At 39.2% G+C, this 124031-nt stretch overlaps 3 protein-coding genes and 1 long non-coding RNA gene across 29 annotated transcripts; 3 read left to right on the plus strand and 1 right to left on the minus strand.

Annotated features, from left to right (window-relative positions):
* The first annotated feature begins 24025 nt into the window (after window positions 1-24025).
* LOC112449747 lies at window positions 24026-40520 on the plus strand. The gene is made up of 3 exons (XR_003038268.2): window positions 24026-24413; window positions 39139-39221; window positions 40475-40520. It is a non-coding gene; the product is annotated as an uncharacterized LOC112449747 (long non-coding RNA).
* A 175-nt stretch (window positions 40521-40695) lies between these two features.
* map1aa (microtubule-associated protein 1Aa) lies at window positions 40696-54138 on the plus strand. Its single transcript, XM_017438458.3, has 3 exons — window positions 40696-47521; window positions 48962-49188; window positions 51026-54138. Exons 1-3 carry the CDS (start codon window positions 40852-40854, stop codon window positions 51179-51181), a joined length of 7053 nt encoding a protein of 2350 aa, XP_017293947.1. The 5' UTR covers window positions 40696-40851; the 3' UTR covers window positions 51182-54138.
* Window positions 54139-54969: 831 nt separating this feature from the next.
* Window positions 54970-99072, minus strand: ppip5k1a (diphosphoinositol pentakisphosphate kinase 1a). 25 transcript variants are annotated; one of them, XM_017438459.3, is made up of 34 exons: window positions 98997-99072; window positions 96194-96264; window positions 95178-95250; window positions 94564-95078; window positions 92421-92616; window positions 91144-91234; window positions 90947-91032; window positions 88464-88618; window positions 87078-87179; window positions 86719-86880; window positions 86146-86267; window positions 85958-86059; window positions 85776-85862; window positions 85611-85686; window positions 85371-85480; window positions 84633-84718; window positions 84418-84543; window positions 83481-83602; window positions 81205-81387; window positions 79137-79278; window positions 78656-78879; window positions 78194-78321; window positions 77566-77680; window positions 77360-77467; window positions 76895-77023; window positions 76663-76803; window positions 76301-76394; window positions 73863-73988; window positions 67642-67704; window positions 63536-63595; window positions 62717-62899; window positions 58801-58938; window positions 58591-58704; window positions 54970-56856 (listed from the first exon to the last, which is right to left on the minus strand). In XM_017438459.3, exons 4-34 carry the CDS (start codon window positions 94705-94707, stop codon window positions 56222-56224), a joined length of 4350 nt encoding a protein of 1449 aa, XP_017293948.1. In that variant the 5' UTR covers window positions 94708-95078; window positions 95178-95250; window positions 96194-96264; window positions 98997-99072; the 3' UTR covers window positions 54970-56221. The 25 variants fall into 25 exon arrangements, 22 of the variants coding, with proteins under 22 accessions (XP_017293948.1, XP_017293949.1, XP_024857811.1 ...); XM_017438460.3 differs by lacking the exon at window positions 95178-95250; XM_025002043.2 differs by lacking the exon at window positions 73863-73988.
* Window positions 99073-105707: 6635 nt separating this feature from the next.
* LOC108249216 (aggrecan core protein) lies at window positions 105708-116199 on the plus strand. 2 transcript variants are annotated; one of them, XM_037980016.1, is made up of 9 exons: window positions 105708-105883; window positions 107555-107629; window positions 108188-108277; window positions 108435-108526; window positions 109413-109704; window positions 111771-111945; window positions 112541-112668; window positions 112742-113035; window positions 115106-116199. In XM_037980016.1, exons 3-9 carry the CDS (start codon window positions 108190-108192, stop codon window positions 115108-115110), a joined length of 1074 nt encoding a protein of 357 aa, XP_037835944.1. In that variant the 5' UTR covers window positions 105708-105883; window positions 107555-107629; window positions 108188-108189; the 3' UTR covers window positions 115111-116199. The 2 variants fall into 2 exon arrangements, with proteins under 2 accessions (XP_037835944.1, XP_017293945.2); XM_017438456.3 differs by lacking the exon at window positions 107555-107629.
* The last annotated feature ends 7832 nt before the right edge of the window (window positions 116200-124031 follow it).

Consider the following 124031-nt stretch of genomic DNA (forward strand, 5'->3'; position numbering starts at 1 on the left):
TAAACATTTGTTTCATTTTCTTATAAAATAAAATGAACACATCACTTTCAAGCATTCATTTCAACATATTTCAAAGACTTCTTATTTTAAAACAAAAAATTTTCTCTTTGTAAAACAGAAAAGAAGAAAGTATAAGAAGGAGCGTGAGCACCATCTCTGATAAGATGCATGAAATCCAAGGAGAGGGTTTATTAGACACAGATACGAGGATCTTCAGGGCCATTAAATAAATCATCATCAAACAAATCATTTTCCAGGGCAGTACAATATTTTAAGTGGACAGCTGCAGAAAGATCAGTTACAGTCACAAGGTAAACAGAGGCCTAGTTTCACACTGCATAATTAATATTGAACAATTAAACAACCTAATCCCTTTGAATAGCCAAAATCTTTTTTTTTTTAATGTTTAGTTTTTGACAAAAGAACCTGCAGAGGAATCCATTATTATATGCAAACAAACATATCACGGTGCTCACCAATAACTTTATTGTCGTCATGTAAGACTCTGTGTTCAGCCGCCTGAATAAGAAGCAGTTAATGAAGTTTCCACCATGAGTGTCCCGTCTCAGATCCAGTGTTAGCAAAAGCACGAGGACCTGTCTAGCTGAATATTTCCACTATTTTACGATGATATAAAAGCTGTATCAGGCCAGAGTGTATATAGCTGTAAGGACATGACCAGGCAGGAGGCACTTTCAGACATTAAGTTCCTCGAATTAAACCAGTTTGTTGGATATTTATTTGTGACTTACTGAATTTCTTTACATAAATGCAGAGACCAGGGGTCCGCAGCCTGTGGCTCTTTGGTCCCTCACTACAGAGGGACCAAAGAAGACGTAAAATGTTGGTGACAGAATTACATTAACCATACAAGGAGGAAAAACTGATTGGTTAGATTACCTTAGTAGTTCTTTAGCCTATTGGCAACATTATTAATCCAACTTCCAGCAGCACAGTGTTGTCTGTCTCTGAAATCCACCAGAAAATTAAACATTTTCAACACATTCGAGGCAAAATGCTGAGCAAAAAAACAAAAAGCAAGATGCAGCTTTGCACACATTTCACAATTAATTTTTTTTTTTCTTTATCGTGAGTCATGTTAAATAAGACTTTACAAAATTACAGCATGGTCCCTTTGACAACATCCAGTATTAGAAGTAAAAGTCTACTTTTTATAGAAAATGAATAAAAGTTTTTTAAAAAAAGATCATTTATTACAATAAGTTCAGTAAGCCACAAATAGATGTAAGTATTCACAGCTATGGCCATGATACACAAAACTGTGAATCCTGTGTCTACTCATCATCCTTAAGATGTTTCTACAACTGGACTGGAGGCCACATGTGGCATATTCGGTAGATTGCACAAGATTTGGAAAGGCACATACATGTCTATAGTCCCATTGTTGACAGTGCATGTCAGAGGACAGACCGAGCCATGAAGTTCAAGGAATTGTCTTTAGACCTCAGAGACAGGATTGTATAGTGGCACAGACAAATGTCTGCAGCATTGAAGGTCCCAATGAGCACGGTGACCTACATCCTCCATAAATGGAAGAGGTTTGGAACCACCAGGACTTACCCTAGAGCTGTCCGTTTGAGATTGAGGGACTGAATGTACTGCTCAATTGTGTCTCTAAGCAAATGTTGAATCGGCTGTTATTTTGTCCTCCTCACATGCACTGAAGGATGTCAATGATGGATGGAGACATTATGGCCCCTATTGATTAGGTTCTCATATGCAGACAGCATGTTCGAGTGGGAATCAATAAAGGTCAAAGGTGAAAGTAATCATCACCATCTGGGGTAACCAGTGAAATCTGGACCCGAATGTTAATTCTGTTTAAATGGACTTGTAGCTGAAATGCCCCATTCCTGAGTGTAACTGATCTCTGAATCCCTGCCTTCTTAGTACTAAGAGAACATTCATCATTAAAGGCCTAGCACTTCTAGAAGAAATGCAGTTCATCTGCTACCTTTCATGCCAGAGTTTTAAATGTTTTAAACAGAGTTTTATGCTGAGAAATGCCAGAATTATAGTCAATTTAATTAGAGCTTGAAAAAAAACATTATGCGCCATCTCACATGATAAGGCAATATCTCATGTGGTCTGTAGTGGCCATCTTGAATCAGGTTGATTCCGTTGCGGATGTATATTAAATGATTACTTTCTGGGAGTTTCGCAAAAATCTGTCCAGCTGTTCATGAAATATTTTGCTTACAGACAAACAAATGCACACATACACATAGACACAAGCAAAAACATTGCCACTGTTTGCCTTTTGGAAGTGTTTGTTATAACAACTTGTCACATTTTCTGAAACTCATTGTTAAACAAAGATTAGTGAGAAATACAGAAAGTGATTTTTATCTAGTTGCTTCAAAGTTGCTATGAGAGATTCAGAAGCCCGAGTTTCTACAATTAACTCCAGGACTGGGAGTTTCCTTGTAGTGGTTCAGTTCTGTGTGCATGTGATTTTGTCAAATACTAAAGCCATCAGCTTAACATCATTAACACACAGAATCTTTAACTTAAGAAGAACCACTTCTCTCACTACCACAGGTGATTTGCATACTTTGGTGAAATGTCCCTTTTTCTTGCAATTACTGCATTTTACTTTAGCAGCAGAAAAGTTTTTATTATTTGCCAAGTGTTACTCTGTTCCACATCTGAAGTTGTGACACTGCTCTTTATGACTAATCTCTATCAATTTTTTTAAGATGTCACCCAAAGAAGCAGCATGTTTGAGGTGTGACTCCAATTTACTAAAATATTGTCAACTAACCTATTAAAAGCTTCCAAAGCCAAGACATCATCATCTGGGCTTTCTCAAACTATTTAAAGGCAGAGTATTCTTAGTTTATGTAAACCTGTGACATTAAAGACAGTATTTAAAAAGGCTCTCTTTTATTATTTGGACATTTGGCAAAAATAAATAGTTCTGGGAATCCTAACTGCCCTGAAATAGGAAAGATTTAGTTTGATTTAATGTTAGACAGTGAAAAAAGGGCTATGTTTTATACAGTGTATGTAAACATCTGAATATTTTGTGGCTCTGAAAGCCAGAGTTATCTGAAGAAAAACAGGTGATGTGGAACAATCTATAATAATCTAACGTGACAGGATCCAGCACAAACCGTATCTTGTTTCCTCAGTGTTTAAAATAAATGCTACATCACAACATTTTAAAATTGTCCTTATGAAGTTCTTTACAAAAACTTTAACTGTTTGAGTTTTTACAGTGAATATTCTGTTTATTAAAACATGATTATTGCACTCAGACAAAAATAAGTTACTTATGAAACAAGCAATTAATTCATACATCTGTATGATAGAATTGCTGAACTTATTTAGATGAATGGGAGCATTGTAGGGCAGCTAGACTCCCTTTCTTTGTCTTTCTGTTTATTTTTCCTTTATTTCTGAGCTGAATGGATATCAGTGTGCCTACTGAGCCAGAGAAACACTGTAACGGCCACTGATTTTCGGCAACCGTCTTGTGAGGAGCTACATGTGTCACTCTGTACTGTTTACACAAGGAAGCCACTCATAGTTAATGACCTATTTATGCTCTATAAACGCATAGTTTACCTGAATAAACATTTATCATGCATAATGTAAAACAGAAAACAAGAGTATTCTTTAATGAGTCTCCCAACAAGTCCGGTCAGCATTATCAGGGGCAAAATGCTGACTCAATACACTGCTGTTACTGTGATAAAATGGCCAGGTGTTGTAATCATTCTTACCAGAATGGTACATAAATAAGTGATGAAGTTCTTTACATGTCTGCTTAGTCCAACCAGAGCTCTGCTACCAGAGTCTGTAGTAAATTTCACCTGGACTATTATTATTATTATTATAGACTATAATAATGCAATATAGCAAAATACATATATATTTTTACAGTAAAATAACAATTACTATTTTATTACAATTTCTTACAATGATTTTCAATTGTTGATTTTTTTTTACTGTTTTGCAAGTTAAACAGTGCATCTAAAATGCTTTCCTATCTTAAAATCTAGCCAAAAAAAGTTAACCAATAATCAGTTTTTGATAACATGTACCAAGTACAATAGACATTTAACATGAACGTTAATTAACTTGAGAACTGAAGTGCCCTCAGTCTCAGACTCTTTTGTTTAACGCCAACATTTAAACATTTTATTTTGATTTAAAAGTTAAACAACAACTTGTCCTCCCTCAGTCTTTCCTGTGCAATCAAAGGCTGCCACAGTAAAATGGGCGCTGCTCAGATGAATGTCTGTCACTTCTCCATCAGTCCTTTCCCATTGCTTATAGCTGTCTTGTTTCTTGTCTTGGTGTGGAAACTAAAACTGATTAAGAAACAGGTTAATTTACAGCCTTTTAGGACCTTAGGTGACTGTGATCAGTAATGACTTCAGGTAAAATATAGTAGACATCTAGTCTAAATGCTGCAAACTTTTGTTTAGTGTCTCGTGATCTACTGAATTACACAACCGTATCTGCCACATTTGCATTTTGTAATATAAAACAAGTGTTATAGACACTAATAACAGCTCTGAGTGTGTTTATTGTGCCTACCTGTCAATTCAACACAAGTCCCACTCGATTGTAGACTAAAAAAGTGCTGAAACTGGGTAAACTGATAGTTCTACATAATTACTCATGTTTCTGAAAAGTGTAAATTTACCTAAGGGTTGCAATGGTGGGTAATGTATCCCTTTAGCACAAATATCTTTTGATTTATGAACTATTTTCTGACAGGCAAAAACTGAAGGAGTCCCATTATGGAGAGAAAATAGTCTCAAAATATCTGTGCGTGTGTAAAAGTATTTGTGTGTGTGTAAAAATATTTGTGCGTGTGTAAAAATATTTGTGTGTGTGTAAAAATATTTGTGCGTGTGTAAAAGGATTTGTGCGTGTGTAAAAATATTTGTGCGTGTGTAAAAATATTTGTGTGTGTGTAAAAATGTATTTGTAACTCGTGTAAGCATCTTTGTGTGTAAGTTTGGATAGTTATATCTGTGAAACATGACTGTAAGCCTTAAAAAGAAAATAAACCTTTTCCTACGCCTCCAATTGTTGAAAAAGTACACACAAGTCGCCAGATACACACACACAAAACTGCAGTCACGTACAGATCCAGTTACGAGTGCACAACTATTTTTGAGACTCATTTAACACTTCCGGGGAGCTCCCAGATTTGTGCGTAGATGTTGCGTTTAGGTGCTAGTAGAAAGCTGGGTCATCTTTCTACTAGCTTACATTATTTTTATATGAGTATGTGGATGTGTTTTGCAACATATTCTCAGGTTAAATTATTTGTTAAATAAATATCAGCAAATATCTGTGTGTAAGAGTTTCTCGATTTGGGATTCAGAGAACATGATTTGTGCACTCGTTGTGTAACATCTCTGTTGTTGTAATTGCTATTTTGCATTTGTACAAGAGAGAAAAAAAAATATACAAATCCTAAAATATTTTTCTCTGTGACAGATTTAATGCTGTCTTTGTGACATTCAAGGCTCCAAAGCTTTGAACGTCAGGCTTCATAGATTTCAGCCCACAGACCAAAAACGTGTTTTAGGGTAATTTATCACTCTAAATTGTCACTGTGTGAGTGAGAGTGTGAATGGTTGTCTTTCTCATTTGTCTCTTTTTGTTTCTGTGATGGACTTGCTACCTGTCTGTAGTGTAAACCACCTCTCTCTTAATGACCTCTGGAGATCAACACCAGGTCCCCACAACTCTGAGCATGGAAAAGCTGATAAAGAAAATGAATGACTGGTTAACCGTTCAGCCATTTGTTGCAGGCAAAGGCAGAGCAATCATGTTTTTTGCCTGTGTGTTTGTGAGTCTCTGTGTTAGTAAAATATCTCCTCAATCACTGAACAGATTTGAATGAAATTATCAGAAAGCAATCATTGACATCATTGTACATTTTCAGCTGACTGACTTTTCTGAGTTAAAGCAATTTAAGATTGCCACCAAAGCAAATCAGCATTAGCCAATACAAAAATAATTTTTAAAGCCAATTTTACACATACTGAGCTAAAATTTGGTGTTGAGAGTCATAACACATACTCTGAGTGTGACACCTTTTGATATTGCATGAGACCGTGCATAATAACATATTTTTTAAGATTTAACCAAAACTTTCATTTCACATCATAAGATAATTTTAGTCTTAAACTCTGGCATGAAAGGCATGGGTGATATGTATTCCTTCAAGGAATGCTAGGCCTTTAGGTTTTAAAATAAATAGCCTATATTTTGAGTTTCATTGTGTTGCCAAGATGCCACTCTTCCTGCCATATTTTTCATGAATAATTTAACGTTTACAGCTAATTATTACTCTCTGATTAAGAAAGCTGTTATCACCAACAGTGCTGCCGTTTTCTTCACCATGAATTCATTTCATTCCTGCTGTCTGAAAATGTCTCGTCTTCTCTTGTGTCTGTGTCCGCTCCCCCTTTTCATCCCTTATCTCCCTTCTGTTCCTGCTGCATCATTGTCTCGTCTGATTGGGTGATTTTTATCCAAGCTCAGAAAGAGACAAGCTCAGTGCCTTTCATTTCTGCAGGAGATTTATCATCATTAGTGCTCTGTCACGGGAGGAAAAGGTTTCATCTGTTGGTGTAGAGCCTTAATCCGGCCTTTTCTGGTACCCAGCTTATTATTGCCTGATGCTGAAAGGAGGGCAGTAATGTTTGTGCCTGTGTCTGCGTGCGTGTTTGCTTGTCTGTCTGCAAAATAGCTTACAAACCACTGGATGGATTTTAATGAAACTCCCAGAAAGTAATTATTGGATGTACACTTACATCTGAATAATTTTAGGAGTCACCCTGATTCAAGATGGTCGCCACAACTAACCAACAAACACAAAAAATGACTCTAACTCAGTCAATAGTTAATTAGCTCAGTTTTAGTGTGGTAGTAGATAAGAGTTATCTGTAATTGTACAAAATTTTAGGTATCAAAATGAGCTGCAAAACTCAGAAAGGAGAATCACGCATCCAAGCAGTTCATACAGCAAGGCTATGAACTTTCCAGCTGTATAAAAAAAAAATCAACTTAACTCCTGACTGTAAAGAAATTCAAAAGGCAGCTTTGCCTGAGGCATCGTCTTCAATCAGGACAGAGCCGAGTTGTAAACGCCTCTCACTGGAGTCAGATCCTGCATAAAGAGGAGACTTCTGGCAGGTTTTTAACAGCAGGGAGATAAACTGTGTGTGTGGCTGAGGGAACAATAAAAAATAGAATTTTGGCATTTGAATAAATATAATATAAAATAATATTTGCTGCAGTAGTGAGTTAGAGTAAGTAAAGCAAAGAGCTAATTGATGTTCTTTTTTTCTGAGACAGGACATAAGGATGTTCAACAAAAAAAAAGCTCAATAGACCACACTGAGATGCTGTGTTGTTACTGCAAAAAATGTGAAGGGTTTAAAGAAAACAAACAAGCAAAGCAACTGGATTTCTATTCTGTAGTAGAAAAAATCTTGGTTCCTGTTCAGGCAACTTTCTCAAATCAAACTAGAGACTGGCATTCTGGGCTTTAACTTGCAGGAGAGACTCCGTTTAATCAGCTAGATTCACACACAGATTATTCCCACTCCCCTCGAAATGGAGATTTGTTAGGGTTGTTGTATGCCTGGCTCACAGAGAGGTAGTGTGAATTAGGCAGAAAATGTTGCCCAATCATTTTCCCTCTAATTCACACCTTTAAAGATGACTCTAACTCTGCTGCGAGTCATCCCCAACTTAAACCTTAAGCACTAACAAAACCAGAGATAACAGTTTTAAAAACATTGCCATTAACTATTCAAGTCAGATCTGTTTTGTCTGCTAGCAAATTATATTATGAACCACTGGATGGATTTCAATGAAACCTTCAGAAAGCAATCATAAGGTATGGGTCTACAAGTGTTTACATTTAGAGTCAACCCAATTTAATATAACCTCCACAGCCAACTGCATTAAACTGAGCATTAAGTCATTAACAAGCTTTGATTAAAACAGCTACAACTCTTTTTAAAACTCTGGCATGAAATGTGGGGGCAATATGCATTATGTCATGGAATGCTAGGCTTTTAATTTAAATTCTGTTTTTCTTCAAAAATGTTATGTTAGGTGATGTGAGGAGCATACTGACTGGATCAAACCTCCTGAAACACAGTAGCTGGTTAGCTGCTGAAGGATGAAACACTGTGCTGCTCACTGGCCCACAAAAGGTTACACTGGAAAACCGATCAGGTGCTGGCAGGAAAACTGTCACTCTGAAAAAGGGTGTGCCTTTAAAACTGAAGGTCAGTCATTTTGAGCCGAGCTCCTGTGGCTCTTCTTCACTGAATGCTCAGGGGGTGCGGGGGGAATAGGGTCAGAAACTCCCGTCTTGTTGTGTCTGTGTTTAGCAGACTGGTTTATACTGGCAACTGCAGCTCCACTTAGTCTGTGCCTTGAATACTAACACACAGCTGGTTGGGGTGGAGGGGGGAGCACCGTCATCATGGCCGACAGTTTTCAGACACAAAGAGCACAAAGGAAAATCTGTCTGATCACAGAGGAAAGATGACTGAGAAGCATCACATGGCTCCGACTTACAGCTACACTGTGGTTCACTGGTTTATCTTTACTTAGTGAAAAGCTAACAAGGTTCAGTCATTTAGTGCTGACTTCTTAATCTTCTTTAATCTAACAGCTAATCCTTTTGATCTCATCATTGTATCTAATTTTGGTCTCAAACTTAAAAAGTGAATAAAACTGTCAAAGATCTGAAAAAGGAAAACAATATTAACAAACAATGATCATACTGGAATTTTGATGTAGTTAATTTATAAAACCAGAAATTAAAATAAATCTGGATCAAACATGATTTACATACAGAATTTATAAACAGATAGGATATAACATTTTGATTTTATTTATTAGTCACCACCTTTACAAATGAAAACCTTCACATGTGGAAATATCATTATGCTTTAAGGCATGAGAACATATTAAAGGCTGAGCTTTATGTGAAGGAATGCATATTTACAGTTGAGGTGGTTCAGGCATCTGGTAAGAATGCCCTCTAGACGCCTCCTTAGGAAGGTGTTCCAGACATAAGGCATGATGGAGAGACTATGTCTCTTGGCTGGCCTGGGAACACCTTGGAATTTTCCTGGAAGTGGTGGCTTGTGGAAAGAGAGATCTGGACCTCCCTGCTCAAGTTGCTGCTGCCGATGGATGGATGGATGGATGGATGGATGGATGGATGGATAGATGGATGGATGGATGGATGGATGGATGGATGGATGGATGGATGGATGGATGGATGGATGGATGGATGGATGGATGGATGGATGGATGGATGGATGGATGGATGGATGGATGGATGGATGATTGAGTTATAGCCATTTTTGTGTTGTTTGGGTTATTTAGTTATGGCAGCCTTCTTGACTTGGGTTGACTCCAAAAGTTAATTAGTTGTAGATGTACATCTATACTGGGGTTATTGAGATATTTTGCTAACACACAGACAGAATTGACTCAGACAATTTATGCCAAAGTTTTAAGCAAAAATGTTTCATATTGTGTAGAGCTTGAAGTATGTGTTGTGAATGACTATCAGCTATTAACAGCTGAAATCTCAAATATTTGAAATGTTTCGATTGTACTTTTTCTATGTAACATAGTTTGTTGTTTTTTGTCAGATTGACTGAAATGTTATTTTCAAATAAACTCAATATGGTTTATTTCCATAGCGCTAGATTACAACTCAGGGTACATAAAAACATGTATAAAAGCTTTATTTTGATATGTAAATAGTCTTATCTCTAAGCAATTTGTTGGTTTATGTGTTTGTTATCAGATTCACAGAAGTGTCAAAGATTTGCAACCCAGTAACAGACAGACTCAGGAGACAGAGTAAAAGGTAAGCGACTTTTTTACAGTGATGACAGGGTATGGGGTCCGGATCTGCAAAGGAGGAGTAGTGGTGAGTTTAATGTTTACCAGCGGAGAAGATTGCAGATGAGGTGTAGACAAAACGTGACTCTTACAGACAGGTGGAGAGGAGGTAGCTCTGAGGTGTGGTCCTGGATTCCAATGTCAAGGGTTGACAAGTGAATGAAGTTTGGGTAAGTGGCAGGCAGGCTTTGGCACAGTTCAGAATAGGTAAGTGACTCTCAGGTAGGTTCATAGGCAGGCGTCTCCAGACAGATCTTGGTAAGCAGCTTAAGGAGTCAGGAACTCTGGACAGGCACAAGTACACAGACAGGTTAAACAGATTCAGGTAGGTTAGATTCTCAGGTGGCCGAGATTGATTACCACAGGTAAGCGATGCTTCAGCGTCGATCTGATCCTCCACACTGCCTTAGGAACTCAAGAGTGTATGATCCTGGTCCGCTGCAGCTGTGGGTGATTAGTCTGCCAACCAATCAGTAAACAGTAGGGAGGAAAAACAGGAAGCCAAATGGCAGATTGCCACATTTGTGTTGGGGCCAAAAATTGCATTTCTGGTTGACTTGCCAGTATTGTAGGTTATTTACTTTTGCAATTAAACTAAAGAATTTACAGCAGCAGAGAGGTAATTTTACAATCATAATTATGGTATCCCATAGCTTGGACAATCTGGATTTCTCCACTTCACAAAAGCCTCATAATTCATATATATATCCAATTTTCTCTATGGCAAAAACAGGACACAGAATTTAGATGTTTGTGTTTTGAAATTATTTGTCTGTATTAGTTACACCTTCCCTTGCTAATTCAGATATTCTTCAGAGTTCAGTATGTTTCAGCTTACTCAGTTTTTTTCCTGTGTTCTCCTTCTTTACTCTTGGTTTTGTGAGGATCTGGGTTTTGGTTCCGCCCTTTGGGCGGCGCCACTAATCATTGTTCCACAGGTGTTCCTCATACCACTGATGAGACCAGCCAGGATTTAAGCAGCAGGCGGTGATCAGACCTTTGCTGGAGCATCAAACCTACTGGGTTAGATTCTCCACCTCAGCATCTAACCTGAACTCTTGCTCCTAGTATTAACTATGTTCTTTGTTGCTGCCTATGTCCTAGGTTTTCTTGCCACGCCACAACTACGGATACCAAGGATCACTTACCTGGAACCACACGGCTACTTATCTTGCTGGACCTAACTCGTCACTCCTGGAACTCCTGGAAATTGCTCCTCCTCTCATCAGCGCTGCATTCACTTCCTGGATCTGTAAGCAAACAAAGAGACATTATAACCACCTTCTTGCTACCGTGTGGATCAAGACTTGTACCCGAGACTCACCTAGCTCTCCTTCTCTTGCAGACCGCTCCGGATACCGCCCACTGTATATAGTCTCACCCTGTAAATAAATTCACTTACCTTTACTTCCGTGTTTGGTCTTGGTTTCGCTCTTCTGGACAAAACCTCCTGAGTTATGACTGGTTTGTACTCTGGGTCACAGTCATTGTCAGATTCACCTGTTTCCTTCACTGTTTGTTCATTGTTTCTTTTTGGTTACCAGCCCCTTGTTTCGTTCCTGATCTCCACCAAACTTCTATTCAACGTCCAGACTTCTTTTGTTATTAAACAGCCAACTCAGCTTCTGTGTCAACATTATGGTGTCCTATCACTCAACACATTATGACAATACAACTCAACAGGAAAACCAAATCTGTTGGAGGGGGGGAAGCTAACGGTGCATACCCTTAAAGTAATAATTTGTTGACGCACCTCTTTGGTTTAATTACTGCTTTTGTTCTTGAGAATTGGTATGTAGCATTTTAGCAAGGGTGAATACTGTTGTTATGAATTGTAATTTATGAAGAGAAACTTTTAACTGAATTGGTCATCTTTCTTCAGTTGAAGCTGTAGATACACTTACTACTGTAGGTCTTATGACCTACAGTACCTCCTTGTTATGACTGACTGGGTCAGCAACACTGATACCAAGATGCTCAACATCTTAAATTTGTCAGTTTTATATGTACCTTTTTATATATCTTTTCTTTAATCAATTCCTTCACTTCAGAGGATTGCTGCAACAACTCTCTCATGCAAAACTGAGGTTGTGTAATGATAGCCTACTTAGTATTTTCTTGATCATAACTATTCCACACAACCCTCTTCAAGAAAAATGTAAACTTTCACTTTGGGAGGAAAAAAGCAGCGTGAACTAAATAGTGATGGAGGCAGATGCATCAGGAGTGACAGTAATACGATGCAGCAGAGTCAGCAAGTGTTGTTCCTGTGTGCCACAACACATTACAGCTTTATTAACTGCTGTTACAACTCATGTTTTTTCCTCATCGGTGATCTTTATGAGTGTTTCTGTCTCTTGGGGGTTTGGGTTGTGATGCTGAAGCAACAAAGGATTGTTATGAGGTTTTTTTTGCACATGGTTGGCACACTGTGGTCTCTTTTCTTTATCGATTTGTGTTGAAGAAAAGCTCAAACCATCAGCAAATCATTGGAATGTGCTGCAAAAAGCAAAACCTGCAGGTCACGCCAACGAGCAGGAAACTGATTGATGCCATTCTGAAGATAACTCCAGGGATGGTGTACAATTTGTAGTTTTGCTCAATAGCTAATGATTTTTGTCAGCTTTTGCTGAAAGGCAAGAGACAGATAATGTGTTGCTTGTGTGTGTTTGTCTGCCCATGACCCACTTGTTGGATTTTATTAAAACTCTCAGAAAGTTGTCTACTCTGATGCTAGATTCAGTCTTGATTCAAAAAAGTAAATCATGCAATCAGGAGTCTCATTTTGAGATATCCTTTCTGTAGAGCAAATCCGTTCTGGCACATGTAGGCAGCCATCTTCTCTATATGATATGCCATAACAGGACAAAATAATATTGATAATAAAAAAAGGTGTGTTCATGTTATGTGGGTGTATATGTGCTAGCAAGCCACCTGGAGATGCACAGTGCTGTGAACAGTAGAAGGCCCACCATCTACAGCACCCAAGAGCAGAGAGGACAGGTGGATCCAGACCCAGAAGGCGGCAGCAGCAGCCTGAGGTAAACAGACACCTGGCACCACCTCAAGGCAGCTGCTTTTTCGTGCAAATTGTTAATTTCAAGGTTTAACCAGAATGGCTATAACTTCATTATTTTTTTTATCATAGATTGATCTTAGTTTAAAACTCTGACAAGAAAGGCAGTAAGTGATATGCATTCCTTCAAGGAATAGTAGACTTCTAATTTGCAATATGTTTTTTATGGCAGTGTTAATTGTGATGATGACAGCTTAAGTAACAGAATCCCCGATTTGATAAAAATATAAGGGGTTGCTACAGATTGATTCAAATCTTTCTGTCTTGTGTTTTAGTGTTTGCATTATTTAGATAATCTCAGATTATTCAAATACTGATTAATCAAATATTGGGCTGTCAAGTGGCATTCTTCAGGGTTCTATTCTAGGTCCTGCTCTGTTCTTTATGTATATGGTCCCTTTTGGACAAACAAATAATGAATTTAATAAAATCACACACCATATTTACGCTGATGATATCCAACTGTACTTTGTTTCAGTTTTAATTGACTGTTTATCAGGTATAAATAAACAGTTAAAAGAGAAATATTTGAAGTTAAACTCATAAAAGATAAATTGGTTGTTGTCTTTGACAGCAGAATTTCACATTTTAGGCAACAAATTTACCATTTATGCTTATCTGTCCAGTCAGATCTAGTAAAATTAGGTATTTCCTAAATGTTTTAAGACAGAGCAAGTGAACTTCTGTTCTGTATTAAAAGTTGTTTCACTACCCATCCTGGGAGCTTTTTCAATTCAAAACTGAAGAACATTCTTACTATTTTTGCTGCACTGCTCTTCCTGACATCAGTGGTTTGAGTTAAATTAAGCAAAGTGCTAATTGATTTTTTATTTGTTAGTTTTTTTTAAGGCATGAGAGAAGGATGTTTAATAGGCAGGAAAAAGCTCAATAAACTGCAATGAGATGCTATGCTTTTACTGGAGAAATCCAAAGGGTATTTACACAGGAGAATGACTGGATATCATTTCTTGTGATCTCTGGTGAAAGGGGAGGGAGAGGAGGGAGATTATTCTGAATGTCAATTTAGCTCCATAAATGGAGTATCGTGTGCAGTTTAAAGCTTGGAACTCCACACTCTCCAGTTTTGAATTGAGAAAGCTCCCCGGATAGGCACCAAAATATCTTCTACTACAGAATAGAGGTCCAGTTGCTTTGTTTTTAAACTTTTATGATTTGTGGCGGCTGTGGATCAGTGGTTAGAGCAGTCGTTCTCCAATCAGATAGTTGGAGGTTCAATTTATCCAGTATACCGCATGCCTAAGTGTCCCTCGGCTTGAGACAAAACCCATCATTGCCTCCAATTTGTGACCCATCGGTGTATTAATGGGATCTAAAGCACTGAACAGACTCTATAGAGTGATTTATTCAGATTAGCTTTGTAGAGATTTAGTAGAGTGCTGTGTGGATGGGTAAATGAGGGCAAAGATTGTGTTGTAAAGTGTTTTGAGTAGCCTGCTGTATAAGTACAGTCCATTTGCTCTGGCTGAGAACCTACATCATACATACATTACCTTTAGATTCCAAACAATTGGTCCTAAACAGGTTTTTTATTTTCAGTTGAGGAATATGAAAAATTTTGGAAAATCTGAATCAGAAATTATCTATCCATTTATCTCTCTTTGTTAAGGGAATAATGTAATGACCATTAACTTGTCTTAATGAAAAATGTATTGGTCGTCTCCACATAGTTCAAAATGTAGCAGCAAAACTCCCAACTGGAGCAAACAGAAGAAAACACACGTCCTCTTTTAAGGTTTTGTAATAATAACCACTTAATTTCAGGATTCATTTTAAGGTCTTGGTGTTAACTTTAGAGCTTTTGGTTGCTCAGTTTTTATGTTTAACTTGGATTGTCAAATCATCTAAACAGGTTAGTAGTTTTTCACAACAGATTTAAAATCTTGAGAAGTTTTTAAAAAGAAACTAAAACAAATTTTTATTATTAATTTGTTGTTTTTACTCAGAGAGGACTTTTAATACCTAATCTTATATCTTTTAAACAGCCTTTTAGATTTTTTTTAAAAAATGTTATGTTTCTTACAGTATTTTATCAAGAAGTGCTTTGAGATTTTGATCTGAGAAAAGTGCAATATATTCATCTGTCCGTCCGTCCGTCCATCTGATTGTCTGTCCATCCATCAATTTTTCTTACGCACTTTTCTGTGCAGGGTCACAGGGGAGCTGGTGTCTATCTTCATCAGTCCCTGTGCGAGAGGTGGGAGACAGGTCACAAATCCATCAGAAGGCAGGTGCAATATAATCTTTAAAAAGCATGTTTAAAAGGCATCAATTGCAGATGCAGCTTGTGAGATTGTGTGAGGATTTTTTTTATTTTGTTTTAATTGATCCCTGTGATGGACTTGTACCTGTCCAGGGTGTCCCCCACCTCTCACACATTGGCTGCTGGAGGTAGGTACCACCTTCCTGTTACCCAAAAAGGAGAAGCGGGTAAAGAAAATGAATGGATGGATGTTTTAATGGATTTGTCCCCCATGTCTCTGCAGACAGGGATTTATGTCAAGATGTAAACCTCCTGTTTTAGAATTTTTATCTGGACTTGACAACATAAACCCACATAAATTATGACTTTTCTGTAAAATGTTGCAGTGACTTTGATGGTGGTCTCACTTTCAGGTTTGGTGAATGTTTATTGACTGTAATGTGAACTTTACATGAAAGTAGAGTATTAAGAGAAGCTTGTAGTCACTGGGCTACCAGTAAAGTGGGTAACTGAAACCAGTACAGCAGTCAGTCAATAACATCAGATTAATAGTGTTCAGTTTATATTGTGGAAAAGGGACTCTGATTACTGCTTTGTTCTGTTTTATTACATCCAGATTTACAAGGATAACTAATCAAAACTACAAATGTAAATCTGTCATCTTATAGAGCAGTAAACTGTTTTTATTTGCATTACTGATTAATGAGATGTTTTTAATTCTACCAGTTATGTGCTTCATTTGACAGAAAAAAAACTTAAAAAAGCACAATAAATGAAAACCATATAAATAATGCTATTAGAGACATGCTGCAATTATTCTAATCACCAAAACCAGATTTAAGTAGGAGAAATTAGCACCTCTGAATCTGGCAACTGTTTATTTTTTTCTGTCAAAAATGACATAAATTCTTAGTCTAACTAATATTATATTTAATTAAATCCTGAAAGGACATGCAGGATTTCTGCTGGTTTTGACTTAAATCTTCATGGCATCAGTGAAGCTGAGAAATGACACATTTAGCTTTTAGACAGCAGCTTGTAAGGAAACAACAACGAGCTTTTCACGTTCGGACATTTATAGATCTCATTGGTAACCAGAGAGTGCAGAGAGTGTTGCCTAGCAACACTGTTTTAAATAAGGTCCATCTGACAGGGAGTGGGAGAGTAGCCAGAAATGTGCAATTTTACATCAAAACTGTATGTGGCAAGTAGCAAAATAAAAAAAATTAAGACTTGCCTTTTGTTTTTCAGTATCTGTAAAATTCCAAAATGTAGGAGTAATTTGCTGTGGCTTGTTGGCATCGTTCACACAGAGAGGACACTGTGTCAAATATTTTTGTGAGCCTGGTTTTAGTATAGTGAGCTTGATGTAGAATCTGACATTAAATCAAACTGAGCCTAGCACAGATTTAGGATCTGTTTACCCTCTTTAGAACCTCCCCCCAAACTTCATCTGAAATCAGTAGTCCCAAATCTGTCTCCCATACAGTTTTCAACACAGCTGAAGAGTTTGAAATTTCTTCTTGTTCTGTTTAATGATGACTGTCAAGCAACATTTAAGAATATTACCACCAACAACTGGAATGGAGTGTGGATCAGGATGGGGTGGAGCAGTTCTCTATCTGTTCCTCACTTCCTGATGTTACATCCTCTTCCAGCTGATGTTCATCTCTCATCAGTGTTTCATCTATTTGAGAGCTGAGCTGAAATCCACTCTTTGCTGGATTGTACTGGACTGGATCATTGTCAGTGAAATTCTAGTTAGCTCTTCTGCACCTTTGCGGCACGTTGTTGCAAATTCTTGTGCTTATTTTTGCTCATGCCTCTTTGTGTGCAGCCTTTCCTCTGTGGACTGGAGATCAGTCTGTGCTGGCACGTCTTGACATCCTTGTGGACCTTGATTCCTGTGGGACATTTGTGAACATGCACTGCTAACAAGACAAATATACTTACCCTCAAACCTACCTGCCTGTCCCGCTCCCTGTCACTCCCTTGCCGGCGCTCCTTGGACTTCTGGATCTTCCTGCTTCCTCCTGGAAACCTGAAGCAAAAACAAAGACAAGTAAGATTAAAACTAAACAGAATACCACAACAAGGATACTCATTTCTGTTGCTCCTTTTTAATCAAAATGAAAGTGTCATTGGAATTTTAATATAGCCCTAATTAAATCTGTTTTTATTTATTTATTTATTTTTCATATGTACGTGCATGTCCTCTGACATCCATCAAGGAGTACTACAGCACCATCCACACCCCTACTTCTCCTTGTTCTCATTGTGTTCTTTGAAGACTAACAGATCATGCAACATCTTTGTTTAGAACTGATGTACAGGACAGCAGGTGGTATGCAGTCCTTCAAGAAACACTATTTTCATTAATGTGTTTTCATTTGTGCAGAGCAGATACCTTTAAAAGACAACATTTGAACTTTTTGTTTTATGACACTTTTACACCAATTATATGCAAGTAAACTAAAATACTGAATGTATCAGAACTTAAACAAATGATGCTAATAAGGGGGTACTTAATGTTAAGTTATTGAAAATGTATTCATTAGGAAAATAAAAAAAAACTTAAATCTTTCAGATTGAGCCACAGACTGGCCCTGGAGGAAAAGATTCAACTACAGACTATTTTACTCGTATTGAATTTTTGTGGTGTATTTATTTCTTATGCTGAACTTGACGCTTCTTGGAAACCTGCTGTAGCCAGGTATTTACATGTTTTTATTTTTATTTTATTTGCATGTTAAAATACCTGTCCTTGCAGCTCAGGCTCTGTAAGTTAAGCTAAAATCTGCTGTTGCACTTTAAAGAAGTTGCATCATTTAGAGCACAAACAACACAATAACAGTGGGAATACTTCTCGGAAACGCATTATTCTACAGCTCCTGATAAAACCATGCAAGTTTGTCAGCTGCTGTGCTCATATGTGAGGGACTTAACAGGGATGATGTGAGGAGGAGGGAGGATGATGATGCCTGGAACAGCTGAGGTATTAAGGGAAGTGTAGTCTGGAGAAAAAGGGCGTGGCAGGCTGGGCCTCTGAGTCAACAGCTGTCTGACATTTAGAGGAGACAGTCATCTGAGATGATGATGCATCTGTACTGCACCAAGAGAGTGTCTCTGGTGCTCCTCAGATTTATCAGCAGGCTATTTGCTGAGAAGCTCAAGACATAAAAACAACTGCATGGTCATAAAAAGTCAGTGGAGAGAGACCATCAGAGGTCTGGAAATACATGAACAAATGAAGATGTTGCTCTTTTGGAACAGCTGAAGTTTTCATTTTTGTTATTTTTAAATAAATAAGAGTCAGTTTGGTCTTAGGGCACCAATAAAATAGGAAAACTGGTCAATAATTTCAAACTTAGCTCCTTTTCAGTTTTGTGTTATCTCTAATTTGCAAGAAGTTGGTTTGACAGGTTTTAGTTTTACTCAACTTTATTTTACAAAAGAGCTGCTTTTCATTTAAAAATTAATAAATGTTTTAATTTCAAACCTCCGATCCATTTGTATTTAAACATCTTTTCCAACTTGTTGGTGCTCTATTTGAGTGAATTTAAGTGGTGCCATTCAAGTTGCGAAGACTTTGAGTTCATTAGATGATGATTAAATTAAAATAAAAGTGGCAGCATTATTATGACAGCATAGTGTTATTTTGAAAATGAGAAATTATGCTAGACATTAGATTTTTATTGTATTTGCAGACATTTATTTGCAACAGAAACTTTAGTGACAAACTAAATCAGAGTTCATTGTTTCCAAACTGCTACCCTGATACAGTTAGAGGTCAAAGGGTCACATGATGAACAGTTAATTAGGAAAATGAGCACAATATGTTTCTGTCACAGGTTTTTGAAAAATTAATCATCACATCAGGTCCATTAGCTGCTGCTTGTTTTGGAGTCAGGTCACAGGGGCAGCAGCTTCATAAGAGAAACCCATAAAAGAGACTCTTTTCACAGTCACCTCTTTCAGTTCTTCCAGGAGGATTCTGAGGTGTTCCTAGGCCAGCCAAGAGACATAGTTTCTCCAACATGTGGTGGGTCTTCCCTGGGGACTCCTCCCAGTTGGACATCCCCAGAACACCTCCCTAAGGAGGCATCCAGGGATCATCCTTACCAGATACCCGAACCGCCTCAACCGGCTCCTCTTGATGTGGAGGAGCAGTGACTCTACTCCAAGGCTCTCCTATATAACCAAACTTCTCAGCCTATCTCTCAGGGAGAGCCCAGCTACCCTGCAGAATATAACTAATTTCGACCACCTGTATCTGAGACCTTGTTCTTTCAGTCACTATCCAAAGTTCATGACAGTAGGTAAGGCTAGGAATGTAGATCAACCAGTAAACAGAGAGTTTTGCCTTTCAGCTAAGGATTTGTTTTCACCACAACAGACAAATACAGAAAACACAATTCTGTAGAAGCAGCACCAATCCTTCTTTTGATCTCACACACCATTCTCTCTCACTCTTGAACAAACCCCCAAGATACTTAAACTCCTCCACTTGAGGCAGCACCTCATTCACAACCCAGTGAAGGCAATTCATCCTTTTTTGACTCCTGCGGTCAAATTATTATTATTTTTGTTTCATATGTTGTGCTTAAAAATGAAGTGGGGATAAAGAAGGAAAAGCCCTGAAAATATTTTCTAGTGAATGAGAATCTTTCTGCGTATTATGTTTCTTAGTATGCTCCCAGCTAAATCTTTGGCCTTTATCAAACACTTTTAATTGACATTTGTGACAAAATCCTTTGGCTTCCTCTTATCTGAGGTCAAGTCACATGGCAATGGTCAGGCGGGAAACCCAGACATCCCTCTCCCCAAAGACATTCTCCAACTCCTCCTGGGGGGTCCTAAGGTGTCCCAAGCCCAAAGAGGGTACATAATCCTTTCAGTGAGTTCTGGATCTGCCCTGAGGTCTCCTTCCAGTGGGACATGCCCAAAAAATCTCCAAAGGGAGGTGCCCAGGAGGTATCTTTATCAGATGACCAAATCACCTCTGCTGACTTGATACTGAGAAGCAGTGGCTCTACTCAGATCTCCCCTCTGGATGAAACAACTTCTCACTCTATCTCTGAGGCTGAGCCAACCCACCCTACAGTCACCCAGTCATACTGTAGGTGAGGACTGGAACATAGATGGACCAGTAAATAAAGAGATGCTCCTTCTTCACCACAGCAGACCAAAACAATGTCCTTGGATTAAGCCCTGATCTCCTGCTCCATCCAACCACCACATCAAGACTCCAAGATAGTTGAACTCCTCTATTTGAGGCATAAAAACCTCAGCCCTGAGAGAGCATCTCACCTTTTGACACAACACTTTGATGTAAGTGGTTTAGTGTTAGTACTGACTATCAAAGTGTTTCTCCACTACATGTCACATTCAAACACTAATTGACAGCTTCGGTGCTACGTAAGGTCCAGAGTCTGGCCCAGAAACACTTTGACATGGGATTGTTGAAGCTAGAATTAAACCAACAACTCCTCAGTTGAGAGACAGCTAGCCACCATCTCCCATCATCATTTAGTTAAAATCGTAACATCCTGAGAAACTTTTTTTCAATTATTTTTTTCTAGCACTCATCCTAGTTCTGGTTCTGCCATCCACAGCTGAATTTACTAACCTGCCTCTGGTAGAGAAAGCATTAAAATCCTGATTAAAAATTGGAAGATTTTCACTGCTTTGATCAAATATTGGGGCTGTCAGATATCTTTTATGAACCTTCCGTTTCAAGATGACTGGATTGAGATAATACACGGATTGTTTCTGAGCTTTTAGATGCATTTTAAATCTGTGTTTACTGCACGCTGGATCCATTAGTCTAATCCATATCATAATGAAACACACTCTACTGCTCTGTGTTTATTGACTTCAGCAAGTTCTTGATGCAGGTAATGAAATAAAAGCAGGAGCTGAAGAACTGTTTCAATGTTTAGACAGATATTTATTTCTTTTTTGTTTCTTGTAGTTTGGAAAACAAAATCCCACAACCTCCAAACTCCCTAACATCCCCCTTAAACACTCACACTGAGTGGTTATTTATGATACAATGATTTGTTATAATGATTGCTGCCTTTTCCTCTGCTCTTTAGAAATGTTGAAAGTCAGATGATGTTCTGATTTTCATTGGGAGGGACCAAAATGTTCAGGATCAGAAATGAGTCCATTGGAAAGACAACCCAGGTTTAGAGATCAAGTTGGAGAGATGATTTGGACAGGAAGGGTTGTGGATATGTAGGACAATGGATGTTAATTATGGGGCTGCCAGGAATGAGGAAAAGAGGAAGACTACAGAGAAGGTTCATCATGGATGGACTGAAGGAAGGTGTGCAGAGGGTTGGTGTTACAGAGGAGGATGCTAGGATATGAAGGCAGAAGATCCACTGAGCTGACCTCTAAAGAGAGCACCTGAAAGAAGGAGATTCAGTTTTTAAGTTTTAAAACAACACTTATGTCCCATCAATGACTGTTAACAGTCAGGTTAGCGTTTTCCACAACAACAGAAAACACATTTATTATTTTCATCAGTCATTCTGACAACAGATAGGCATTATCATAGTTTCTTGTTGTAGATTTATAGGAACGTGATAACGATCCAGTTTATTTCTTGATGAAAACTTGCTTCATTTCAGATTCTAAATATAGTTTTTAAGAAGTTGAAGCCTTTTTTTTCTTGACAGCATCTTTAAAGATGTTTGACAGTAAAATATTTTTCAACTCCATTTCTGTATCAAAGACATTTATTCTCAGTGTGAAGTGCCAACATTATTTCAGGAACACAAATCTTTAGACATTTGTTTTGTCTAGACATTAAAGTTGCTGACACAGTTGGGATTCAATCTCTGAAGTTCAGTTTGACAGTCCTGTGTGAAGCTTTAACCCCTTTTTATAATTATTTTCTGCTTATTGATGCTTAATACAGTGTTCTTCTGTTAATTTTGATGACTGTTGGCTCAAAAAAGGAGTAAAGAAAGATATTGAGTTTTGTTTTCATGATGGTGAACATGTATTTTTCTTGTGACACTGTGACATTGTGTTGATTAGTCAAATGTTTTGGCTCAGGGTTTGTTGAGGGGTCAAAATCTATTTTAGTTGATCTCAGTCGCACCCAGCAGCTGCTGTTTGAGCCTCAGCTGTTACAAAAGTTCCTCTTCCAGAAAAATCCAGATGATTGCTTTTAAATGATAACATCTAGCTAAATTAGAGGCTGTCAGCTTTATCTAAAAAATATAGGTCAAGGACAGTCCAGTTTGTTCACAGACAATTTGTACTATGTTTTTATGTATGGATGTGTGACCACCCAACTTCGGCAAACAAGGTGGTTAATGTTTTTAGTAATTCAGCTAATGAGCCATAAAATCCTATTTAGTTTAACAGAACAACTGAGACAATCTGTAAACATTCATACAGATGGGGAAAAATTTGTTTGTACCCTTTCATTAAAGGTCACTGAAATAACTTAAATCTGACAAAAGCAACTAAAAAAACTCCTATGAAAACCAGACATTGCGTTTGAATTTTGGTTGGAACTTTTTGCCAACAAGTCCCATCAGCTCTGTGTTCACAGACCCAAAGATGAAACAAAGAACAGAACCCTGTACGTACAGTGAAACATGGAGGAGGCTTGGTTCTGTTCTGGGGCTGCTTCAATGCATCTGACACAGGTCTTGAATCTGTTCAGGGTCCAACAAAACCTCAAGACTATCAAGGCTTTCTGGAGTAAAATGTGCTGCCCAGAATCAAAAAGCTTGGGCTCAGCTGCAGGTCTTGGGTCCTCCAACAGGATAATGACCCAAAACACCAGGAATGGCTCAGAACCAGACAATGGACTTTTCTGAAGTGGCCTTCTGAGCCCTGATCTAAATCCTGTTGAACATCTGTGGAAGGAGCTGAAACATCTGGAGAAGGAACCCTGCAGACCTGAGACAGCTGGAGCAATTTGATCATGGGAAATGGGCCAAAAATACTCATGAACAGGTGCAGACGTCTCAGAGAGTGTTCTGAAATTACATGATAGCAATGATCGACTCAGAAGGTTGTGGAGCAAAATATTATGTTAAAGGTACCATCCTTTTGCCAAGGCTGGTTTTATTAGTTTATTTTATTTTAGTGACCTTTAAGGGTGTTTCTTTCTTTAAGAAAATGGTACCAACAAATTTGTCTGCATCTGTACCTGTTGATGAAAACTCTGCTACTTTCACACCAAATTTAGTTCAGCTATTTATGTGTTTTCTAAGTTCAGTTAGCTGTGGTGGCCATCTTGAATTAGGGTGACTCCAAAAGTTAATTAGCTGTAGATGTACAGCCAGTGATTACTTTCAGAGAGTTTTGTTGAAATCTATCCAGTGGTTTAAGAGATATTTTGCTAAGAGACAGGGCTGAATCCTACAATTATTGCCACATTTTTAGGCAAAGATGCCATGCAATTTGTAGTTCTCTGAATACCATACACATTTTGTTTGCATAATGTTTCAGGTCATTTATATAGAGTTAATTACCATGACAGCTCTGTGGAGAATAACTGTTCTTTAGTCTGTAAAGAATCAAATAAAAGCATAAAACTTTGCTTCGATACAGATTTCATACTTCAAATCCAAACCATATAATCAAATTATCTCTAAAGACCGTCTTTGGTTCAGTCAGAACATTTACTAGTTGACAGGAACCAGTCATAAACTTTAGCAGATGCTTTTCTACTTCACTTGAACGCACCTCGGCCACTTGGTGAACAACAACTGCAGTTTCCGACGGGGTCCTAAAGGCAGCGCAGTCCAACAGCTCGTTGTAGGTGTCGGAGAGCAGCAGAGCGGCTCAGCCTTCATCCTCAGCAGCATCACCATCACCATCAGCATCATCAGGACCCCTCCCTGCTCATCCACCCCGCTGTAGGACGGGAAGAAACCGCCCCCCACCCCACCCAGCATCCACCAGGCAGGACGTCAAAAATCTGCTTTATTTTCTGCACGGAGGCTTCAGGAGCACCGCGGGGGTCCACCACACAAGGACAGGAGGACAGGCGGACAGGCGGACAGGAGGACAGGCGGACAGGCGGACAGGAGGACAGGCGGACAGGGACTGGGAGCAGACCCCGCAGATTTTCCTGGAGGAAGGCGCCCGGATCAGGACTCAGATCGGTCCTGACAGGAGCCAGGAGCTGCCGCTGAGGGGAAAGTGAGTCAAACCGGGCTGAATCCTTGCTGTTTACATAACACTCATCCACGCAGATGGTCCGTTTTATTCGCATGAAGGGGCAAGCATTTTATTCAGCTGACCCGAAAATGTCCCTTATTTTGTGCAAATTTTATTTTAAAATATTCCATATTTCTCATCTATATTTTATAGCTTCTTTCAAACCTATTTATTTGGGTTTTTTTTTTTAATATGCAGAAAACTGATATTTCCGTGCATTTTAGATCTTAAAAAAGACATTTGTGAATGAAAATGATCAGAAATGTGTAAAAATGAAGGAACATTAATCTGACATGACCTCTCATGCCTGCATTTGATGGTTGGAGGTTTCAGATGAATCCAGACCTCCAGGATGATGAAGCAGTTTGTTTGGCTGCAGGCCTGCAGCCTTTCTGGCTCTTCACCGTGTGTTCACCTTCAGTTCAGTAAAATGCAGTGATCTGATTATTTTTAACCCAGTGAAAAATACAGACAAACAAAGAGAAAACAGAGGTTATCTCCTGACCTGAAGGCTGCAGCATTTCATTTGTTGGTGTGGAAACTGTACAGGGATTAGATTTAACTCTCTTACAAAACCCCCTGAGGTTACGCAACTGACTGGTGAAAAATAATAAATAAAAGGTCTAAAAATAAAAAGCACAGAGACAACCTGACAGCTGTTTTAATCCAGAAACACAAAGAGAGAAGTTGTTTTTCTGTGCTGGAAACATCGATTTGTTACTATAATGGTTGGTTTAAATGTAAAGCAAGAAGTGTTAGGAAAGCTTAACAATGACATGGGCTTTAGTTTGCTTAAATGACATAAATCCAGTCAGTTAAGGGTTTTAACAGCAATTTTTATACATATTTTATTTGTCCTGGTATTTTAATCTTAAAAGATCAAAAACTTCAGATGACAAAATTAACCAATTCATCAACTTTGGTGGCATCATAATAAATCATAAACAGTTAAAGCAAAAACACCAAAAACATTGTTCCTTTTTCAGTTTTTCTTATGTTATTTTTCCATTTCTTTATTTATCATGCACATTTAAAACAACTAAAGTTAAACATTGTGTTGTACTCATAATAAATCACATAATAATAAACTAACAAAACAATAAAGTCAAGTACAAACAGAAAGGGAAAACAAATGACCTGGCTTTTCTTGAAGGATTGCATATCGACTGCCACCTTTTATGACAGAATTTTAAACCAAGATGGCCGCCAGATCTTGCGAGACATGTTAATTCTCAGAATATGGGTTGAGAATGACAGTCAGCTACTACCACATGAATTTTAGCTCATACCTTATCTGTTTTTTTGGATAAGTTATACCCATATTTGTGTTGGCAGATAGATTAGCTGTGGCAGCCATTTTGAACTGGATCAACTCCAAATGTCAGTTGTAGATGCACGTCTAATGACAACTTTCTAAATCCTTCATTAAAACCCATCCAAGGGTTCATGAGATCATTTGCTAAAAGTCAGGCAGACTTTAACAGCTAATGTCAAAGTTTTAGACAAATGTTGCTTAATGTATAGTACTCTGAGTTTGTGCTGTACTATAGTACTCTATAGTATAGTACTCTGAGTATGTGCTGAGGATAACTCTCAGCTACTGCCACGCCAAATTTTAGCTATAGTGGGAAATCTGACTGAGTTACAGTTATTTTTGTGTTTGCTCATGTTGATTAGCTGTGTTGGCCATCTTGAATGGATGTAAATGCAAAATTTACTCAGTTGTAGATCTGCATCCAATGAATCGTTTCATTCAAATCGGTCCAATGTTTCATGAGATATTTTGCTGAACAGGTTTGATGCCAACATTTAAAACCAGTTTCAGTCAAATATATTGTGCAATATAAAGTAATTGGAGTATGTGTTAAGAATAATTTTAGCTCAATATCTGTAAGATTGACAGCATTAGAGCCATTTTTGTGTTTCCTATGGTCAGAAGGCTGTGGTGGCCACCTTGAATTGGTTTTGAAAAATAAATTATCAGATGTTCACCAATGAGGGTTCTTTGAAAATTTAATTAAAATCCAATTAGTGGTTCATTAGAATTTTTGTTAACAAACATGGTTGACCAACAAGTACTTACTGAGAGTTTCAGTAAAATTTGTTCAGTGTTTTGCTAACGATACAGACAAACAAACACGTACACACACGAGCAAAAAACATTATTGCTCTGAATTTGCCCTTGGCGACAAGCAATTAAAAAAAATGTCATACCAGAATAATTAGAGGTTTCATTCCAGAAACGTATTCAAAGTTCTGGTATTTTTCTATGGACATAACATTTTCTTAATTTTTAAAACATTTGTATTTATTTTTGCCTGATACCAAAAGGTGAAAGAGGACAGTAGTGCTTTTTATCATCTGTGTGTGGTCAGTCTGTTACTAAATAACCTCATGAACTACTGGATGGATTTGAACGAAACTCTCAGAAAGTGATCACTTGCTGTACATCTACAGGTGATTAACTTTTAGAGTCAACCCAATTCAAGGTGTTTACCACAGCCAACTGACATTTGAAAACACAAAAATGACTTTAGCCCAGTGAAATTTACCACTATAGCTAAAGGTTGGTGTGGTGGTTGCTGAGAGTTGTCTTTGACACATAACATGAGCACTAACAGATCTCACAATATCATGTGAAATTGGACGTGTCATTTACAAGGTTTGACTAAAATCGTTAACTCTTACATTTCTCAACATAAGATGCTCTTAGATTAAGATCCTGAGATGAAAGGTGGTGGGCTATAATAACTTCTTTCAATTTATTTTTAATTCAGTAAAACTGTATCAAACAGTAAAATATTGCAGGAAACAAATCAAAGACAAATAAAAACAAAACAAGCTATGATTTGACATTTGGACCTGAATAATTTCTTTAATTTTTTCATCCTGACTACGAATATCACACGTTCTGTCTTCTGATAGATTAAAATAAACTCAGTAAGTGTCATGTTTTATTCTCAGAACAAGAAATTAACTTGTTGTTGTGATAAACACTAAATGCTTCATGCAAAAGTGTCAACCACATGACCCTGTTAGTCCACTGGAGATTTTGTGCGCTGCGTTTCGAGCTGGAAGCATTTTTCAGATGCCCTTGAGTTGGTGTCGTCTTTCATGCGGACTGTAGCAGCTCAGGTCATTGCTGACTCTGTAACAAAAACATCTCAGATTCTGACTGTTCATAACATCATCAGTTCACCTACTGAGATCACGTCTTATTCTTCCTGTTGTTAGAGTCTCTTACAGGCAAACACAACGCTATAACTAACACGCACACAAACACACACACACACTCCTCGATGCTCTGTGAACTACCTTAATGCCTCAGGCTGGGTGAGGCCCAGTGCTGAGCTCAGCAGGGTGGGGATAGACTGGACACCAGCTGAAGGATTTGTCTCTGTACTGGTTTGATAGTCTGGTGTTATATTCAGTTCACCAGTCTGGTTTGCAGAATCTGTTCAAAGTAAAACCCTAGCATTCCTTGAAGGAATTCATATTGCCCGCTGCCTCTCATGTCAAAATGCTAGACTAAGTTATAGCTATTTTGGTCAAACCTTGTAAATTACACAGTCTCACGTGATATTACAAGATGCGTTAGTGCTCGGAGTATGTGTTGAGGTTGACTCTCAGCTACCACCGCACCAAATTTGAGCTATAGTGGTGTAGAGGTCCATCTATTTGTCATGTGCTGCTTGTTCTTGAGTCGGGTCGTGGGGGCGGCAGCTTGAGCAGGGAGGCCCAGACATCTCTCTCCACAGCCACCTCTTCCAGCTCTTCAGAGACGATTCCAAGGCTTCCTAAGCCAGCCGAGAGACATTGTCTCTCCAGTGTGTCCTGGCTCTTCCCTCTCAGTTAGACATGCATCCAGGGGGCAACAGACCAGATGCCTGAACCACCTCAGCTGGCTCCTATTTTGGTTAATAATGTTATGCACAGTCTCAATGACCCTCAGCTACTACCACACTAAATTTTAGGTCAACACAGTATTTAACCCTCTCAAGGCAGGCGTTGCAGATTTGCAACAGCGAATTGCATATACCTAATTACTCCACATTCATATTTTATGAGCCTTATTTTACTCAGATAATAATTTCCCCAAATATCTGATTTTTCCTGTTACTAAAACTTAATTTGAGCCTGAGAGGGTTAAAAGTAATTAATGAGGGATGTGCTACCTTAGTTGAGAAACAGTTGGTTAACTAATGTCAGGCAGGTTTTGTGTGTTTTGGGCACAGGCACATAAAAGACAAACCCAACTTTATCCCATGGTATGACACATTAGATCACATCCATCTGAAAATAGTCCTCACCAAACCAAATTTCAATATTTTAATGTAGCTTGTGAGGATTTACAGTGACTAGATAGATGTTTTTATTGTCTGAGTGTCACAAATAAACCAAAAAGTGATGATAAACTTCAGGTTTAATGACAAGAAATAAATGAACCACTACTTTCAATGGGCTGTATTTAACACATGATGTAATAGATGTTGATGGTTTGAGGAAAGGAGCTGGGCTCTTTTTAGGGAAGTGATGTAGCTGACAAGCACCAAAGTCAGTTTGTCAGCTATATTATCTGCTTTGCTGTGTCTGTAAGTGAGATGATTCTCTGTTGGTGGTGTAAATTGGTTTCTGTTGCTGCTAACGAGATTTGTTTCTATGCTGCCTGAGGCAAGATTCCTCTTCAGCCTGTGACAGGACGAAGATAAACACACTGATCTCAGAATTACCTTTGTCATCTTTTCACCTCACAGAGGCGAGGGATGGGAATAAATATATTTACTGACAGTTTTGGCATCTTGCTGTCAGACTGGATGTAATTTCAAACCATCTCATACACTGTAATTCATTTCATTTGGCATTTTTTGTGCTTATGTCCTACTTTTCTAAACTGCCCAATTTGCCAAACCTATTGATAGGTTTAGAAATTGCCTAAACCATTTAAATATAGTCTAGCTACATCAAGGCACACATTTCTTGTATGGGCCGTATATGTTTGAGGTTGTACAGTAAGGGATGTTAATAAGAGCAATGGCTGCAGAAACCACCCAGATAACAGCTTTTATAGACTGCTGCAGAGCCACAGGCTCATTTCAGCTCTTTGATCATTTCCCTCAGGCTCACCTGCAGATTGCATCAGTGTTAATCCATCTGACAGTGAAAGCAGCAGGTACAAATCACCTGCAGTTACATCCCTCTGAGGAAACACACTGGAGTGTTTTCTTCATAACGCTCCAGCTCTGCAGCTTTGAGTCATGATTCACTTTAACATTTACAGCTGTGTGTTTCTGCAATGCTTCAATTTCTGTGTCCTGAACAGGCTGATCAGTGGGGAGATAGTGAGAAAGTAGGGATTTCTACCAATACCTCGTCTGACTAACAATGAACCATCTCGGATGCTGAAGTTAGTTGGTATAAAATGAATATTTACAAAAAATGTATATAAATTTCAACAAATAATACATTCAAAACTGGCCTCGATTTACTTGAGTTATTAAAAGCAAAGAAGATGAATGATGGCTCTGATGTACAGATCTCCTCTATTCAAGGCAGCAACACACTGAGCTGTTAGTAATATCAAGAGTATTGTGAATAATCAATGTGTCTCATTCATACTTTAAAAAAAAATAGTCATAAAAAGAGTTTATGGCTTATTCGTTGCCTAGACTGCTTTGTTTGTTTGTGTGTGTTTTACAAGGAGGCTGTAATTCTCATCAGAACTCTCTGCAGCATTTTAGATAGTCTTAACAACTTTTAAACAATTTTTTAACATCTTGCTGGTTAAATAAAACAAATGAAGTAGTACAAAACAACAAATGTAAAAACTTGAGTTTTTGGAGACACTCTGGGATTGGGTGTTTTTAAGACTGTATGTGCAAAGAAAATAACACAGAATAGATTCCTTTTATCTAAGTGAAAGTAAAGTCAAAAGTCGTGAAGAAATTTAGAAAATATTGTTGAATTTGTGAGTTCTTGTGATTCTGATATCCTGATTTGACACGAGGGGTGAACACTGGGGGAGTGATCTTGTGGGAAACGTGTAAATCCATCTGATAGTTTTAGAAATAATTTATTGTATGTTACACTTTGAGTAACCTTGGCCCATGTAGATCTATTTGCAAGAGGTTTTCTGACAGAACAAATCCAGATTATTAAAACTGGTATTAAAAAAGCAAGTCTCCACAGTGGTGAATATTGGAGTCCCACAAGAATGCTGTCTCAGTCCCTTGTTGTTTAGTCTGTATCTAGCCAGGATCTACCACAAGGGCAACATGAACAGAGGCTCAGGGGTCCGGCACATGAAGGGGCCCTTCATAATGAGTGAAAAAATATATGACTTATGCTGAAAGTCACTGTTTAATCTGAGTTAAATAAAAAGCTTTTAAATATGTGCCACAGTGAATTTTATTGGCCAGTGAAGTGTTGAACTGTGATCAAACAAAACTGACTATCTTGATTGGCTGATGATCAAGATAGCTGAGCACAAACATTAGGTAAATGGTTTGCACTGATTAAGATTTTAGATTAATCCTCATTAATCCTGCCTTGGTCTGTATACATTATGATTGGGTAGCTAAAGATAGTATCTCACTGGGCTGTGACTGGTTGGGGCTGTGGATTATTTAAAATAAAATTTTTATGCCTGTTTTTAGAAATGCTAATTTTATGACAAGTGGGAGTGTAATGACGCTTACTGGTAAGCAGGAAAAGCAGCCACCAATACGAGGCAACTAGCAACTTTCTGGGGCGAGTTTCATAACTCAAAACATACAGATGCACAGGCGCTGTTACTCTTCTTACATAAACCAAAAAGTGTGGTTCTAAATGAAGAAAAGAGTAATTAAAAGGCTTAGTGCTGTCTCAGTTGGTACAAATAAACTGTTTAAATAATGTAATTACAGTTTCCACACTTCAAAAAACAAAACACATTAACTACACTGTCAAGGTTAAGATACATAAACCAACATTAATTGGTAACAAACAATCATCTACATAGGCACTATTCAGAAGAATAATGCAGGTAAATTGTTTAATAACAGCTGGGAAACCTATAAAACTACTTTAGGTTGTTTCAATCTGAGAAAATCAATTAAACATATAGTGGCAGATTTCACCGGTGTCTACAAGCTGACCTCTCAGTCAAAGGCCTAGCATTCCTTGAAGAAATGCATATCACCCATTCTCTTTTATTTATTGATTAATTTAACCTTTATTTAACCAGGAAGTCACACTGAGATCAGAAATCTTTTTTACAAGGGAGACCTCGCCACAGTAGCAGTCATCAAAGTTTAAGAACCAGAGTCTTAAGATCATCCTTTGATGAGAAATGATGGAGTGGTAGCCGTTTTGGGTTTTTAAATTTTACCTCAATATCTGTAAAAGTGGCTGTTGCAGTCATTTAGACGTTTTCTAAAGGTGAGGTGACTGTGGCATGCATCTTGAATTGGGTTGAGTCCAAAAGTTATTTTGCTGAAGGTGTACATCTCGTTATTACTTTATGAAGGTTTCACTAGAATCTGTTCAGAGGTTCATGATATATTTTGCTAACAGGCAGACAGAATTGACTCCAATAGTTAATGGCAAAGTTTTAACAAAAGTCTGGTAGCACTCAGAGTATAAGTTGGAGTTGACTCTAAGCTACTACCACACCAACTTTTAGCTCAACAACGATCAAAATTTTAGTGTTTGCTAAGGTCAACTAGCTGGGATGGCCATCTTGAATCAGGTTAACTCCAAAAGTTCAAAAGTTATGACTGTTTCATTAAAATCTGTCAGGTGGATCATCAGATATATTACTAATGCCACAGACTAAAACATGCGTGCACACTGACAAGGGCAGAAACATTATTGCCATTTAGCCTTTGGTGGCGAGTGATAATGATGATGCTGTGGATTGTTTAAATACAGACTTTAATGCCTGTTTTTATAAATGCTTTAATTTTTAGTGAAAGACCCATGTAAAACATGACAAATAAACATGCATTTGATAGGTGTTTTTTTTTAAGCATTTCTTATCAGAGTTGCTCTCCCAGATAAATATTATTCTAAAAATGTTTGACAATGATAAAGTGTCCCTTTGTAGTAATTGCAACTTTTTTATGTGGTTATAATTACATTATGATAAAACCGGTAACCCCCACTCTTTATAGTCACAATTAACTTTCTGTGATTAATAACCTTCCCAGACAAAGTCAGCTTATTGATTTTATCATGCAGGCACACCATCATTAATCATGGCTTTGAAAAAGTGAATGAAGTTATAAACAGCTGAAAGTAAAAGAGTGGCAGGCCGAAGACAAACAAAAGCAGCATTTAACTGGTTTGTTCCTGAAGGTTTTTATGGCTGAAGAAACATACTGTAGATAGCTACGGTTCTGTTAAAAAAAAATCTGGCTTTTGAAATTCCTCTGTGAGAAAATCTAAAAATTAAAAAACAAAATAATGTTGCAGCTGGAAACCTCGAACTGGAAATACTGAAGCTCCACAGGCAACATTTTCTATTTTTATTTTTATCCCTGTTGGTGAGGCAGAATCACACCGTGTTGACTCACTCACAGTGACATATGTGGGGCAATGCCCATTTTACGAGTAAAGACATAAACACTCAGCATTTGGTATTTCAGCGTGAGAAGCTGTGGGCTCAGTTTAGCACTGACTTGGCATAAACTCTTCCTTCAGCAGCTTCAGAGCATTTCTCATTATGCACCAGAGGCAGGAGTGTGTAGGACGACTTAGCTTTGGATTTAGCTTGCGATGCTGTGAACACCCACTCACTGTCAGGAGAGCTCATTTTGTTTTGCACCTTCTGGTTTTGCAAAGTGAAATAAATTTCTTGATGGCTGAGTGTCTTAAGCATTGATTATTGCACAACACCTAAGACCTTCAGGAAGTCTGGAGAAATATTCATCAAAACCACTTTAGAAAATCACAAAATCACTTTTTTCATTAAAATCTAGTGGTTCATGTGATATTTGACTCTAACAGTTAATGGTAAAGTTTTAAGGACAGATCTTGCACAGTGACTAGAACCTAAAGTATGTGTTTTGAATAATTCTTACATAACACCACACTACATTTTACCACTCTATCTGTAAAATTCACTGAATTATACAAATTTTTTTGTTTTCTAAGATCAGTTGGCTGTGATGGCCATCTTGAATTGGGTTGACTCCAAATGTTATTCAGTTGTAGAGTTACATCTAATGATTACTTCCTGGAAATGTCATTAAAATCTGTCCAGTGCTTTTTGAGATGTCTTGCTAACAGACAGAGTTGATTTCTAATAGTTAATAGCAAAATTTAAACAAAGATCGTGTGCAATCTTTTAGTGCTCAGGAGAAGGGTTGGGGATTGCTACTACCACAACAAATATTAGGTCAAAATCTGTAAAACTGACTGAGTTATAGCCATTTTTGTGTTATTTTAAGGTCATTTGGCTTAATTGAATTGTGTGGACTCCAAAGCTTAATCAGTTGTAGAGGTACATCCAATGATTATTTTCTGCAACTTTTAATAAAATCTATTACCAAAATACGTTGGTAACAGTCAGACATCAACAAACACACACACAGGGAAAAAACAATATCATTTGCCTTTGGCATTTGATGGTAGGCGATAATGAGGGCTAGATCAATGCTTTTGCACAGACCTGTTCAAACTGGAAGAGGTCAGCTCAGGTGTTGATTCAGGTCTCAGTGAATTCTTAAACTCCTTAACAAGGATAACATGAAATAACCTTTTACTTGTTTTTCTTTTGCCTCACATCAGTGTATTTTTGAAACCCACGTTGAATATTTGGTAAATCATTTAAAAGATTTAGTTATTGTATGCTGCAAAGGCTAATGGGAAATAATGTTTTCGCTCAAGTGTATGTGTTTGCAATGTTGCATGAGATTACACATAACAAGGTTTGACCAAAATGTCTGTTTCTCATCACAACATGATTTTAGTCTTTAATTCTAGCAAGTAGTGGGTGACATGCTTTCGTTTAAGGAATTCTAAGCCTTTAATTGTTAAACCTCTTCTTTCTAAGGTGGCTGTTTACACAAAACTGCTTTCAGGGAAACTGTAACATTTATGTTGGAGTTCAGCCGTTCCTTTACACAACAGCCACCGGATTCTTTGACACTGAAACCTTTTGAACCCAAGTCTCAGAGTGGAACTTTTCTGTTACTCCAATTGCATTTCAAAGGAAGCTGCGATGTGTGTTATGGCACATGCACACCACAGACGACTGCTGTCTATAGCTGTTCTGCTGCAGCGCGAGTAAATCAAAAACAGGAGTAATGGCAGATAGCATAGTGCTGTTTATGTTTCTCACCCTTTTCAACATGTAGCAGCAACCCAGCCTCACCGTCGGTCCAAACAAACATCGGTGTATTCACCATTTTGGATGTAACTGTTTACATGCTTCAGACTGCATGCACATCTCATTGAAAGCCTGGCAGCAGTGTTTCCAGATATCCTTTTTTATGACATAGTTTTAGAGTCGAGCCCCACCTCCTTTTCTGTGCACATGCTCACCAATTACAACACAACTAATTTTACAACCTCCCCCCTCAGAGAAAGCACACCTTACCCAGCACAAATGATAGTTTGAGTCAAAATACAGTCATTTTAAAGCAACAGTACGATAGTTTGTCCTTTCCTATCTGGCAACCCTGCCTGGCACAGACACTGAAGCAGATTCAATGAGCAGAAACATATCCATGTAAACATGTTTTTTTTTTCTTGTTGATGTGCCACAATAAACATTGAAAAAAAACCTCTAACATTTCCAGACATTGTTCTCGTGGAAAAGGGGCCTAAATGTTAAATGTTTCAGCCATTATGTTGATTATGGTGTGAGACGATTAAAAAGTCAAAAAGTTAGCAAGTGACGTTTGTCTTTCTGTTTATCACATCAGTCAGAGGCACTTTGACTTGCCAGAGTTCAGTTGTTATGAAAAAACTGTAATACAACAAGCCTCATCAACCCCACAGCCATTTTATCCTTTAATGCCAACGAGGCTGTGAGAGGATCACGATTTTAGGACTCCTTTTAGTTAATCCTCCATCATTAGTGCAGGGTGTTCAGCTGGATGAGAGCCTCAGAGACCCAGACAACCTTTATGAAGAGCAGTTTTCTATGATAACACTGATCAATCAAGCCACACAAGTGGCTTCACAGGAAACTGTCCTCGAACATGTTAATATGTGCAAAGAGCAACGAGAAGCAGGAGATGGTTAATAAGCTTGTCAGACATGCAGAGCATTGATATCAGCTGGATGAAGTGCTGGTGGTTAGTCACAACAAGGACACAGTGGTGAGGAATAGGTCACATCAGTGAGAGACGTTACATTTGATCTACAACCTGTGGTTGTGGATTTTATTTGTTTGGACATGACTGTAGTTTGCTCAGTTTGTTGTTCAGTTCTACATTTGCATTTATAACACCTCAATATAACTTCTGAGCGTCAAGCAGTTCCGATTTAGTATCACTTTATTGATAAATACATGTAACTTTCACCTGATTAAATGAGCTCTCTCTGAAATTATCTGTAAAATGGTTAACAAAAACTGTTTGTAGCTGATGCCTTCAGTAACAGTTGATGATTTTGATGTTTTACTATGACTGCGATTTCAAAAAAAATAAAAAATACTAATACTGGGGGAGGTAATTATAAATTCAGCGTAGGTATGGCAGGGAGGAAATAAAAACCTGAGTAATACTAGAACCAAGAATGGTAGGTAACATTAGAACCTGATGTGAGAAGTGATATTAGTATTGATCTAGACCTGGGGTGTCAAACGCCAGGCTTCAAGGGCCACTGTCCTGGAAGTTTTAGGTTTTTCTGCTCTAACACACCTGATTCAAATGGTTTAATTACCTCCTCACCAAATCATCAAATTCTCCAGAAGCATGTCCACAAGTCATTCATTTAAAGCAGGTGTTTTAAAGCAAGAACACATCTAAAACATGCAGGAGAGTGACCTCCAAGGAGTTTGGAGTTTGACACATAAGAACTAGACCAATTAAAAAAAATTACAAGGTCTGGCTGGAAATAATAGTGAAATGAGGGATTCCCAAACATTTCTGTATAAACACTTAACCCTAATTTATAAACTCCTGAAAACAAAAGTAACTGTAGATTCAGTTGTTTTAAACATAAAGTAAGTCTGTGTTTTAAAAAAAATCATAGAAAGCGTTGTGGAGAGGTGCTACTCACTGAAAAACATACAAAAAACATTTTTTGAGATGATCAATTTTGCAGACGTTTCCTGTAATTGGTTCAAAAGTTGCATCTAATCAGTGTAAACAGTTTTAAATCTCATGGCTAGGATACAGGTTTCAGTCTCTGTTACTACAGCATATAGAACATATACAGAACATAAATGGGAAGTGTTGGTGTTGATTTTCATTATTAAGTTTGTCACTACAGCTAACTAACCTTAGTCAACACTTGAATGGCTCCAACTTACAGATACTGAGCTAAAGTCTGATGTGGTCGTAGCTGAGAGACATACTTACTCTGAACTCTAACATCTTTTATGAATCACATGAAACTGCGCATGACTGTATTTTCAAGGTGTGACCAAAAAGGCTACATCTGTCATTTCTCTTACATCATTAACATGTAAGGCAGTAATAATAATAATAATAATAATAATAATAATAATAATAATAACGCATTTTATTTGTAGTGCCTTTCAAGACACCCAAGGACACTTTACAATATAAAGACACAATTAGAAGAGAACAAGGTGGTTATAAAATCTAGAAGAATAACAACAAGAAAGTTAAAGAGAAAAAGCTAGCTTAAACAGGCAGTGGGCGATATGCATTCATTTTAGGGATGGGATGCCTTGAAAAATGGTTTGTTTTAGTGCCTCATTAAAAAAGTAAAATGTCTAGGCTGTAAAAAGCTCATTTACTTTGTTTTGTGTTTGTTTTTTATCTTAAAACAGCTTTCAGATAGAAGATTTTGACTAGTATAGTGTTCATTCAGAAAAAAGCCTAATTTTACTGACAGTTGGTTCTGATTGTGACTCACCAGCTCATAAATTATTTTTGATGTGAGTAAAATAGCCATTTTCAGCTTCCACATCTGCATATTTGACTTGTCAACAAAGGATTCTCAGATAAGGTTTCTCTGCCATCGCTTGTTTCTGGGAGCAGGTAAAAGAGCAACAACGCACCTTTTTCCTCCACATCTATAAGGCTGAGGCTGAAAATGTTTTCGATTCGAATTTAGATTCCCCTGATGAAGCACCTGCAGGCCCGCTAAGCTGCTGCTCGCCTTCACCTCGTGCAGCATGTGGTGCTGTGTGCATGCCCTCATGCAGCACACGCCTCCCCTCCCTCTTACAGAATTGCTGCAATGCGTCTTCCTCAGCCAAGACTGGGTCAGTGTAACTCTGCCGGTAGCAGCAGCCGGAAGACCGTCACCATGGAAACAGCCAATGAGACATGAATTAAGATTTTCTTCCCTCCTTATCATATATGGTAAAAACAAATATACTTTGTGAACTAAACTCATCATGTGGGTTTTAGGTAATGGAACTAGAGAAAAAGGATAAAAAAAAGAGGTGGGGTAGAAGATTCCTGAAAACAACCTGAAGTTCCTGGCTGATGTTGTGACAAAAGGATGAATCATCATTAAATGATCCTGTTCAGGAAAATATGCTACGCTGCCAACTTAGTGCAGTACCATTTAAGGGAAATAAATCCGGCAATCGTCCTTTTTTGCCTAAATAAGAGGTAAAATCATCTAAACCTAAACATTTAAATTCAGATCTGTGGTTGGTGACCTTTGAATAAGCCTCTGTGTTTCAATTCTCATCAGGTTTCAGATAAAAGTCTGCTTCTGTTTTTAATAATTTATTATGCAATAGTTCAAAGCTTTTGAAGTGGGGTTCCGTGGAAGGATTTTGAGCGATTAATATCTTACCTGTTGTAGAAAGCTCTTTGAATGACCTCGGTTTGGAGGAAGAGATTTTAATTCTGGCTGGATTGATGAGCTAACAACTAGTCTGAGTTGTAGCAATTACTGTGCAGCCTGGGGAACCTCCTGCAGGAATATTAAAAAAATTCTGCCTGATTCATCATGTAATGCAAAAGTCATGGCAGGATAAACACTATGAGACCTTTGAGGCTGGAGTTGTTTGAAGATGGCAGTTATCTGATAAAGCTTCAGAATCTTTTCACTCAAATGTTTTAAACCTTCCCATTTCAATAAGACACAAGAACAACATGAGCCTATAAACTCCAACAGAAATGGGATTTTGGGATTAAATATTGGTCTCAATTCAACAATTTTGAAACAGCTGTTCAACAGGTGGACACCACATAGCATGAACAAATTCTCAAAACGTTTTATAATCAACCTCATTTGATTTTAAGTTAGTTGTTGCAAATGCCTTTAAACTCTCAAAACCTTTAAATTTTAAAATAAATGACAAGTTTTATATTCTAGCACCAATACTCACCACTCGGGTATTTGTTTATTCACTTTAATAAAACGTATTGAAGGTTTTGGCATTTTAGAATAAAGAAGTTGGTGATTATGTTCTACGTCACAGCAACATGTAATTATTGATTCCTCTAAGACCCAGTCTCTTATATATATATATATATATATATATATATTTTTTTTTTTATTTATTTATTTATTTATTTTTTGCTTGGTCATTATTTGAGAGTTTGTGTCTCTCTATTTGTTGTAGATCAGCGAATTCTCCAGTTTCAGAGTAATGTCCTTCGGACATTAGTGCTGCTGAATCCATCAAAGCAAAGTCCTTCTTTCGAGGTGAGTTGTTCAGGATATACCTACAAAACAACAAGGTGATGAGGACCACATGCTAGAACCTCTTAAAATACTCTTGATGTTGATATAAATCACTCTGAGGAGTTTTAAGTTAGAATGTCTCACTACATGTTCCTTCTACAAGTAATCATAGGTAGGATTAATAAACATGGAAACTCACTGTAGCTCTCACCTCATGAACTGCTTGACAAATTTAAATGAAACTTTCAGAAAGTAATTTACAATCTACAACTGAATAACTTTTAGAGCCAATCTAATTCAACATGGCCACTACAGGTAATCAACATTAGCCAACACATAAATGACTATATCTGTAACAATTCTGATGATATTTAGCTATAATTTGATGTGGCAGTAGCTGAGAGTCATTCACAAGACATACTTCAAACACTGATATGTCATTATTACTTATTAACCTTTATTTAACCAGACAAGTTCTATTGAGACCACGGATCTCTTATTCAAGCGAGGCCTGGGCCTAAAGGCAGCCTAACATGCATGTTTTTAGCCTTTTAATAGTCATGAGATCACACATATTTGTGTTGAGTAATCTCAAAACGCTGCTGAGAATCTGCAAAAATCCAACAACAGGAACCAGAGGAGGTTACCTTTTAGATTCTTACATTTTTAGCAGCCTTTAGTTATCAGCACTTCCATTTGGATGTGCCATAACTCACAAATAAAAGGTGAATGTAGCAGTGCTGGGTAAAGATACAGGCCTTTATGAGTTTTGAAGCTGCTATGGCTGTTTTAAAACACATACTTGTCTTAAATGAACAGATTCCCTCTTCCTATTCGCAGGGTAAAAAGTTTAGGGTTCCTTTTGAGACTATTTTTGGTAGAGTGAGAAAAAACTTTTCAGTGTTTATGATTAATTTTAGACAACAAAAATAAATTTTAAAACAAAGTCTGAGCTGTTTCTCGAACTGAGCATTGTGAGTGTTTAGGTGTCAAATTTGATTCTATTTCAGTGTTTCTAAAATGTCACTCTGTTTTAAAAATGAAGATAACTGTTTCAACAATATTAAACAACAGAAGCTAGTTAGTTTTTGCACCTAATAATCTGTTCTTCACTGAAAAGACTCAAACAGACCATCAAACTTTTGATCAACTTGAAAAACTCAAATTTAAACTGGACCTTTCCAGCTTCAAATGTTAAGTTTTTTATGTTAAAGACTGAAAGATTGTATTTTTTAAACCACTAAATGTTGCCATTTTTTATGTCTTTTACCCAGACTAGATCCTTGATTGCTGACTCCACTCAGTGGCCAGAGCTCTTAAAAGGGAGCTGACGTCCTAATGCAAGGTGGAGACTTCCCTTCGTAACACGTCTTTGGTATAATTTCCAACATCAAGTAGGTCGTGCATATTGTCACTTTAAAAATTACAGGTCAGGATTTTATTATAGAGATTTGATACGCATTCTTACCTCCATTCTTCTGTGTTTTAGGTAACCAAAGTTCTGTCCACGCCCTCTTTAAAGCAGCCGTCCAGACTTACTCTTTCTTATCAGGAGGACGGGGGCTGGAGCTCCCTGGGCCAAAGCCAGGAGCAGCAGCCACTCAAAAATCTTCTTGAATATTGCCTGAACCCCAAACCCCACCTCCCTGACATGGATGAAGTCACGGAGTTCACAGAGTATGTCTCTGAAACAGCGGATGTACCATCACCCTTTGAGCTCCTGGAACCTCCGACATCTGGAGGATTTCTGAAGCTGTCCAAACCCTGCTGCTACATCTTCCCCGGAGGCAGAGGGGACTCAGCTTTGTTCGCTGTTAACGGATTTAACATCCTAGTGGATGGAGGATCTGAGAGGAAGTCCTGCTTCTGGAAGCTGGTTCGACACTTAGATAGGATTGACTCTGTTTTGCTCACCCACATTGGTGCAGACAACCTCCCCGGCATTAATGGATTGTTTCAGAGAAAGATCGCAGAGCAGGAGGAAGAGCGTAACCAAGGATCTGGCTCTAGCAGTAATGGTGACTGGATGAAGAACCTGATCTCCCCTGAGCTTGGGATTGTGTTTTTTAATGTTCCTGAGAAGCTTAGGATGCCAGAGTCCACGCTGAAAGTAAAACGAAGCATTGAAGAAGCATCTCTGACACTGCAGTACCTCAACAAGCTCGGCATCACACCTGAGCCACTTCACAGGGTAGTCAGCAACACTATCGAACCCATCACACTGTTCCACAAACTTGGTGTGGGAAAGTTAGGCATGTATGTTTTAAACCCTGTGAAAGAAAGCAAAGAGATGCAATTCCTGATGCAAAAATGGGCAGGAAATAGCAAAGCCAAGACGGGGATTATGATGCCAAATGGAAAAGAAGGAGAAATTTCTGTCCCCTATTTGACATCAGTCACTGCATTAATTGTCTGGATACCACATCGTCCAACAGAAAAAATAGTCCGGGTGCTGTTCCCAGGAAATGCACCACAAAATAAAATCTTTGAGGGCCTCGAGAAACTGAAACACCTAGACTTCCTGCGATACCCAGTTGCCACTCAGAAAGACATATCATCTGGTGCGCCACCTCCGATCATTAAACAAACTAAAATGAGATCAAGAACAGACAGCAAAGAGAGCCTCAAATCTTCACCCAAACTACAGTCTAAAGCAACTAAGAAAGATGCCATTGGACAGGAGGAAGAGTTAAAGAGTGATGCCACTAAGGAGAATAAAGTTGAAAAGAAGGAGGAGAAAAAACTCAAAAGTGACAGTTTAAAAGCTACCAAACAGCAGAAAAATAGTGAAGTAGCCCCTGGAGCAGTCAAGACAGCTAAAAAAAAGACATCAAAGGAAAAAACGTCCAAACAGGAGAAGGCATCTAAGATGGATGAAAAGAAAGACAAAGAGAAAAAAGAACCCAAGAAAGAAAAAGTAAAGAAAGATGAAAATATAAGGAAGGAAGAGAAAAAGGAGACTAAGGCAAAGGAGGACAAAAAGAAAGACTTGGGGAAACACGAACTGAGAAAAATCACCAAACCAGACTTGAAGCCACTCACCCCTGAAGTGAGAAAAACTCTACACAAAGCCAAAAGCCAGACGAAACCCAAGGTAGACAAAAATAAAACTGTCAAGGAGGAAGCAAATGAGAAAAGGCCAGTTCCCAAGAACATTCCCGAAGAAGTTGCAGCGGCTGCTCTGGCTGACAGATCGATTGTATCTTCACCCGAAGACCTCACAGAAGACTTTGAAGCACTAAAACAGGAGGAGATGCCCAAACAGAAGACTGATTCTGTCCAGAATGACGTGATGTCTGGACTGCCAGTACACACAGATACTAAAGTTTCTTCTTCAGTTGTAGCTGATGAGAAGTTCACATCCTCAGCCACTGAGATAAAGTCTACCATACCCAAATCCCCCCTCAAATATGAGGAAGAAGAAACCAAAGACAAAAGTCCATTAGAACAGGGTACATGTATTCAAAAGAAGGATGTGACTGAAGGCTTTGATAAAAAGTATGAGGAGGAAAAAATGAAGAAATATGACAAATACTCTGTAACGGAAAGTATGTCAGACAGGACAAAAAAAAGTGAGAGCTCAGAGGAAGAAGGGGATGTCATTGAAAAGGCTGAACTAGAAGATACAGAAGATGACAAGGTCTTAAAGTTTAAAACAGATGAGGCAAAAAAAGAAAAAACTGGAAAGGAGTGGGACACCAAACCAACTGAGCAAAAACCCACATCAGCTGCAGCACCAGTGACAGCCTCTGCCTCTGAGCAGTTCTCCTTCATTCAGGATGAGACCATTCCTGGGTACTCAGAGACCGAGCAGACGATCTCTGACGAGGAGATCCATGAGGACACAGAAGACAGGATCCCTCAGCTGCGCTACGATGTGGCTTCTTACGACATTTCTGTTCCTGATATTCCTGGTACCTTTGACTCCATGCACGGTATTAAAGAAATGAAGGGCTGTGTAGCTTCAGATGTTGCAGATGTCAAGCCCAAAGCATTTATGGGAGGTCATGAGCCTGAGCTTGCACCTTACCCTGCCATCATTGCTGCTCCTCTTGCTGAGGAGGAACATATCTCCTCTGCAACATCCATCACAGATTATGACAAACTGTCTTCCTTTGCCACATCTGGGGCTGAAGACCAGTCGATTACCTCAGTGACAGCACCTCAGACTGAAGATGCTGGAAGGAATTCACTGCTGCTGGACACCATCAACAGTGCTCCATCACGTGCAGAGGCTGCCCAAGGAAAGGACTACCTCCACTCTGCAGGGACCATCTCTCCTACCTCTTCACTCGAAGATGACAAATGCTTTAAGTCTCCTTCCTCTGACGAATACCAGCCCAACATTCCGGAGATGGAGATTGAGTCAAAGGTAAAATCAGTTTATGAAGAGGAAGAAGATGATGAAGATGAGGAGGAGGACCAGACTCCAAATGTTGACATCCCTCTGGGTAAACTTCAAGAGGGCTATGAACATGCTGCCTCGATGATGCGCCAGCAAAAAGAGAAAATTTCTCCCCCTGTGAGTCCCATGAGGGCTGTGGAAGAAACCCAGTCTGCTTTTGGTATGGACACATTCAAGACTCCTGCTGAAATAAAGCCTGTTTCCCCCCTTCAATCTTTCTCCTTTGGATCAGAGTCCCATTCCAGGCAGGAAAGTGAGGAAAGATGCTTAAGTCCCGATGACAGCACCATGAAACTAGCCTCACCCACACAGTCAATGCCCACAAGTAGCAGCTACTCTCCAACAGAAGAAAAAACTTTCAGGACAGAAGACAAAGGTGAAACTGTGACTGATGTGAAAGCTGATGTCCAGAAAACTGAAAGATCAGTTACCATCTCAGACAGTACCTCCTTTATTGGCTTGCCAGGTGACAAAACCACATTTGAAGCATCTGAGGAAGAATCCGATGAAGACAGTGAGGATGAATATTACATCAAAAAGGAATTACAACCAACTGTAAAAGCTAAGCTCATGGAAGCAAAAGAGGGTTGCTTTTTAGATGATGACTTTATGTTTGAGGGAAAATCTTCAAAGATCGAAACAGAAGCTAAAAGGTCAGACAAGTCAGAGGTGTCCTTCGACACAACGGAGAAAGCAAAACCACAAGTGATGTTTTTGGATGAAAAAGATGACAATTTTCCAAGTGTGGCAGGAACAAAACCTTTGTCAAACGATAAAGACATTGCAGAGAAAGAAGATGTTACCATCAAAGAGCCAGAGAAAAGTGTTCATTTCAGTCTTCATGATTTTCCAGAGAAGGAGAGCAGGGAAAGGGTAGTATATACGAGACAAGACACACCATATGTGCACGGCAAAACATTCTCCTATGGTGATCTTTATGACAGCAAAACAAGCTCAGAGGAGTCAGATTTGTATCACCAAGAGTCTGATGATAAGGGAGAGCAAGATCCTGCAAAAGGAGAAGTAGATTTGCACAAACAGGAGCCTTTGGAGACAGTTACGACCATGGACAAGATGCCGGAAAAGGAATCCACCACGCCTTCGTGGCTTGACTCCAAAAGCACTTCAGCCACTGATCAATTTGAAAAAGAGGCCAAAGAAACAGAGACAATTGAATACTGTCAAGCTAGCCATTTCCCTTCTGTGGCTGACAGACCTGAAGCTTTGACCACTTCTTTGTCATCAGGAAAAGACTCCATTGTGAAAGACCAAGCTGACAGCACAAAGTCCCTGGCATTTTCCTCAGGGACATCTGACATACTTGGCTACAGCGAGAAAGGACCATGTTTGGAGGTTGATTTGCGAAAGCTGACTGCAAGGGATGAGGAGGATTATGATGATGATGAAGTTCTAGATGACGATGATGAGGAGGAAGATGAAGATGAGGAGGAAAAGGACGAGGAGGATGAAAGTGGCGTTGATTCTGATAGGGAAAAAGGTGCCAAAGAGAAATCTGAGAAGGAACTAAAAAGCCCAATAAGTCAAATGTTTGGCTCAAATAAACCTGAGTTTATGGTTTCTATGGCTGGATATGGTTTTAACAGTCAGGGGAAGCCAAGTATTAACGAGAGCAGCTCAAATTTACCCATAAAAACTGAAGACAAAGCTGAGACTGAGACCTCTCCTGTCAGTGGAAAGCCGGTGGATTTAGGAGCCACAAGTTTCTCTGCTTGCTCTTCAGGGTTTGACTACTCATATGGAGGAGATGAGAAAAAGTCGTTCTTATTAAGTCAGACTAGAGAGACAGGAAAAGAGGATTTTACTTTGAAGTCAAGAGAGGACAGTTGTTACCAAAGTGACAAAGCCGATCCTGAATTTGACAAGCAGAAGACACCTGATGTTCTGAGAAAGAGCCCTCTGGAAACAAATTTTCAGTACACAACCACAGCTGGCCCTGGGTATTCCTCCTCCTCAGCTTACAGCTACTCTTCCTCCACCTCAGGGTCCCTCTCCACCAGCCGACAGTTCGGAGAGGAGCTGGAGACACCAGCTTCTGCTGAGCCTCTCTTTGAGTACTCCTCCTTCAAAGACGAACAGTCACTTGTCCTGGATTCTCCCATTTCCAGCTCAACTGGCACCAAAGATGACTATCTGGAAGTTTCAGAGAAGCAAACTACTGTAACAACCACAGCAGAATCTAGTTTTAATTTAGCTCGGTTCACACCCCTCAGTCCCCCTCAGGTTAAAACATCCCCTTCGTTGCCAACCACTGCTGTTCGTGAAGACATAAAGGAACATGCAGCTCTGTTAGGTGGAGTTCCTGATAAAGGCCCTCAGTCTGACTGCTTCTATAAACCTGAGTGGTCTGAAGAAACCAAATTGGACACAGCTGCTGGATTTGGGGTCTCAGCAGGTCCTTTCTCAGACTTTTCAATGGACAAAGAGGCAGCCAGTGCTGCTCTGTTTGGTGTCACTTCCTCTCCTCGCCCGGACATTGAAGGCAAGCACTACTTCGAGGAGACCGACAGCAGCGAGGAGGAGGATGAGGAGGCATATATGCGTGAAATTACTCACAGGTCAAGTGGCCTGGCAGGAAGCCTCCCATTTTCAGACAAGCCTGTCACTCCAGCAGTCAGTGAAAAAACGAGCGAAACACTTCCAGATATTCTTGGCTCCTACATGTCAACACCTCTTCAAACCAGCAAGTCAGACAAAACAAATGGTCCCACGGAGGTCAGCGCAAGCACCAACCTCCCTGTTAGAGGAGCAGCTTCAGGCTCAGCTAAAGTGGAGTGCAGAGAGGGAGTGGCAAGTTATGTCAGAAGTTCATATGAGTGGGAAATGCCAAAGCCTCAAATGGGCATGGTGCCTGGAGATTCCCCCCCTCATTACCGCCATGATGATGAATTTGAGGAGGAATGTGAGATGGAGCCAGAGCATCCCGCCCGTCCACTTTCACTTGCTTCAACTGATCAGGCTTTCCACTCACAGTTCTATGCAGAAGAGTGCAGCCGAGGTGAGCAGGATGATGACGACGATGATGATGATGATGACAGCGATCAGGACGCGCCCATAGGAGCAACCTCCTCTTACACTAGCCACACCTCTCCTGGATACTCATCCTCCGAGTACAGGCAATGCAAAGAAGACCTGTCGCCCTCCTTCATCAACCCCTGCATGCGGCATCTTTCCATGGATGAGGATGAGGAGGAGGAAGGTTGTAGGAGTGATCAGTCACAGGAGGGCGATGAGCATGACCTGTCAGTGAAGAAGAGGGCGCACAAACAGCCCCATCCTCTCCAGTCCCACACCAAGGACAGTAGCTCTTTGCATCAAGTTGGTGGGCTGTCGGCAGGGTTCGGTTTGGCTACAGAGGACACCCCACCGACCTCCATCAGTGAGTCTCTAGCCTCTCAGTCAGATTCTGATGTCCACCCAGGCACCGAAGAGTACCCGTCAGTCACCGGCAACATAGACTCAGATGAGGATGGAGATTACATGCCTGTTGATAAATCTACCACAGGTGGAGGTAGCCATCACTCTGCCTCCAGGAGTAGCCATGACCCTCCTCCTGCCCCCCTCATGGACCCTTTCCCTCACCCTCCTCACCCAGATGTTTGCATGGTGGACCCAGAATCCTTGGATAATAGCTCTCTTAAGAAAGAAACCAAAACAAAAAGCTTGAAGAAGACTTTGGGGAAAACCAAATCAGCTTCTCCAGCTAGGCGCAAGAGGTCTCCCATGCCTGTCAAACAAACACCATCTCCACGCAGTGCCTCGCTGAAGAAAAAGGAGGCAGACAAAAGTTCACGCATGTCTCGTCTGTCAGACGGTCAAGGCTCCAAAGACGATGACCTCTCCAGATCAAGCTACAACCCCGGCAAAGGGCTGACAAATGGTGTCAAGAGCAGCTCAGGTGAACAAAGATAATGTACAGATTACCTGTTTAGATGTATATTATATCAGTTTTTAGAAAAAGAAACAAAATAAATCTGTTGTTTGCCACTCTGTACATGTTCAAGATGTGGAACTGAATCAAAGTGAAGATTTCATGCAACCTGTTGGTCCCTTCATTTAGGCTTTTTTCTTTTAGTCATTTTATAATTTTTTTTTGTACACTGAATTGGGCTGATTTGAACTGGATTAATTGGATTATTAATTGGCTTCAACTAAATGGAATTATATTTAACTGACTTTTTTAAAAGAAATGTAATAGATAAACTAGACAACACAATACAATTGACTTGAACTGAACTGTTTTGTTTGAATGAACTGAACTCAATTGTACCATATTACCACTTTTTCACAATTCTGCCTTTTTTAAATTGCAAATTGACAGCGATTGGTAGCAAAGGTTTTCCGTGTCACAAAAATCTTTTAAACTGTACCTCAATGTTTGTGCTTTGAACAATAAACACTGAGAAGGGGAAAAATTTAAACAAAGATCCTCTTATAGCTGTTTTGTCAAACCTTGAAAATAATGGTACTTGCAATCTCACAATATTGCATGACAGTACACAATCTGTTAGCACTTAAAGTATGTTATCTGATTGACTGCTACTACCAAACTTTTAATGAGACAGAATAGAGTAAAAATCCCGTTATATAAGGGTGCAAAATACCCACAAGTTTGTAAACAGAGAGAAAAAAAAATATTTGCTGATCTTATTTACATCAACCATTGTACTTTTTTTTGGTTGAACATAAGTCTAGACTAAAATTGGACTAAGTAAGACCTAAAAGTAAAAGTTTTGTAAATGTGTACATCTGTTTACATGTTTAAATACATCATAGCATTTCGCTATGGGTTGTTAAAGAAAAAAAAAAAAACACAAGTAAACTTGACAGGATTTGAACAACAGGCTCCAGCACAGAAGAGCATTACAATATCCATTACACCAACTAGACATGCTCTGTGAATGGAACGATTGACTTTCTGTAGACATCCCTAATTTTGCTCCCCCATTTTATCATATATTCAAGCGCCCATGACCACACTGAATTTTACCTTCATGTTTGTCGAGTTGACAGAGTTATCACTGTACATAAAGATCCCACACAATCTGTTAGTATGAATTGAGGATGACTTTCAGCTACAGCCACTCTAAGTTTTCATTCTATAGCTGTAAAAGTGACTGCATTATAGGCATTTTTAATCTTTGCTAAGGTTGGTTAGCTGTGATGGCCATCTTTAATTGGAGATTTGCACAAACAGGAGCCTTTGGCTGAATTTGTCTTCGCTTTAAAGTATATTAAGTTAACTTTTGTTGTTAAATGGTGCCATCTAAAAACATCTGAGTTAAAAATCGTGTTTTTGCTTTAAAGCAACAGTTTTCTATTGTTTTGTTTTTTTCAGGTTCTCAGAAATCCAGCTCTCCCGCTGCTCTTGGCCTTCCCATTTATGTGGATTTGGCCTACATTCCCAACCACTGCAGTGCCAAGAATGTGGACCAAGAGTTCTTCAAACGCATTCGCTCTGCCTACTACGTAGTGAGTGGAAATGACACTGCAGGTGGTGAACCAAGCCGAGCAGTCCTCGATGCTTTGTTGGATGCTAAAGCTCAGTGGGGATCAAACCTACAGGTATAAGAACAATTTATATCCAAAATTTTTAAACTATTTTTTAACATTAAACTCCCTTACTTAAAACTCTTGGTTGTATAAAATGTAATTATTAAACAGACATCGTAGAACCCAACGATTGCAAATCATTTAAGCCTTGTCCATTCTAACAAGTATATTTTAAAAACATTTTCTTCTTTACAGGCACTTTTAATTCACATGCAGATCACGCTTTTGAAGAGACTTTTTACACTTTTCAAAGTGAAGATTTAAAAAGAAAACATGTTTTTATGTGCATGTGATAAATAGAGGTTTTGGGATAAAACCATTGACATAAAATGGACAAAGTGCGTCTGTCTTCTTTTGTTGTTCAAAATAAAAGCTGCCCATAAACTGCTAATGTTCTGCTTAGGGAAGCTATCATGTTGTATTTTTGGAGCCAGAGGCTGCGCAAAGTTTACCGTACTTCCTCATACACAATCAAATAACTATCCATCAATTTTCTTTACTGGCTTTTCCATCTCAAGGCGCAGTTGTGGATAGGAGCGTGTCTGGTGTAGAAACTTCAGGGTGTGGTCTTTTTGCAGATGATGTGGTTCCGATGCCATCTTCACGCTATGACCTTCAGCGTGCACTGGGATAGTTTGCAGCGGAATGTGAAGTGGTTTGGATGAACGTCAGCTCCTCTTAGTCTGAAGCCATGGTTCTCAACCAGACGCATCCACCGGGTCAATGATGAGTCTTTACATCAGGTGGATGAGTTTCTTGGCATCTTGCTCACGAGGATAGAGTGGGAGATCGATCGAAGGATTGGGGCCTCATCCACAGTAATCAGGGTGTTGTCTTAGTCGGTTATGGTGATGAACGAGTTGAGTCAAAAGGGAATGCTCTTAACTTACTGCTCCATCTACGTTCCAACTCTCATCTATGGTAATGAGGTTTGGATCATAACCAAAAGAGAAGATTCGAGATATGAGCGTCTGAAATGAGCTATCTTCGTAGAGTGGCCGGGCTCAGCCTTAGAGATAAGGTGAGGAGCTCCGTCATCTGGGGGGAGCTCAGAGTAGAGCTGCTACTCCTTCTCATTGAAAGAAGTCAGTTAAGCTGGTTTATTCATCTGATTAGGATGCATCCTGGATGCCTCCGTTTGAAGGTTTTTCAGGTATGTCCTGCTACAAAGAGACCTCAAGGCAGACTCAGAACTCACTGGAGGGATTATGTATCCTTTCTGGCCTGGGAAGACCTTGGGATCCCCCAGGAGGAGCTGGAGAGGGAGGTCTGCGTTTCTGTCCTGCACATGTTGCCTCTGTGACCCAACCACAGTTAAGCGGTAGAAGATTGATGGCTGGATAGAAGAATGGTGTTTTTAGTTTATATGGTTTTCAGTTTTAATGTGATTTAGTTTAGGTTTTTCAGTATCGTTCTAATTATTTTTATTGCTCCTTGTTTTTTTCTATTTTCAGATCTCCTTTTCTTCTGTCTGTTTAGTTTGTTTGCTTCTTCTTTTTGTCTTCTCCTCTTTCTCACATTTTGCTGCCTTTTAGATTCCTGCGTGCCTGAATTTAGGTCGTGCTACAACCATCACTCATTTAAAGAAAGACTGTAGATCCTCAAATAACTGAACATTTTTTAAAAAACAGTTGCATCTTAAACTTAGACCAAAGCAGCACACTGACTGAAAAAAAAAAATCACAGTAATACTAATATTTAAAAGAAAAAAAACAGGAGCAAATTAAAAGGCCACAGGCCTTATTTTTCCGCTTGAGGATAGTGGTAGTGTCGCACTTACCTGAACAATGTGTGAGAATTGTTTGGATTCTCCTCATTGCCTTTCCTGTTTTTATTGTCTCCGTCTCAGGTTACGCTGATCCCGACCCACGACACTGAGGTGACCCGTGACTGGTATCAGCAGACGCACGAGAGGCAGCAGGAGCTCAACATCATGGTTCTGGCTTCCAGCAGCACTGTCGTCATGCAGGACGAGTCCTTTCCAGCCTGCAAGATCGAGTTTTAAAACCCCTTCCTCTCCTCTCTCCATCCTCTGGGCCTCCCTGGTGTAGATCTTTTTTTTTTTTTTCCTGTCAACTCATATGCAAATGTGTCTCTGACCATTTGTATTGTTTGGAAAAGCAGACGCAGGCCCGGATAACAATTTTTAAAATGTTTTTGTTTATTTCTGAGCTTTCTGTGGCTGTCACTATTTATACCCACTGAGACAGTAAGCTATTCATCCTTGTGTTCATTATTAACAATAATACAAACTTTTCTCCTCCATAATCTGATAACTTTCGGACTCAATTGTTTATTGGCTGAAACGACACAGTAAAAACAGTTTGGGTCATGGCAGATGACGCTTTGCCGCTCGTCTTCTTGGCCTCAACAGAAGCACAATGTTAAACATCTTTTAAGCAGAGGTTTGTGAACTTTTTAGCTTCTGACCGACATATAAACCTCACATGCTGCTGGTTGAATGATACAAATATTACTAAACAAGAGCAAAACATCAACAACCATTTTACTAATTTATAACTACTGTTTATAGCTCTTGCAGCAATTTAGGGAGAAAAATCTGCTAATAGCAATCAGTTTAGTAAATAACCTGATCTCCGGAGATCATCCCAAGACTCCCAGTTTAGTGTTTCCCAACCTCATCTATGAGAACCATTGCCTTAAAAGGATAGTTCAAATCTTTTGAATTGGCAATCTGTGGAAAGGTTATGATGATTATTAGCTTACTATACCTAGTATAGTATACTATACCTTTGAAGAAACTGGATTGAGGAGTTTTAGTCCAAGATCAAAGTGCATTGCAGCTGTTTTAAAACAAAAAAATGTTTCCTTCCAGCAGACATATAACAATAGCATGTAAAACCAATACTAATGTAAAGGTTTGTAAAATAGTGTTCTTATTTGAAATTATTTATATTGGAGTTGTTTTAAAACCGCCGTAATTCATTTTGATTTTGGCCCCTATTAGACTAGCCTTTAACTCATCAATCTGTCCAGAATAAAACTATTTCTCCAATGTGAGGTCATTCAAAAAGCTATCTACAAGTAAGATACTTATTGTCTATAACCTTTCCACAGAACCTCACTTCAGAAGATTTGAACGACTTATTTAAAGCCAGAAACAAACTACCAACACCGACCAACAAGGCTCAGAACATTTTTGATCAATTTGTCCCCTCTTGCTGCTCTTTTTCTTCTTCTGTCTCTAATTTAAAAATGTGACAGTGTTGACCTTCTTGCCTCCCACTAACATAGTGAAATAGAAACATAGAAAAAGTAGATCCAGCAGTCGTTTAGCAGTGAATTTGTTGTAGCGTAGGGAACCTCATGGTCAGAAATCTGTATTGTAGTGAATTATAACATTTCTGCAGTTGTATTCAAATTAGGAAGACCATCTTAGTGGTTGTAATTTCTTACAGTGAACATGAAGACTGAGCTCTTGGATTCTTTCTGTAGTCTTTACGCGTAAACCTTCAATGTAACTGCAGTTAACATCATCACAGAGGTCATGTAGAGAGCTGTGTTACTGGAACCACTCTGTGCTCTGAGCTCATTAAATATCCATACAGAGACTGTTAAAGAATGGAGAATGTACTCAACTACAACAACAGGAACATGTGGCTGCGACGAGAGATCGTGTTTGTTTGGTGAGCTGCTTCGGTTCGTGGTTTGTCACCCACATGTGCCTTTCTGTCCTGCTGAGCTGGGGTAAGAAAAAAAACAAAAACAAAGAGATTTGATGTGTGTTCGGTACATTCAGAGGTTCCTCTTTTGGTGTTGGCAGATTTATTTTTCGTAATCTGTCTGTACGAATGGGTCAGAGTACATAATGCGCATAAAATGGCACCCTTAAAGCACCAACTCGGTATTTCAGCTGCCACTCAAAGAAGCACAACCAGATTTAAATCTATTCTTGCTTTTTTTCCAGATTTGGCAACATAAAACAGTTATAGCATTTGCCCTGAACACTAATATCGTTGTTTTATGTTGTTTTTATTCAACTTTGGTGGTTGTTTAAAAAAGACAAAAACACCTCGGGACTAATTTAATTTGAATGATTGATGTTTTTAGAACTGGAACACCAACCTAACGATCTTTAAGGACCAACAAGCCTCTGCAGGGCTGCAGTTTTTCAAATCCACAACAAAACTCCAGCTTTTCCTCTCGTGTTTAATTTTATTCCCTCAGCTCATCTACTGCTGCATGTGCAAGAGATGCATGTAAAGAAAAAAGTCATGGCTCTTTGATAAAGTGGGCTGCAGGGCTCAGAACCCAAACCTCAGCGGATCCAATCGATCTGAATGTGACAATGCAGATTTTACCTTTACGTTCTCCGAAGAGGACTCAGATCTCCTGGTTGCCTTGGTTACCGTGCATCATAAGACGCACTTCGGTCACACTTGCAAATTTACTGAAGCCTGAAAACACGTCACACAGCTGCAAGCAAGGAAAAAAACAAAACAAACTAAAGATATATTAAGTATCTGAAAGGGCGGGTGTCTTTAGCGCCACAAAAAAATGACCCACACTAATGTGTGTAATGTGTGGGTTGTTTGAGATTTACTGCTCAGCTAAAAGGGGTTTGTGAAGTTAAAGGGATGATCAAATCTTTTGAAGTGAGGTTCTTTGGAAGGGTTACGAACAAATAATGGGGCATTTGTGCCTAAAGAGAAGAGTGCAATGTTTGTTTTTACATGAGTCTTAATTAAAGAATGTATGTTTCTACCGAACCCCAATTCAGAAGATCTGAACTATCCCTTTAACTGTAACTCCCGGTGCTGCTTTCTGTTTCATTCACTGTAAAGGACAACAGCAACACCACCACCACCCAACACTGAGACTGCCAGGAACAGGTCTGTTCACTCATGTCAACACATTTTTATCTGTAGTGACGTCCTAAATCCCTCATTACTTCCCAAACTTCACACACAAGCACACACTGCTGCATTTTTAAATTGTGCACAGGAAGAGGAAAATCCAACCTTCTGTTGGGAAACAAATCATCTGACAGACTGTCCGTCTCAGTGAGCCCTGCTTGTTTGTGCATGAGTACCTTTTGAGGTGTGTTAAAAGATGTCCAGTTTGGAGGGGACTCGTGGAACCTGGAGTTCGCTGTGTGGTAAAGAAAGCCTTCTGATGGTTTTCCTCCCTTCTTGCTTCATAAATCTTCTTTCACCTCTTCTTTTAAGTGCAATACTCTGTTTATTTTTCCTTAAATGCTTATAAAAGTAAAATAGAAACCTGATTTATTGTTGAAAGAGACAAAAGTGTGGTGAAGATGAATAAAACCATCATTTACTGAAGAAAAACAATGTCTCCCTCGTCTTTTGATCATCATGTTAATGTTCTTCACCTGCTGCTGAAGATGTGTTTGGTTGTCATGTTAGCAAAATATCTGATAAACGACTGGACAGATTTTAATGATACTTTCAGGAAATAATCACTGGATTTACCTCTACGACCAATTAACTTTTGAAGTTCATCCAATTCACAGCCAAATGGTCATAGAGAACACAAAAATGCTTTTAACTCAGGCAATTTTACAGATATTGGGCTAACATTTGGTGTCGTAGCAGGGGCCATTTACAGCGATTACTCTGAGTGTGACACCTCGCAGTAACGAGACGAGGCCGAGCAGAATAACCAAACCTCAGTTTCAACTCAGATCATCTTATGTTGAGAAATGACAAAGTCAAAACTATATTATGATTACTTTTAAATGTCCAGATAAAAAAAATCGTTCTCAAAAACACTCAATTTCACCATAAAATAAGTGCACAGCTGCAACTTGACGCATGTTGGAAACATTTATTTGTTTGATTTGACCTTTCAGCAACACTAAACCAAACGGGCAAGAAGAAAAAGGTGACGTTTCATCTGCACTCACTCTGGTAAAGTCACAGTTTTTTGGGGTTTTACTTCTACAGTTCATCACAATGTAACCTGACAGCCTGCCGATTCTGCACCGAGCTGCACATCTGAACGGCTGCGGGAGCATGTGTGCACACTCACCACGTGCACGTGTATGCTACATTACTGCTCGCCACAATAAAAGCATTTCTGTTTGTTCAGCAATAAGATGAGGCTTTTAGATTTGAACACGTTATAGTGTATTTTCACCAAAAAATATACACAAATAGCTATGATACAACTAAACATCTACTGTTCACATATTAAAAATACAGCCTTTTTTAAGATGCTATTTGAAAATAAATATCTTCTTTTTTAATATTCTACATAAATTAAATCTTCAGTAGAGGTTAAGGACTTTTGGCAGTAAGTGATGCACATATGACTGACCTGGGCATAAACTATTGTTTAGATCTGTTTTTAAAACCACAGCTGAAGCTAAAAACGCGTTTTTGTCAACCTGAGGCTTGTTCACTTCCTGCGGTTCTAAAAAACTAAACGAAAAACAAGTCAGCTTCTTCTTGTTTTGTAACAGGAAAAGACGAACAGAACAACTGAAGATGCATGGCTGTACCAAAGGCAGGAAATGTCCCGGTTCTGTCGAACAAACATAACGACCGGAAGCGCAGAAGCTTAAACATCTGCCGCTGCTGAAGAGAAGACAAGGCAGAAATATGAACAACAGAACCCAAGATAAAACTCCAATAATTATGGAAACAAAAAACCTATGAAACTCAAAGCCAAAAAAACACAAAGAATTATTAGTTTATCTCAATTCTATGCACTTTTAGCTCAATCATTTAGTTTTACAGGATTTATTTCTGTAAGTTTAAGACTCTGTAACTCTCTATGGTTGTTTTTTTTCCCACACTGTAGTGAGCAAAATTATTTGACAGAGATTATAAAAACTGTTTTCTATGAAAGCGTCTGAGTTACAGTAACAGAGCCATTTAAATAAAAGTGAAATTCAGGCCAGACATAGGCCTGGACCAGTGGATTGTCACTGGGATGCTTTGCAAAGACCAGCAGCATGTTTGGCATCACATGATCCTCCGGGTGGAACAGTCATCATGTTGGAAATAAGAAGAGCAGGGACAAGAATTAAAGTAACAGAATCTACAATGATCCATTACTTTTATTCTGCTGGCTGAATGGGTTCATAGTCCACGGTAGACTCGGGATGGGAGGTGTTGTCTGGACCCTCCATCCACAGCTCCATGGACTCCTGAGTGTCAAAGAACTCATCTGGACCTTCAGGAGACTGAGGCGTCTGTGAGCTGGAGCCCGCCTCGCTGCTGCTCTCTCTGAGCTCCAGCAGGACGGGCAGCGACCCGGGGAGGCAGTAACCCTCCATCCGACTCAGACCAAGTTCAGCTAAGGCCATGCAGGTCGGCCTGTGGTCCGGATCAGAGACCGGACCGCTGGAAGGGTCCATGGGGACAGAGGCGACCTCCTCCCCATCCAGGGGAAGCTCGGGATTGTCAGTCTGGTTGTCAGTTACAGCACTGAGTCCAGGATCTTCCTCCGGGGAGTTTGTTGGGGTCAGAGGGACTTCACGTGGGTTTGAAACAGCGGGGCAAGTCAGGTCGAAGCCCTGAGATCCAAAGGCAGGCGGTGGCTGAGTGGAAATGTTCTGAGAGGAGTGGGTTTCCTCGCTGCTCTGAGGGGTGAGGGACACCTTGTCGCTGAAGCTGAAACGTGGGGAAGTGTCGGCTGTGGTGGGGGAGGAAGGGCCGGCGCTGGAGACGGTACTGGACGGACCGCTGCTGTCTGCAGGGACAGAAAAGAAACACCTGTGTTTGGGCATGGTTCCACTGGGTTCTGCAGAGGAACAAGTGGTTTTATAAAAGCAGACTAAAGCTGATCAGCAGGAATTATTTAGTCCAGGGTGAAAACCAGACCTGCAAAACTTTCTTTTTGCTGCAAACTCATCTTTTCACCAAAAAAAAACCTGCCACTCTTCAATGTGGAACTTTTATTTTACAACTTTTTATGAATTACTTTTAACTACTAAAATGTACAACTGTAAAAAAAAAATAAATAAAAAAATACAGTTTGTAAAGGATTTAAAAACTTTTATAAACAATCTTCAGTATATTAAAAATGAAACTGTAAAATTAACAAGCAACTTAATTCATCATTTGTACTGAATCTTATTATATTTTATGAATGAATAATCGGGTTATTCACCTGTTTTATGGATGATCATCTGTTAATGAAACATTAGTCAAACAGACAAATTTATAATAAAGTAGAAATAAGGAGAAATGTGTAAAGATGTTAAATCTCTGACCTGAGTTGAAATTGAGAGATGAAGTCTATTGAATGTTACTTTAAAACAACTTGGTTGGTCAGAATGCTACCTTTTCTTTTTAAACAGACTATAACTCTCCCAGGAGCAGAGGAAAAAGAACAAAACAAACAAACAAACAAACAAAAAAAATCCCCACCTTTGTTGGTAGGTTAGGTACAGTAATGTAGGATTTGTCAACTTCTAAATTTACTAAAACATAAAAAAGTCATATTTTACTATCTTTTATATTAATCTGAACTGTAAAGAGTAACGCACAGGTCAGGAAAAGTATCCAGAATGGTAACTTTTTAGAAAATATTAATAAAAAATATTTGCTTGAATAATTTGTCCCAGACTTCATGCAAAATAAAAAGCAACACCGAACTGAATGACATCTCCCAATCGGAAAATAATACAACAAATAAACAAACTAAACATATAAAATGTGAAACACTTAAATATCAGCTGCTCAGTGCTAGTGTGCGAAAATGAGGCCTGGTTTGAGGCATACTGAATTAATATACTAATGGCTCTGTCACAACTACAGATCTGAAACTATCAGAGTGAATAAAGCCGAGTCGGTTTTCTTCAGAATCTGTGCTCATGTTCAGTGGATTAATGCTGTTCTTACAATGTTAATGAGCAGGCTGTATAACATTTACTTCTGCCCATATTAGACACATTCAATTGTGTAGATAATGTTTACAGATAAATGACTAACATCTAAATCAGACAAATTCATACATACTACATTAAACTAATAAATACAGTTCGTATATATTCTAAAATCTGTAGGCTAAGTTATGTAAAAGAGCATTTGGTAATTTACTTACAGTTAAATTAGTTGTGTTGTATTTGTTTCTCTTTCTGACTGATATTAACAACATGCTGAATATTCAGGCTCTTTTACTCCTAAACCTAAAAATAATACGAGCTTCATTTTATTTAGTTTGCCATAGTGACGTTGGTGCTTTAAACTTATATTTTGTACTTTAATTTGTCTTTACAGTCTTTGTTTGCATTTTATTTTGTGGTATACCTTAAGTGCCAAAGTAGACTGTTAAAAATACAATTAAGTAAAACAAAATGGTTAATTATGATTTTTGGAGGACAATTAGAACAATCAAAAAATTATTTAACAGATGAATCAATATCAAAGTAGTCGTTAGTGACGGCCGTGGAGGCTGAGGAAGTCTAGTTGTTTTACTTACACCACGGAGGTCTGTCAGAACGAGATCTGAGGGAGATGGAGGTAGACAGGACTCTCTGCGGGATGTACGAGTCGACTGACGGCTGGTTGTGGGCGCCAAACATGGCCGACAGCGCTTCAGGCAGCAAGGCAGGGAAATAAAGTCAAACAAATTGAATACAATTATACTTTCTATCACGAAACAAATGTTAGATTTGTGTTTCTTTCTTACCTCTGGAGGTTCTGGTGTGTGCGTCTCCAGCGCTCTCGCACACGCTGGTGAGGAACTCGTTGACCTGTTTCAGTGACAGCGAGTTGTGCAGCGTTTCCAGAGGATAGATGGACGGCACCATGGAGCAGCCTTCAAAACCTGCAGCAGAGGGGACAGACGATGCCCGCAGGCACATCAGCTGGAGTTGGTCCAGGAAGCCCGAGAACCCAACACCCAATGCTCCGACTCCACCCACTGACTACGCCTCAACACGGTGCTCTAAGACCCTGCTGCTGGTTCAGGACAGGCCCTAAGCCACTGTGAACTCCTGCCATCCCCTCAGGGTCATTTCCACACAGGCAAAAAGAAAAAAGAAAGGAACAAAAAAAAAAAAGAAAACATGCTGAACGTCCAGAAAACGTGACACCACAAGTAAGGCGTCTCACTCTGTTGGCAAAAGCAAGCAAATCCCCAAAGGAGATAAAAACAAAATACATCAGCCTTTCCGGTCAGTCCCATCACGCTCTAACAGCAGCACAGAGCGGTCAAAGCTGTTCTGACACAAGCTCAAGTCCGACGTGTTATCCAAGCCAGATCATCCACTGTTAGTTCACAACCAAGCTGCATTTTACCAGAGCCGGTAACAGTCAAAGGAAAAGCATCAAACCACAGGTTGGAAAAACCTCAGAAGATGATGTTTTTACTGTGTGAGTGTACTTCACAAAAACAGCAAACAAGCAGGAGTCACATGCTGTTAAAAGGTCAGGTAGAAGGGCATTCAAACTGGACTCAGAGCAGCTGTGGTCACGTCGAGTAAAACCACTTCCTGCGCCACGATAAAACAATGAGCTGTGGGTTAGTGTGGAGTTTTCTTCTTAAATCTACAGGGGAAAAAACTGAAGCGGGTCGTGAAAACTGTGCTGCAGGAATCTGTGCTGTCATTTAAACACGTAAATAATCATCAATCACATCCCCCCTAATATGACACCTTGTGCTAATTTGTGTGAACCCAGAGGACCAAACACCTTGGAAAGGAGTCAATATAATAAAGAATATAAACCTTAGATGAAACTGAAACCCCACCAAACTTTTCAGTGAATCAGTGTTTCACGTTGACTTTTTACAAGAGAAAGCTCAAAATAAAATACAGCCTCAGTTTAGAAATAAAAAGTCCAGATTTAGATCAGGAAGAGTCTGAGGGCACATTTCAGTCTACATCAAAAATAATAATACTGTCTGAACCCAACATCTGAGAAAATAAAGTCAATTTTCTGACTGATAATTATGTCAAACAGAGAATGCACTGTTCCTGCTTTTCTCGAAACTTGTTTTTATTAAATATTTGTTATAATTGTATGCCTAAAATTTAGGTCAAATAAAGCAATGCAACATTTGAAATAATGTATAATACTTGATTTCCATATGGGACTATAATGTCTACTTTATTTGATCTTTTTGGAGTAGATAATTGCCACAGAATTGCTTGGCAATCCTATCGTTGCAAATTAGACAGCCGTTAGCAAATGTGCAACACAGCCTATTGTCCTGAAGCTCGTTTCTGTTTTCTTTGATGCTTGTGTGCATTTTTAAACAGAATCCAGAATAAAGCAAAGTAGGACAAAGTCCAGTAAAAGGTCTGGATTTTCACATGAAGTATCCATCAGATCCCAGTGCTGCTAATTTGCCACATTAGACTTCTGTTGTTTTTTTTGTTTGTTTTTCAATGACAAACAATGTCATGTTTTAGAGATTTTACTTTTATTCTCCGTTTCAGTCTGTACGTTTTAGTGACACCTAGATGTAAAGTTGAATACTGCAACAAAATGAATAATCCCACCTCAATCCCTGTCCCAGCATGGACACAGCATGTTAAAGAAATTACAGCGGGCACTAAAAACACTAAAACTCTTTCCTTGGTCAGTGATGGGTTTATCCATTCTGGGCTACTGTAAAAAGATGGCAGAGCAACATGATGAATGTCAACAAAGATGCCAGGATCCATCTAAGGTAATCCAAATTAACTTTTTTTCTTAAACAGGGAAGAAGGGCTGGAGCTCACTAACCTGATCCAAGTGTTTAGTACAGGATGATACATAATGTTTTGTACATCACACATTTTCATTTTTACATAACTCTATAAAAAGCTTTGAATATTATGATAGAGAATTTCAATATATTTGGATTTGAGAAACTTTATTTTGTTGATTCTTAATATCTGAAAGGTGAATTAATATATAGCAATGACAAATTTCTCCCTCTTTCAATTATAAGGTTTTATGATAAACATTATCTGGTCCATACAAGGTTCTGAAATTATTCCAATCTAACCTCAAATGTACTAAAACACAACAGATTCCACCATGTCATTTATTAAACAAAAACAAAGCTAAAATGAAAAAAACAAAAACAAACAAACAAAAACTGTGTGAAAAAACCAAGTCCATCCTTTTTTTTTACAGAACTTAGGAGGAACAGTAGCAGCCAGATGCACTGATTAACTGATCCTCGGTGGCTCTGATCTGGAGCGTACAGGCTGGTGGTAACACAATGCCAAGAAGAAGAGACATGATCAATGACCTGAGAAAAGCAAATGTTGCTTCAGGCCTAGAAGGTTAGAAGGTTTAAGCTTAAGGTTCATGACAAGATAACTTAAAAAAAAAAAGAAGGTTGAAGGAGAAAGCCTCTTCAAACATCAAGTCTTCTGGAGCAATGTTCTTTGGACAGAAGAAACCAAAGTAGAAATGTTTACCCACTCTGCACGGCAACATTTTAGGAGAAAATCAAACACGACATGTCAGCACAAACATCTCATATCAGCTGTCAGCAGGAGGAGGGCTGGAGATTTGAGGCTTGTTTTGCAGCCACAGGACCTGGGCTTCTTGCTGTCGAACTCCTCTCTAGACCAAAGGATTCTAGAGTCAAAAATGAGGCCATCTATCCAACAGCTGAAGCTTGGACCACACTGGGTCATGATGCAACAGAGCAAAGATGCCAAAGGTGTTGAGATGGTCCAGTCCTGATCTCAACCTGGGACCTTCAGAGACCTAAGAAGAAACCAGCAGCTGAAAATCTAAATGAACTGAAGCAATGCTAGGAAGAAGAGTGGGCCAAAGTCCCTCCACAACCATGTGAAAGACTGATAAATTCGTAAAACAACTACTGATTAAGGAGGATCTGTAAGCTGCTGGACCAAGGATAGGACTTAGTTTTTCACATGCAGTGTTTTCTGTTTGGCTTTGTTTAATAAATAATGACACAGTGGAATATGTTGCGTGTTTTTGTTAACTTGTGGTTAGACTTGAATAATTTTAGAACATGGTAAAGACCAGATCATTCTGTCAATATCTTGATATGTGAAGCCTGGGGCCACGGTAGATTGGTGGTCAGTGCTGCCGTCTCGTAACCCCGAGGCTGCAGGCTTGAGCCCAGGTTGTGTCAGGAAGGGCATCCAGCATAAAACAACTGTTCGCCCGCTGTGGTAACCCCTGCAGAAGGGAGCAGCCGAAACAACAACAACAACTTGATATGTAAGAGCCTTAAATTTAAAGAGGAGTATTTTCTTTTTCCATGACAATATAAATAATTTCAAAACTGTTATATGACTGAATCTGTGGTTATGATGGAAGAAAAAAAAAAAAAAGAAAAGAAGACTTGAGCAAACTGAAGACTATTATGGACCAGACAAAAAAATGGGAAAAAAACTGCGGTGACCGTTGCAGAGTTGAGAGACAGTTTTCTCAAAAAGTGGCCAAAAATTCCAAACAGCTCACACTACTACAGCTTGCAATCTGCATGACAGAAACAGGCAAGCATGCAGAAACATTAGGAGGCAAAGCATGAGAGTCAACCACAGAGCAAGCACAGTCCCAAGGAGACCGCGAGCAGAGGTTAATCAGAGCATGAGGCTGGGGTATGGAGGGCGGGGCCAGGGGCTGACCGTGGAGGTACTCTATGGGGTCCTGGCCGGAGACGAGCCAGTTTCGGAAGAGGCGGAGGTGGTAGGAGCACTGGTGGAGGTGGTGGGCCAGCGCCCGGTCCAGAGGAAGTTGGCGGCGGCCCAAACTGAGGTCAGTGGATAAACACCTCAACAACTGGGCCACATGGTGTTCCTCCAAGGGCTCTGAGGAAGAAGAGGGAGAACGAGTGGACGAGGAGGGAGGAGGAGGGAGCAGTACAAAAGACAAGAAACAATAGGTTTTAAGCTTGGGAAGGGGAAGAAAAAAAAGGTCTGGAGTACGACACAGATGAGAGGGGAAGTAAGAGCTTGGAGAGAAAAGCAGGCGTACAAATACAGGAGGAAGGAGAAGTGTAGTGTGTCATGTATGTATCAGAGGGATGTGTTCTGAATAAAAAGCAGCAACCAACAACTTATCTCAGCTGCCACTAGCCAACAAAAAGCCACAAGTCCTCGAGGAGTTTCCAGCGGGTAAGAAAAGCGTAAGGCCAGACAATAAAACCCACACCACCAGGTTGCTCCTCTGCAGCCTCTCAGTAATACCATAAAACTGAGAATCTGAGCGATCCCGAAAACGGCGAGAGCAGTGAGAACCAACGAAGGAGCAACTGTGACACGCCACATTTACAGGAATCAGTGAAGCCCAAACTGAAAGATACTTTCTGACTGCAGAAGCTGTTAAGCGTGCATATCAATCAGCTGTAAACATTAACGGACATTCTGATGGCACCCTGTTAATACAACGCCGCCACTGAAAATGTTAATACCAACACCAAACAGCAAACCTGGATACTGCTGTACCTGTTGCAGTGCACCAGCGAGGTGGAGACACTGCTATGGTGGAAGTGTCGTCTTGTGTTCCTGTGGTGAATCATATAAAAACAACAAAACAATAAAAAAAGGAATGTAATTCATCGTCGCTGATTTTCTTTTTAGGCTCAGGTTTACAATACGGGTCGTTCAACATTGAAGACAAAACAAAACTCTCCAAACATAGCAACCCATTTCAGCTACTAAACAAATCTACAAAAAGACTCAAAACCACAACTACTTGTCTATTGAAACCATTTCATCTGTTCTCCCAGAGGCAGCAGAATTGGTTGTTGATAAAGGCAAGCAGTTCACAGAAAAACATCTCACTCTTAGGTTTTTATCTTACTGTTTAGACATCCCTTCCATCCAATCATCCATAATCAGGACAAAAATATAATTAAAAAAAACAAGGCAGCAATGCTGTTACCCCTCTAGATCAATACGTTGTTTTTTTTCTTTTGAGCAATCACAACTTAGCACTTGTAACACTGAAAAGCATGTGTGCAAACGCATGAACAAAATCAAAAAGTGAACAATGTTTCAGTCGGAAAAAACACAGAAGATGGGATGAACTTTAACCCTTCCCCAGTTCTATTTACCAGAACCAATCCAGGTTCAGACTGAAGTCCATGCAACCCTGGGTGTTTCAAGAAAAACATTCCAAATTTAAATGTCAATGATACAAAAACGAGGTTACAAATTGGGAGAAGGGTTAAGTTTTGATATGCTGTCAGAGCTCAATTAAAAGTGTCTGAAACCATGATGACAGGTGTGTGTTTTATGTAATCGCTGTACACACACATACCTGCCTACCTGATTCAGCATAAGCTTAATGTTCAACAGGGTTCCCACCCACGCTTCCTGATGATGCTTTTAAACAGGGGTTAGGAACCTTTTATCACTCGGAGGCCATTTACATTTTTAGGAAGTCCTCTGAGGGCCAAAGTCAATTTGTAAACCCATATGATGCGACCATTACTTAAACAAACTAAACACACCGGCCTGCTTTTCACTGCTTTTCACTTTGACAATAAAAAAATAAAAAAATAGCCATGGATCTATTTTCAGCTGAAAAATGTGGCTTTAAGCATCTACTTTTCTTTTTTTTCCCCAGTAACCATATCAGACACCTGTCTGTCACCCTATCTTATCTTGTGCTGATGTTTGAACACTCATGTTGCATTCACTGACCCATATCCTGGCTCGGATATATGCATTACTGTCAAATTTGAGTTTTTGTTTAAAATTGTGTGGCAGGTCAGTTCCCTATTCCTGCTTTAAAGGTTCAAATGATATATTGTGGCGAGTAACATATTTTTAAAGGTGAAACACCACCATTTTACTTGATTTTTTTTTTTGTGGGACCTACTCAGTTTGTAGAAATTCCTGTTAAGTGCTTCCACCATCAGTTTAACTGTTAAATAAAAGATTGTGCAACAAGTTGAATCATCATTTCAGAGATGTTTACTGACAAGAGTGAACTTGAAATTAATTTCTCATGCAGGCTGACCCCTTGCAAATTAGATCAGATTCTTAAAGTTAGGGTTTCCTACTTGAAAGTTCAAAAATATTGTGAAACATTAAATCAAAGTGCCCCTTCTTCAGCCAAGGGCAATAAAACAAAATGCTTCAGCTTACAGAAAGGTTTTATTCTTTTGACCATCCTAGTAAAGTGGAACAAGTTGACTCTCCTGATTCAGTAACCATCTGTATCCAGGCATCTACATTTCAACTACTGTAACACACAATACAATGATTTGTGACTGCAAGCAAAATGCCAGCATATGTGTATAACATTTATATTGTCTAACAGAAATTTTTGCTGAGATGGGTTATAACAAAACTTCTTGATGTTTTTATCTTTACCAACATGACACAAAAACCAGATACAGTGTTCCGTACTGATTTATGCCTTCACCTCCAGAATGAAAAAAAAAAAGTTTTATTTGTTTTTAGTCAGACAAATCCAGAGTGAGGGCTCTGTTCTCTCACCAGCCCAATGATCCTCCATATCAGCTGTTGTTTGTGTCCTCAAACACGCAGAAAAGGCTTAACACTGAATTTATGAATCAGAGTTGAGTCTTAACCCATTTGTGTTACTTATTGTAAGAGGTGGGATTATAATCTATGTTTTGATGCATCAAGAATTTAAAAATGTCATGACTCAAGTATTATTTAATTTCAGCAACATCATGTTGAAAAACAAAAAGCAGAACTGTGGAAGTGCAGCTCCCAGACAATTTGTACACAACAGAGACATGAGAGCAAGATGGCTGACCGAGACATACAAGCAGCCCTTTCTGCAGCATTTCAGCCTCTATGAAGTTAAAGGGAAAACTGATGTTGACAAGAGCCACACTATGCAAGCTGTGTACATGTTTCCGGCAGGAGGAGGGGAGAAAAAAAAAACAACAAAAAAACAAAAGTATTGAGCGAGTGACTTCAAAGTTTCCAACTAACTCTGAAATGGCGAAGTGAAATGCAGCCTCAAATCCTTTACAATAAAAGTTGCAATGGATTTGGTCATTTGTTTTGCTTGTGGGCTTGTGCACGAGTATGTTGCACTCTTTGGATCCACAATAGAAGATGATACTACTTTGAAAACACTAACACAGCTATCCTCCCACTTTACGACAGGAGCAGAAACAAAGTTGCTGAAACACTGAAAAAAGTAGATAAGAGCTCTATCATGTGATACATGGACACCCATTGCCAGTCTTCTGTCACTGTACTCAGAATTTGGACTCATTTTGTTTATTTAGTTCCCAAAATCCTCTTTGAATGAAACTGTTTTATGCTGTTTTTAGATCTCAGACTTTCTGTACTCAAGATTTTGTTTGAAATGTGACTATGGATGTGCCAACAATTGTTTTAGAACCACACTGCAGCCCTCGTAATCAAATCATGATGTGCCTAAAGATTTCCTTCTCTGCTGATTGACCCAATAAAAGTGACAACTGCATGCTAATTGTTGATAAAGTGGTAATGTCTGCGGCATTTTGACTTGGTAACCGAATTATAAACACTAAGTGGCAGAATCACTGCTCAGCAAATGACCACAGACTGTCTGAAAGGCTTAAAAACAAAACTAAACTAAAACAGCAAAGAGCTGCTGAGCATACAGCTACAGATTCAACAGACTCAGCAAGAAGGCATCCAGACATTTTACAAGCTTCATTTGGAAGTTTAAAGTCCGCCACTCCAATTGGAGCAGCAAAAAGTGCACAAGTTCTTATTGGTTTTTAATACATTACTGTCAGAAATGTTTCTTAAAAAGTCAAAATTAAGTAAAAAAACAAAGAAAATTGTGCATTGCAATATGTGCAAATTGAAAAGAGATGCCACTCATTTACCTCCTGTATTTACTTGGATCATCCATATTCTTACAGCAGTTCTTTTTGAAACACATCACACAATCAGCTGGTATTTCACATAAAGAAACTGGGTGTCTCACATTCTTTAACATGAAACAAGGATCATCAGTTCCATAAAGTTCAAGACATTCCCGCAGTGGTGACTTCTGGAGCCTTCAGTCCAAGTAAATACACTCACTGACCCAGAATGGCATCAATTGAATCATTGGAAACTTAAAAAAGTAGGCCATAACTGAAAGAAAGCAACCAAAACATGAACAGATCTAAGATCTAAACAGGGGATTAGTAAATGTTTGTAATGATATGCCAGTTAACCATCATAAAGACCAAGACCCACTGTCTACACCTAATGTGTGAGTATATATATATGTGATATCTGTGTTTTGTGCTTTATGCTATGAGGTCAAAGATAACATAATTTGATGTCATTCCCAGTCTCAACATTTGCGGATGCTGCACAAATTGAAGGACCAGTGGGAACCCTGGTTAGAAAGAGAATGTCAGGTAGTGTTAGAAGAGTCCAAAGCGAATGGGTTAAAAAAAAAAAATTTAAATTAGTAGAAAAATTTTAAAAAAGTAATGGAAACCTAAAAATGCTGGAGGGCCATGTGAAAAAAAAAAAAAATTACACCCAAAGCGGAAAAACAAGAAATTAAAGCTTAAAGGCATGCAAGACAAAGGGAGGTGAAGTGGAAAAATACTTGAAAGAAGCAGACGTACCATTAGTCGGATGCTTTGCAAACGACACAGAAAATCGTTTTACTGCCGGCATAGACAACAACTCTGAGGAAATAAAAAAAATAAAAAAATAAAAAATTCACGAAGTGTTACTATGAACCACAGTAATTTTTAAAATCATGTTTTATATTTCCTGTGCTTTTCTAATGTGCACGCTATAAAAGGGTCAGCCAACACCTACACTAAAAGGTGGTTTAAGAATCAGCACGTTTGTTCTCGTTCATGAAGAAACTGAGGTTTTAGTTTAAACAGAAAAAACTTGATGCTTGAAGATGCATAAATATGTGTGCAGCCAACACATCAGTGGAACAACTTCAGGTGATAAAGTGAAATTAAATGATTTGAACTTAAAAAATACAAACCAAAAAAGGGTATACCTTCAAAAAAACGGCCCGATAATCTTCATTATGCTTTCCCTTTTTTACCACATCAAGTCAAACAATGATCAACTACACAGTCGTCCCAGTAAATTCTGACTCTGTTGTATACAAAGACAACAATGAAAAATGCAGACTGGTGATCCTTACTAGGACTAAGAATCTACAGCATGGAGAAATGAATGAACCCACCACTTTAAGAACATGCTTTTGGACATCACGATGGGGGAGCTCTGACTGAATCAAAAGCAGAATGGTTCCTTTCATTCCTGAAAACGAGGCGTAACAAGATGGATGACAAAGACCAACAATGAGTCTACATGTGAGACGAGGAGGATGGAGGCTGAGTAGAAACAGTCTGCGTGGTACCAGACTGACACCTACTGGACAAAAAACAGACATCTGCGTCAACTCCACAATCATCACGGAGCACGGAGGCCATATTTTGTTGCATCACTAACTTCTGATTTTAATCTGGACTCTTTCTATTTTCTACTCTCATACAATATTATTAGAAATAGTTTGATGGATACAATCACAGATGCAGCCCAAACATCCAGACAGAGGGCTGAACACTGAATTATTATAAAGCTGCATGCGGTTTGAAATCAGCAGCCAACTTGACTTTAAATGTAGGGCTGGGCAGAATGTCAACTTTTAAATTAATTGTACATCAATATTTTTCAATGAAATATACATTTTGACAAAAAAACATGCACTAATACAGTCTGATGTTACATAAGCGATTGTCTCCCAGTTTGAAAAAATAAATAATAAAACCCCTAAAATGAACACAATCTTTGTTCTTGTGAGCATCACAGTAAGTTAATTTTTTTTTATGTTGTTGGTAACTTAATGACTTTTCTTAAAATAAAAAAAAAAAAATAAAAAAACCCAACAACTTAAGAAAAAGGGTTGGAAATGCTTATAGGACAGTTAAGCTATTCTGGCATAAAAACTAAACATCTAAAAGGACTAACTGTGAGTCGTTCAGAAGTCTTTACCTAAACAGTAAGAAATGTTTAAAATGTAAAGTGGATGGATCTTATGAAACTCAACTGGGAATGGTTCTGGACGGGTCAGTACTAAAACGAGACAAACTCGGACAAAACGTGCTGCTAATAGTTCTTACAGAAGCTGAAATAAGTCCAACACTCCACTAATGAAGATTTTTGCTGATGTGACACAACGTTGGACTAAAATGTGTGTATTTGTTCTGTAGATTTTCTATAAATGTAGTGAATTCACACAAAAATTGTTTTGTGCCAGAGAGCAGCCCCAGGAAAGACAAATACAACCTTCTGCAACTTTGATGACTTTGTAACATCGGATTGAGGCATTTACCCATCATCCTTATTGATCCGACAGGCAAATCAGTTTCTCGCTACAACAGTTTTAAACAATAAAAGCCTAATCTTCATTTCTCAGCAGATGATGGAAATGGCAGCATGACAGCTTAGTGGTTAGCAACGTTGCCTCAAGCAAGAAGGTCCTGGGTTCAAACTGTGGTTTGGACCTGGGATCTTTCTGTGTGGAGTTTGCATGTTCTTCTCATGTTTGCCTGGGTTTTCTTTGGGCACTCCAGTTTCCTCCCACAGTCTAAAAACATGCATGCTAGGCTGCATTCAGGCCCAGGCCTCCCTTTAAAATAAGTGATTTACTTGGTTAAATAAATAACTGAAAAATGCAGCAGAATGTCACAAAAGATGCCAAGTTTCTTAGGAAAGGTTTACAGCCTCAAGCTCATAACTGCAAATAACCTCCTGAGACCGAAGCTTTTGATTTCCCCTTAGCTATTTGGATTAGTTTTGTTTTGTTTTTGTTTTTTTCAATAATTTGTAAATTAACAAAAGCAAAGCAATTTTTAAAAAAAACTTAAAAATAAAACTGTTCAAAAATCCTAAATTAAAGCCAGCGCCCTGAATAAGGACAACAGGACTGAGTTGAACAGAATACAGTGTATGGCGGAGGAAGGTCAGTGAGGACATCTGAGGACATTTGAGGACATCTGAGGACACAGGTCTCAGGGGGACAAACTGTTAGATGCTAATTTATCAGCTAAATATTGAACTTGATCCAAAGGCTGTCTGATTTTGTGAATCTTATCACTGATATGTTCTATAGCAGAACAATTGTGTTTCTGAATAATGACATGCATTTGTGCACTTTACTTTAGTCTGCTGATCTCAGATCTGTTTGGCTGTGGTGTTATATCCCACAGCGTGTCTTCATTTCCATGTTTTGACCATAGTGCCGTCAGAAGCTGCAGCAGGAAATGACCAGCTGAGAGTTGTGAGGTTTAGCTGTAGCAAAGGTGACATCAGTGCATAGATACAGATTTACTGCAAAGATTAGTGGACACCACAACAGAAAACAGGAAACTATCATAGAGATATGAGGGTGGGTCCAAACCATTCTTAGTCCTTTTACCAGATCAGTCAAACAACAAATGCCCTGTTCGAGTCAAGTGATGAGCGTAAATCATGATGCTAATACAAACACAACTAGGCTGCACATTTCCCCTTTTGAAATTCTTCAGTTTTTTCAGACTTAAATTTTCAAACCTTTTTGGTCGGTTTTTGAGCTATTTTGAAATTAAAATTTACTGAAATTTATAGTTTAAACAACAATGCTACTTTATTAATTTAAAAACATATTATGATGCATCTTGGGAGAGTAAACATCAACAGGAAGTTATGTTTTTCTTAAATTTTGCTCTGTTTCTTTTCTGCTTTTGAGAATGTGACATTTTTTGTCTGACCAAAATAGTTTTTTTAAATCAGGATCAAATTCCTTTCACCCCCAAATGCAAATCTATTCTAGTCTTTTCCCCCCCTCATTTATTAAAATGAATATGTATATATCCTGAATATGTTTATCTACTAAACAGTTAGTCATTTTTAAAAAAGCAGTTTTTTAAAATTAAATTATAAATTGCATAAAGTATCGCAAAGCAAAGACACATTGATTTAAGTCATCTTAAGCTGGCAACTCGAGTTGTAAATGAACCAAAAGTGGACACCGTGGTTCTTAGTTAATCTATAAGAAAATACCCAACTCATTTGAGCCAGTTTTAAAAATATAGGTTTTCATTATTTAGAAAATGCAAGTCATGAAGTCGGGAAGAAGTCGCCATTTTCTTTTGTTTTTTTAAACTTGTGCAGACCTGGAAAAATTTGTAGTGCTAAAAACCTACTTAAATGGAAGATTAGGGCTGAAGAATTTGCCCAATATGTTGCCTGTGTGACAGGCTGGCAATATCATATATGTTTTTAATAAACCTTGACTGTTCAAACCCATTTTTGACTTTTAATGTAATGGCTAATATTATCAACAGTGACCTCTCTATTAAAGAATCTGGCTTGTCTTCACTTTTAATTGGCTGATAAAACTAAAAATAAACAAGAAATCTTCAATATACATGCTCTGTAGAGTATACTTTCACTATAAAGAATAAATAAACAAACGCTAACTTTGGTCATGACTGTTTTTATGTATTTAAATGTCAGGTGTTAATGTTTTGGTTACATCAGTTATTTATTTGTTCATTCTCTCATATCAAAAGTTGGAAGTTAAAACCTAGTTTTTCTCAACTAAAATGACATTTTTGCTACTAAAAAGGCAGTCAAGTCCTTAAAATGTACCCTAACAGAGAATACATGTAAAAAAAAAATACTGAGATATCATTTTCAACCATATGGCCCAGCCCTACTTTAGTTTACACTTCTGAGGTTCAATTGAACACCTGACAGTCAGCAACACGTAGTCAACAAATGGTTTGAGCAAAAGAAAAAGTAAACAGGTCATGAGATTTATGAGTTGAAGCATACTGATGCAGATTTGAAGCTGGTTCACACATGCAGTGTAGACACACACTGAGAGCATTTCAGGATGAATGAACACATTCCTGCTGACTCCTCAGCCTAAATTTTGATCAAAAACTGTACTCTGACATGTCTACAAACAAAAAGTAAGATCTCCACTGAGTAGTCTACGGAGCAGCTTCAAAAAGGATGCGACAGAAAGCAAATGTTTATGTAACTCAAAAAGACGCCACAAGTAAACTTCACATTTTAACAAACTTGGGTTATTAGATACAACCCCTGGGAAAATATATGAAATCACCACACTTAGAAGATGTTCTTTCAACTGTTTCATTTTGTATGCGTGTGTGTGTGTATGTATATATAGATAAATATATAAAAATCACAGAAAACTAATTTTTCAAAATTCCAAACCTTCTGGCATTAAGAAACAATGACAAAAAGGAAAAAAAGATAAGAATTGTTGTAGTCAGTCATAGTTGCGTTTTTAAGACCAAGTAGAGGAAAGATTTATGGATCACTCTGTAATTTGAAGTGCTAAAATAAACACCTGTGTCCAATTAAATCTACTAATTAGTCTTTCAATAAAAAAAACTCACATCTTGGAGAGCTGTTAAACAAAGAGGACTGACATGAATTATGGCTCCGACACCAGAGATGTCAGCTTAAACAAAAGAGAGGATTATGAAACGTCTTCAAGAAGATAAATCATCACTGAATGTTGTAAAAGATGTTGGTTGTTCCCACTCAGCTGTGTCTTAAATCTGGACCAAGTCTAAACAAACTGGGAATGTTGTAAAAGGGAAACATACCAGTAGACCAAGAAAGAATCAAAAAGTGAAGATAGAACAAAGAACATTTACAACAAAACAAATGAAAAACAAGTGGGAGGAAACTGGAGTCAATGTCTAACTGAACTGTAAGAAATCACCTAAAAGAAAAGTGATTTATACGCAGTAAAGACAAACAAATGCCATCACTGACACCCAAACAGAAATTTATGAAGATGTCTGCCTGAAGAAAACATGTAAATTTCCACAGTCAATGATGATTTGGGGCTGCATGTCAGATACAGACACAGGGAAGATGGTAGACATTTGATCTTCTATAAATACCAGTCTACTTTGTAGTTTTGGACACTTTTCTTCCTCCATCAGTTGAAAGGATGTTTGGTGATGAGGACTCCATTTTTCAAGATGATAAAGCATCTTGCCATCGGGCAAAGGACTAGAAAACTTTCCTTCAAAAAGACATGATGCTAAAGGCGCAGCCTGCAAATAGTCTGGATCTGAATCCAGGTGAAAATCTCTGGTGGAAATTGATAAAAATGATTAATGACAAGACTCCAACCTGCAAAGCTGATCTGACAACAGCAATAAGAGACAGAATGATGACCGACTACAACATTTTTATTTTATTGTTTCTTAATGCCACAAAGATGGAATTTTGAGAAATTATAGTTTTGTATCATGTTTGTGATTTATTTTTTAAATACACAATTAAACAATTGAAAGAACATCCTCCAAGAGAGGCGATTCCATATATTTTGCCATGGGGTAATATAATGAAAGCACAGTTGTGTCTGCAGTCGTTGACGTATGAAATCCAAATATTGTGTACAGACTTTTTAACTCAACCCAAGGCAGACTGTACTCAACCTGCTAAAGAAACAAACAAAACTGAAGTGATGTGAGGGGAAAAAAAAGTGAAGAAAAAAATGTAAATTTAGTGACTACAATGACAGTGAACTTAAAAATGGAAATGCTTCTAAAAATATGAAAAACTACAATTTACAGGTATTGGTACAATGATACTTGTCTCAGTACATACTGGGAATTTCACATGCCGTCTTTTACTTTGAATCCTAAACCTCCCTATTCATCTTGAATTAAAAGAGTTAAATGCAGTGTGTCCCTTACTTTCCTCAGAGGCAGTGTGTGTGGCTGATCTACTGCTATCTTGTGCAGGTTTGTGAAGGAGCGTGGCGATCTAAGACACGTACCGTCTTTGTAGGACAGACTGCCGGTGGAGAATTTTTTGCGGTGTACGCGAGCGTAGTCCTGCAGGTTAGGCGCGCTAGAAGAGCCACCTAGGACAGTGGTGCTGAAGAGCCCGGCACACTGAGAGCCTGCGAGGGGTGCGGGGGAGGGTTAGAGACCGCCACATGACATGCTGTTACTTAAAACAGCTCACCAGCAAGAGGCAGAGAAGAAGAGAGGAAAGAAGAGAGACACAAGCAGAAACAACTCAAAAGAACATGCAACTTCAACCAGCTTCTGTCACCCTCTTACTTCCTTCAAAGAGGGGGAGGATTTTATGCATGGTGACATCATAAAAACTCATCTGGTCCACACTAGCTCATACGATTAGGTAAAACTAACCTCAAAGAAATAACACATCATTTTAAACTGTGTCATTTATTTAACAAAAACAAAGCCAAAATGCAGAAAAAGTGTGTTAAAAACTAAGTTTCCCTCATGATCCAGCAGCTTGTAGAACCTCCTTCAGCAGCAAGAACCCTCAGTAATGGTTTGCTGTAGGACTTAATCGGTCTCTCACATGGTTGAAGAAGAATTTTGGACCACTTTTTTTTTCCAGCATTGCTTTAGTTCGTTAAGATTTAGAGACAGTTTCTGCATAGCTTTCTTAAAGTCCCACCACAGCTTTTCAATCAGGTTGAGGTTCTGGACTTTGACTGGACCATTGCAACACCTTGGACCCAGTTTAGTCCAAGCTTCAGCTGTTGGACAGATGTCCTCACATTTGACTCTAGAATACTTTGGTCTACAGAAGAGTTCATGTTGGACTGTGCAACGATGAGGTGCCCAGGTCCTGTAACTTCAAAACAAGTCCAAATCATCAGCCTCTGCCACTCTGCTGACAGCTGAGGAGGTGTTTGTGCTGACATGTTGCGTTTTGTGCAACTGTGCAGCTGTGCATTATTGGTAAACATCTCTACTCTGCTATCATCTGTCCAAAGGACATTATTCTAGAAGACTTGTGGTCTTGTGAAGCATTGCAAACACAGGTCGTGCTGCCATGTTCTTTGAAGAGAGAAGAGGCTTTCTCCTCCTTTCTCTAACCCTCCAAACAAGTCACACATGTTCAGTCATTTTTTACTTTTTCAAATTGTTCTGTCATGAATTTTATCTTTTAACCTGTTAACTGAGGCCTGTAGAGTCTGAGATGGAGCTCTTTCCCTCACGTAATCATGGTGGTGGGGTTTTAAGCACCAATGAATGACAACTAAACATATTAGAAAAATCCTATAGAAGCTGTAATGAACTTTGTTTTTCACACCCCTCTCTTTTGTTTTAGTTAGATAAATAATGGCACAGTGTAATGTGTTATGTTTTTGTTCATATGAAGTTGTATTTACTCAATTTTAAGACCTGATGACTTTATTATGTCCCGTTTCATAAAACCTTAGGTTTTAAAAAAAGCTGTATTTTGTTGGCTGTAATTATTGAAATTACAGTCAGGAAAATGGAAACAAATCCACTCTGATTAATCATCAACATTAGATTAATTAATTAGTACGGCATCCTCATTATTCATTTGCTCGTTGACTTTTTAAGCTCCAGAATTAACATTAACATCCAAGGTAAAAATGGAGAAAAAAAGCATAGGAAAAGACCGCAGTTGAATCTTTTAAAATAAGACGGACGTGGCACGAGTAAAAAAAGCTGACACAAATACCCTAATTATTCATTTAGCCTGCTTTGGACAGCTCAGAACTGAATAATCGACGTAATTCAACGCAAAACAGCATTCAAAATTGAGCTTGTGGTAGATTTGTTTTCCTATAGTGGAGGATGGAAAAGATCTGAAGATTAACGTTATTAAAGAGGAGGGACAGAATGGATATGGATAAATCCTCGTAGATCAACACATCAGAACATAGAGGTGTCCCAAATTTTCACCAAGGAGTTTCATCACATTTAGTTCACGTGAATGAACCAGACGTTGTGTCACACTTAAAGTCTTAACGCAAAACAACTGTAGGGTGAAAATGTCTAAAAACAAACAAACAACGGCCTTGTCTCCCAGTTGTATTACTGCAGGTCTGTAGCAGACAAATTCTAATTAAGTTGACAACATTGTTCCCAAAAACAAACAAAATAGAGATATTGAGGTACGTTCTACTTTAAACTTTTGATGAAACTTCACAATTCCGTTTTAAAGCTTGAAGATTTTTCAAATTTACTTACGAACAGGCGAATGCTCACATACAGTAAACGCTTGAGTCCCATGAGGGAAATTACGTTTCCAAGTAGAACATTTCTAGAAAAGCCTTTTCTAACACCATAAAACAGTCCACAGAGAATATGTCCAATAATTAATGACCAAATAAAACCAGCACCCATTCCTACCACTTTGAGCAATATTACAGTTTTCCATACAGATAGTTGCCAGGGTGACAGAGTGTTTTTCACCTACCTAATCCACTTTGTTTCATCTCGGGAGACTGACGTGGGCAGAGTGAAAAAAGGCGATAACTGCCACCTTTGGAAACAGATGTTTCTGACAGGACCTGACGGAGAAACAGACATGCAGGCGTTGTTCAGACAATGTTACTAAACAGACACAATGAAAATACAGGTTGTTTAGGTTGTTTAAAATAGACAAAATGTCTGAACAAGCAATGAGCAAAAAACAAAGAAACTCTCAGTCCTCAAAACAGACTGGTTATGCTCAAAGGAAAGCAGAAATATGTGATTTTGGTGTTCACAATGTAGTACATACTCCAAAGGAAGCATTGAAATATGACTGTTTCTTCCAGCGCAGTCTGAGAGTCTCACCTCCATCGATCCAGTCTTATGATTGCGAATGAGCGGCGACCTCCTCTGAATGGTGATTGGCTCCGAAACCGGAACGGCGCGATCAGTTTCATCTTGTGAAAGGTCCTCCAAGCTGGCAAGGTCAGCCTTTTTCTGGCCGTTCTGAGTAGGATGAGAGCGATAGCCGAAGTCACAGGCAGCTTTTTTTACAGGACAAAATCGTTTAGGAACAAATGTCTGCATGAAATTTTACTTGTCGCAACACCTCCGCTGAGGCGGGCCTGAAGCCAAACCCAGTTGGGGCGTTCTCCTCCTCTTCAACGTTTTTCACACCTGGACTGAAGTGGAGCTCTACGTGGAAACGTTCCTCCGAGGAGATGTCCTTAAAACAAACAATGATTGATATATAGTTTGACACACCGATTAGATGATTCCAAAATTCAATTGCACCATGACATTTAAATTTTTTTGGGGGGGGGTAACAATTTTTTTTATATTAAAAAGCATCTGTACAAAGGATCTCTGTTGAGAAAGCCTGTCTGGATCTTGATGTTAATAAAACTGCAACTTAAATTACAAACTGAAGAATTTTACATAAAGTAATGCAAAAACTGTAATCCAAAACATGAAACATGTTGAATAATTCCCCAAATTAACAGGCAATCAGATGTTACTAGACCTTACAACATGATGAACACTTAAACCAACAAGAACACACTTTATTGTTGTCCTCGTACAGCATGATGACAATCTGCGTCATGTAGTTGAGTTCAGACACCGCACTGAGGTAATCCATGGCTCGCTTCCACTGCTGGTCTTTCTCTTCCTGTTGCAAATGGTCCCAAACAGAAAAAAAAACATCTTATCTTCATCTATAAACCTTATCAAACTCTCAAAAGCTCTGCAGCATTATTGTGTGCTCACATCAAGCAGGCCTCCGTATCTGAAAATGCTGAGAAGGGAGTGGACATGGCTCTCGCTGGTGAAATACAACCGTGTTCTGACATGACGGCCTGGTGACAGCACACCACGAGAGTACCTGTAAACAAGACAAACCCAAAACATCCCACTCAAAACAAAATACAGAGTCTGCAACAAAACTGACTTGTTATTGGGCGATTTTCAAAATATTCACAGTTGAGTTAAAAATGGTGAATTTGAAAAATTAATACAACTGTCAAGACCATCTTTTACACCAGAATCTGATAGTGACATGCCATGTAGTTTCCTAACTGTGCTTTTACAGTAGCAATGCTTTTTTCGACAAAACATCTACTGCCCACCCCAAAAACGAGAACAAAACAAGAACATCTCATGATTACGGTAATTACATTTTCTTTCATAAAAACAGTAAAACTATGTTGTCCGTTTTGTTGTTGTCAGTCTTGTATTCCAGCATATCTTGGTGTTTATTTATCTGACACCTGATGAGCACATTCGTGAAGTACTGTTGCATTTAAGTAGTGTGTGAAATGTTACCTTCTCTACATCAAGATGACTAGTTCACTAAGCTTGTAATAATAACAAATGTACTCAACACATTTTCACTCACAGAGGATGCAGTTTGTTGACAAACTCGTCTCCATGGGTCCTCTGCAGGTCAAGCTGTATCTTTCTGACCAGTGGGAGGCAGTACGCATACGCAATGTCCAGTTTCTCTGCTTTATTTATGCCATATTCCTGCAAAAGCACAAAAAGTACACAATTTCTGATGTGACTGAGAAGTTTTTCTTACAATAAAACTTTATATCTAGAAGTGAACTGTTAAATTATTGCCCTTAGTTTCTGATTTCCATAAAACAGTTCAAGCAAACACCATTTCAGAAATAATAAATAAAAATATTGACAGAAATTTTTTTTTATAAGTATAGAAAGATGCAAAAAACAGACAAAATTAAATTAATTAAAGAACATCCTCTAAGAGTGGTGACTCCATCACTTTTGTCAGAATTAAGCATAAGACAAAAACAATGTTCATTAAAAAGGAGCATTGCGCCTTTTTTTCTCCGCTCACCTGTGGGATGACAATATCAGCCAAAGCTCGAGACAGTCGGAACAGCTCCTCTGTGTCCTGAAGGCCCAGAGAAGCGTTGTGTATAACATCGTACTTCACACAGTCGTAGATGTCAGGGATTTTACTGATGTCGTAGCGGCCAGTCTTCATACGAAAGTCCTTCTCTAGTTTGGACCAGCGCTGCAGCATCAGCTCCAGGGACTCACTGTGGTACAGCTGCAGGTCTGATGAGGCAGAAAATCAGATTTTAACTTTATTTAAAAATAAATGAATGTAAAAGAAACTGATGGACAGCATTAAGGTACTGATAATTGAAGATTTGGTGAAACGTTAAAAAAAAATGTTGATATTATTACAGAATTATAATCATTCTTGAGAATAAAAAACAAACAAAAAAGCCCACTCAAACCAGATTTTCTTTTTTGGGAGGCACCTAAAGAAAAGAAACACCAGTGTATTAGTGAAACGAGCTTTTTCTTACCAGCAGATTTAGGGTCTTCCATTCTTTTGCGGATCTGCGAGGTGAGGCTTTGAACGAGGGCGTAGACCTGGTCACACGTGGCCACTGGGTTCTGGACTGCTTTCATCGAACTTACCAAAGAGACACTAGAGTTCGGCGCCAGCTGTCACAAAAACCACAGACACATGCTAAGGTAAGGAAAAACAAACAAAAAAAAACACATTTTCCACACATCAAAACATTTAAATTCCTATTTTTTTTTCTACTTTAACCTAACACTACAAAAAAACAAAAGAAAACAAAGCTAAAACAGAAACTCCTTCACTACTAATCTTCCTTTCAGTGCAACAGTTACTTTTTTTTCCCTCTCTGCTCCTGGTGGAAGGAGGACATATTTCTTTTCAGAGCCTCTATTTTACATATTTTCCAAAATTTTTAAACCACGGATCTAATCAGCTGGTCTCTCAATGCAATTGATCAAATTTTCTTGATGGGAAGACAGAACTTGGGAGAACTGACTTACCCTGAGGGGACATTTTTGCTGGATACACAATGGATTCCTGGTGGAAATGGAATATTGTTTGTCTGACAATTTTTGTCTTTGGAAGATCTTCGCATATTTGTGTTTTTGATAACAGGATTTCAGCTGTTTGGATTAAGCAGTTACCTGACTTATCGTCAAATTCGTTTGATGGGTTCGGCGGTCAACAATCAAACTGTGTGGTTACGGGAGCTGAATCGCAAGTTGGATTTCAGACTAAATTGTGGTTCTGGAACTCATAATATGCTTTACATCTTGAAGGAAGTTGTTTCACTCGAATCAGGAAGAATGGACCTGGAATTTGGCTGTTTGGATTCGCCATTGAGAAGTATCAGCAAGACTTTCAAGGCAGACAGAAAACAAGTCTGCCTGAACCAAAACAATTACTGTTTGTGAATTTGGCTTCCCTAGGCTGACCTTGGTCAGCTATCTTCAAATTCTCCCCGGATTTTATGTAAACAAGATGCTCTGTCCTCTCTGTCTAAGGACATCTGTGGATCTGCTTTGGGCTGGCTGATAAACATTCAATCATATTATCAAAGACAATGGCCTCTGTGACGTGATTCATGGACTTATCTGCAAACACACACGCACACACACAGACACACACGCACTCATACAACAAGCACAACATTGTCTTCCACCGCCTCTACAGACACGCACTTTCCGCTGTTTCTGAGTCATCTCTGTTATCCTGCTCCCTCCTTCACTATCTTAGTATCTTAGTAATTCTTATGTTGGCTGTTAGCGAGCCTTGGTACTGTTAGTTAGACTCTTGGTACCTTTAGTTTAGCAGTTTATGTTAGCTTATTTATCTTAGTAATTATTATGTTTGCTGTCTAGCAGGCCTCTGGTACTATTAGTCATGTTGTACCCTTAGCTTAGCATTGTCATGTTTCAGTTTATGTTAGCTTATTTAGCCTTCCTGTACATTTAGTTTAGTTTAGTTTATCTTAGCTCATATTTTGACTGTCTTAGCCTAATTGTGGTTTAGTTCAGCTTTAACTTCATCATGATTTTATTTAAATTATTTTAGCTACTATTCTGACTGTTTTAGCTCATGTTTTAGATATGTTTAGTTTCATGATTTCATTTAGATTATCCTAGATTATACATGATTGATCTATATTTGAGTATTATGTTTCTATGATGTTTGCTGTACCTGCTGTATTTGATTGTACCTGCTGTACTTGATTATGGACCAGATTGTTGTTTCTGTGTTGTAAAGCACTTTGAATCGCCTTGTTGCTGAAAAGTGCTATTTAAATAAATTTCACTTCACTTCACTTCGGGGAACTTCTGTCAAAGATGTCACTTGTATTACACACAGAGTGAGGAAAACCTTTACATACAAATCAAGACAAACAACTACTCATTGAGCTCTTTAGTTTTTCACTCTAATTCAGCCCTAAAAGTATTTCAGAATTTTTTTATACAGCTGAAAAAAAGATGCAACAGCCTTTGGTTGTCTTGTAACTAACAACAGATGAGTTTTCCTCTTGTCACCACTGATCTGACATTAAGGGCTACACAGAAGCAGCTAATCACCCTGTCATAGTCCTCCTCGAGGAAAACCCGGTCCCTCTGCAGGATTTCATGGAGCCGAGCCTTGACACGGTGCTGACAGCTACTCAGAGAGTCGCTGTCGCTGTCCAGCAGTCCGTTCATGTTGGCACTCTTGACCATCTGTACCAGGATGGGTGTCAGCTCACCCTCCAGAGCCAGCAAACCCTGCTCACACAGACACACACACAGGGAGGAAAACAGCTTTAAGGCAGGAGGATGGTCAGGACTTTACTACAACAAATGACTGATCAACTACCATGAGCTCTTTTAATGTAGGGGAATGAAAAACACCCCTTTTAAGGCAATATTACAGGGTTTCCCCCAGTGTATTATAAGCCTGGCGGGTCAGGCTAAGCTCCGCTTGTTTATTATAAATGCGTCATTTTTTATACACGTTTTTTTCAACCCCCCAAAACCGCTGCCTTTATCTACCTCACCGTGCGAGGGTACGCATGCCAACTGTGACGCAATTGCGCTGTCCCAGCCCCTGCTCGAAGGTCCCGCGTGGTGTCGTGTCATGCACCTTTTTTAACTTCGCTCAGGTCCACGCGCTGTGCGCGGAGCCCTGCGGGACTCCAATGAGCCCTGCGGGACTCCAATGAGCCCTGCGGGACTCCAATGAGCCCTGAGGCCGAGCCTCCTAAAGCTACCGCTGGAGTTAGCACGTCGTTGGAGCCGCAGAAATAAACATAATGAGCGGGTTTAACCAAAAATGGTCAGTTGAGCTAAAATTCAGCGGGTGGCTTTACAAGACCAAATATGGTAAGCATGTTTGGACTTAGTGAAAATATTATCCATGTTTTCCAGTAAAATGATGCTATTAAATTCAGCATTAGATTAGATGTTTTGTTGTTACATGTAGTGATCCAACATGCAGCCTGTGCCACAAAAAGCACAGTACAGTACAGCATCTGTCTGTTTTTCAGAGTTTTCTGTTGTTATTCATTGGTCTTGACGTGAGACGTGTGATGGTGCTTTGTTTGCACTTTTCATTTATGCTAATTTAATTTATTTGTAAATGTGACTTAAATTAGGATTCAAGTTAGGTGCAAACAACTTGTATTATTTTAATTTTATTTTTGTTTAAAAAAAGTATTTCAAAAGTGCCTTTTTGTAAAACTGTAGTTGTGTAAATATTTGGCACAAATATCTTACAATTTCACATAATAATTAGCCATATTTTCAACTTTCCTGTCAACTTTAATCTTTTTGCTTTTACTAAATCACGGCCGGCCGGCGAATGGCCACCTACCACTGGGCTTAGCCTCTTTTCTGGGGGAAACCCTGTACTATATTAATAAAGTTCAAATTCGTATGTGAAAAAGTATAAAAATATTTTTGTCAAGCATTTATTCAGCTTGTTTAAATACTTTTGTATCAGTATCTTTGACCTGGGTCTGAAATGCAAAATATGGATGTATTTTAATGAATAAAACAAAAATGACAGGACAAAACAAAAAAATACCTTTGTGCATTTATTCTCAATTACAATAAAATAAAAATTTATCTAAAAAGGTAGGGGTGACAACTATTTATTTTTTCGTTTGTATTTTTTATGTAGTATCCAAACTTTCTCCGATTTATTCTATTTTAGCTCATGTAATCTTGTTGACAGTGGCTGCAACTTTTACATTGAATTATTATGATGAATTAAAAACCATCTATCCATTTTTGACAAACAAAAACAAATTCTGACTGCTTCTATTTGGAGTGTCACTCTTCAGGGCTCTACCTAAAGGTGGCATCCTACTGAGCTGTGGCTCTATGAAGACAAGTTGGAGACTTAAAACTGCAGGAAAACTGTGGGAAAATATGCAAATTTTTTGCTGAAGTCTCACAGACTTTTAAGTGTTTGTGACCAAGTAACCAGCGAGCCATGCATCCACGTTTTGAACAGCCAGGTTTTGAAAATTATGGTCTATTTTTGTGTGCACAGCTCACAAAACTATATTCTTGGTTATTTTGTTGTCCACCTCCACTGACACCATACATGATTTCTGTCAGAGGAGAGCTCCTGTGCAGGAGTCACAACACTCTTAAGATGGGTTGGAGACTCATGCCATGACTCAGTTACTATTTTGAGGGAAACCTGTCGTACACATTTTTTTGAACACGTTCAAAACCCACGCAATAAAACTGCCTCTGCGACTCGTGAGAAATTCAGCACCACCACAGTCACAAGGCTTTCTGGAGATTCTCCCACTGAGAGACCACCTTAAATCATGTGACCAAACATAGCACACAGTAGACAGTAGTACCTTTGCAAAAGCTGCAGCTGTCATCTGGACTCTGCCTTCATCAGACGCATATATCTTCAGGTCATGTCTGTAGGTGCTGTGCAGACGCAGTAACCCACATCCTGGAAATCCAGCGTAGTCTCCTACACACACCACAGTCCAGACAACAGCGCTGATGTAAATAAACACAGACACGGATGCAGCAGAACGCTTAACTGAACATCTGAAACACAGATCTGCTGAAAACCAGAGTGGGTCACTTCATTTGTTTAGGTTTCAGTCTGTGTCATTTTCAACATTTTAACATGTAATAAATGAATCAATTTACCTTTTAAACTATATTTTTGAGTTTTGCTTTCTTGTTTTAATTGTCATTTGAGGGCTGAGTCTGCCATGGTTTTAGATCTGATATCATTTCTTTATTGTGGACACACTTAATGTCTTTGAATTACTGCATTTTAAAACCAGATTGTAAAAGTTAGCCAACATGAGGATGTCATGAGAGCAGACATAACCTAAGGCAAAAAATTGTTAGGATGTTAAGTTTAAGAAACTAAATTCCATCCCTATAAACAACAAATTTTCCCTACACATGGTAGATGTAGTTTTTAAAGTTTATAATAAATCAATGATTATAATATTTATGCAGCTCACCTACCCTTTTTTTTCCTGTGTGTCTGCTCATTTCTTGTTCTGTAGATGCTGAGAGTTTGACTGATCTGTTGGGGTTTGTCTGTAGGAACTGTTTCAGTTTAACTTTTTACCTTCATGGTTTTAATGCCTTCTAAACCATCGATGTTCAAAGATTTTTTCATTGCCAGTTTTGAACTTTTCTCTCAAACATTAGTGTTGTTGTGACACTGGAGGGTTAAAGGGAATAATAACAAAAGGAAAAAAAAATACTTCATGCTATTTAACAAGAACAACAGAGATTTCCCCCCACGTGTGTGCCTCTCACCTTGTCCTCCGGGGTACATGCAGCGGAAAGCTCGTCCCAGCTCCTCAGCCTGCACTCGGCCAGCAGGAGTCAGTTCTCCTCCCCACTTCAGCACCAACAGCAGAGATGGACCCTCCTTACGGTTATCTAAAATGAGTCCCAATTAGAGACAATTAACAACCAGTTTGTGCATCTTGAGCCAGTCTTTGAGGAAAAAAGAACAAACATTTCCTCACCTTCTTCTTCACTTGAGGTTTTAGGCTGCCCATGGGGAAGATACGTCAGTTGCACTTTTCTGTTGATCCCCGAGAAGTGACCGTACCTTCATTACCAGGAAAAAAGACACATTAAATCACTGCCAAAGGTTTACAGATAAACAATGTCGTATGCCTCCTTTTACTTCTGAAAAATTAAGTGAAATTATTAATATCTGTTGAGGGAAATGAATTAAGACATGATTAAATCAACAACAAAACAGGACAAGGATATTGAGTTTCTTTCAGGAAAGCAAGACATGCACAACTGCATTGTGCAGTTAGGTTGTAACAAGTATTTACTGATCATACACTGCAGCCTAAGTTGCGTAAAGCAGATGGTCACCTTTGAAAAAAACTAATTTGTCTTAATCGTAATAAAAAGCTACAAACAAATTTGGGAATCACATTTCGACAACTATCAGGAAAAATTCAGGAAAGTGTCAAGAGAACTGAAGCATGAGCAGGAGAAGAATCACAAATATTAGTGTGGAGCTGAATCCTATTCATTAAATTGGAAAAGGTCAGCAAAAGTTGTAGGATGAGCAATCTCACAATTTATCCAAACAATTTCAATTTAGTACTTAATTTACACTTTTAGGAGCAAATGTGGACAACAGTGGTTTGATCATCTCTCTGCTTTGACACTTCGATTAGTTAAATGAATCTGATCTCAGCGATCAGTTGGTATTAATGAGACTTTGTCCACTTGTTACTTACATTTCTAAAACCGTCTTCAGCTGCTCCAGTTTGGACTTTTTCTCTTCAATCTCGCAATCATTTTGTTGCTCTAGTTCTGCTAATAGTTGCCGTGTGATATCCAGCACCTCCTGTCGATGTTTAAAATAAAATACATGTCAAACACACTGCCAGTGAAAACAAAGTGTGAATGAAATGAGGCAAAAGTTAGATAAAAAAAAAACAAAATGTGCAGATTTTTTTAAAATTTTTTTTTATTACCTGTAGTTGTTTTGGCTTTTTCAGTTTTATTTTCCCAGTTTTGAATCCTTCATATTTTTCAAACAGATCAAAGAACCTGGATGTATCAAAAATAAATGAATAAATCAAAAGTCTTTAGTCAGGTTGTGTATTAGACAGAAAAAAATTAATGTAGAGAAAACACACATGGGGTTGCGAACTTCCATCTTCATCTTCTGTTTGGGAGTTCTGTCTCCATGACGGATGACGGCGATGACGCAGCGTAGTTCCATCCTGAGGAGTTTTAGTGAAAATTACCAACAGTCCTATTAAACCCAGACATAGACTCTTCCTCCTAACGAGCCAGCTCTAATACTGATGTGACTTACATGGTTCCTGAAGTGGTGGGAACAATGGGGATGTCCTCTGCCTCGGTTGGGATGGACCACGGTATCTGAAACTGAGGTGCCAGCTCACGCATCACAATATTCCTGAAACATCACGCAGAGACAGAAATTCAGCAAACCAAAAAACATAATTACAAGTTTAAGGGCACAATAAAAACTAAAGAAGGTACCCAAGGATCTTGGCACAGTCGTCGTAGTATTTCATAGAGTTCTTCACAAAGCTGAAACCGTTGACGTCGCACACGTACGAGCGTCCATTAGCTCGGAGGAGGTCGAAGCCGCACACAGTTTGCTGCAGTAAAAGGAGACGACACAAAGTCGTTAAAGGAAATTCATGTTTTCAGCATCCTCCCGACCTCATGGACTCTCTGCCTCCAGACACTCCAAGTTCAAATGCCTAAGAATCGAGCGCCACCCCCAGTTTTGTGAAATGCAAATTGCACAAATTAAATGTGATAAAAGACACACCTGACAAAGTAGACTGCAAGTACGACTACAAGGAGGAAAGCACAAATGTTATCTACTCTGATACTATTCATCACTCAGGGACAAGAAGGAAACACTGATGGGGTTAAAATCCTGGTAAAAAAAAAAAAAAATGCAGTTAAATGTTTTTTTTTTTTGAACTGACAGCCGACAAACCATTATCACCACCTGTTTGACTGGAACAGGTGACTGCTTAGCTGAAACTGACAACGACGACAAAAAGAACTATGTACGCATCAGCTAAAATAACTGCTCACCTTAAACGCCAGGCACACTTTACGAGCCATCAGCTTCTCCATAGCTGAAAGCATGACAGGGTAACGAACCTCCTTCCCCTCGCTGTCTCTCTCCACCTTCCCGTCCAAAGCTGGAGACTTTCGGGCCTCAGCGTGAGCGTAGTCCGGTCCAACAGTGTAAACCTGATGTCGCACACAGCATCCACAGCCATCACATACAGGTAGATTCATAGCCTTAGTTAGAAATGCATCAGTTTAACTCTGTCGCCTAAGTACTGCTAAAACCTTATTTAAAATCCTGAATAAAACTTTCTAGTATCTCAGAGTGGCTCAAGATGTTTTACTATTTTATAAGAACTAAAGCTCAGTTTGTACTTTACCTTGACATCAGTTCCATCGGTTGGCATGAACTCTTCATAGATGTAAGAGCCCGTCTTCCTCACGCTGCTCTCTGGAGAGTAAACGCTGCTCCTGCTGCCAATCTGCACCACACACAGACAGAGTTCGAGCTTTTGTTCACGCTTAACTTGATAAAACTCATTTCATGAACTCATAACATCCATCGCAATCTAAACTCAAGGCTGGAGTTTGACAGCATTATCACAGACATGCAAGGAATGAAACATTTACAGGTTTTTGATGGTTAACGTGAGAAACTCTGAAACAAGCGGAAACAAAGCCGATAGGAAAGAAACGTTAAATTTACTGAGCCGTCTGTGGGACCACCAGCTGCTACTTCATAAAAAATACAAAAGAAGGTAACTTTTAGACTGATGCACTCTTACAAGTTCATCAAATTTGTTGACTTAGGCTAACACTTTAATTTCAGCTTGTAAAAACCTTGAGAAATAGTGTTATTACTGGATGCACTGAGTGTCCAAGCTGCAGACTGTATGCAGCTTCTTGTATATTCATTTCTCATAGACATTTATAGTTGAAATGTAGAAGGTTTTTCGACCAGGGAAAACAGTGGGAGATCTTGCACATTTCCTGTTCCTCCTTACAGTATTTGAAAAGCTTTGGCCTAGTATAATTTGTCTTAATAAAACTGTATTATGTCAGATTTGATTCTTACAATGCAAAGTTCAGACTCAGTGTTGTGATAATAATAATACTAACACTAATCATAACAACAGAGTACAGTGTGTTTGCAGCAGGAACATCCAGTTACGTTACTGCTTCCACTTTTTAATGTCCATCATCGAAAGACAAAACCACAAAAAATGGCTATGATTCAGTCAGTTTTACAGACAATAAACTAAAATTTGGTGAGGTACTTGGAGTCACTTAGTACACATACATCTTTACCATTAATTTTTAGGCTTGACCAAAATGGTTACAACTTTGTAATTTTTATAACATAATGATGATCTAAAATTTAACATTTTGGCATGAATGGCAGTGGAGATATGCATTCCTTCAAGCGACAGTAAGCTATTTATTATACAATGATTACAGTTTGTAATGACACGAATTATCTCTCTATTCAAGAGCAATGAGCCCCATAACAAAATGAACAAGTTATAAGGTGAAGGTTAATACCTGCAGCATTTTAACTGATCAACAGTTATGAGCTAAAAACACTACAAATGGAAGTGTATATTTAAAAAGTCAACACAAATTCAAGTACCACTTTACGAGAGTAGTTTGATTTTCAAAAAGGGAGGATGGAGATTTGTTACAAAGAAGCCATTGTTTTGGTATTTTAATAGAAATGGCATTATGTTGAGTAAAAAAAGGTAAAGCATGGAGGTGGAAGTAAAGACCTTTCTGAAGAGCCGCTGACTGCCTCCTCCCGCAGAGGTGGGGTAGTAGATGTAGACGTTGTGGTCCTCAGCACAGACGGGCTTCTCCACAAAAGGCTTCTGGAAAACCTCTCCATTCACCTCCACGTGGTCCTCTCCTTCCACCAGGTTACACTCTGAGGCAAACACACAGAGTAAATGTTGTCAGTTGTCAGCATGAGGCTTTTCCTTATTCCAATAATCCAGACAGATGAAATTTGATCCTGCACTGTTTACTCTTGAGCCTCTTGAAGCAGCTCTGCGGTTTGAACCATGTGACTTTCACTGACGTTCATCTGGTCCCTCATCACTCATGGGACCGAGTCCAGCGTTTAGATATAAATAGTTTTATAACTTGGACGGTTTCTTTACAAAGTGGGCAGCTTTTCTCACTGCAGAGTATCCTTCTGGCCTTCTTAAAGAACATTTCCAGAGCCTCTTGGAACAAAAAAACAGATTTTTGTTACTTTCTTATTTTGAATGGGTTGTGACATTTTTAAATAAACGTAATTTGATAAAAGATCAAATATGAAAAATGGATTATGATTTTTGCATTGATTCTGTCAATTTTGCTTGTCTACTTTGCCTGTGTTTTTACCAATCATGTGGTTTTTAATGTACTTTTAAATACTTTTAGTAACAGGAAACTATAAATTGGAATTATCAAACATAACCCTTTTTATGTTTGTTTTGATAATTTAATAGTTTTTTTGCCTTTATATAACTTTGTTATATTCAAAGGGATGATTTTTTTTTAAATGATGGAACAGATAATCCTTTGCACAGTCCAAAATAACTTAAAATTGTCATTTTTTATTTGCCAGACAGACAAATTTCTGCTTTAAAATGCCTATTTCATTCAAAGCGATCATATTTGAAAGATTTCAGCTCATGTGATCATTTAATACAATTTATGATTCATACTTGATTATTTGTGGAGTTACAGTTGTGGTCAAAAGTTTACATACACTTGTAAAGAAACATAATGTTATGGCTGTCTTGAGTTTTCAATAAGTTCTACAACTCTTATTTTTCTGTGATAGAGTGATCGGAACACATACATGTTTGTCACAAAAAACAGTCATAAAATTTGGTTCTTTCATAAATTTATTATGGGTCTGCTGAAAATGTCACCAAGTCTGCTGGGTCAAAAATATACATACAGCAACATTAGTATTTGGTTACATGTCCCTTGGCCATTTTCACGGCAACTAGGCGCTTTTGGTAGCCATCCACAAGCTCCTGGCAAGCTTCAGGTCGAATGTTTGACCACTCTTCTTGACAGAATTGGTGCAGTTCAGCTAAATGTGATGGTTTTCTTGCATGAACCTGTTTCTTTAGCACTGTCCACATGTTCTCAATGGGGTTTAAGTCAGGACTTTGGGAAGGCCATTCTAAAACCTTAATTCTAGCCTGGTTTAGCCATTCCTTTACCACTTTTGATGTGTGTTTTGGGTCATTGTCTTGTTGGAACACCCAACTGCGCCCAAGACCCAACCTTCGGGCTGATGGTTTTAAGTTTTCCTGCAGAATTTGGAGGTAATCCTCCTTCTTCATTATCCCATTTACTTTCTGCAAAGAACCAGTTCCACTGGCAGCAAAACATCCCCAGAGCATAATACTACCACCACCATGCTTGACAGTAGGCATGGTGTTCCTGGGATTAAAGGCCTCACCTTTTCTCCTCCAAACATATTGCTGGGTGTTGTGGCCAAACAGCTCAATTTTTGTTTCGTCTGACCAGAGAACTTTCCTCCAGAAGGTTTTATCTTTGTCCATGTGATCAGCAGCAAACTTCAGCCGAGTCTTAAGGTGCCTTTTCTGGAGCAAGGGCTTCTTTCTTGCACGGCAGCCTCTCAGTCCATGGCGATGTAAAACACGCTTGACTGTGGAGACTGACACCTGTGTTCCATCAGCTTCCAAATCCTTGCAGACCTGCTTCTTGGTGATTCTTGGTTGACTCTTGACCATCCTGACCAATCTCCTCTCGGCAGCATGTGATAGCTTGCGTTTTCTTCCTGATCGTGGCAGTGACACAACTGTTCCATGCACTTTATACTTGCGTATAATTGTCTGCACANATTTTATGACTGTTTTTTGTGACAAACATGTATGTGTTCCGATCACTCTATCACAGAAAAATAAGAGTTGTAGAACTTATTGAAAACTCAAGACAGCCATAACATTATGTTTCTTTACAAGTGTATGTAAACTTTTGACCACAACTGTAAATGCCACACTCATATCAGAGAGCTGAAGTGCGGGACACTTTACATTTACTGCTATATTCTTCCATGAGCTGAAATAAAATCAATGCCTTCTAAAATAAACTGAGTCAGAACACTGCATGGACAAGGCTTCACAGCTATTTGATTCCCAACAAGAGTAAATACATTTTTAGTAACTAATAAAAAACATGCAATAATTTAACTGTGGAACAGTAAAACCAAGTCAATTAGACTGACCGTCTGGTTTATCTGGGTCACGGTTCAGCACAGCGTAGCGTGGCAGCTCAATCCCCTCTTCCTGCAGGATACGATACACCTCTCTCCTGTTCCAAAACAAATCAAGCATCGCAAACAAATAAGCAAAGTCTGCTGCATTCTTTTCATTTACTTCAGACGGGAAATGGGTGTTTTTTTTCTCCAGAAAACAGCTGCACCTGTCCTGTATATAGTACTGCATGTTCAGGTCGTTGATGAGCAGAGGGTTTCTCAGTTTGGCGTAGCTCACAGCCTTATCCAACGGGAACCCTGGTTAACGTCAACACACACAGCAGACAAATTATTCCAACACAATATCCGTTAAAGCCATGAACGAGAACAAACAAGTTTAAGAAAAAAAAGACACGAGTACTTCATTAAATTAAAGGCTCTCCACCTTTTAAGTCAGAGTTTTTGACCATGATCTTTTTATGTTACGAAATGGCGAAGTTGTAGCCAGTTTGGTTTCAGCTTAAAAACATCACGTAACACTGCGAGGTCCTGCTCTCACAGCATGTGTTACTGATAACTCTCAGCTACTACTACGTCACATTTTAGCTCAACATTTGTTAAACTGACTGAGTTAGAGCCACGTTTTGTGTTGCCTAATGTTGATTAGCTACGTGTCTGAAACTGGATTGACTCCATTAGTGCATGAGTTTTACTTCTGGAAAGTTTCATTAAAATCTGTGCTGCAGTTCATCAGAGTTGACACCAACAGTTATTGCTAAACAAAAATCCTGTGCAACGAGTAGCACTTGGAGTATGCATTGTGAATGACTCTCAGCTACTACCACACCAAACATTATTCAGTATATTTGTAAAACTGACTGGATTACAGCCATTTTTGTTTCGTTCTAAGAGCCCTTGGCTCTGACAGCCATTTTGAATTGAATTGGCTCCAATGGTTTATCAGTTGTAGCTGCACATCCACTGATGAGTTCCTGAAAGTTTCATTAAAATCTATTCAGTGGTTCATGAGATATTTTGATGACAGACAGACACAGTTGATTCTGACAGCCAATGGCAAAATTTTAAGCAAAGACCTTCAGCAATCTGTTAGCACTCGGAGCGTGTGGTGAGGATCAGTCTCAGCTACCACCACACCAAAGTTTAGCTCGGTGTCTGTAAAATCAACTACATTATAGCCATTTGAGTGTTTTTAAAGTCAGTTGGCCGTGGCAGCCAACTTAAATTAAAGTGACTCCAAAGCTTAATCAGTTGTGGAGGTACATCCCATGATTATTTCCTCAAAGTTTTATTAAAATTCAACCAGCAGTTCATGAGATATTTTGCTAACAGACAGAAACACAAACATAAAATTCTTTAACATTTTCATATAGGAGACTGTTAGCATGATAATGACTGGACAGCTGATAATAAGCCAGTTGTTTGATCCGAGTGCATGTCTTTGTTTGTTTGTTTGGTGGGGTAGTGGTGGTGGTGAGGGTCGTACCCTTGGAGTGGAAGGAGATGAGACAGTCACACAGAGGCCATTTGTCCACAGGCTCGTTGAGGATGACATCCTCTGGGAAGATGACCACGGTGATGTACTCAAACTTGCAGAGCCTCTCCAGAATCTGGGTCATTGGCTTGGACTTGGACTTCTTCATCATGCAACAGATCCCCACCACAATCTGTTGCTCAGGGGGCTGAACAGTGGAAGGAAAGAAATAATAATAAAAGCACTGCAGCAGCATTTTAATTATTTCATCTATACACTATAAAGAAAAATAAATAAATCGACTGAATAGTCTGATTAAATCCCAAAACTCTCAACCCCCCCCGCCAGATTTTTTTGAGAAAATTCAGTGAAAATCTCAAGTTTATATGTAATGCCATCAATTTAAATTTAATTTATTGTTATACAGAACAGCTTTGAAATGACTATTTAGTTCTACCACCACAATGCTTCTGCCTGGTTTTTATATTTAAACATTAAGCTTCTTTTTATCCGACCACAGAAATGGCTGACATGTCTCGACTTTCCACAAAGTTTGCAACTGATCTGTAAGCCTTTGAGACTCAGATTATCACAAACATGCAGGGTTTTAGATTAATATATTTCAAATTGTTAAGAACAAAATTAATATTTGATGTGTTTCAGCAGTCATAAGCAATTACTAGATTTTGCAATGAAACAAAAATCTGCCTTCTCACTGACCTCTGCTCTTATTATCAGTTCCATAAAGCACTACAAGAACTCTGAACTTTCACAGTTATATCCCAAACTATTTGCTGCGTCTGTTTTTAGATCTGTTTTTTTTTTTTTTTGCTTTTAACTGGAGACAAGCTCTGATGGCTGGTTTTTATCTATCTGATACCCTCCTCTTCTTCGTCTTTCCAAGTTTCTGGGTGACCCATCTGAATCTGTCTGCTACACTCTTCATCTTCTCTGCTCTTTCTGTTCTCTCCTCCTGTCTTCAGTCCTGCTCAGAAAAAAGGATGAAATTCAACTGTTTTTTGTCTGAACAGTTCAGATGCTTAAAGCTGTTTTAATCTGACCTTGTTAACAACATTAAGTACATTCTCATGCGACATCTCGAAAGATGCAACTACTACCACGCCACATTTTAACTCAGTATTTATAAAGTACACTGTTATAGCCGTTTTTGATTTTGCTAAGGCTGACTGTCTGTGGCGGCCATCTTGAGTTAAGTTGACTCCAAAAGTTAATCAGTTGTAGATGTACATCCGGTGATTACTTTCTGAGCGTTTCATTGAAATCCCTCTGGCAGTTTATGAGATATTCTCATCGCAAACAGGGTTGACGCCAACGGTTGGTGCACAGGAATCAACACTTTGAGAGTGTGTTGTGAACGACTCTCAGATACTACCTCACCAAAAAATTAGCTCGGCTGAGTAATAGCAGTTTTTGTGTTTCCACTGGTCAGCTGGTTGTGGTGGTCATCTTGAACTGAGTTGACTGAAAACCTTAATCAAATGTAGACATTCACCCAATGATTACTTTCTGAAGGTTTCATGAAAATCCATCTGCTGGTTCAGTCAGACTTGACTCCGATAGTTAAAGGCATTGCTTTAAAAGCTAACTGCCCGATCAGTTAGCTTGCAGGTACTACCACGCCAAATATTAGCTCAAGTTATGATTGAATTTGTTTTTTTTTATGTTTGATACAGTTGCTTAACTGTGGCGGCCATCTCGAATGAGGTTGACTCCAAAACATAATCAGTTGTAGATGTACATCCACTGATTACTTTCTGAGAGTTTAAAATCGATCCCGTTCAACAATTTTTTTTTTTTTGCTAATGCGACAAACATAGAGAGATGAGCAAAAACATCCCCACCCTTTCATCTTCAGTGGTAGCTGGTAATTAATTTTAAGCCTATTACTTCACAGCATGTAAATGGAGTAAAAATACAGACACAAAACTATCAACATCTAAAGTTACCGGAACAATCAAAACCACTTTAAACATTAACTCTAAATGTTAATTTGGTCCAAGTTGTGCATTTATGCTTTCACACACACAAACATGAAAATATTGTGCTTCTTTCCTGATGTTTACAGAGGACCGTTTCCTGCTGAGTGATTGTTGACACTGATGCATTCCAGCAGAGCAAAAGAAGAGTCTCTCACCGAGTCTGTGTCTTCATCATCCTCATACAGCTCCATGTCTGTCCTTATGCTACCTTCCAGGACCTCGCTCTCATCGTCCTCGCAGCCCACGAAGAATCTGGGAGCGCCACGTTGGCTCTCGCCCGGGCTGTTGGGCTCTGACATCACAGTCCCCCGCGGCAGCCCTTAGCATCCCACCGCTCCATCGTACACCAACACACTGCCAGAGCGGGCCGCCGACAGAGGGGGCTCGAGGCCTGGGGTGGGGGGGTCCGCCCCGCGTCGCAGAGCTAAAAGCCGATGAGTGAGGCCAAGCAGGAACAACAGACTGAAGGACGGGTCTTTAAAAGTAAAGCAGGAGGAAAAAAGAAAAAAAAAAAAAGAGTTCCTCTGTCCAGTCAGCGATGACGTTACTCTAGTTTTTCATTCATCGTTCAGCAGATTCTCATCTTTAATGACCGGCTTGGCTTTACTGAACTCTTCAGTCTGCAGTTACCTGATGACCGTCACTTTTTCCATTTCTATGTAAGACAGTCCTACAGAAACACAGAATACAACACAAACATTATTTATGCAATTAAACATGGGGACTTTTCTTTGCATTCCTACATCACAGTCCTTACTGAAAAACTTACAAAAATGATTGATTTGACAGACATCTCCAAGTGTTTCCTCTGATTCTGACTGACTGTGGTATCTTCTGCAAATCTTAAATAAAATAAAAAGGGTTAAAATCTTTACACTTACAAGCTTTGAGTGTGCACATATAGATAAAATTCAATAAGTGAGTTGACGAAAATGCTTTCAAATACGCTCTCCCCTACAAGTGCAATCAGCCTAAAAACCTCTAACTCATTGAGGGCATTTTTACTAAAAGAGTTTGAACAAATTTTAGATCAGGAAACATCTGGCAGTGAATGTGACAACTGATTAGTGAACGGTTTATAGGGCAGCTGCAATGACCTGAAAAATGAGAGATTTGAGGTTGAGACATTTATTCTTCTGATAACTCTGTCATCAGTTTCAATCAGGTGTAAATTTATTCATCTGTTGTATGTGTGAGAGTGTGAGCTATGGTTATTATTGCTGTCGGCCGATCTTGAAGAAGCGTACCGCCAATAAACCTGTCAGAAAACTGTCAGAGTAATCGAAATCCAAACCACGAATTGTGTCAGAGTTGGAACACAGACTAGGTTTACACAAAGGGTTCACCTGTGACCTTGAAATCAATGGGGATCATCCCCGACCCATGAGGTGTCCAGCTGTGCAGTTTGACATCAATTTAGAGCTTAGACAAGAACTTGTCCACAGAGGGATGAACAGATGGCGCCCTAACATCCAAAAAATCTCAAGAGTAGTCTACAGCTGGAGCAAAGGTTTAAATTAAATAAAAGAAAGTGATTATTAAACCATTATGAACAGATTTAACCAGTGATTGATAAAAAGAAAATAGTATAATTAGATTTTATTAAATCCTTTTAATATTCAGCTTTGATTCAGAGTTTTTGTTTTATATAATAACTCATACTTTGGTGTTATTCTGTAATATGTGCTCTGGTGAGCATTTTCATCCCACTAAACATTAGCCACTCATTAGACAGAAAGTCAGCAGACAGCATCACTTTAAAGACAAGCCAGAAGTAATCATTACCTTCAGTAAAAAGACACACACGTCTGAGCATCAAACCCTCAATCAGGCACACAAAGGTCTGGCCTGAATATCTGCAGCAAAAAAACAACCATTATTATTACTGAGCACAGCCCAGCGAGGGTTCAACTGGGACAATAAACAAACACGCCTGTCCAAACCCGCACGGATCTTAAAGTCAAGAAACAAAAATATTGTTGCCAATAAAGGCTAAACTCCCCCTGAAGCACATTATTGTTTATTAGAAGCCCCCCTCCTGTGAGCAAAAACAACTTAAACTTAGTCAATTTCTCATTATTTTTTAGTTTTCATTAATAGGAGGCCAGATTTTAGGGTGTTGCTGACATAAAACCACATTGGAAAAAATTTAATTTGTTAGTAGCACTTTATAATACCTACACATTATTTAGCCTTATTTAATCAATAATAAATGATTAATTAACCTTGAAAACATCATTAATTAGGAACGATTCATACTTAATGCACTGTAAATTAACACATTTATTAATGCTTTACCCATAAAGGCTAAGTACTTTGAAAACCAACATACTCAATGTTTATTCATGTTTAATAACTCATGAATTAACTATTATATATACTGTGTATATGTATGTAAATGATCATATACATGTACTTTCACACCATGTGTTAGACATGTATTAATGGTTAGAGAATGTTTGAATTAACTATATACTTATCCTGCACTGCATTAATAATTAAGGCAGTTGCTAGTAGTTGTTAGTTCTAAAGTGAAGACTATTTATGAAATATTTGTTAATGTAGACAAAACCCTGAAGAGCCACAGGTTTCTTTTCACCTGTGGAAATCAGACCAAAAGCATTACAGTCATGTTCCATTACTTTCAACAATCGACGGGACAGATGACTATGCTGTTGTCGTGTTTTTGCAACTGTTCCCTGTGTGAGGAGAAAACTGTGTGCTAAATATGCATAAAGTCAGTCAAAAAGGTCTGTGGACTCACGCAAGCAACAACAAATCGTCCTTAATTACTTGTTTTCAAGGTTAGTTAATCATTTATTAAGGATTAAATAAGACTAAATAAAGTGTAGTTATTATAAACTGCTACCCATTTGTTTTAAACGATAAGAGACAGTTTTGTTTTCATATATAATAAAAAAAAATCAATTTAAAGGAACTGGGAGCACAAGCTCATCTGTGTTATTTACACATTTATTAACTGATTAATTAATTAGGATTGATTTCAAATAGCTCTGTCCACACAGTAGTTAAGTGGATCAGTGTTTCAGAGCCTGAGTGGAGTTAATCTCCATCACACACCTGTTGACTGAAGCTCCCAGCAGGGTGAGGACACACTTCTCACCAAACTCACTGACGTCCTGTATTTGACTTTTTATGGGACCAAATGGTTTTAGGTGACCACCGTGTTGTTAACATCTCACTGTGTATTGCAGAGCAGAGTTGGAACTTGTAACACTATCAAGGTTTTGAGTTTACATGAAAAGAAAAATTAAAAAACTGTTTGTTTTTCCGTTTTTATTAGGGTTTTAATAAACACCCATTTTCTTTATCCCCATTTCTAAGCAAGGCGGCAGGAAGCTGGTGCCTTTCTCCAGTGGTCCACTGGGTAACAGGCGGGGTACAGAGACAGTTTCACCCAAATATATGGTCAATTTGACTATTTCACCAGATAAATAAAAGAAAACTGACCTTTAAATTTTGTAATGTCTGAAAACAAGTCTTAAGAGACATAGCTGGTTTTTAAAAGCTCAAAATTGTCAGGCTCCAATCTTGTCTTAAGGAACTATAATGCCGTCATGCTTCATCTGAGACACAAAGAACCAAACTTTCCTACATGTTACAGGATGTACAACAGAAATGATTGTGTGTTTGCCCTGGAACTGCTTAAAATGATCACAACCCACTTAGTCTCATTCAAATTTGGCATAAGTAAAGATTGACAATTTGATTTTAGTTCTTGTATTTTATTGTTGTTTTTTTAAGCTTTTAGTATTTTTTTAGTTAGTTCTACTAATTTTATTTGACTGCAACAATCCTAAATGTTTCACAGTTTGGGATTTTGGCTTATTTACCACCCTAAGGTATGAAGAATGGGACAGAATCCCCTCCAAAACCTCCAGCAGCTGCTCTCCTCAGGTCCTATACTGAGGGGATGCCTTAGAGAGGGAAACATGGACCTGGATGTGTTGCTGCCATCAAATTCAAAATCACCTTAGTTGTTTTTAAAAATGCTACAATCTCAGATTTGATTTCAGTAACAAACTAACTCCATTCACTTGAAGGGGAAACATGTTTTGACTCGCTGCACCTGATATTCAGGCTGGAAATAACTCATAAGGCCTCACATGTGCACATGTTAGAGGGTAAAGACGATGCAGACTATAAATCTGAACGAAAAATTAAAAAATAAAAATAAAATAGGAGATTATTATCCTATCAGACTCCTGGATGCTCTGTCCCCGTCATCTTCAAGAACAGAATAATTTATGTAAATGACGAACTGCTAATTTACATTAAAGTATAAGTGTAATAAACCAAATTACAAACCATATACCGAGGTTATGTTAACGTAAACATCCAACCTGCTGAGTCGTGTATAAAAACCTGACTTCAGTTCTGAATCATTTTGACGACATATTTAGCTGTTAGCTGGTGTTAGCTTCAACCAGCGGCTGGCTGCGGAATATAAAATACTTCCTTAAAGCTATTTTGTCTGCATCTGAAGCAAACGCCGAAGGATTTCATCAGTAGTAATGATCCGCACTAGGTCGTTTGCCAGAAACAGAAGTTAAAATATTCAACTCACGGTGTAGTTTGAAGGTCTTTGCTGCTGCCTTCAGCTCCCTTCCTTCACTGTTGACAGTTTACGTGACACATGGATGATCGACGTTGCTAACAGCCAATGGGGACGGAGAACCGCTCCAAGAGGGCGTGACACAGAAACCTCACAAGCCAATCAGCTGCGAGCAAACATCAGCAGAGGAACTTTAGCGGCTTCTAGCGTGGGGTCGAGAAACTGGTGTTTTTAATTTCACATCCATCCATCCATCCATCCAACCATGCATCTTCTTTACCTTCTTTTCCATGCAGGGTCATGAGAGGAGCTGGGGCCTATTTCCACTGATCATTGTGTGAAAAGCGGGGGGCAGTTAATCAAAAAGACACATAGAGACAAAAATAAAATGCATTCTAAAACTAAAATTAAATAAAAATAAAAGATCTGTAACAATAGGTGGATGGGTTTTGACACAAGACTAAAGACAGCATGTAGCAGGCAGGTATATTTTCATAAAGGTTTATTATTTAATAAAAATACAAATAAATAGTACATGTAAACTGTATGAAAACAATTTAATTTGAAAGACCTTGAAAATATTTGAAGTGATACCAGAATCACGTGTCTTAATTTAAACAAATTAAAGCGTTTTAAAATTCAAAATAAATAAATGTTCTTGAATAAAATGAAAAGTTGTAACCTGTCACAAAAATTGGCATTGTTTCTTCTGGGGTTTTTTTTTTTTTTTTCAGACATTACCATGAAACTATCAGCAGAGGTTGTTTAATGAATGGGCTACTTTATTCAGTGGTTAGGAAAAATGTGCATCAGTTCATTTTTATCATTTACTGATAACTTATTCAGTCAAAAGTCTAAGTTTGTTACTGCATCAGCATTAAAAGCACTTTTAAAATGAACACTAAATTTTACTGGGGTTAAAGAAGAACATGCAGACGTAACAAATCAGCTGATATTTGGTTTATAGGTGCTTTAACCCTCCCGTGGCCTTCGGGTCAAATTGACTCAAAGTTACAAGGGCTTCTCTACCTCTTTCTCTACCTCTTTCTCTCTCTCTCTCTCTCTCTCTCTCTCTCTCTCTCTCTCTCTCTCAAGGGCTTGAGGAGGGTTAAAACATTCATCCATTTTCTTTACCCGCTTCACCTTCCGGGGTCACAGGGAGCTTAATGCCTATCTCCAGCAGTCACTGTGCGAGAGGCGGGGGACACCCTGGACAGGTCAGAGTCAGGGTTAAAGCATGAATGATCAAATTTATTAGGTTCAGAAATAGTCCTCTGTGAAAATCTGCAATGCTTTGGTCAGACCAAAAATTCAATTTTGCTGCTACCTGAGAAATCAGAAGTAAGATATTAGATAACGGTCAAAATTCTGGGTGTTTTTTCTTGTACACTACCAATGCAGAGTCCCAAAATTTCAACTCACTAACCAATACAAAGTCAATTTTCTGGGAATGATTCAGAGGAGTCCTGATCCTAACTTTGGGAACCACTGGTCTAAAGGGGTGTACCACAGCAGTTCTTAGAAACAAACAAACAAACAAACAAACAAACCCCACTGAACCAGCTTCAGACACAGCGGCCATAAAACATCAAAGACAAACCATATATATTAAATATGTAAGGTACAGTTAGTTCACAGATAAATAGTTACAAAACCAAAACTAGTATTTAAATGATTTAGTTGGTAGCTTTGAACATTTTTATTTATTTAAATAATTCATTAATTCTCATGGAGAGACCACAACATGAAAGGAAGCAAATGTCAGCCTGTCAGTTTTGCAGACGTTCTGAGTCAGTCTGTTGCTCCGGAGCCACTGGGCTAGATTTCCCACCTGATTCAGATTACACCTGCTTGTTGTTATTAGTGATCAGTCTAAAGATCACTGTGTCGTCTGCTCTATAGCTACAATAGGCCTTTGGACCAGTTTTGAAACTCAAGCCTAAACATCAGAGGGGTGGTGATGCTTCTTGTTCCTGACTCAGCATTTTCTTCAAGGTGAACCTGCCCTCCTGCAGCAGAGAGTCTGCAGAGCAAACTGCCCTCCTGCTGCTACCGTTGGTGTATGAAGTGCCAACACTGACGTCAGTGTGTCTGTGAGCCTGCCTGTGAGGACCAGAACCTGGTCGACCTTCCTTCGTCTCTTATATTCCTGTGTTTGGACCAGGCAGGGCACCTGCAGAGGACCGTTATAGAATCTATAAAAGGGGCATTTTATAAACAGCTGGGTGAGCAGCAGGTTAACAAGGCTCTTCTGTAACCAGGCTGAACATGAGGCTGAGGAGGTGGGGTCATCCACTTACACAAATATTTTAACTATAAAAATAACTTCTGGCTCTCAGCATTTTTCTTTTTTTTAAATCATGAGCTGCAGCTAACTCTGAGGTTTGTGTTGACTCAGATGGATCGTTTTGCTCACTGAAAGTAATAAACATTTGTTAAGATTAAGAGGAAGCTTTTGTCCATTTTTCTATAAACCTCCTGTTCTCCAGCAGTACTTCCAGTTTCTGTCACAAAGGCTCTCTGTGAGGAAGTTGCCCACCGCCTTCATATGGCTTCCATTTGCCAAAGTCTTGCACTCTGTGACATTCACCAGCATGAGAGCAGAGCAGAGCAGGACAAAAGCTCTTATTATGGAAGAACACTCCTGGTTTTTACCTCCTTGTTTCTGATACTGGTTCTTTCAGCTTCAGGAGGTGGTAAATTTACAGTTTTTCCTTCTGTTTGCTGACTCCTGAATCCTCACCGTGGACATAAATGAGTCAACCAGCAACATAGTAAGATTTGGCATGTGGAAATTTCATTGCAATTATTTTGAAAATCATCTATGTGGTGCGTTAAAATGAAAATGGAAAGCTACCAACTGTTGAAACAAATAAAATCAGTTTTCTTAGTTTTAAGTTATTTGGCAACTTATTTTTTAAACTAGAAGCACTCAGAGGCTACAGCATGATTAAAAAAATAGTGCCATCTGGATCATCACCAAAGTGTAATCCATTGTTTTTTGTGACAACCCCAACATTTCTGTCAGGAACAGTGGTGACGGAGACAAACCCTGAGCGCAGACTCATAGTAATGAAAAAATAAACTAATTTATTAACTAAAGAAAAATAACAAAAAAGCTGACGTGGCAGCAAACAAAAACAGAACAAAAATCAGAAAGCACGGCGGGACAAGACATCAGGGAACCAAGGCACGGAGATAGCAACAACCAACAAATGACAAACACAGACAATGAACCAGCGACTAGTGGGAGAAATGACCGGGTATTTGAGTACTGAGGATAACGAGGTGAGTGGGAACAGGTGGAATGATTACAGAGTCGGGACAGGTGTAGATGGGCGTGGCTAACAGGCAAGTGAGTGACTGGGGAAGGGTGAAATGAAACATGAACATGAGACAAAACAAAAAGCAAATACAACAGAATTGAAACAAAACAAAAACCCAAACCAAAGAATAAAAATAAAACATAAACAAAACCCAGAGAAAAACCAAATCACCACAATTTCATGAAGATTTCATCCAAATCTGTCAATTAGTTTGTACCTGATCTTTGCTAATAGACAGGCAAACAAACCAATGGACACAAACTAAAACATAATTTCCTTGGTGGAGGAAACAAAAGGGTCAGATAGAAGAGCAGAGAGAAGTTTTTAACAAAAGGGTTACCTGTGACCTTGACCTTTGACCTTATGAATCTTGAAATCCACAGGCAGCATCTTTGACCCATGAGGTGTCCTGCTGTGCAGTTTGACATTCCTACATTACGCTGTTGGACAGTTAGAGCACTAGATCAACTATGATGTTGACCTTTAACCCCATGAATTTGAAATCAATCGTGATCATGCTTGATCTAAGGTGTCCAAGTGTGCAGTTTAACTTTTCTCTTTTACACAGTTGCATAGTTAGAGCACAAGGTCATTTGTGACATTGACCTTTAACCTCGTCACCTTGAAATCAAGATTTCTATGTCCTTATTTACAGAGTAAAGGCACACACTGCAGTTCTGTGGGGACTCGGGGTGTTGAGTGATAACCGTTCGTGGATGTTGCCTTTTATCTGCTGTTTTCCACCTCTGCTCAGACCAGATGTCTTTCTGCTGCTGCTGAACAGAAACAGTGTTTTGTCAGAAAGATATTTCACAGGCTAAACACTAAGATTTTTTGAGAAAAAAAACAAACAAAAAAAGGAGGATTGAGGATTATAGCTGAGAAAAGATCATATAATGTTTTCAAAGCAGGATGAAGTCTATAGTTTTGATGTAAAATCTTTATAAAAACACAAACAAAGGAGCAGAAAAAAATCTGTGTTCCTCAGTGTGTGAGGTTTGTTACAGTCTGTGTTTTAAAAATCATGTTTTAGAACCAAAAACAACATTTGTGTTCATCAGTATGATTGTAACATAAAGAGGATGTGGTAACTCAGTGATCAATGCTGTGGTCTCATAATCCTGAGGCTGCAGGTTTGAACCCAGATTACATCATGAAGGGCATCCATCTTTAAAACATTTGTCAAATCTTTCATGTGAATTCACTCACTGTGGAGACCCCTGCCGAAGGGAGCAGCTGAAACAATAACAGTATGAAAATAACAGAAACGAGTGTTTTGTCACTATTTAATATTTTTTAAAATAAACACATGCTGCTTAAGTACAGTTCTCCTGAGAGGAAAAAAAATCTCTAAGACTTCCTGATTGCAGGATACTCCTGAGGTCTCCAAAAAATTATGTTAGAAATTCATCAGCTTAAAGAAAATCACAGAAAGTGTCACTTCTAGCTCGGGTCCTCGGGTATTTTAGCTGTTTCTAGGACTGCACTCTTCTGGACAGAGATTGCTGAGGTTGTTCCTGGGATCTGTTGGAACAACTCTTCCAGTTTGTGGCTATGGAGATATGAGAGGCATTCTATTAAAATAGCAAAATTTGAGTCCCTCTTACCTCTTTAGTTCTATTTTAACAAATAGATGACCAAAAATTATATTTAAACAGTGTTACATGTACATTAAAATGTTTAGTTTCTTAGTGTTAAAAACTTGAACACAATTTTATCCTTTTATGGGAAATATTTTTTTCAATTCACAACACCTATTTAGTCATGTCCCTCAAAGCAAAGATAAGTATACTTTGAAAATACCAAATAAAATTATTAAAGAAATTTTGCTATCACATATCTATTTGTGCTCTTTTGTTAGTGATGTATTTTTCCAGATTAACTGTTAATTATTCATTAAAACCACATTATTCAGTTCTGTCCCTGGCTAACCCCTCAACCCTGTTACATGAATGGTTCTCACCCCATAAATACAATGGTATGATCCATGATAGAATGTACATCAGGAAGTGACATCACTGAAGCCTTTTTGACAACAGGACAGCAGAGAAGGCAAGTTACTCCTTAGTTTTTCTATATTCTGGTCATTTAGGGTTTTTATATTGTGGTCGTCAAACTCAGTGACTCAACACCGTAACATGAATAAAAGATAGAAAGCTATTTTTTATGGAAAAGTTGTTTTTATTTCAAGAATATGTAAAAATTCTGAATCTCATGGATGCCATGTGCTCTCTCTTTGGTATTCAATACATGAAGCAGTGGCCATTTTGTGCGAAAATCACAACCACGTCACGCTCAACTCAACATTTTTTTTTTGTAATGGGGTTGAGTGATTGTGATGGGGTTGGGATTTTAATACATTGGGTGTCAAGTTATTCAATTATTTAAGCTATTTGTTATTATGTTCAATCAACATTCATAGAGTACATGTATGCTGAATGGGATTTATGTTCCATGGTTAAGTTTTGAGTAAGATGGCCCCAAAGTCAGCAGCAGAAAGGCAGAGGAAGTATCGGGCACGCCTTAAAGCTGATCCTGAGAGAAGAAAGAGATACCTGCACGGTGAACACAAGAGTTGGAAAAAGAATGTAGAGGTAGGGAAAAAGAAAGGAATTAAAGACCTGAGTGAAAGAGAACAGCAAATGAAAAGAAAAATGTGGAGAGGAGCTTATCGAAGGACCAAGGAGAGGAGAGAAGCTCTACAAGTCGGCATGGATTTCCAACACCCTAAACATCCCCAGAAGTTCTGTTAAACCCATCATCAAGAACTGGAAGGAATGGGTATGGGAGCCCCCTTAAGACAAAAAACATTCTTCCTCTCACATACACCATTAAACCTTCTCACACATACTATCAAACCCTCGCATCTAAACCATGCTGAAGCTACCTGGCTGAAGTTAGTATCTGGCCTGCAGGAGGCCCACAATATGCTGAAGAGTGAAAACAATATGAGAAGGAATAAAATGTACTCTGAAATTCAGGATGTTCTGTATGTATTTCGTATTTTTAGAAATTGTAATAGAAATTGGCCCAAGTAATCAATTTGTAATATTTGTAATTTAGTTATTTCTTTAAAGGTGAAATCAGTCTGAAAGCTTATTATGAACAGCACACAATCTGATGCAGAACCTGGATTTACCTCATTCTTCAGTCTGTATGTCACTTGTTTATTCTTAAAAGACCAATCCATATTAACAATGATTGATTGATAAGAACAATAAAAGCATAAACCATCCAAAGTGGTGAATACTTTTAATTGAAACTTGTGAAACTTTTTACCAAAAACATCTTATTATTGTTACTCAGCTGTGCACTCTACAGTTTGACATGCCATGCTTTTACTTTGAAAGGCATTTCCAGAGCTCCTCAGACTTGTATGTGAGGAGCTTTATGGTGGTGTTTCCCTCTAAGGTCTGACAGCTCGATCTGGTCCAGGTTTGTTCCTCTGAGCTCAGCCTCTGCTGCTGCTGCTGCTGCTTCTCAGTGAGACTTTTAAACTCACATCCCATCAACTCACAGATTAGCTGCACCAAATATTTATCAGAGAAAAGAAGCTTGGCAAGAGTTTTACAAGTAAGTGATTATATGTTTTTTATTGCATTGGGCTGTTTGACATTTTTTTCTAAAGGGTTTGTGTAGTTTTATGATTTTATTTAACTGGGAAAAAATGGGTTTTTCAGTTATAAAAAAGGCTTTTCTAGAGTTCTTTTTGGCCTTTTGCTGGCGTTTTTCTCAGTTTCAGTCACTGTAGATGAATAATTTCAGAGGAATGTTTTTTTTTTGTTTGACCTATTTAACTGATGGGATGAAACAGGAATGTGTGAACACAGAACAAACAACTTAAATAACCAGTTTTTAATTTGATCTTTAGACTCTTTGTTACCAGCCTCCTGACACAAAAAGAATCTATGTAAAATTCCAAAAATAACACCCTTAGACACAAAATTCCCCAAAACCTGTTGGCTGAAATCTTGACATACAGATGGTCAACAGAGGGATGAGGCATATTTTAGGTCTTGTGTGTCAAGTGAGTGATTGATTTTGTTCCTGTTTCTTAAAAAACAAAGTGACTTACTGTTCCTCTGCTGTAGAGAGTTTATTAGGCCTGACACTTTTTTTGTTTGCCCACACCTTTTCTCTGATTTTCTAAGAACAAGTCTTTTTCTAAGTCTTGGTTCTTTGCTTTAGTTTTGTCTTTTGGTTTTCTGTTCCCTTGTCGCTATCCACCTCCCCAGTACTTTCCCTGCCATGTCTGCCATGCCCATCTCCACCTGTTTGTAATCATTCTCACTCACCTGTGCCCAGTTTCCTCATTATCCTCTGTCTTTAAGAACCGGTCACTTTTCATCACTCCTCACTGGATCATTCCGCTTTGTCTACTTGTTTCTCGTTTCTCCTTGTCATGCCTTCGCTTCTTGTTTTTTCGATTTTGTTATTGTTAGTTTTGCTGCCACAACAGCCCTTTTGTTTTGTCTGTTTGTTTTAGTTAATAAATTAATTTCCTTTTTTAAACTATGAGTCTGCGCTCTGGGTTCGTCTCTGTCTGCCCGCCATCTGACAGCAGAAGAACAGCTAAAAACTAAAAGTGTGAATGCTGACCCAGGATTTACACTTCAGTTCACAGTATTAACTATGTGCCACTATTTAGTGCCTGTAAAAATGTAATTGCCTGTGTGTGTGTGTGTTTATTTGTCTGTATGTTAGCAAAATACATCATGAAACTGAACAAGTTTTAGTAAAAGTCATGAAATATTCATTCAATCTGCAGCTGATTAAATTTTGGAATCAACCTGAGTCAAGGCATTTGCCACAACCATCCAACCTTAGCAGTAACAGCTGAAAGTTATCCCCAACCATAGACATGTAATAAATTACATCATATGAAATATGAAGCAGGAGTGGTTCCAGCATCTCGAGTCCTGGCCTTCCATGTGAACAAACAGGACTTTGTTCTCTTTGGTTGTTGTTAGTTCACTTTGTTTTTTACCTTGCTGCTGTATTATATAAATGCCATTTCTATAATGTTAGCTGTGATTAGACGACACAGTAGTGAAGTGGTTAGAGCTCTCACCTCATAGCCAGAAGGCTGCAGGTTCAACTCCTTGCTCATGCTGGGTACTCCAGTTTGCTCTTACAGACCAAACAACATGTCAAGTTCATTGGTAACTCTAAATTTTCTTTAGGTGAAAGTGTGAATGGTTGTTTGTCTCATTTGTCTCTATTTCATGCTGCGATGGACTGAAGACCTGTCCAGTGTGTCTCTCGCTTAATGACTCCTAGAGATCGACACCAGCTTCCACGAGAGCCAGAAAGGAAAAAGTGGGTAAAGAAAATGGATTGATGGATGTAAATTCAAAAAACATTATCAGCTGCTACTTCCATACCAAACCACAGCTTAATATTTGTCAAATTTATAGAACTTTTTGTGCTGGCTAAAGTGAATTAGCTGTGGCAGCCATGTTGAATTAGGTTGACTTCAATTATTGATGAGTTGCAGATGTACGTTTACTGATTACTTTTGAGAGTTTCATCATCCATCCAGTGGTTCATTTTTCGGACACACACACACACACACACACACACACATGCACACAGACAACAACATTATCACTTGACTTTTGCATTGTGACTTCAGATGATAACAATAAACTTTTGTTCTTAAGGAGGAAATTCAATCTTTTCAAAGTGGGTATCTGTGGACTCCATATGAGCAATCATCATCTTACCTGCAGCAGACAGTAGTCAGAGTGGTTTTAGTTTAGAGAATCAGGAAGAAACACTAAGCTCTAAATGACTCTGCTCCATGCATCAATGGATGGATGGATGATGGATTGAATATGATGGTGGTCACATTGCTCTTTTCCTTCATGTTTTTAGGTATGATCAGGTGGATTGTGCTGCTGGCTTTGTGTCTGAGCGTCATCTCAGTAACATTTGATTATCCTTACGAAGAACACTCCTTAATAGGTAAGAACTCAAACCACAAATACTCACAAGTTCAAAGTCAGCTGACATTAATGATATGAATCAAATCTTTTAACATCAAAAATATTTCTTTTGGTATAGTTCATGAGACTTTATATTTTGTGCTGCTTTTATGGTTATATATATATTTTTTTGTCAGACCCAAAGGACATGCTGAGTGTGACCATTCCTCTGATTGGGACACAGCATCCACTGCTTGGGGAAACTGTGATACTTCCATGCTACTTTGAGGTTTGAGCTTTTTCAAACTTTCACTATGTTTAGGACAGCATTAACTTCCTTTGAATCAGACATCTCCAGGTTGGATTATTAAGATCAAACGACACTTAGTTTAACGATTAATACCTGCTTAGTTGTTTTTGTTCCTCGTGTCTTTTTGTGCATGCATCATTCACCTTTCCCCAGTTGTCACTCAGTTCTCTGCCACGCCCACCTCCACCTTTCTTCCATGATTGTCACCACCTTTGCCCACTTATTCAATTATTCTCTGTGTTTAAAAACCTGGTCATTTCTCCTACACTCTGCTGGATCATTGTTCTTTGTTCCCGGTTCTTGTTCATGCCACGCTGCTGTTTTAGCTCGCTCCATGCTTTGCTTCTCATTCCTGTTTTTCATGTTAGGACTTAGTTTCCTTTTTTGCTGCCACGTCAGCGTTTTGTTTTTACTATTTGTTGAAATAAATTAGTCTTTTAAAGAGGAGTCTGAACTCTGGGTTCGCCTCCTTCCCCACCCATTACGACAGTTGTAGATGTAAACTAAATTATTTGTTTCTGAAATTTGTATTAAAATCTGCCCAGTTGTTCATGAGGTGCTTTGCTAACAGACAAACAAGGCTGATGTCAACAGTTACTGCTAAGGGTTTAAGCAAAGACGCTGCACAAGTTATAATGATTACAGTAGTGTTGGGGACAACTTTCAGCCACTGCCACACAACATTTCAACTCAATATTTGTAAAATTTTCTGAGATTTTTAGGTTAATTAGATTCGGCAGCCATCTTGAATTGGGTTGTATTTAAGTGCTAATAAAGTTCCATCTAACTTTTAAAAGTTATCATTACATTAATCCTGTGAATTTTATGCTTTATAATTAGTGAACCTATTTTTGTTTCAGTGTAGGACCACACTGTTCCAGACCCTGGAGACCCCACCATCACTCCCCTTTCTCATCGCATCATATGGAGCCACGTGACCACAGAAAAGGTCACCACCATCCTGGTGGCGTTGGAGGGACAGATGAGCATCAGCAGCACTTACCTGGACAGAGTTGACCTGATGAGCTACCCCCAAACCCCAGCAAACATCAGCATCAAGATATCAGAGCTGCGCTCCAGTGACTCAGGAGTATACTGCTGTGAGGTTCAGAATGCCAAAGAGAACATAATTGACACTGTGGATGTCCATGTTCAAGGTACTCATTTTCCATTTCATATTCAAACATGTTCTGAGTAGTGTTTCATTTGTTTTTCCTGCATTTTCTTACACACATCTACCCTCAGTCAGAATTATCACTGAAAGGGAAAGGTGGGCAATAATGTTTTTGCCTGTGTCTGTGTGTGTGTGGATGTGGGTGTGTTCATGTGTCTGTCTGTCAGCAAAATATCTCATGAACCACTGGATGGATTTTAATGAAACATCCAGAAAGTAATCTTCGGATGCTGATTAATGTTTGGAGTCAACACAATTTAAGAAGCATGCCACAGCCAACTGGCCTTAAAAACACAAAATAAGCTTTAACTCAGTCAGTTTAACAAATATTTAGCTAAAATTCAGCAGCAGAGAGAGGAAATGTGGTCAATTTGTCCTCCAGCAGTCTAAGCCTTAAGCAGCAAAACTAAAGGATAGCTCAGGAAACCCAAGCTAACCCTAACTGTAGGATTTATCAAAAAGGAAAATCGTAAGTCTTGTCCCAAAAGTAGACAGGGTGTCAGCTGTGCTCTGTCAGGAAAATATGGAACAATAATATCATAATACCATATAGAGAAGATGGCTGCCCACGTGTGCCAGAACATATTTGCTCTAGAAAAAGGATATCTCAAAATGGGATATATACATACACACACACACACACACACACACACACACACACACACACACACACACACACACACACACACATACATATATGTATACATATATACATACATATATATATATATATATATATATATATATATATATATGGGTTCATGTTATGTGGGTGTATATGTGGAGATGCACAGTTAAAAGGGTGTCATGAACAGTAGAAGGCCCATCATCTAAAGCACCCAAGAGCAGAGAGGACAGGTGGATCCTGCTCCAGAAGGCAGCAGCAGTCCCAGGCAAACAGATTCCAGGCACCACCCCAAGGTAGCTGCATGTTTGCATAGAGGTAGGTTGTCAGTGAAGCACAGGGACAGCAGGCCCCAGAACAAAGAGGTAAGGGGCGAGACACGGGGTACCAGCACCCCCAATCCAGTCATGCCCCCACCTCCTACCATGTAGGCCCGGGATCAACCCCCAACAGCTCGACTCCTGCACCAGCCCTTGGCAGAGAAATTGCCCAGCACTAAGCAGGAGAGGCCCCCCAGAGCCCCCAACACACTAGGCAGGCACCAGTCCACCACAGCAGCTGGAACCCAGAAGGACCAAGGTGAAAGGGCAAATAGCCATCCTCCCGTGAAGTCTAGTGGAAGGAGAAGCCCAACAGAGTCCAGCGCAGCCCCTGGGACCCCAGCTGAGCCGACATCCCCAGGAGTCATAGACCACCCAGTGGGAGCCCACCACTCCGGGACATGGCTCAAGCACCCACATGAACAATCCCACACCAAGGGGGCAGCAACCTGCAGGCATCCCCCCATAATGGCCCCAGCCCCCAGAGCCATCTGGGAGAACCCAAGCCAGCCAAGTATGGCAAACCCACGGCAGCCCTGAACCAGAGACCCACCGGCCCAGCCAGGAAACTAGGCCCCACACAGGTCCCCCAGGCAGCCCCAATTTCCAAACCCCCTCTATCAACCCAGGCCCTCCTGGGTAGCCAAAACCCCAACCACCTGCCCACACCCCCCAGCCTCCCAGGTCCCAACCACCGCAACCTCTGACCCAGGAGCAGCTGCAGGCCATGCAGGGGGGCATAGCAGCCCATGGCCCAACCCCACCTCGGTGCAGCAGCATCACCCTGACACCTCCATGCTAGACCCACCGCCATCCCAGGGAAGCACCCAATGCCCAGCCTGTCCCGGCGCCAGCACCACCTACCTCTTAGACAAACAATACACAAAGACACAAACAAAAACATATTGTCCATTTTTTGTCAAACTAGCCTACCTCTAGTTTGAACATTCTAAATCTTTTTTTTAACTAAAATAACTATAATTAAAATAAATAATCATCACGTTGGAGAGGCTGTGCACTAATGACCAAATTCATTCTTCTCTGCCAGAAGACTCATCGTGGTACAGCCGCTATCTAAAGGTTTGTTGTTGTTTGTCCTTTCAGGTGTTGTGTTTCACTATCGGCCCATAATGGGTCGCTACACTTTGACCTTTGAGTTGGCAGAAGAAGCGTGCTCCCTGAACAGCGCCGTTGTTGCTTCCCCAGCGCAGCTCCAAGCAGCGTATGGCGATGGTTTCCACCAGTGTGATGCTGGCTGGTTGTCTGATCACACAGTCAGGTTAGTTTGTCAACAAAATGGAAAATGTCTTTGATCTGTTCAGATATCCAATCTCAAATGTTCTCACCCTTTTCAAAAAATCTTTTAACCATGTTAAAAGATTCTGACTTTAACATGGTTAAAAATCTTTTAACCATATTTTTTTTACTTTCAAAAGAATAAATATATGGAGAACCGAAACCGACATAATCAAAAATAAAAGCAGAAATATATATTTTGTTTTTGCCTTTTCCTTACACATGCGTTTCCTTACACATGCGTTCAGTCCTCCATAAAATTATACTTATGACAGACTAAATCATAATTATGAAATAATGTTTTATAAATATGACATAGGATTTATATATTTATATTTATTTTCAGAATGGCAGAAATGGGATTTCATGCATTTCTGAATAAGTGACTTAAGTTGTCTCCAAAACAGAAAAAAAGTTTAAACCCAGCAAACTACAACATCTGATATAGTCTGAGTGGTCAACATGCTAAAAAACCCCCCACAAATTTAGTGCAAATAAGTATGTGTGATTGTTAAAGTTTGAAGTGTTTAACTACACCACTGAGTTGTAGTTCTGAAGATATTTTTTACTGTCCGAAGGTACCCAATCCAATATCCTCGTGTGAACTGCCATGGTGACAAAAAAGAACTTCCTGGAGTCAGGACGTATGGAGTGAGAGATCTCAATGAGACGTATGATGTTTACTGCTTCATTGAGAAGATGACAGGTACATTATCATGACCCCTGAAGTGATTTTAGGTTTTGACCTTTTATGAACAAAAGTATTCTGTCTGAAACAGGCAGAGTTTTCCACGTTGCTTCAGCAGAAAAGTTCACCTTCTCTGAGGCTGCATCGGCCTGCTCTGAGCAGGGAGCTCAGCTGGCCACTACGGGTCAGCTCTACCTGGCCTGGAAGGATGGGATGGATGTCTGCAACGCAGGCTGGCTCAGAGACGGGAGCGTCCGCTATCCTATCAGTGTCCGCCGGCCACAGTGTGGAGGGGGTCTGCTAGGGGTGCGAACTGTTTATCTGCACACAAACCAGACAGGATACCCACTTCCTGAGTCCCGCTATGATGCCTTCTGCTACACAGGTAGGCCAGGTGTTTGACTAAAAATGGAGCCACAGAATTTGTTGTGACAAACGGTTCTTTCATTTCCTTCCATGCACGCACACACACACACACAAATCACTATTAGAGAAATGAAGAAAAAAAAGCGTTCTTACAATAAGACTTTTTTATTGTTAATAGTAGGATTAAGTATAACAATGATTGTTATATGATTCTATTTACTGGAACTTACAAGAACCAATGAACTCTGCTGTTGCCTTTCGATTATCTCCAACCAGCCTGCCCATTCGCCTCTGAACTCTGACGTCAACAAGGCTTTTTTATCCACTCAAATGCCTCTCACTGGATATTTTATTGTCTTCAGTCACATAAATCTCCTTTTTTCCCTCTTCTGATGCTCAGTTTGAACTTCAGTAGGGGTGACAGATGGGTTCAAGTTGGTTAGTGGTATGATTACATCAGGAATCAGTTTGAACTCCTTTTTGTTTCTAATTCAAACATACTTAAGAAAAAGAAGAAAAATGAAAAGCATCAGGAGTTTCCATGGACTATGATGTGTGCAGACGATACTGTGATCTATACAGAGAGTGGAGCAAGTGGAAGAGAGTCTGGTAAGAAGAGCAATGGAAATGAGTAGAAGCAAGACAGAATCCACGTGGGAGACAGGCGTTTAGAGGGGCGAGCAAAGCACATGATGTCAGTAATTTTACTATGTGTAGCCAAAACTGGATTCAAACAAGTGATTCTGTGGGTGTAATGCAACCTTGATGTGTACACATGTGGCAGGACATATGTAACAAGATGGAATGTATTTGTGGTTTTCTTCAAACAACTCTGTGCTGCTGTATTGAAAATTAGTCAAGTACATTCATTATTAATATAAATCAACAGTAGTTTTGCAAAAGACCAATGTAGCTACAGCATCAATCAAATGAATTACGTACCAACAATCATGGCAGCATAAGTGAAAGGTAAAATAAAACAACGAAAAAAAAAGCCACCATAAAATGGTGAAAGCCAATCAAATCAGAGAAATATCTTTAAATATTAAAGGTATAGCCTTTAATTTGGTTTATTTATTAAGTTCTGTAGTTGTCATATTGAGTCAATATAAATGGGTTGCACTGACCCATAGTAAACTCTATGCAAGTTAGCAGTTAGCTCTGTGCTGCTTTACAGAGTAAACACTACAGCAGGGGTGTCAGACTCCAGGCCTCAAGGGCCGCTGTCCTGAAAGTTTTAGATTTTTCTGCTCCAATACACCTGATTCAAATGGTTTTAATTACTTCTTGACCAAATAACCATGTTCTTCAGAAGCACGTCCACAAGTCATTCATTTGAACCAGGTGTTTTTAAACAAGAACACATCTAAAACATGCAGGAGAGTGGCTCCCGACGAATGGAGTTTGACACCTGTTCTAAAGCGTACTGGCAGTACTAGTGTACTAGTGCCAGACATAATGCACCAGATCACATTTAATACAATGAGGCAACTCATCTTTAAGTAACAAATTGAATGCAGAGGTAGATGCGATTGTTACGGAGCCCCCAGGGGACATCAGGGTATTTCTTTCTTTTTTTTTTGTGGGGGCTCCTAGACAATACTTTTGCATTGCTTTACAACAGTTTTGAGTTCTTTATTCTTCCAGCAAGCAATTGTGCACACATGTATGTAGTCCCTCAACTGCCAAGCTGCACAACAACACGTATAACTTCCCGTTTTCACTATTTCAAATTTGAGATTGTCTTTCAAAATAATATAAACAAACATTACACCAGAACTGTTCCACTGTAAGCTTCATGCTTCTACAAAGCACACACAGAGAAAGAGAAACATAACTTCACTGCACATCACTGGATGAGAGAAAGAAGAGTAAAATAAACTAAAAAAACCCCACTGCAGATGTACACAGGGAAACAGAGATTTATTGTTCATAATAGGGAGTATGTCTTAATAATCCCATTAGAGAAATCATATAGGAGAGATAAAATAAAGTAAAAGAGGATTAAGGAAAATAACTGTGTGTATGACACTATTTACTACCTAGGTTAACAAAAGTGTACATCTTGTTTTGTTTGTATCTGTTACAGGATGAGCTGGATGACATTGCACACGTTTGGAACCCACACCATAGGCCATCCAAAAACATGCAAGTTCCCAGCAGTCAGCCCAATGTGATGTATGTGCTGCCTGAACTGTACAATACAACGGGCTGAACATGTTGAATTGTACAGAAACGAATGTGCCTTTCCACTAACCATACCCTGTGATCCAGATGTATATGACATATGTAATATCTTAATGGCAGAGTCTCAACTGATAACACCAACAGATCCATATGAGTCTGTGAACTTATGTATGTGCTGGAGAAAGTCCATTAGTGCATTATTGTGGTTTAAGTATTCACCGGAAAGAGCTTGCCATATCAAAAGGGTTGTGCATGTCTTTGAAAGGATGCTATTTGTTTCCAGTTATCAGCATTAAATAAATGATGAAAGTAACAATCTGTCAGCTAATGACAGAAACACAACACACAAATTAACATGCATTCCTAATGTAAGTCTAGGGAAGTATGCAATAAGAAACAAATAGGACAGTTTTTGCTTTTTATTTGCACATGTCCAAGCACCTTTGCTGTTTTACGATTGATTTATGATTGATTGTTATTCTGAAACCCAGTTGGATGCATCCAGTGTGGAATTCTCTCACACATGCATGTCCTATGATTAGACTGTTGTTTTTTGTTTTTGTTTTTCACAAAGAACTCATTGATCTTTTAGTAAGCAATCATATTGTAATATGTGCTAGTCGTTTTTGAATAGCTGTATCCTTTTTACACTTACAGTTCAAGCTGAATTGTTAATATTTTTTATGGAGCTATACTTCAGTTAAAGTACTCCTGATGTGTAGGATGTCTTTTGCAGAAAGCAACATGCACAGTTGTACGATGATGACGCTCCATAGCATCTATTGTCAACACTGACATGAAACACAAACATCAGGTATCAAAAAATAAACTTTATAAGACAAACATGACAAATGTTAACTTATTTTGTGTGTGGGGTTGCACAAAAATACTCTCCACCCACTGGAAAAAAAAAAAAGAAAGAAAAGAAAGAAAAAGCAAACACAAATGAAAAAAGCCCTCCACACATCCATTTTGTGGGTGTGATCACTGAATTTTGTTTTACTGACATCCATAACTTTCATGAAGTATACATTTTCCTGTTTACTGTTGTACATTGGACAGTTAAACTATCTAAATAACATTTCAGCTGAATTTCACAGCCTGATAAAGAAGAAAAGAGAAACTGTACTGGTCAAATCTCATCCAAAAACCACTATAAAAATGTCAAAATTAAAAGCAAGCTTTGAATTGTTTACCCTATAATTTGTTCATCACCTCATCAACATTTATACATTGCACAAGTTTAAATTATTTTAAAAGGAATACAACTGTTTAATTATCACACCATATATGACCATAGTTCATGATAACAAAGGCAGGAAAAAAAAAGTTTATTTTACAGAAAGTGTCAAACTAGCTTAAGCACAAGCTTAAATGATGTCCATTAACATAAAGCTGCGAGCTAAGATACTGTGAAACTCTTCTTTAAATTCTGGGTAGGAGTTGTATGTGTAAGGCAAATCAACGATTCTTCCTTCCCATGTGTGCAACAGGTCTTCTACAAAAACCTGTTTCAGCATTATAGGTTATCTGTGCAAAATTGCAAGAATCTTTCCAGCTTGCGCTGATCTGCATTCTTAATGTATTTCTGCAAGTAATTCAGTGTTGTCTGCTCTTTCTGTGACAGGGACAGAGTTTCTGCTTGCAGCATATCAGCAACTTTTTCTTTTATTACTTTTTTAAACTCGTACAAATGCGGGACATCAGCTGTATCTGGTAGATTTTATGTAACATCTTTTAGACGTTTGGAAAAGCAGTCTATTATATACTTTGGTTTTTTGTAATATGGCTTTATGAGCCATGAGTTGGATTGCTGGCTTGATATTTTCCTGAGATGGAATGCTGTGAGGACCCACTTCATCCACATCCTCCTCCAGTACATCATCGAAGGCCTACACGATGGTAATTCGCTCACTATCAGATAAATACCTTGCAAATGATGACATCAGCAGTTGTTCTGCAGATGAGTAAAGATTAAGTAGAGAGGCAACAATTGGACAACCTGAGTGGAATTACTCTGTGGTCAATCAGTCAGAGAACATGCCTTGACCGAAGAAAGATTTCAAGATCCTCCTCCATGTCTAAACACAATAATTTGAATAACTTAGACCGAGTCCATGTATAAAATTAGTTTTAGCAGAAAAAGCTTTTAACTTAAAAAATAATGTCCACAAATGATAAAACTAGCTTTTACATCACAAAACATTTGGTGAACAGTCATAACAATCACATTTAGTATTTTACAAAAACAGTTATTATACACTATTACCTTTGAAGATGTGTGTGTTTTCATACATTCTAGTTTACTGTAATTACTGATGTTAATAACATCACAACAGAGCTGTTAAGTTAATTCAGCCATGCAATTTTAATACACCTCGATCTGTGGTATTTATGTAATAATGAATCCAAGTGCTTAAGATAAAACATTTAAAATATTTTAGAGAGGGAAGCAAATTATTTGTTTAGCCATACAGTAACACAGTTATAACATGAGATTACTGTTGCATAAATGTACTATGAATATATGACACTCACATAAATTGAATATCATATCTGTCTATAACTATCTGTCAGGATACTGTCACTGCATCCTGCTGAAGATGAACACTCATGTAAGATGTTTTGAATAAAGCTGTGACCAGTCCTTCCTAATGACATGTACATTTCATATGTGCGATTAAAAAAAGGAAACGTACCATTCTTTGTTGTGATGAGTGTTAGCCTGTGTTCTAACTTTGTTACTGTTTGTTATTATTAGATGTAGGCATGACACAGTAGAGGATTAATCTGCAGATGTACTTTAATTGTTTGAATCTGAAAACCATTGCTACATATACACGCATGCATCAAATGGCTATCATCAACTCTTTCTTGGACAACTTATATTCTGCAGGCTGGAACCTGCAACCTCTGAAGTCTTCCTCTTTCTGAAGGATGGAAATGATGATACACACCCACATTGCCCAATTCCATCACCTTGTCTCCCCTTTTCTTTCAGCAAGTGGGCCAAGCAAGTTCCACCTTAACTTAACTCTTATTTGATACATATATATATACATATATATATATATATATATATATATATATATATATATATTGTTGTAACTATAAAAATATTGGAAATCATTCAGTATTTCTGTTAAATTAAGCATGTTTACCTGTTTGTTTTTCTGGACAGTTTGTCATGAGTGTGCACTACACAGCTTTCTTGAGGTAATGAACAACTTTTGCGAGTTAACACTAAAGTATTACGTGGGACCACAAAAGAAAAAAAAAATCCCCCGATGTCCCCTTGGAGGCTCTGTAGATGGTAAAAGCTTCAGGAGTTGTTTTAGTGAGTAACAAAACAGATGCAGTCCTGGAACACAGACCGTGACCACAGTGAGCAGCAGCCCTGAAGCAGAAGAAAGTCACATGGGCTTCCTAAAAGTTACAGGGAAATGGGATTCAGCTGTGGCAGTCACGTGGATTACACTGGACTGAGGTTTGAGTAAAAATTCCTTCTTGTCTCCTCTTTGGCCCTCCTCTCTGCTTAAAAAAAATGTACTGGCAAACTGTACTATGTTTCACATGAAAAACGTTCCTGTTTGTCCTCTTATGTCATTTTAAAAGCAGTGTTGGTTTGTTGACAGCTTGCTGGAATGAGGCTTGAGTAAAAATTCTTTCAGTTTTTCAAACACTTCAGTCATTTCACCCGACCCCAGCTCCATTATAAATAACCTGACCTGCAAACACACCTCAGTCACAATTAATCCAAAACAGGAAACATCCAAACACTGTGAAAGAAATTATGGAACAATTGGTGACACAGGCAGAAGTGAGAAGAGACAGTGTCTACTCTTCTTTGCAGCATGATCCTCAGCACTATTTAGATGTAAATCACAGAAAAGAAGAATTTTGTTCTTAAATTGAGTGTTCCTCCTAATTCTGCTGTGCAACACACATTCAGTGTCATCTGCTGGTGAAAAAGAAACTTTAAAATCCTTTTATTCCACTCAAACTCAACAGACTACAGTCATCAGATAACTAGGGCTCATTTGTGAAGGAGGCAGGAACATTTTTGGCTCTACAATCACTGTTTCCTGTTCTGGGAGTGCTCAAACTGAAAGGGAAGCTTTATCCACGCTTTGGAAAAAATTTGTTTCCTCAGTTTAAAGAATTAAAAAATCAACCAAAGAAGGAAAAGTGGTTAAGTATGACACTTAAAGATCTAAATAACCTGTTGCACTGGGTCTGGTGCTGGAAACAGCAGAGAATCATGGGAGATCTGTGTCACTTTAGTCCAAGATCATCATCAATCACATCAGCACAGGCTGGTGAATAGGAAAGACTGTTTCACATGAACATGATTAATTATTTACCATTAGCATCCTCATTACCTCATTGCTGCCATAGATGGAAATGTACACACCCTCCTAGCTCCATGCACTTGTTTAACTGTTTGACCAATGAAATGAGCCAAGAAGGCATGATATACTATTTCTTTCAAAATAAAAAGATGCAATTTATCTGAATGTTGTTGCTTTTGAAAAAAATATTTTCCTTCCATTCAACCCAGTTTTAATGAGACGATCAAAGGAAGATCAACTGAAGAGAAAACATATCAACGAACAAGGAAAGAAGTCAAAACAAAGGCTAAATGCAACACATTGATAGGATGAAAATTTATGCTATGAGATGGCACAATATTGTATAAAATAATACAAATAGTACAACATGATGCATCCTCCCTGGGCTGTCACCTTATTGTGGTGGAGGGGTTTGAGTGTCCCAATGATCCTAGGAGCTATGCTGTCAGGGGCTTAATGCCCTAGTAGGGTCACCCATGGCAGACAGGTCCTAGGTGAGGGACCCGACAAAGTGCAGCCCAAAGACCCCTTATGATGAATGAAAATATTGGACACAGTGTTCCCTCGTCCGGACGCGGGTCACCGGGGCCCCACTCTGGAGCCAGGCCTGGAGTTGGGGCACGTTGGCAAGCACCTGGTGGCCAGGCTTTCACCCATGGAGCCCGGCCGGGCACAGCTCGAATAGGTGACATGGGTCCCCCTTCCCATGGGCTCACCACCTATGGGAGGGGCCAAAGGGGTCAGGTGCAATGTGAGATGGGTGGTGGCCGAAGACGGGGACCTTGGTGGTCTGATCCTTGGCTACAGAAGCTGGCTCTCGGGACGTGGAATGTCACCTCTCTGGTGGGGAAGGAGCCTGAGCTGGTGTGTGAGGTTGAGAGGTTCCGGCTAAAAATAGTCGGGCTCACTTCAACGCACAGCTCTGGCTCTGGAACCAGTCTCCTTGAGAGGGGTTGGACACTCTTTCACTCTGGAGTTGCCCACGGTGAGAGGCGCCAAGCAGGAGTGGGCATACTTGTTGCCCCCCATCTTGGTGCCTGTACATTGGAGTTTTCCCCGGTGAACGAGAGGGTAGCCTCCCTCCGCCTACATGTGGGGGGACAGGTCCTGACTGTTGTTTGCGTTTATGTGCCGAACAGCAGTTCAGATTCCCACCATTTCTGGAGTCCTTGGAGGGGTTACTGGAGAGTGCCCCTCCTGGGGACTCCCTTGTTCTGCTGGAGGACTTCAACGCTCACATGGGAAATGACAGTGAGACCTGGAGGGGTGTGGTTGGGAGGAACGGCCCCCCTGATCTGAACCCAAGCGGTGTTCTGTTGTTGGACTTCTGTGCTTGTCATGGATTGTCCATAACAAACACCATGTTCAAACATAAGGGTGTCCTGGTGCCAAGAACACATATGGACACCCTTATGTTTGAACATGGGGTTTGTTATGGACAAACAAGATCACAGTTCAATTATCAACTTTGTTGTTGTTTCATCTGATCTGCGGCCACATGTTTTGGACACTCGGGTGAAGAGAGGGGCAGAGCTGTCAACTGACCACTACCTGGTGGTCAGTTGGCTCCGATGGTGGGGGAGGCAGGTCTGGTGGGGGTCAGACCTGGCAGGCCCAAACGTATTGTGAGGGTCTGTTGGGAATGTCTGGCAGAGTCTCCTGTTAGGCGGAGCTTTAACTCCCACCTCCGGGAGAACTTCGAACATGTTCCGGGGGAGGCGGGGGATATTGAGTCCGAGTGGACCATGTTTCGTGCCTCCATTGTTGAGGCGGCCTATCGGAGCTGTGGCCGCAAGGTAGTTGGTGCCTGTCGTGGCGGCAACCCTCGAACCCGCTGGTGGACACCGGCGGTGAGGGATACCGTCAGGCTGAAGGAGTCCTATCGGGCGTTTTTGGCCTGTGGGACTCCGGAAGCAGCTGACAGGTACCGGCAGTCCAAGCGGCATGCGGCTCGGTTGGTCGCTGAAGCAAAAACTCGGGCATGGGAGGAGTTCGGAGAGGCCATGGAAAAAGACTTCCGTACGGCTTTGAGGGGATTTTGGTCCACCATACGGCGTCTCAGGAGGGGAAAGCAGTGCATCGCCAACACTGTTTATAGTGAGGGTGGTGTGCTTCTGACGTCGAATCGGGACGTTGTAGGTTGGTGGGCCGAATACTTCGAAGACCTCCTCAGTCCTACTGGCACGTCTTCCATTGAGGAGGCGGAGCCTGGGAGCTTTGGGTCGGGCTCTCCAATCTCCGGTGCTGAGGTCACCGAGGTGGTTAAAAAGCTCCTCGGTGGCAAGGCTCCGGGGGTGGATGAGATTCGTCCGGAGTTCCTTAAGGCTCTGGATGTTGTAGGGTTGGTTAACGCCACTCTGCAATATTGTGTGGACATCGGGGGCAGTTCCTCTGGATTGGCAGACCGGGGTGGTGGTCCCCTTATTTAAAAAGGGGGACCAGAGGGTGTGTTCCAACTACAGAGGGATCACACTCTTAAGCCTCCCTGGTAAGGTCTATTCGGGGGTTCTGGAGAGGAGGGTCCATCGGATAGTCGAATCTCAGATACAGGAAGAGCAGTGTGGTTTTTGTCCTGGCCGTGGAACACTGGACCAGCTCTATACCCTTAGCAGGGTCCTTGAGGGTGCATGGAAGTTCGCCCAACCAGTCTACATGTGTTTTGTGGACTTGGAGAAGGCGTTCGACCGTGTCCCTCTGGGAATCTTGTGGAGGGTGCTCCGGGAGTATGGGGTACCAGGCCCTTTGATACGGGCTGTTAGGTCCCTATATGGCCGGTGTCAGAGCTTGGTCCGCATTGCCGACAGTAAGTCGGACTCGTTTCCGGTGAGAGTTGGACTCCGCCAAGGTTGCCCTTTGTCACCGATTCTGTTCATAACGTTTATATACAGAATTTCTAGGCGCAGCCAAGGTGTTGAGGGTATCCGTTTTGGTGGCCTTAGGATAGCATCTCTGCTTTTTGCAGATGATGTGGTCTTATTCGCTTCATCAGACTGTGATATACAGCTCTTGCTTGAGCGGTTCACAGCCAAGTGTGAAATGGCCGGGATGAGGATCAGTGCCTCCAAATCTGAGGCCATGGTCTTGAGCAGGAAAAGGGTAGAGTGCCTTCTCCGGGTCGGGGAGGATGTCCTGCCCCAAGTGGAGGAGTTTAAGTATCTCGAGGTCTTGTTCACGAATGAGGGAAAAATGGAGCAGGAGATCGACAGGCGAATTGGTGCAGCGTCTGCAGTGAAGCGGGCGCTGTACCAATCTGTAATGATGAAGAAAGAGCTGAGTCAAAAAGCGAAGCTCTTGATTTACCAGTCGATCTACGTTCCTACCCTCATCTATGGTCACGAGCTTTGGGTAGTGACTGAAAGAACGAGATTGCGAATACAAGCGGCTGAAATGAGTTTCCTCCGCAGAGTATCTGGGCTCTCCCTTAGAGATAGGGTGAGAAGCTCGGTCATCCGGGAGGGACTCAGAGTAGAGCCGCTGCTCCTCCGCATCTAGTGAGGATGCCTCCTGGACGCCTCCCTGGTGAGGTATTCCAGGCACGTTCCACCGGGAGGAGGCCCAGGGGAAGACCCAGGACACGCTGGAGGGACTATGTTTCTCGGCTGGCCTGGGAACGCCTTGGGATTCCCCCAGAGGAGCTGGCCCAAGTGGCTGGGGAGAGGGAAATCTTGGTCTCCCTGCTTAGGCTGCTACCCCTGCGACCCGACCCTGGATAAGCGGAAGAGGATGGAATGGAATGGAAACAACATGATGAAGTACAATACAGCACAATACAAAATGACAAAAATGATACAAAGCAATGCACTACAGTATGATACAATCATTTAAATCAATTTAAGTTATTTATTTAGCACCAACTCACAACAGAAGTCATCACAGGGCATGGAAGGGAAAAATCCAAATTATAAATCTAATTCAACTCATTACTGTTATAAACCAAGACTTTTTCATATAGTACTAACATTTGCTAAAAAAAATATTTGTCTAAGGAAGCCAGCAGATATCATCAAGTCTTCACTTCATTGTGATCCCCCATCCTGAGTGGCATGATGGTGACAGTGGAAAGGAAAGACTCCATTTTAACAAGAAGAAACCTTCAGCTGAACCTGAACCAGACTCAGGTTGAGCGGCCATCTGCCTCGACCAGCTAGAGTTTGAGAGGACAGGAAAGAGACAGAAGCACACAGAAGGAATAGGCCAGTTGCAGTTTCTATGTGAAGAAAAAACTGTTTAATGACAGCAATAATTGTTTAAACATGGACAGAGAGTAAAGATAGCAGAAGAGTGAGGAAATATTGGAATAGCTCAGGAAACCCAAACCAACCATAACTTTAGGATTTATCAAAAAGGAAAGTCTTAAGTCTAATCTTACAGTAGGCAGGGTGTCAGCCTCACGGACAGAAACGTAATGTTATGCATATAACTACTGTTCCCTGAAGGAGAGGAACGAGGTACAACATATGTACTATGGGATATCAC

The sequence above is a fragment of the Kryptolebias marmoratus genome, linkage group LG15 (assembly GCF_001649575.2).
Source record: "Kryptolebias marmoratus isolate JLee-2015 linkage group LG15, ASM164957v2, whole genome shotgun sequence".
NCBI classification, from domain to species: domain Eukaryota; kingdom Metazoa; phylum Chordata; class Actinopteri; order Cyprinodontiformes; family Rivulidae; genus Kryptolebias; species Kryptolebias marmoratus.

Coding starts and splice junctions, on each gene's coding strand:
- map1aa (XM_017438458.3), top strand. CDS start 40,852: ATGGATGAAGTCACGGAGTTCACAGAGTATGTCTCTGAAACAGCGGAT. Junction 47,522..48,961: donor TGGTGTCAAGAGCAGCTCAG/GTGAACAAAGAT, acceptor TGTTTTTTTCAG/GTTCTCAGAAATCCAGCTCT. Junction 49,189..51,025: donor AGTGGGGATCAAACCTACAG/GTATAAGAACAA, acceptor TCTCCGTCTCAG/GTTACGCTGATCCCGACCCA.
- ppip5k1a (XM_017438460.3), bottom strand. CDS start 94,707: ATGTCAGAGCCCAACAGCCCGGGCGAGAGCCAACGTGGCGCTCCCAGA. Junction 91,235..92,420: donor CATCTCCTTCCACTCCAAGG/GTACGACCCTCA, acceptor GACGTTAACCAG/GGTTCCCGTTGGATAAGGCT. Junction 63,596..67,641: donor TGCAAAGCATCCGACTAATG/GTACGTCTGCTT, acceptor GATTCACCACAG/GAACACAAGACGACACTTCC.
- LOC108249216 (XM_037980016.1), top strand. CDS start 108,190: ATGATCAGGTGGATTGTGCTGCTGGCTTTGTGTCTGAGCGTCATCTCA. Junction 109,705..111,770: donor TGTGGATGTCCATGTTCAAG/GTACTCATTTTC, acceptor TTGTCCTTTCAG/GTGTTGTGTTTCACTATCGG. Junction 112,669..112,741: donor CTTCATTGAGAAGATGACAG/GTACATTATCAT, acceptor TGTCTGAAACAG/GCAGAGTTTTCCACGTTGCT.